Below are 144,179 nucleotides of genomic sequence, written 5' to 3'. Positions count from 1 at the left end.
CTGGACTATACAATTATGATACATCAATACTTTTAGCACATCAGCTCTTCCAAGACTATTAGCACAACAGTACATTGTATACTGGATTTCCTGGACTTGGGATAGCATTTTAATGATTATTTGGGATTTAAATCACAATATTGTAATGTCATTTCAAATGTTCGTTTACCTTGTGTTTTGCCTTGTATCTTAGGAAAATAAATTATTTCTTGAATTCTGTTAAACTTGTTAATGTTTTAATTATTTTTCTGATACATAGTATAAAACCATATTGTAGTCCGAATTAAATAAATTAATCAAGCTATACTTCGAATTGCCCTAATTCCCTAGGTTTTATATCTAATTGTACATAAAGCCAATCTAATTATTAAAGTGATGTTCATGTATTTCTACGTTTTCAGGTAAAAATCAAAATTCATGTCATAATTTATTAAACGCGTATTGTTGATAGTTTGTAATAATTATTTTCTTAGATTCTGTCGACATGCGTATACTATAAGCTTTTAGATAACAAACTGCTAATGATATCAGGCATTACAATTTTGTCCTTTTTGTTATTTTTGCCATATATCAAGCACGTAGCTGCTATTTGGTTTCATATCTTTCTTAAATGTTAACGAACAAAGAATCAGTGAAGCCACTGCTAGCTTCACCTAGAATTTGAATTCATACGCCTAGAAAACGGATTACATTTGCATGGTACTACTTTCTTTCGGTGAAACTGTAAGTGCAAAGTCTTGGAGAGCTCACTACACGTTTTTATAATAAAAAATCTAGTAGGTTAATTAACTTTCTCGTGTTCACTTGCAAGTTATTGTTTGATTGTATTCACTGATTCTGTTGTTTCTACCTTTTCATTACTACATATATTTCGTTATATTTGAACAGTATTTACATTATTCCTTCATCCATCATATCAAAAACATAATTTGATAACACATTCATCGTCTAATTTGTGCAATGTACACAATAAACAATTGTTATACTAGTACTCTGTTTCTAGTGTTATAACTCTGGACTAACTATCAGCAGCTACTTTAATGAAACAAGGTTTTCTCCCGGATTGCAATTATCAAATGATTAATCTCAATGTTTTTTCCATTATACAAACACACAACTGCTCACCATTAACATTCGTTGTTTTTCAAATCGTCTCAATTATTAATACAACATATATATCGTTATCTAAAAATAGCTCTTCCTCATACAATATTAATTAGCCATTTCTCCGTTTCAGTCTTCAAATTTACGTACCACTTACTCTACTTAAATTACAAGCCTGATGACAAGTCTGATGATATATTATCTAAAGCTTGTATACGCGTCACTATATACAGAAGCCGCATGCGATGCTTTAGGACTTTGGCCAATACATCAAGGGTAGAGAGAGCGAAATATTCACCGTTCAATAAATTGTGCTCGGGGAAGGATAATATATATGGAACAGACATTCACCATAGGTTAATGTCAGTATTTGACAAATTTGTTCAAAATAAAGAAAGAGAACGCATGCGCAGAAACAAGAACGTGTTTTTTCTGCAAAATAATAAAGAGTTGGATACCGCGTTTAAAACGAGTTGGATAAACCTGGAAAGTTACCAAAAGATGTTTCTCAAATCATCAATCATTCTGAAAATCATAAAGTGCATTGGTAAGCTGTTAAAATAGTGCACTACCCCATGGCCACTGAATTAAGGGAGGGAAATCCAAGATGGTGCTCTTCGTGCAGAACATGAAAACAAACCACCAGCCATGAAGCCTTCTGTCTTGATTGCTTTTATTTAGCATTCTGTTTTGACTTTGAATAGAAATTAGGATGGAGATCTGTCAAATCGTACGCTATCGTTTATTTTTTTTGCAACAAGTAGGAATTTTACTTAAGATCGATGATTCATATTCACACAACAAATTAAAACCAATGCAAACCTCAAACTAAAAGTCATATTTCATGTATAGAAAAACGTGTGATAGTGTAGATTATATTTAGCGACATACTGACTAGGACTCTTAAAAGGCACCAAATACCCAAGCGGCTATTAGGACCAAACACAATATACTATTTGACCTCTATAAAGCTACATTTAGATAATGTAATTACTTGCAATATCCTGATAAGAATAATACAAACACCCAACGATTGAGGTTTGTATTTGTTGCATGGAGATTTACAATATTCTAAATATTGACATTCCAGAAGTAAAACCTTTCAGTCTGTAACTTTCGAGAACAGGGTGACTGAGTGGTCAAATGAGGTCGCCTTACCGATCACTGACATCTCACTTCCGCCAGTGTGGGTTCTTGGGCTAGGCCAATATAGATATCTGAGAAAGCTGCCAGTAGCTTCCAGTGAGTGGAAGGTTCTTACTGTGGTTTCTTAGAGATTACTAATATAAATGATGTGTTATGTTAATAATTAGAAAGAATGAGCACAAAAATCGCTTCCTCATCAACTGGACGCAATTAATTTGGAAGCTTTTTGCAATTGACACACTCCACAGTCAAGGTATGTCAAGTGTATCGTCTCATCCTGACAGGAAACAATATAAGACATGTTTGCAAACGTTTGCGCCTTTCTCCGGACGATCAGAGTGAATTCACCTAACGCTATGGAAATGTTCCTTGCAGTTTATAAATGAACTATACAGGGATGAGTTGGTTTATAGTCACTCAAATTATGTTCAGTCCTACTGCCTGTTATTGCGAGTTGTCACAATCTATTTCCATTGGGTTCACAACTTCTTGCAAAACTGTTCATTCTTTTAGTTTTGTTTCTAGGCTTGCTCTTCCTAGATAGTTTCATTTGCAATGTTAGTGACGTTTTAATACATATGGTGTACGTCCTAAGACAGTTCGCCGTATCTGATGGATTTTACACTTAATAGAGTAATGCCCCTGGTACTGCTTACGACACAATTATGCCAAACGCTATATTTGATATATAATGTAAATGTTCTCCTGCTTATATTAAAGTTACTATTAGAATAAGTGATTACTCAAGACTGCAAGAAAAAGTGGACCTTAATGCAAACATTTTCCTATTTCGGACGTGTTTATTAGTAGATGTTTTTTGTGTGCAAGCATCGAATAACTATGCGGACATGGGAGAAACTTTCTCGGAATTTTGAATGATCACAAACTGTTGATACGTTTTGCAGATCATCATAATTGTGCTTATAAAGTAATACGACACTGTCGTCATAAACTAAGTAACAGAAAGGAGCGAAATCCAACACGTTTTGTAAAATACTAGACAGAATATATTTCCCTTGCCTACAATGCGAATGCTTTAAAAGAACATTATAGTGTATTAACACACAAGTCCGAACAGCTTATCACAAATCCTGAGGTATAGAATATATCAAATTATTACTAGTGGTGTTCCGAACGAAGTCAGCTTCTTTTGAATGTAATGATGTACCAGCAACCTCAAATTTGATAATGTGTTAATAATTTTGAGGTTTCACAATGATATAACCCTAAATGTCTTTACTGACCTCAAACTAATTTCAAAATAATTAGCCTTAAAGTGTATGGGTACTTCGTAATTCTAATTAATAACTAAAATAAATTCTCAAATAATAATTCAACACAGCTAAATGTATGACTCCAGTTTGCATGTTTAAGATATAAATAATTATGTTACCTCATCATATAAGAAAACACATTCCAAGTTCAGAAACATTAAGACGCATTTTCAGATCCATCATGATCGTCATACGTTTATTTCCATCATGACATGATAACCATTTTCATACATAACAAATTTTGAGGCATTTACCCTTGATAGTTTTCCGTCACCTAAAGTAAAATTTTAATGACACGTATTTCTTTATTTCTTTATCGTGGAAGTTCTGATTCAGTCTTCTATTTGAGAGGATCATTTTCCATATTTAAAGCTGATTGTGATTAAAATATACTAAATCAGGCATTATTTCCTAACGGAAAGAAATACTGCTCTTGTCGAAAAATGTCAATTTACGGCAATCACTCGAATTAGTGAAATTGGGAACCTTCATCTTATCAGGGACTCCCAACACTGGCAAAGCATATTAAGTGACATTGTATCCTCTCATTATGGTGAGACTTTACAAAGTTACACTCTCTGGCATTGTTTTCAAATATCAATGTCTTTCATTGGCAGAAGTCAATATAGTGCACTTAAAATATCGGCAAATATTGACTTACAAGTTCTAATAGAATTAAACCTGAATAGAGTGGAATATAGTGCCTTAAGGTCTCACGGTACTACCGATATGTAAAAAATGAAAAGCTGTTCAAATATGAAATAGCATGATATGGAAAATAAAGGGTCCTGCTGGTAAAGACTGGTTCCTAATGAATGTGAAAGGAATATTGTTGGGGTTCACTTGATTCCTTACTGACAACAACAGAGACAATATAGTGGTGGTTGATTCTATACCTCTTTCTAGACTAGAATTTGAAAAATGCATTACTGAAATTGACACTTCACACCTCAATACGCAATAAAATCCCACGATTGATAAATATTTGAAAAAAATCTTATTTGTCCAAACGTTAGTATTAATATAGGTCTTTTATCGATACTATAGGGCAGGATAGACACTTAACGTTTTCTTTGTATACAACTTAACACTTCTTTATCTTTTATTATGTATCTATAAGTTTAAACATGACTTAACTTGTTTCACAGGAAATGCAAACACTTTAGATTTTAAACTTATTATCTATACAATTCCGATGAATCTGTCTCAGAACGTTCATAACATTTTAATTGGAACAAATTAGCCAGATTTCGTTATGAATGAATCTGTATGTATATATGTTTATTAAATATAGATTACGCAGTTTAGTTGCCCCCTCCCCAATAATCTCGCTTTTCTCTATTTTGAAATGATTGTTGTGGTGTTTGCTCATGGAATACACATATATTTACAAATGTATGATTTTGATGATAATATAGCAAACATCCGATTTCAGTCTAATTCAGAGTTAAATGTCTCTGTGATATCAAACGTAGCTCATATTTCTAATACATTTTTAGAACTCGATAATTTTTGTCTAAAATTGTTATTGAAAGTCAATCAAGATTCTTCTGATCCAATTCGTTTAATTACAAGTCATTTAGGGAGGTGATTTTAACGATGAGAATAGTCTCCGACGATAAGCTGGTTATGGCCCAATAAACATAAAATGAAGACAAAATAATAGACACAAATAATAGACTGCATTACAACATAGGAAACTGCTTTAGAACAGGAATTATACGTTGTTCTTATGTGGTCAATGCAATATGTACGACCCGGCTTTTCCTGGCCCTAGTGCACATGCATTTATTTATGCCTGATATTACTGAGCAAATAAAATGCCCTATTATTGTCAACAAAAATCCATATATTAAGCAACTAGACTTGACTTTAATTTAGCAGTGTTGCCTTTTTTATCGATACTAAATTAACATATGTCAACATATTTCTAAATGTCCTTTAATATTGATTTGTTCAAATTGCAGAAATAGGTCATTTTTTTACAATGACAGCAATAATATTTTCCAAAAAATTTGCCCTAGTGTTACACAACACATTTAACTTTTTTCATAATGGAAGCAGAATCCATAGCATGATCAGGTAGAATGTTCGTCGTGAATTAAATACTTACCTAATTATGAAAGGAAAGTAATCATACATTTAGTGATGTATATGTATTCAGACACTATAATAATAACAAGTTGCATATGTCCTAAACAAAATATGGCAAACTCTTTCATTGCACAGACCGAATCCCAACGCATGAAGACTATGTCTGGAGACGATAATAATAACAAAGAAATAACACTATCAAAATATCAACTTGGTGTGTCTTATTAGTTTTCAGCATTAAGGCGTGCATGAAGATTTTACTTGCAAAGTCTTAGTCTTTACCGACATAAATTATGTATTATCTTACCAATTTGGAAGTATTAACAAAGTGCTTGCTTAGGTGTTTACTGGAGAATATCAATACACTTCCTTTCTAATAGGAATCATTTTGAAGGAATATATTCCAGTGCAGTATGAACAAGCTGCACGCTTAGGTGTTTACAGGGAAATAATATTTCATTTTATATTCAATAGGTATTAGTTTGAAAGAACGGATTATATTATAGTATGAAGAACGTGCTCGCTTAGTTGTTTACAAGGGTGTAAAAATGTATTTTGTACTTAATTGGAATTATTTTGAGAGAATGCATTATATTCTATTATGGATAAAGTGTTCGATAATTGCGTAACTTTAAAATAATAAATCATGTTCTATTTAAAACTAATTATTTTAAGAAAAGAGATCATTTGATATTATGTTGTCTTGTCGTGATAAGATCGTAAGAGAAAAGCAGTACAAATTACCAGCATATCAGGATTGATATGCCCTAACTGTCTATGCTTGGACCACTCTTACGTGCATTTAATATTAATGATATTGACATAGCAAGTAAATTCGGTATACAACTGTATGCTGATGAAACGTCAGTATTAAATGACCGTGAAGGAAACAAAGATAAACGAACAGTGACATAATATATAAAAACCTACGCCGATAGTTTTCATTGTTCTCTGCCCCGTCCCGGCTGCCAAAGAAGAGGTCGCGAGTACGAAATTTGTTGCATTCCATTCTTTTTTTTATACTTCAAAAAAAAAATTAATCTCGTGCAAAATAGTTTTATATTATTTTTAGTTGTTTTATTTTTATGTTCAATTGTTGAGTTATGGCTCCCGTCCTAAAACGGACATTTAAGCTGGCTAGTCATGATCAGATCGTAAGAGAAAAGTAATACAAATTATCAGCCTATCATGACTGAGATACCCTAACTCTCAATGTTTGGACCACTCTTACGTGCATTTAATATTAATGACATTGACATTGAAAGTAAATTCGGTATACAGCTGTATTATGATGACACTTCATCATTAATGACTGTGAAGGAAAGGAGGTTAAACGATCAGTGACATCATATCTATCAACAACGACATTTAATCTAGCTAGAGGATGCATTTCAAAGAAAACAAATCCATAATCAAATCCATGACATTTTAAAAGAATATACACACCACATTTGATGAATAGTACATTTATAAAGAACATCGGTTCTTCGCAACATCTGAGCTTAACCCTTTACAAAATTAAGTTCAAGTATACACAAATATATCGCAATATTTGAAATTCACACTCACCAGAACATTATTTGGGGCTTCTTTATATGACCATGATAAGAATTATTCTGGAGTATGAATATATTATATCGGATATGTCCATAGAATACGAACATGTACAAAACATAGTGATCCAAGCGTAAATGTGAATAATGGAAGAAATCTGAGAGCCTTGGTTTTCCAACATGCCAAGCATGTAAATATTATACTCGTGTGAGCTGGAACCAAGACTCTCATTTCACCTGGCCAAACGTATATCATATTTAGTTGTTTTAAAAGTATGTTACGGTATAGACTGTTCTCAGTTTACATATGGAGACCAACCGCTCCAATATGAACACATTATTTTAAGTTGCAATTCAAACATAATCCAAGAAGAAAAGATACCACACTGTTACTTTAAAGTGACTGATTCGCCCGAATGTGAAAGAAGAAACCAGGGTATCTACATGATAGATCATTGAAAAATTATTTGTTCAAAACTTAGTTTTCATTAGAAAATAATTTATACGAAGTGCACCACAACCGCAAATATCAGTCTAAGCAATAACTGCAGCTTAATTGTAATTATATAATAAACGTATTCTTAATTTAGAAACCAAAACGAGATTACAAATTCAAACGACATGCCTGCTATAATCCTCTGTGTGTACTTTGTGTGAGCAACGAAAAAGCTAACATATATCAAAAAGCAAATTGAACTAAAGTGTGTGGAACATGATATACATATTACTAAGAGTCTTAATCGGCTCTCAATACTATTGACCAAATATACTGATAATTGGGTCATCATATATGCTCTGAATTAATTTCACTTCATTTTGTTTGAAAGTATATTAATTAAACCAAGCCTTTTACCTAACTCAAGAGAAATGTTGAACTTTATTTTCCACTTTAATGTCCTGATAATGTTGGAGTTATCAAGAAGTGGAACACAACATTTGCATTGCTTGCACCTGCCACAAGTAAACTCTCTCTCTCTTTCTCTCTCTCTCTCTCGCGAACTTCTTCGCGAACTTCATCATATTGGAAATTTATATAAAAGGTTTGTTGACAATGTTATTCTGATAGATCAAGGCTGTTGGCACTTCATTTCATGATCATCGATTCGTAACTATATATATATATATATATATATATATATATATATATATATATATATATATATATATATATATATATATATATATATATATATATATATATATATATATATATATATATATATATATATGTAATACAATATGTGTTCTGCCATGATGAACATGAACAAATAAACTCTCCGGATTTGTCCCCACTCCACACTATGGTGTTGGTGAAAAAGAAAGATGGAAGGTAATATTGATGTCTATACTACTGCTTTCTCTAAGGAACCGATGCCACAAATAGAGAATTTGCTTTATTTTTACAATCAGCAATGTACAAATATTTCAGAACTGGAGTACATCAACTATTATTGGCAGGTGACCAACGCAGAACGCGCCGCATGTAAAGGTCATTCGAGAACTATGGTATATTTGCAGATATCCTTGTGTACGATCATGTCCGGGAATAGCACTTTACAGTTTTAATAAACCTTTTCGACAAACTGTTAATGGCTATAATTACACCGAGCACCACCAAATGTAATATGGTATATAATGCATTTTCACAATTTAACAAGTCAGTCCAAGTAATTGAAACCCAGCCTTGAGAAATTTGAAGAAGAAAAAAACAGGTAAGAATCTAGATCATAAACAAATAAACAGATCCCATCGCTCTTTTGGTTAGTCGGGTTGAACAGGAAATTCGTACAAAATTGTGTCGCTGTTTCTCGTCCGTACACGGACGTAGCTAGAAAAAGAAAAATCAACAAATATGGCATCACGCCAGAAGAGACATTATAACGCTCATAGAGAAAAGTTTATCAGTGCACCAACTCTACATTAGTCAGAGGCTCCGACACGAGAGGGTTTTGAATTGGGTCAAGAGAGATTAAAATTACCCGACACTAATGCAAAAACGCCCAGCTTACTCTGAAACAAAATTGTTCTGTGATAGAAAATGAGCGGTAAAATGGTGTAAAAAGTAACATGTACCTTCTCGGAATTGAGTTTGTTATGGATTACGGTGTGTATTGAAAGTGCATTGCAGTTTGCAATTACACAAAGACTGATATCTGAATCCTTTATAATTCTTTTGCACCTATGACTCAATAGTAATTTGCTTATTTAATTATGGATACAATGAGTTTCTAATACACGTTTCTGATTTCTAGTAGTTTAGTTTCATTAAATCGTGAGCAAATCAAGCGATTCATATTAAGAAATATAATTTAGAACATGTTAGAGTCCTTTTTTTCAATGAGATCTTTTGTTCATGTGAAGTTATTAATTTCTGCATTGAGAGCGAGTTCCTCTGATATTTGTGACATACACCAATACCGTTATCTGAAGTATGGTTAAATTGTTTGAAACCAATACAATTAATAAAATGATGTTGATGAATTTCTACATTTTCAAATACCAGTAAAAAATCATGCAAGATTTATTAAACGAGTCTTTTATATATTATAAAATAATTTCTGTCTTTGCTAAATCCGACATACGTTTCAGTCTCTTCTAGCTGCATTCGCTGATTCTATTGCTTTTCTGTAATACCACTGGGATTTCTTTATAATTGCACGACTTGTATATCGTATATTTCCTTCCTCCATCTTTTACAAATTTACATTAATGATAAACACGGAAAAACTATTGAGTATGTATAATAGAAAATGTGTATAATGTGACTAGAACACAGCTGTTTCTGTTGACATACCTTATGACTATTACTCGGTACATACTTTAGAGAAACAACATTTTCTTCATCTGATGTTCACTCATGTGTAATCTTGATCTGGACCTAACTGACCATTGAAGGTGTACAGAAATTACGTGGATGTATTTTGCAGACATACCGAGTATAGTCCTGCCAGATTCTAAGGAACATTCATTCCATCTTGGAACGATTCATCGATGATGCATGGAATTTTAGGTCAACATGTGATTGGAATCACTTTAGCACGACACACCTACATCATATATGGTATCATAAGATAGCAATTACACGCACGAATGAAAACAGCTTATATCTCCTTTCCGGTTGGATATCTCACATGTAGGAGACTTGAGACAGTTCACCTTTCCGAAATGTCCAAAATTAGAATTTTGCACCATGAATGTGATAGGGATTATCTTTAACGTGATTGCTTTTGCTTTTATTCAAATCCCTGGGAGACAGTTGATCAAAATCTAACTGTCCCTGATGATAAATATATGGATTATCGCTGGTGCTGATAACATATGTTTATTGTAAATCTCTTATTTAATATCTTTTTGCAACATTTCATTAATATTTTGTTTTATTATTTGTAATTATCCTAGGCTGCGTTTTTTATGTTTATATGCTCGCTTAATCTACATTATTGAGCTTATCTCACCACAATTGTATTTTTGTACGAATTGTGTTTTTATTACTTAACATAGTTTAGATGCTTATAACTAATATAACTTTCATTACCTTTTAAATTTCATTTTATCTCTCCATGTACACTGTAAAATATATACGTGAATCAGTTATATAAAATGATAATTACTTTAGAATGAATCTTGTTCCAGTACAATCATTTTGTTTCGGGCATTCAGCATTATTTATGTTATAAAATTCAAAGCTTTAAGCAATGAACGCCAATTTATTAATCAGCACAGAAATGCTAGCCATAATTTATTACATCTATGACCTTCTTATGATTATTTAAATACAGTGTTGCATACCACGGATTGCCATCTATTGTCTACCCATTTGAAATAATACGATGGAACAAGTGTGATACTAATGTTGTCAGGCATGTTCCGACTACCATATTACCAAATTTTGAACGTCTTGTCGAATCCGCAGTTCTATAGAATAGGTGAAACTATATAGACAGGTTATAATTCACCCCTACAGCAATAATATTTTCCAGACAAAATCGCCTGATGCTCCACAACACACTTCATATTTTCTCTAATGTAAGTACACCCCATGAAATTTCCAGCTATGTATACTTATGTAACATCATGGAGCACGTTCAACATGTAAAATCATACGCTAAACTGAAAGGAATAACACATACACCGTATTGTTGGATGGTTTGTATAATACACATAAATACATATGATTATTATGCTACTCTTTGTATTATCGCTTAGGACAATTAATCAATATACTCTGTACTGACATGTAATATTCTTCGCACTCATAGCTACCGATCGATTTTTCTTACCAACGCTAAATTGCTACCATTGATATTTACATTTTTTGTTCAAACTGTCACAGTCTTAGCTACATTCTATAGCTTTTCGTATGAAGATAGCTCCTCCTCTTGATATACGCATAACAATTACATCCCTTTATGTCTACAAATGTATGCACCACATTCTTTCTTAAAGTATATATCTGATTATGCAAAGGATCTCCTCCAAGAAATTAGAAAAATACTCTTTATTAAAGATAAACTTGTATTTTGAGTAATTGTCACACAGATTAGCGTTTTGGTCGCTTCGTATGTACCTTTTTGCAGACAGCCAATAATGTTAACTCATACTTTTGACATGTGAATGTGTTATTGGTTTAAACTAACGACATATCTATTGATCTGTGTCATTACTTATAATATCCACCAATCCAGTTTTGAAATATATCTACCCATATCCTTGAGTTAATTGCAGCTAAACATAAGAGCATTGTACTTGCAACAAGCCCGACTGAGGTGTTTCGCTAGTGTAAATACAGTTCATCGAATGAAACAGTTTTGATAATCAATGATAACGAAGAAAGTGGTTACCACAGTGATCATCAATTATCAACATGCAAACATATGATAAGCAGCGGCAATAACAAAATACCATATGCAATAACATCAGCTCTCACAAGGAAGACAGAGACTAAGCGTAATATAAAATGAAGTTAACACAACTAACATACAAAAAAGAGCTTTGGAAAGGTTAACAATTCCAATTAATGTATAATTTTTATGTCAAGGATACATTTAGACAGATGTTGAGAACAGAACATAAAGTGTATCAGAAAACATATTGGAGTAAAGTAGGTGGAGGTAAGAAGGTAATGAAAAAACAACCAATAGTGTTAGGCAGATGTGCTACAGGAACGTCTTGGATTTTCACCTTTATATTTGCAAAACGGTAGTTCACTGTTTTGTTCTAAGATAATTCTTCACAAGGCAATGACGCTGATCAGAAAGCAGAAACATCCTGCCAAAACTTTGTCAACGTATGCAAAATGGTACATGAAGAACTCGCGAAGTCGGTTGGCAAATGCGCGAAACATTACAACCGTGAAACTCGAAGTGGGTGATCAAGTGTTTATACTTCTCCCGTCTAGTAGTGGCAACCTGTTTGTCATTACTGAAGGTTCGCTTTGTGTCAAGCAGGTGAAAGGCTAAATGTACAACATGTAAATACGATAAAGCGAGAAGTAGTAATGCCTGAGCAAATGATAGGATAAGAGATATTGAATATGGTATTACTACGGTCATCGAAGACGAGTCGGGTGGCCAAATAAAAGTAGACCCCATTAACGAAATTTGTCTTGACTTCCCCATATGGGGAATATCTTGGTCAACAGCTTGTTTCTCAAGTGTATATATATATATATATATATATATATATATATATATATATATATATATATATATAGATAGATAGATAGATAGATAGATAGATAGATAGATAGATAGATATAGATATAGATATATAGTAGTTAATACCAGCATGTGATTCTGCTATCATCGTTCACAAAGGGGATTTCAAACATTTGTTAATGTGTATACGGATAGGATAAAAAACATTAAATAGACTTAAGTATCTCAGAATGAGTAAAAATTAAAGGACATACAATATCATATAATGCATGGAAAGCAATCGACTTGGAAGTAGATAAAATGCAAGACCTGAAAGTAATTCAACCCTCTAAATATACATTTCCGTCCCGTATGGTCTTGATCAGAAAAAAAAAATGGCAAAAAACTGATTTTTTTTACTGAATTTCGCAAAAGCTATCGTGTTTGACGCAGAGCCGGTGCCAAATATCGAGGTCTCATGACCATAGTATATTGCATATGTTCAAAGTGGATTATACCATACGTTAACGGCATACGCAACCCCTAAATATTTATATAAGTTGAAGTTGGTGTCTTTCGGACTCATCACCTCAGTTGCATCATCATTCGTCTTATGCGCAAATTGATAAAAGAAATGGGAAATGTAATTATAATGAAGATATTCTTCTGCACACTAATTCCCGCAAGAAGCATATTATGGCTTTAATCAACTTATTCGACAAACCCTATAATCCAAATCTCACCGAGAGGACCACCATTTGTAATACGGCATTGAATGCTTTGACCCTCTAATAAGTGGACCTTGGTAGCTGACACAGAAACCTGACACAATTGAAACAGTCAGATACGCTTCTGGACCAGCAACCATGAAAGAAGCTTGATTGATCCTTTCGTTAATAACATTTAACATGAAATGTCTATTAAAAAATTCCTTCAAAGCTAACCGGCTGACAGACTTGACTAGCAAAGGACAAACCAATAAGGCGTCTTGGGCTTTGTGCCCGAATAAGATTTGACAACTTTGTGTTAAAGTTGGTAAGTCCAATAACCATAATTTGTCAGAGCTAAATAAACCATTATTTTTAAATACGGACATTGCATGAGGGGCTGTTTTGATATTGGACGAAAATGGAAATATTAACCGTCACTTATGTAAGTTTTAAATAGCTCTCGCTGGAACAAAACTAATTCCTGATTGAAAATAATCAGCAGTCTGGGGAGAAGGAAAATATTGCGCATGCCTTTTCGGAATGGAATTTGTTCATGAAATGTGTCATAAGCCTCTCATATTTTTAACAAATCGACATTCGCCGACGCAAGATTAACAGACTGGGCGATGACTTTATATGTGCGCTCACAGATCGAGAACACTAATAGTGTATGTAGTAGCGATAAATCATCCGCTTTAGGATCCAGGTGAAAAAGGATAGTAAATACAATTTTCGTGCAAATACCATACCATTTATTACGCTTCCTCAACTATTCTTTTGAATTTGACAACTATCACTTGTTGATATTATGAATTATTTATTTCGTTTAAGTATTTTTCTGTCCATTTAATGGAAATAGAAGGCATATGGGCCATCAACATAGATTGTCGATGTTTGGATAAATTGACATGGATGTATATTATTCTCGGCTATTTCCAGGTTTGTCATAATTAGGTTTGTTATAATACACATGTTATGCTTTAGCGTCGATAATGATCTTGGATTTCATTTTCGCCGTGTTGATTTATCGTTATAACTTGTCTGACAGCATTAGCACCCTTTTGCAACACAATACATGCTACATCATTTATATGTCTTAACTGATAAAAACAAACCATAAATACACATTTAAACTAGAAAATATTTGTATGTTCCATTTCTAAATTAATTCATTTGTCGTTATATTCTATAATTTATATTATTGCTATCTGTTCTTCGAATTGAAACCTAAAATTGAAAATAAGAACAAGTCTGTCACTATCTTGTCAAAGTAAATTACAGTATATATTCATGATATGGTTCTAAACAAGCCCTGTATATTGTATATGTCTCTTGATCTGTATCGTTCTCACTTATTTAGTATTTACTTTTTAATTTTCTTAATAAACCCGACATAAGCAACTTCTATTTTTATATTATATATATTGTATTATTTATTTATTATATTTCCATAACATCAATTTATATATTGTTTTGCTTTTATAAAGAGGTACGTTAGGCTCATTAATTATCTTTGAAATGTTTCCTGATTATAAAAACAACAAGCATTCTGTAGATTTGATTCAACGATATACATATCCCGTATACTGTGTCATAATTACTAAGACTACACAAATTATTAAGCTCTCCTTGTCTCTATGTTTTTCTCTCTCTTTCTTACAGTTATTTTTGAAGCTGTTTCGTTTTAATCTGCGCAAGCTTTTTCCCTTATACAATTGCATAATCGCTATGATTACATGCTTCATTTATCTGTCTCTCTCTCTATATATGATAGCTAAATGTGACCTTTTTATTGTTTAAAAATGTGAAAGCCGAGTTCGTGATACACGAGAAGTGGCAAACATGGAGATGTATTTCAGCTTAGCATATGTAGATTTGAAAGGATATTAAGTTAAGCTTCATATCTATTTAAGAAAGCCTGGAGATTAAATACGAAATTTGTGTGAGGAACTAATTAAAACGTGTATAACGACAAAAAAAGTTGTAATATGATTCCATTTAGTCACAGATTGGTGTCAAAAAGCATGAACTTTGTCGACGAAAACCACATGAAATACATTTTGTCGAAAACTAATATAAAGTTCTTACATCGTTTAACCATTTCAAAATTGAATTTTTCTTAAATGGTAATATGAATCCATCTCATAAACGCTTGACAGATCGTACATCATTTTCACCACCGACATGATATTCGTTGATAGATAATGTTAGTGTGAAGTCTGCAATGGTGGCTAGTTATTCGACACTCTCATCTAACGTATTCCAACGTAAACTATTTTGAAGTGAATCTAACTAAAGTCTGCGTAACATTTATCCGGTGTGAGAAAATCTGCAAATTGACTGATCTGCGCCAAATGATATAAACATGATACCTTAATCAGCAAATACTCGTGGGCATTATTGGATAAGGAAAACACTTTTCCATGTGCATTGTATCAATCATCGAACATGACATTGCATGTGACAATTCGTTTGATGGTGTAGCATTATGATTTTACGATGTGGAATAATTCGCAGGAATTATGTAGGATTCTTCTTTGGCTGAATGCTAACTTGTGAAACACTCCAAAATAATTTCAACGAATTGCATATGACTCAATTGGTACGATTAATAAATGCGACCAGCACGTCATAATATCAAAACAAAGTTATTTGCGGATTCGAAGGTTAAGTGGACGTAACAACGGATAGCCTTTCCATAAAATAAGTAAATAATGTTTTACAAGTTCTAATAGAATTAAACCTAAATGGAGCGGAATATAGTGCCTTAAGATCTCAAGGTATTGTCGATATGCAAAAATGAAACGCAGTCCTAGTATGAAAGAACATAATAGGGAGAATCAATGGGTTTCGCTGGTGAAGATTGGTTCCTAAAGAATGTAAAATTTAGTTGAAAGAATGTTGTTGGGGTTTATTCGAGTTCTTACTGACACCAACAGAGACACTATTGTAGTGTTTAATTTTATATCTCTTTCAAACCTGAATTTTAAAAAAATTCATTACCAAAATTAGCACTGGACACTTTAATGCGGGAGTGAAAAGACACGATTTGTAAATATTTGAAATATTTATCTTATTTATCCTAACGTTAATACTAATATAGGTAATTTATCTATACTAAAAGACAGCGTAGATACTTAATGAAATATAGTTATTATTTCAGACATAATAGATATTATACTTCTTTGTATTGTACGAATATTCATGGAATATCTAAAAGAGTTTTACGATCTGTTGTCTTAAACTAAGTAACTAAATAGCAAATCCAGCAAGTTTAGTACAATTCAACCAATTATTTACTTCCCTAAAATACAAAGTGAAAATATAATGTGATAATATTATTTGATAGGATGGTGTGCCAGTCTTGATATTTCAGAATTATATAATCCAGAATATCTTTGAATGAATTCACAATCATCCCAAAGTAGTGTTCAAGTCCATAATGAATAATTTAAATACAAGATGCATCCCCATATTAACTCTGAAGACAATTTAAATTAATTACAGGAATTATGAATGTTGCTTTTGCTTCGGAATCCTATATATATATCTTCAAGTGACCATAAAGTCGCAATAACATTTTCCGAAAGAACTCTAATGGCAAATTGTCCTTACCTGTAAACAAAGTAAACAAATTCGTTTCCAAAATCTTCGAAGGTAGAAACCAAGGCTTGGTCTTTAAATCCAACCAAATTAAACATATATTTATAACTTACAACAAGAGAAAAACACGACATCAGACAGGTAGGTATCGGTCTCAATGATGGACCAAGGTACGAATACAAAATAAATATACTTACAAATAAGTATAAGTTACACCTGCGATGAAATTTCAACAGGCTTTTAATGTTACAAGTACCTGATAATAAGTGTTTATACAGATTAATTTGCACACAGGAATAAGCGAGTAATTAATGTTTGAATATTTGCATATCTTCTATTACATCTTGCATTAATATATGTTCTCTTTCATGATACAAGTCAGTCAGATCAGTTTTGCAATATTATTGCCAAGGATTGTTTTTCAATACTTTATGTTTCTTGTACTGACATAATATGATTTCTTCACTGTGATGTTTGCAGTAAAGACTAATTCAAATTAATCAACATATTAGTTGTAACTAATGTATATCAATATGTGTAATATTTCGCATGATAATGTACACAAACATGTCTGAATGATATATGTTTCATGCTAATGAAATGCATATATTTTTTTCTAGATGGTTCCTGTTATGCGGCTTTTATCATCTACGGATTATACATCAGGCATTGTAACATTTTAATATAGAAGAAAAAGACAATGATGGTAAGACAAATGCTGTAATAGCAGCTTTACATTGTTACATGAATCCAATAAAGACATATCTAGAACATTACATTACTTTACAATAAACGACGATAATATATACAGTGTTGCATATATAAAAGGTCTCATAATGACTATAACGATGGTGAGAAAAAATTGGAAACTGGACTGACATGCGAAACAAATGATCTTGTGCAGCTACAGAGGAATAATGTATTTAAAGAGGTCGATAGAAAAGAAGTCAATAAGGGTAATATAAGAGAAATTATAATTATATATACTTACATGTAACATATTATTCCTTGACTTTGGTAGAAAAAAGTCCTTGATTAAGCAACTCCCAAATATGTAATATCTGAATATCTGATGGGAGAAGAAGGTCCTAGTATTAGCAGATCATAATCTCCGCTGTGTAAAAGGTGATATTGTCCAGTGTGATACAACTTTGAAACAACTGAATGAAGACATTCAGTGTATATAACTACGTATAACCTCTAAAATTAATATTCCTCAGTTTTAAAAAAAAATACTTTAAAAAGAAAAAGAAAAAATCTTGAATTTGGTCTTGCACAGTAACGTGATAACATTATTTGGATAGTTTAGTACTGGAAGCAAACACATTGAAGTATAAACAACATTGTCCCATTATACCAAGACGTGCAAGAGATGACGTAGTTCACGTGAATTTTTAATTGTATTTTGCAAGAATAGTCAGCTTCATAAATCATGCTGTTCTATATACATTTAATTTGTTTTCTTTAACTCTATGTTTTCTAATAGTATGAATCTTTGTACCAATATTTCTTCGAATCAATAACTATTCTGATTCCATTTCCAGTTAATTTAGTATCAGGTGCTAACTCTCTGTTAATGTGAACATATCATATATAAGTAATTATTGAGTCAACCCGAGAAATTATATTTGTTGTACGAGAGGTGAAATTTTCATTGTAAGATGATTTAGTGTAAATTACTAAATAGTATCTGATACAAAAGGGTTTTCATAGCCAAGAGTAAAACATCAATCGAGAGACATACAGACAGACAGACAAATAGACAGAGAGGCCGACTACAAGTAAATATAAAACTGATGAACTACTTTGGTACTGGAATAAGACGAATGAAATTGCATTGGGGACCAATACGCAATTTGACCCGACCTATGACACGTTTTGTCGGTTAAGGCAATAAAGCATCCCTCAAAGCTGGACATAAAGATATTAGACCTTGTAATGACCTCCATAGCTGCTGTTCTCGAGTACACGTACATTCTGCCTTCATTAAGATATACTTCCTTTCATCATTTATCAATCAATAAATTGTGTCCATATCTAAAAAGTATCTACTTAATGGTGTGAATATTTTCAAATAGTGCAATGTTGATTATTTGTTGTTTTGAATTAGTGGATATTAATAGGAATGTTGCCACACTGAGCAAAAACATAGAGCAAATATAGCAGTTAAAAGTCCAATAAGAAATTTTACAAGATACCTATTGGGCATATCAATTTGCGAAGCATATTGACAATATGGAAGCCAAGTTAGGGTGAAAACAAAACTTCCTCAACTTTGAATCGAGAAGACTTCCGGTGAATTTAGGGATATAGATGAACAGGCAATTCTTTACAAATATATAAAATAAGCTAGAAGCAGCAGAGGCCGAGCAAATGGACATTGAGCGAACATGTACGATGTAAGCTGTGACGAAGAAAAATAGACCGATAATATTCAAGTTTACAAAGTTCAAAGACATTACTTCACGTGCTTGTGTTGCCCGGAATAAAATTAATCCAGTTTCAGTTACTAACAGATGCTAGGAATATTAATACGATAGTTACGGTAAACTATGACAAATGTACTACTGACGGTAGTTGACATGTATTTGATTAACATTTGAATGGTCTAATGTGTGACTATAAAGAACGTGCCATGATATATCTATTAGGCATATCAGTTATCATCAACAACTGGATTTACCTATTGACGATATTATATTTTCGATAAAAATATAAATGAGATAACTATAGGAGTAGTTTGAACATGAATAAAACGCGATGTGTTGCATTCAAACTCACTAGAAAATTCGTATGGCTCCAATATATTACCTTTATAATATACAAGCGCTAGGTATTAATAAGAGTAATCACACAGAATGCAAGCAGACCAGAAATGATCATGGCTTGGGTAACTGTGGCCGTTTCATATAAGGAAATTATGGATGAAAGAAAATATCAAATAAGTTAAATAAGAAGCTACAAACATTAAAACTAATACTTTTGTATAAAATGAAATGTACTGATATGACATTTAGAACTTCGTGAGCCTTAGTTTCACCACATGACCCACATGCAAACTGTATAAGACATAGTGAGAAATCCAACGCAACACGCATTTTATAAGGAACATATATTTTTGTTCAACATTTTGTTTATTTGTTTTCCTTTTATACATTCATAAGATTTTTCATAGACAAGAACATTCGCTTACGTTACACTTCAATATTAACCTAGAACCAAATCCTAAATTGTTACTCTCAAGGTGAAACGAAGCATCTGGTCGATTGTAACTCTCTAAAAATATATCGTCCAGTAATGAAGTAACTTATGCAATATGTAAAGTATTTTTGAGGATTTAACCATACACTTGCCGTTCTTTAATCTGCATTGGGGGTCAAATGCACTAATCTACAGTATGACTGTGAGGCGTGTATTTCATAATTCTCTTTTTGCATGCGTGGATCTATCTTAATCCGATGAGGCATCTGTCACACCGACTTCAGGCCTGATATTATAATGTCGTCTAGAGGTACCAAACAAATTACTTTCTTGGAATTGAGAATGCCATGGGAAGTATAATGGAGGAGGCCTATTAGACAAATATGGCCAAATATTTGCTTCTCGTCCTTGAGAGACACAAGAATGTGTGGTTGACCCGGAATCTTCCAGTGTAAATAGGGTGTCGTGCCTGTGCCGCTAAGACTCCATAGCATGCCATGGAAGCTATCCGGTTAACTGGACATAGCCGCATGAATTTAGTCATCACGTTTGGTAAAGAGGTCATGCAATCATAACACTGGATCTTGCACAAGATGAGTTTCATCAATTCAGTCGGCACACTCTGGAACAACGCTGACACGCTCGTGGAAATGGGATCCTCTCTTCATAATAGAACCGGCTGCAGTGCAAGACGGTCTCTCTCTCTCTCTCTCTCATTATATATATATATATATATATATATATATATATATATATATATATATATATATATATATATATATATATATATAATATGTATAGTATTACGCTGTATCAATGATATACCACGAGATGTATACATTTTACATCAAAAGGAATCGAGGCTTGCCCTAGTTTCCTTTTAATGAAAAATTTATACAACGTGTGATATATCATTTATACAGCGTACTTACTATGCAGATATTTTATTTATACCACATACAAGTTTTTTTTATATGGGAGATAAAACTGACGGCCATAAACAGAGCACTTTAGAGGAGTGAACTCTTCACAACCCCTCGTATCTATGTACGCTCAAAGAAGAAGTTTTGTAGTGATTCATAATTTCATGTACACTTCATTGATATTAATTCCTATATGTTTCCTTTAGCAATATTAAATGAAATGAAAACACAAGCCGATAGTTCACATTCAATTTTTGTTTCAATAATTTGCATGAAAACACTGCATACAATTTGCAGCGTTTGTTGTCATGAACAGTATAATAACAGGGCGGCAATTTGCATTTATAGCAACAGTACGATTCGAGCCAGAAACATCAAATAATAAAGGAACAAGAGGTAACTAGGCAATTTAACCTTAACCATATTTCACTGATATCGTTGATGTCCATATTTCGCTATTCCTACTGACTGTCAGTGTCACTTTCAATAATTATCCTATGTTTACGCTGGGTGGGCCCTGTTTGAGAATGCGCCTGTTGAAAGAAATTGACCCAGTTAGGGATCTCGTTAGGTTGATTACAAAGTACGGTGATGTTTGATCCGTAGAATGGGTTGCTGATAATTTGATTCTTTTGAACGTTACACATTTGGGACCTTGATATACTACAGTCTGTTGCTGTGCAGTTGGATATTTCTTTGTTGTTGGGGGTGGGGGTTGACAGCATCGTTACTTGGGTGGCCGATGTTGCTCAGGTAATTGGAGTACGTCTGTTGTTGTTTGTCACTAATGACTGAGTAGCTGTTTATAGACTGTACATTGTTGTGCCTGACCCCATGCGCATGTGTTTTCAGAGTGATTATATGATTATTTTCCATATATACATTATTCGCGAATGCAGAATGTAAACAATATATTTTAACAGAGCCGAAAGACAAACGACGTACTAGACTTGTAATCCAAACATCAAATGCCACTAGCATGCGAACAACAGTTACTGTCGTAATAATTATGGCATCTTTTGTGCCATAAGCGGTCGCTGTAGCAAGTAAACAAGTAACAACTACAACGTTAAACATGCGCTTATATTGTGCGGATATATAGCGTTCCCTTTGAGTTGTTGTTCCTCTTCGATTGTCTATTTCGCGATCATCAATCATTTTATATTAATATTCTTCAAGATTTACTTAGACCCACATAAATAGTGCCCTTGCGTGGTGTTGTTAGTGATTGTTCTCGCTTTTGTCCAAGAACTTTTGAAGGGTCATATGTGTCTTTGTAAACAGGTGTCTGCATTTTTCGTTCGCCAGTCACTTTGATATTGTTAATTTGATATAGCTGACTTTGAATGTTAACAAGGTGTCTTTCACAGAATATAAACAATTTTATACTAAATGTTGTCCTCCTCTTTTTGCCGACGTTGTCGGTATTTTACAAAGCATTTGATAAATACATAATACGATTCAATGTCTCAAGAAATAAAGTAGCTCTTTAAAGACGCTTCCGTTATAAATGTTAAAATAAAGGCCATGTAGCACCAGGGGTCCATATTCTATGGAAAGGCAACACACAGGAGTCTGAATTAAGTCTTATCTGCTAATGATATGCACCGTATATACAATTTCCAGTGAAATAGTCATTTTCTTACGGAAAATAAAACATATAAAGTTAGTGACTAGGGTGTATAAAAAGGAGGGAATCGGTTGTTTTCTTACGGCCACTGTTTAATCCATTATTGGTCATATCATGCCGGGAAAATGAAACATAAACGTAATTCCAAAGACATAATAATGCAGCAGACTTGTGTTGCCTTGAGAACTTATCGAACACGCGACCATTGTATTGCAAGTTTGAGGTTTTGCAAGCTAGTTAGTGTATCCTATAATATGATTTATATATTGTTATAAATGGCGATAAACAATGATTTACACTGGAAACAATATCAACTCTAAGTATTCAGGATATAATAATACCATTTAGCTGCAGAAAAAAATGACATCGTATAGAACCGTCATATGCTACAAAAATATACAACATGTAACTTAAGGACATTTTTTTTTTATTTAACGTCTGTGCGACATGCAATAAAGAACAATCAGCTCAAGACATGAATACAGGTACGAGGTTCACGTTATTAAATATTGAACTTACAATATAAATATTACAAAGGCAAAGACATACGAGTTTGAAGGAAAGCAGTTGAAAATATGTGAACTTTTATATCAATTAAGTATCACATATGTACATACGTACGAGCATGCATTCAAACGTGCGTACGTGCACGGATGCATGCGTACGTACCTACATACTTGCATAAATGAATGCATGCATCGATCCATCCATCCGAACATGCATAAAAACATGCATATAGTCATTGCGTTTTTAATTTTCGCTTAGCCATGGTTGGGATGTCAAAAGATTCCCAGTAACTTGTCTTCGGTCAGTAGTTTTCACTGGAGTTTTCCCGGTTTTTACCTTCAGCAATTACTCTAGCAACAATATGTAACGTATCATATGCAGAAAACTGGCGATAAAAGCACAAACAACGCATACATACATATATAAATACATACATACCTACATACCTTCCTACCTACCTACCTACCTACATACATACATACATACATACATGCATACATACATTCATACAGACATACATACATACATACAAGCATGCATATCACTTGCAAGTGTGGAACGCATGCAAGAACGCACACATACACACGCACATGCACACATATACATACATACATATATGCATACATGCATACATACCTACATACATACATACATACGCACATACATAAATACATACATACATACATACATACATACATACATACATACATACATACACACACATACATACATATATACATAAATACATACATACATCCATACATACATACATATATACATACTTGCATACATAAATAGACACGTACGTACGCACATACATACATAAATACGTACATGCATATATACATACGTACGTACATACATACTTACAGACAAGGGGCCCATAGTGGCCGAGTAGTCTAAAGCGCTCACCGTTACGGGTCACTGCCATCTCACATGTGTCTGCGTGGGTTGAAGTCTCGGATTCGGCCAATGTGGGTATGTCAGAAAGCTTGCTAGTAGCTTCTCGAGGGCCGGTGGTTTTTCTGGAATTTCCAAGGTTGTTCTTCACCATTAATACTGGCCGCCATGTATTATGTGCTGAAAAATGTCGTTGAACCCTACAACATACATACATACATACATGCATGCATGCATGCATACATACATACATACATACATACATACATACATACATACATACATACACACACACACGAAAAGACAGACGGACAGACAGACATATATACATACATACAAAACATACATACATACATGCAATATTATTTCGTTCTTTCTCCGTATAATGTGCATCCTTTGTAGTCAACGTGTTTTCTAAGTTGTAAGAATGTGCAGCGGGATCCAACTGTATCAGTTAGGAAAATAAAATGTTAAAAATAAACTGAGAAATTATCTTGTCCATTTAAGCAAGCAGTTTCATTGGTCACTTTTACGCGAATAGCTATTCATAGTTTTACAATAAACGTTGCAATCAACTATTTTTTATTGTTCAAGAATTAGGTGCCACGAACTAATAAATACATTCGTATAGCATGTATAACTCAGGTAGTATAGTGCATGACTAGTTATCAAGGGGTCACGATTCCTGCCCAAACTAGGAGGAGAGGCACATTTCACTCCGATTCCATCGGTGTCATGGAAGCATAACCAATAATTTAATGGAAGCACCGTATAAATCAGACCAGTCATAGAACCAGCAAAAGCGGTTTTGCATTTCAATAGGCCGATTAGTTTAAATACAAATATTTATAATAATAAAATGAAAATATTAAGTCCGAAAGAAGACATTTTTTTGCACATCATTCCAGCAATATAACGAAGGAATGGAATTTTCAACTTTATGTCTGAATCTCATCTCTGAGTATGGTTTTTACTGTTGTTGGCACTTAATGCATATTCCTTTACAATTTATTGTTCGTTCGAGTTACAAAGAGAGCATTATTGATGGTTATAGTTAATCTATATACATACACAATCACAAGAGTGGGAGGGAGATATTTACTTTATGTTATGTGCCAAATACTCACACCAGTAGGGCTTGTATTCTCAGTAGTTATAGTTTAGAAACGAAAGAACTTGGTTTTTATATGTTAAGCCTAGTTTTCAGTTATAAACGTGCGCTACATATCTTTATTCCGAGATAGCAGATGACATACGCGTTAACATCCGCATCAAGAAATTCCTTGTGATAACAAACTTGTCTTCAAGCTAATTATATCAAAGAAATTAACTAATTGGCGACATTTGCGAAGGACAATATATTCTCTTGATTTGATTAGACAAGAGGGCACATATTTGTAATCTTATCGATGAATTTCCGCTCATAAAAGATAATTGGCAGTTTCCCTGAAGTTATATTATACGATAAAGCGGCACAATCTTGGTAGATAAAACATTCTACAGAAATCGCAACCAAACTTGACATAGTTATGGTTTATCTCAACCTGTAAAAAAGCAAATATTGTGTTCACCCTGGTGAACAATATATTATCAAAAACCATAAGCTTTGACTCTGTTCCTGCTACAGCCTTAACCTGATATTGGATATGATAGTATTTACTGATAGGTTCCTGCTACAGCCTTAACCTGATATTGGATATGATAGTATTTACTGATAGGTTCCTGCTACAGTCTTAACCTTATATTGGATATGATAGTATTTACTGATAGGTTCCTGATACAGCCTTAAATTGATATTGGATATGATAGCATTTACTGATAGGTTCCTGCTACAGCCTTAACCTGATATTGGATATGATAGTATTTACTGACAGGTTCCTGTTACAGCCTTAACCTGGTATTGGATATGATAGTATTTACTGATAGGATCCTGCTACAGCCTTAACCTGATATTGGATATGATAATATGTACTGATAGGTTCCTGCTACAGCCTTAACCTGATATTGGATATGATAGTATTTACTGATAGGTTGAGATTACACTGCTTCATGTTAATGGTTCACTAATTAAAATCTTAGCTTGACAATAAGGTGTATTAAAAAATATTTTACATTGTACATTCCCACAAAAGTCTAAGGAAATGTGCATGTATTTTACAAACTGTATCAATTATACAAATATTAGGAATTAAATGGTTTTTCTACCAAAACGTATCCTTAGTTTATAGTCATAGTAGAGGTAAAGAAGGTAAAGCTGTATGACAATAACGAGATTTGATTGCCATCGATTAATATCACAGATACCTAATTGACTTGATTTTGATCGAAACATAGTGCAAATTTTCTTTTGTGAATATGACTGTAGATAAAAGAATCATTATTTTACTTAGAAACGGTAGCCAGTTGAAAATTTATGAAACAAATCGTATGAAAATTATCCAATTGAAGCTGTGCCACATAAGTGAAATATCGAAAAGTAGCTACTGATATATCTGCCTTGTTGCATACGTACATGTTTATCTGTTGGGTACAATTGTTAGTTACATCAATGGAGAATCACCTCAGTACACACATTTAAGATCTTCGATGCTTCGATGTTTCTATAAATTTGCTATCGATGATAAATATATTTCTTGACACTGCAGTTAGAGTTGCTACGGATTAATTTTATATCGATACAAAATATTCAGAATTACTGGCTCGTTTCACAAGCAATGATGAATCATGGAATTCGTGGAGAATAAAAAAAGAAATGTTACATTGTTATTGTAAATCCGCTGATGTTGCGGTTAAAGATAGTTATTGTAAATCAGAATTATCAGAAATGTCGAATGCACCATATCTGTATGATCCAGTATCCAGACACAAAACCGTTTATTTGAACGGATTGGGTGGCTCTGGTAAGACAACTCGAGTAATCGAGTTATTTCGACATAATTCAGATATGATTGCGCTAACACCAATACACAGACTTGCCAGGGAGATGAAACAACGTGGAGTCAATTCTTGTACTTATCACAGCTTTTTCAAATAAAGCGGTGGTGTGTGGACTCCAGATCGAATGGGGGAGAAATATATTCCAAACGTTATAATTTGGGATGAAATATGTACGGTAACATTAGAAACATTACAAACATTTATCGATTGGTTATTAACCAAAAATACAGCTGTGATAATGTGCGGCGATCACGGTCAGCCACCTCCGTTTGTTGGCCCATCCTAGCACGATTGGTTGAATAATTTTGTTGATTATTACGAAGTAGTGACTGATGATCACAGATCTCTTGATGCAGAATTAAAGGAATTTAAAACATTAATCAGACTACAACCGAATAAAATTCAGTGTGAAATTATGCGTAAGGTGATTTCAGAAACTTCCTTGAACGACTTTTGGAAAACGTGGAGACCAAACGATTTGATAGTGGCAAGTAGAAAGATAGTCAGAGACACACTTCAACAGCAGTTATTTCAATTACACAAGAACAAATTTCCAACACTGCCAGTGCCATTGTGTTATAGACCAGCTGATTCGCGGTTACAGAATATTGACGTTGATATACCAGGACAGTCAGGGAGGAAGCAGAATCTCGTATTAAATGACGTTGTTGCAGTTGATGTCAATGTTGTTGAAAATGCACTGCGGGCCTTTAAATCCCCTTGGACGCTAGGATACGCAATGACGATACATTCATCTCAAGGACTGACTATCTCTGATACAGTTGTTTGGATCACTGATGATCGTATCGAGTGGTCAAACTTAGTTTACTTGGCTGTGTCCAGAGTCAGAACAATATCTCAACTGCGGAGAATTGTCTTGGATGAGTAAATGGCTGATGAAATTAATAATGAAAACAACAGTGTTATAATAAGAAAAAAATTAACTGGTTACAAACAGAGTGACAAAAATAAATAATTGAGAATTTGACCTTGATGTTGAATTTATCACGACACTGAAACAACAGCAGAATAATCATTGTGCGAGTTGTAATTGTATAATGTTGTCGCAGTATTCGGATAAACATTCAAGAGAATTCACCGTAGATAGAAAAGATAATCGTCTTGGTCATACACGAGAGAATGTGATGCTGACCTGTCTCGAGTGCAACCAGCGTAGGGGTGCTAGGCAAGTGATCTAGGCGGTAATTGTGTATCCTCGGGAATTACTTGTAGTTGTTCACGTGTAAACCCACGTTGAGGAGCAGTTGAATCCAGCCTGTAGATTGCTGGTCTACCAGTCGATCTAGTTATGTTAGATATCTTATGTTTAGTGATGCTCCAAGTAGGATCAGTCGCTCTTTTTTACCCTTTTCAAGTTTACCTGGTTCATATAAATATCTCACAGTGACATCACCCAGTATCAGCTGTGCTGAAAAATCACGTCGTTGTGGTATATTTTCTTTTAGTAATTGCGTCAAAAGATTTAATGTTGGTTGTTCGAGTTATTTCATGATTTAATGCAGCTATCACAACTGGTAATCTTGCTACCCATTCGCGTGATCTCTTGTCCTGAATGAATTCCTTCGCGTATTGATATCCAAATAACCGCTCAGCAAGTATTTGATTAAATCGCTCAAGAATTGCCTGATCACAATGAATTGCAGTATGTCCTCGTCTGATGGTGACATTGTGTTGCTTCATCAACGATGATACTGGACCCTGAAATTCCTTGCCAGGATCATCTTATAGCAGCTGTGGCCATCGTAGCCCACCTCGTTGATAAATTCGTTCAAACGCAGAAGCAACCTCAGATGCTGTTTTAGTCGTTAACGGTTCTGCATCTTTGTATCTACCTGCAACATCAACTACAGTTAGCGCGTATTTATATGTTAGTTGACGTCTTCGGATTTTAATAGTATCATGTGGCAGAAATAATATGTCGGCCTGGAGAACTTCATTAGGAACACTGATATTGAAATGTGCAAAGTGAATTTGTTTAGGCGATGGTTGGTAAATTTGCCATATTGCCTGTTTGGATAACCAATTTTTTGCAGTATCGCGCGTACCTTTTGCTGCTTCAGCAAGTTTACTAATTGCTGCGCTACCCCTCCAATATCCTTTTGGGGAATAATAAATCGACTCCATTTATAATTAATTACCAGCACCTAGCATTACTTTACCTTTCATCGCGGATTTTATTAACCAACTAGCTAATTTTTCCTTGAGAGATTTATCAGTGATGGAATGTAACGCGTGAATTAATTTCACATCCGCGAGATGTCTATGCTGCAGATCTTTACTTTTATAAGTTACATCATGCGCATGTCACGCTTTATCAATAGCATTTATCGGATACTCACCTGGTTTTGGTTGATCTTGGTCATCAAGTCTGATATCAAGTCTGGTTCCAGGACCACAGTAATTATATCCTGGGAGGTCTTTTTCTCATGGGTATTTAGCCCACGGAGTACCGGATAGTTTTGTTAATTTTGCTGCAATATCACCTCCGTGTTGCTTTGTTTTATTACTTGACTTTGGCTTTGGCTTTGATTTTGGTTTTGACTTTGGTTTTGACTTTGGTTTTGGTTTTTCACCTGACTTGCCAGTGGAAATAAATTTAAATTTATTTGTACCGCATCGCTCACACTTGCCCGTAACCTCAGATCTATTATTTTTTTGTTGTAATGGTTGTTAGATCACTTGTCGATGTGCGCGCCCTGCATTTCACACAGTATAAATCCATATTCTTTTTATATATTTTCTATATGGAAATCACTGACTTTTCTGCAACAAGGAAACGAGAACCAGTTAAGCATCACGCAGCGCTACCAAATTATGTTCGTATGATTATTAAAGGACCATCTGGAAGTGGTAAGACGCAGTTGTTACTTAATGTAATAATGCAGTGGATGAAATGGGATAAGTTGTATTTGGTAGCTCCATCTGCAGACGATCAACGATGCGATGATGTAATAAAAGATTTTATTGAAAAAGCAAAATCGTTAAATGAGAGCGGAGATGATGTTGTTGAATGTATAACTGACATTAATGAAGCGCCAAGTATTGATGATATTGATGGATTTATTAATAATTTAGTTGTTTACGATGATGTAATGTTGGATAAACAATCAAATCCAGCTAGGATATTTTCCAGAGGTAGACACAAAAACACAGATGTAACTTATGTAACCCAGCGGTATACACAAATTCCTAAAGTGATTAGGGATAACTTTAATATTCTTACTGTCTTTAACGGACGTGATACTCACACGTTACGAAATATTCATCAAACTTGGTGCAGCGGTGATATGGACATAAATAAATATAAAAATTTCTTTAGTCGTGCTAAAATACCCCCACATGGATTTATAACAATAAACTTACACGATCCTCGAACACGGTATCGAATCGGGTTAGATAAAAAATTTAATACATAGCAGAAGGGAGGGCGACGCTCTCAACGCGTCACCGACGATCGCGCATTTTTTCTTAAGTTACATCGAAGAAAAAAAAGCTATCAGCGATAACAAGTAAACCAATTTGTCATCGACGGAGTTGTTTTCTGAATATCGCATTTTTTTAACGATTTTTGCGATTCCCCAGGAAGTCGTATTTTGGAAAATGCAGGTGAACCAATTAGAGGTTGTTCGCCCTCCCTGCTGCTTCCCATTATAATCTGCACTTTCTTTTATCTATTTCCTTTGTGTAATAATAATGTACGTCCTCTTTAATGTTACTGTGTCTGAGAAAAGACAACTTCGTTATAAGCTAAAGGTAAAACAATAAGATAGATATCCTAATGTGTTCTTAAATAGTGTCATTTATATCTCAACAACTAAAGAAATTAAATGATAAATGAATTGAAGACTTTGCAATCAGCCGTTCAGTAACGATTAAGGTCGAGTAATACATATTATATAATGCATAACGTATTCAAAACAGTACTTACCAATGGATACTTCATTCGCTGAAAGAACACAATAAGCGTGATAATAGAAATGGTAAAATATACTTCTCGTAGGTAGTTTCAATATATTTTTGTAATGCCAGTTGGTGATCAGAGATCATAGCCTTATCCAATGCATACTTTGTACTGATTTTGTGAAAGTAGATGCAATTTTTCAGATCTTTAGGTTCATAAGGATGCTATTTTCCTTTCTTCCCCGTGAAAACAAAACAAAATTCATGATCGAAACGTTGAATAAACTTCCCGCATTTTCTTTACAATCTCACACTATGTCTCTGAAATGTAAAATATTCCGAGTAACTGTAAACTGTTCTATACTGTATAATTTGTTGGCTGTGACTAATGCTGTTTAACTACCTACCACTACAATTGTTATGATTCTTAATACCAGCATCTTCTTTGGTATAAAATGTATGGTCTCTTGATCCGTACGGTGTTGGTGTGGCATGAACGAAACTTTGATAAGAACGTTTAATATTCGAGTAACCTCTCCGATATCCATCATATATTCATTTGTATCCATGTTATATATCCAGTAATGAGAATATTGAATATCAAGCCATATAAACTTTCTTTGTATGATTATTGTCAAATTCTACATTTTGCTCACTGTCTGCTAGTAAGTTAGAATGAGGTATTGATTTAATTGTAACGATTTATAAACCATTTTGCACAAGCTACATACAATTTCTTTGTATCATTCAGGCAAATGGTACCTCACAATGATTGTAAATTTATTTTTAAGTGTACACGTACTTCCCTGTATAAGCTGTCTTGCGTAATTATGGACAAATGGTCATCTATTGCATCGAGAAGGACTGGCGATAACAATATTTTCAATATGGACATAGTTGATATCATGAATACTCCATACTGATATGACCATCTACTAAGAAGGAATAGCGATAACATTATTTTCAAGACGGCTGCTGTGGTGGCCATGTTATATGTCCGAGCAGCAAAATTTTCATTTAGGAGCAACTAAACTCGCGATGAGTGTGTATGTGTGTGTAACGTTTTATGGCAATTATCCACGTATTGTACGATGATAATTTATATTGCTGACAGATAGAAGGACAATGGATAACATACCAACCCTTAGTCTCTTCTGGTCTACGACAAAGACGTTAGTTTATACCACCCGTAAAAGTGTCTTACTCTAGTAAGTTTTGTCACTCTCACAAATCTATTTTCCTGAGGTATTTATACCAACAGAACGTAACAATAATGAAAGAGTAATCATTGGTTAGTAAACGATACTGCCAGGAAACTGAAATGAAATCAATCCTAATATGCAGGCTTTGAGATTTAAATGTCTGGGAAACACAACATCACAATATACAATGTATAACTCTCACTCTCCTGACAATTATGGCAAAATGCCAATCGTTTCTTCAGTAATGGAGAGGAAACTCTAAATAAAGAATGCGCCTTCTGTTGTGGTTTTCATATTTGTATTAAACATTTACATCTTTATTTCTCTGCAGAAAATCTAAAGTTGTATTATGAACTTATTCATGTATAGTTGGTATCAAACACAATACCCTTTTATTATATGCGAATACAAAGCATTTTTATTACCTGATGTCATTGTAATGCTATTGATAACTCATTATAGAAAAGAAAAGGGGCATGATACCTAAACTGTAACGTTATACTCAGTACTGTGTGTGTGTATGTGTGTGTGTATGTGTGTGTGATTTGGATTTTTAACGTAGCTTTAACACTTTTTCAGTCATATCGCTACGATGTTTGCAGTGTGGCAGTTTATAGTGATGGTATGCACTGGGGCACCCAGTCACGTTATCCTGACACCAGGCCGACCAGTCCTAACACTAACCTCTTAATGCTGAGCGCCAAGAGGGGCATCTGTTAGTACCATTTATGTAAGTCTTTGGTATGACTCGGCCGGGGATTGAACCCACGGCCTCCAGCATTTGAGGCGGACGCTCTTACCACTAGGCCATCGGAGGGGTCCTATACTTAGTAGTAAATGATGGCTTAAATTCGATGAATACATATTTTAATGAATATATGTCTTGATAATCCAATAAAAATACATATCTATCTCTTAATGACTGAGAGGAGATATATTTATACTTACATATGCTTGTATCTGCTTTTCTTCCTGAAATAATTAAACAAATGTGATATTAGAATCGGTGAAACAAACGTCGCTTATTAGGTCTCAAAAAGGGGAAACAAACCCATGCGAAAATACAATTACAACTTATGCCGCTACTTTTGCTGAATATTTCACAAGGGCTGACGTTTAACCTAATCTACTAGTCAACCTTTCCTTGTTACGACATCAACATTTTAACAACGACGGGACTATGTACTACTGAAGTGACGCATCGCGTATGTTTTGATGAATATGATACGGAAGTGTTGCCTGTATCCAAAAATTGTATTCCGGACACTGAAAGAAAAGTAATAATTCCATTTTACTTTGTTTAACCGTGAATTGTAAGATCCAACAGATAATGTTAGTCACATTATATATTTTGGAGAAAAAAAATATACACTCAGTAACATCTATCAAATGCTGGTGATATTATGGCCAATCAGTCAAAAATTTTGACATGATTAACAGGGAGACAATGTCATATTATAAAAGGAACATCTTGAAATAAACGCATATTTCGTAAGTCCATAAATACATGTAACTTCTCTTTCCGACGAAAGCGATCAAGCGATTGGAAAAATATCAACCAGAGAAGATTTTGAAAATAATCCTGCCTTGTTAAATGATAACAGATATGCAATACATATGACGAATAATTAATTCTCATAAATATATGCGTCTTAGAAATCATACATTAACTTTATGCAATGCAAAATATTTACCTATTTACTGAAAACACATATGATTATACTTACTCTTTCTTTCTTCTCTCTTTCGTCCTTAAAGAATACAATAAACCAGTTATTAGACAGGGTGAAATATTTTCCGCGTATTTGCTATCAAACGTGAGAGTAGACAAGTATGAAGATATTTGCAAATATAAATACAGCTTAAGTCAAAGTGAGCAGGTAATTATTCCTGAAAAATATAAAAAACTGATATTAGACAAGGTTCTATAAATTCGACTTATTTGCTCTCAAGAGGGAGGAGATACGCATGCACGTATTCACCAATGGAAAACTGTATAAGTCACACACTGTAAGTCATTACATAAAATAAGGTAATCCAAACCAGTTGTCGTTAGAGCTGATTTATTTTAAGGCATGTTTCGCATATAAATCTATGAATTGTAACTTTTCTGTCATTTCGTTATCCTGAATAAATATAAATTAAAAAGCTGTACAGTTTTTAACCATTTAGTACTTTAAAGTATTTGGGCAAAACGTACAGAGCGAAGCTGATTACAAAACCAGACAGCTCATCATCAAATCGGCATGTTCCTTTTTCAGTTTGTGTCTTATTCCTATTTCACACCTTTCGCCCTCAAACTGTGCATATAATACTATCAAGTCAATAATCCTTCAATGAACATTTGGACCGAAGGCAGAAAACCTACCATGGATGCGGTATGGCGGGCTCGAGGAATTAAATAGATAGACGAAATTTTTTTCACAATTGTATAACGTTTTCAAGGATGTTGAGATACACTGGCTGTAACCAATGAATGACGCATAATGCCACCCCCACCCCACCCAACCCCCCCCAAAAAAAAACAACAAAAAAACACCAAAACAAACAAATGTGTTACATTTTGATGAAATACATTTATAATTAGTGGTATCATTTGTCATTGATGTGAGGCTAATATAGCTACTTCACAATGGCTTGATGTAGACGATAACATCAGGTCTTGTTTTGACATGACCAATGTAAGATTTTAAGCATATCCCACTTAACTAACACATGAAGCTTCATAATTCGTTGAAATTCTCCCACCGAAATAAAAGCAAAATGTATATTAGTGATGAATTCATGATGTATGGCATCAGTTAATTAGACTTCATTTAAAGACTGAAGCACACGCGATGTTTCAATAAATCGATCCTGAAGCAGCTAACATTCGACACCAGGTTCACGTGCAGGCTACAAGCACAATAGCAGAATCAAAATCACTAATGCAAACACAATCCACATATCTGATACAATATATTACTCTCATTTGATATACCTTTGTTTCAAATTAAAGTAACGTATTTATTACCGAAGAATTAAGGGATACATAAATATAAGCTGGTGTCGTTCTTTAGTTACATCATGATCATTCAATTGAAACATCGAGTTTGCTTCAGTCTTTAAAGAAATTCATATACTCTGTCGATGAAATCGTATTTAGGACGGGAGTCATAAAAGACACTATCAAAACAAAAATACAAAGGTCAAAAATGGGATGCATGAGATTAAAAGAAAGTTTCAACATGAAAATCAGAAAGTAAAAATTGAAACAATAAACAATTGGGATTCCGCGAGTTTCGAACTCGCGACCCCTCGTTTGGTAGACGAGAATCATAAAAGAAAATTTCACCATGATAATAAAAATTTATTAAAGAAATAGAAAAAATGGGATGCGCGAGTAAAAATGAATTTGTCACCATTAAATTAAAATCAAAAAGAAGAGATAAGTAAGATGCCTTCAGTTCGCTAGTCATAAAAAACGTTTCAAGAGCAAATACAAAAAGTAGGTATAATAAAGTGAAACAAAAATTGGGATGCGAAAGCTGAAAACGAAGTTCAAATATAAAGTTATAAAGAAAAAACAATTCGGATGCCGCGAGCTTAGAAACAGTTTAATTCTTGTTGGACCGGCGGAAGTCACAAGAGAAGGTTTCCACAAATAAATGGAAAAAAAGTAAAAGAAATAAAATTAAAAAAATTAGGATGCGCGTGTTGAAAAAAAAATGATTGAATACAAAAATAAATTAAAATTAAAAATCAAAATAAAATATTGGGATGCCGCGAGTTTCGAACTCGTGACTTCTTGTCTGGCAGACGTTGGTCATAAAAGAACGATCCAAAATAAAAACTTTTTTTTTAAAAAGTGAAAAAATAAAATATAAAATAAAAATTGTGATGAGCGAGTTTAATAGAAAGTTTCAACATAATCTTTAAAACAAGATTGAGATGACGCGAGTTTTAAACTCGTGACCTCTTCTTTTGCAGATGGGATTCATAAAAGAAGTTCCAACATAAAGTTAAAATGGTACAAAGACAAATTTTAAAAAAATGCATGCGCAATTTGAAATAAAGTTTCAACATAAAAATAAAAGAAAAGTAAGCAACGTTTTAAAACCATGAGATGTAGAGTTTAAAATAAAGTTTGAACAAAAATTTTAAAAAAGAAGTAAATATAAAATATGAAAGTCAAATTGGGATAACACGAATTTTCGAACTCTTGACCTACTTTTTATCCAGTTGGACACAAAAACAAATATGGGTGTTTATATATAAGATTGTAGTTGTCGAACATCGTCAGATATCATTTAGTGAATATTATGGGGATAGTGGTTCAGGACTGGAACGCCATTTTGGTTTAATTTTCGTGTTGCTTTCCAACATTGTGTTGCGTATGCCAAATCGATCATTCTGGTCCATTTCATCCAGTTTTTAAAGCAATTTGTAAAATCTTGTATGTAAACGGTATATCGGCCATGCTAAAGAAAAAAGGAACCTATTGTTTGCTTATTTCGAATAACCGGTACATATTATGTTGTGCACATTTTCAGCATCTTCTTAATAATTATACCCACAAAAATTCTCTTTTGTGGCAAAGTTAAGAGAGACGAATCTGCCTCGTTGTTTTCAGAATACCTCCATTTATGCAAACAGTACTTTGAGTTTAGTAAATATTAATATTCAACCCTGTTTCTCCACAGCTTGAAATCCTAGATTTATGACAGTATCTGCACATTCAGAAATATCACTATCATTCAGTATACTAAATCGACAATTATAACAACTATTATATTCATATATTTCTATCTTAATTTAATAATCAAATTAGAAATACATAGATCAAAATCAAAGGCCGTATAATGAAATCGTTTATGTTTTCTATATTAGAATGATAAATTGTGTATAATGCCGATCAACGTAGACATGTACATAAAGACGATTATTATACATTTTGACTTCAATATGCTACTTCTCTACACATTCATAACACTGTGAGTGATCTATCGAATCAAACGGCTTGTAAAAATAAGTAGAAGACAAAATAATCTGCTAACAGGATTGCTTAAATATGTATATACCAACGTTTGAAGACTTAAAACAGGTTAATATGGGGGAGCACCCATTTCGGAAACCAGATTGAGCTTCATAGATTATCTCCCTTTTCACGGGCCATGTTGTCAGTCATTTTATTCAAGATAGCACCGACGTTCTTTTTTAGCACAAGGATACTTGGAACGCCTTGATAATTGCTGGGATCATTTAATACAGTCATTTTGTTTATTTGACAAATAGTAAATTTTACCAAAATATTGCATCCAGATTGAAATACAGAATTAGACAAATGGGTCAGTATTGGAGTAGTTTCTGTCACAGTGTGCTCTAATATCTCGTTGAACATATTCCAAAGTAATTACATGTAGTTTAAAGTATTAACGCGTTGAACTAACGTTTAACCAATATAAATATGGTAATATAGGTTTTCAGCCAAGCGCATGCTCGATCTCACTTAAGTTTTATATTAGCCTATTATTCCAATATAATTTAATACAATGCAAACATAAACCTAAGAAACGAATTTAGATAGGTCTGCCTCTTCGTGTTTTCAGTATAATTACCGTCTTAAGAGTTTACAAGCAATATAGTACACGTATGACAGGTAAACTGCAAGCAACGATACGAATACGAACTCCTATGGAATTTTTCAGCTCAACACTCTGTCCTATATTGTATCCAAGTCGGTCACATAGTGTGCAATCAAAATAGTTTTGCAAGGGACATTACCTTTCTAGGTTGGTTACTGGTTGAATAATAAGATGTGTGTGTGTGTGTGTCTGTGTCTATATGTTTGTGACTTAAATTTGTAACGTACATTTAACAATTTTTACTCATAACGCTACGATGACTGCAATGTGGCAGTTCATATTAATGTTCAACACTGGGACATTATGCCGCAGACATATACCATCATGTACCACCTGAAACCAGGCCATCCTAACCGTAACCACTTAATGCTCAACGCACAGTCATGCAGCTGCTAGTAACATCTGTATTAGTCTTTGGTATGACTCGGACGGGGTTCGAACCCGAGATCTTCCGAGCGGACGCTCTAACCACTTATGCCACCGGAAAGGTCGACAAATACATACATACAACATACATACATACATACTTAGATACATACATACATACATACAACCATACATGTGTGTGTTGTGTGTGATTTGGACTTTTAACGTAGCTTTAACAATATTTCAGTCATATCACTAAGATGTCTGTATCAGACTTGTAGCATGATGTCCCACCCAGTCACACTATCCTGACACCAGGCCGACCAGTCCTAACACTAACCTCTTAATGCTGAGCGCCAAGCGCGATGCAACTTTTAGTACCATTTTTGTAAGTCTTTGGTATGACTCGGCCGGGGATCGAACACAGGACCTCCCGCATTGTGTCAGGATAATGTGACTGGATGGGACATCATGATACATGTCTGCAGCATGATGCCCAAGTGCTAGACATAACTATAAACTGCCACATTGCAGACATCGTAGCGATATGACTGAATTTTTTTTAAAGCTAAGTTAAAAATCCAAATCACATCACATCGCATCACGTCATACATTATTTAGGGTATATTGTATTTTATATCTGTTCTGCACGAATTATAATTTATGTTAAAGTATGCGAACAGGAATGATGGCATATGGATCATTATAAAAAGTTTAGATTTGACGCACCTTTACATATTTAGAAAGAAAACGTGTGTTATGTGTGTGCGCAATGAAGGATGTAAATGTGCACGTTTCGTTGCTTGCGATTTATTTACAGTTCATTCATCTAATATATAATCCAACACGGAGAGACACTTCTCTCTATTCGTGCGCTACCTATGTAACAACGAAAGCTGATGTTTGAAGATACAACTTTCGAAGCCTCCTACGACCTGTCGTAAATGGCCGAGTGCAGTTCCGATCGAGACATGGTTATTCATAAATGTACTAGGCTGGTACCCTGACTGTCCACTAATATTGTTACAATGGTCAACTGGCTCCTATAAAAACATTATTGTCATGTGACATAACAAAATGGCGGATCATGGAGACCAGGTAGCGTGATTTTCTACTGGATATGACAAATGAGGATCATTTGTCCTGTATTTGGCACAGGTTGGCAGTTTTGACATATAACAGTTTATATGACCTGCATATAACTTTGCAGTTATAGAGAAAGAATGCACCTAGCCACAGGGTGAAAAGCTTGACGTGTATAGTTTTATATTGCTTGCATATAACTTTGCAGTTATGATGAAGGGATGCACCTTGGCACAGGTTGAAAATCTTGACGTGTATAAATGGTACCACTTGCATGTAACTTTGCTGTTATAATGAAGGAGAAAATGAAGCATTTTCATTTCACGATAGTTCTTACTTTAGACCTGTACTTTTGGGTCTTGTCCTATTAAGGAATTGGGAGAGGAACTAATGACCATGAAGTAAAAAACACATGTATGTTATACCTCATGGCATAAAAGTTACCCAGGAATAATGTATTAATGCATATTTGCAGGGAAGGGATCTTTGAGCAAGTTTTCTTACACAAACCATATAAAAAATGTTAGTTATCATCTACTGGAAAGAGCCCAGAACAAGAATCCAAATACAGTGTTATGGAAATGGGTATTTTTTTTACATACATTAAGATAAATATTTGAAGTAATGTGTAGAATCTCTCAAACTGACAGAAAAAGGCCAAGAACAGGATTAATTAAGTGTCTCTTTCGTTGCCATAATTTATAATTTTTGTCAGGAATAAAACTAGAGTCAGTAACAACATGGAGTCTGGAGATCAGTAGGATAATCAGATTGATACATGAAAATATTTGAGTTCTATAGTTACAATTAAATTTAAAATAAGTATGTATGTTCTTTGGGTCTAGTTGTGATAATTCACTATATAATGTTCTTAGTTACACAGATTGCATAAAATGGAATACAGCTTGATGTCACATATCAGTGTCATGTTGCTAAATATATTTTCAACCAAATATGATTTGTATATGTACTTATCTATGAACAATTCCAGGAGCTTCTGCTTTATTATCTTTTAAAACAAGAAAACAATGAGTAAGATACAGAGCCTATTTCACTTGAAAATATGTACAATCTTCCTCCACCAAACTATCATTATCTGCTTGAAAAAATCTGGGCAGAAATAACATAATTCTCACTTGCAGATCATGATAGGAAATGTGACTCTTTCCCCCAATATGTATGTATGTATGTATGCATGTATGTGTGTGTATCTATTATTTTTTCTAAATCTTGTTTGTTCTAGTGAGACCTGCCATAATAGAAGAAATTAGGGGTTGGAGGGGTTGTTCAAAAGTCTAAAATATTTTGTAAACTGTTGCATATTCAAGTCTGAAATTTGGTTTATGCCTTCACCAAAGCTGGCTATTTAATATAACTTATGGGATTTCACATTGGTCACTTGGTCATATTTCAGGGTATTGAAGGTGGGAAGGGCTACCCCTCTGTAACAGCAGTTCGGGACATGATGGGACATTTATAGGAATACATTGTGTACCTCAGATCATGCTGCCAGGGATGTCAGTTGGGTTGATGATTAAAAATTCCCACAATATATATATATATGTATAAGGCAAAATATTTAAATGACATAATTTAAAATCACCCTCTTGGTGTAACCCCAGGGTACCAATTTTGAGACTTATCACATTTCCAGCTATTAACTATGTTTTTAAAAATAGCAACGGCACAGGGGGAATTGTTTTGTTTGTTTATGGCAACATATTATTGTTATTATTATTATTATTATTATTATTGTTATTATTTACACAACATATAATAATAATGATAATAATAATTAGTATTTTTATTATTATTTTTTCATTTACACCAAGTTATTATTATATTATTAGGATTGTTTTTTACACCAACATATTATTATTATTGTTGTTATTATTATTATTATAATTATTATTATTATTAGTAGTAGTAGTAGTAGTAGTATTAGTAGTAGTAGTTTTTCAGTTTCCAGATCAATGTAGGATTTATATATTTATTTTTTATACCAACATATAATAATAATAATAATAATAATAATTTTATTATTATTAATATTATTATTATTATTATTGTTTTATTTGCATCAAAATATTATTATTATATTATTATTATTATTGTTGTTTTTATTCTTTTTATTATTATTATTATTATTATTAATTTCAGTTTCCAGACCAAAGAAGGATTTTTATATGTTTGACATATTTTGAAAAATTGGCAATGAATGACTGTGTACAAATGAAGCATGGAGTACCTATGATTGCAGTTAAAAAGAGGAAAAATTCAGGTGACTCAACATTTTTGTTGTCATTCACATTCCCACAGCAACTATTTTCTCCATTCTCCCAATGGTGACTCTGGCATCATATTCTGACTTTTGTATTTTCTAAGTTTCCCCAGCACCATGGCTTAATACAGTGTATAATTAGTATATATATATGCTAAATATGATAGCTCTTTTAAACTTGGTTTAAAAATCTGACCCAGTTTGTATGGTTAGGTGGATATGCAGACAAATAGACACTAGACATATTGGTTGGCAGGGGTGGATGGTGGGGTTATTCTTGACATGTATTTATGGTTGTTAGTACCTTGATTGTAGTAGCATCATGGTCACTAGACAGGGTAAGGATTTGTTTTCCTCCTTAGCTACCCAACCCCATTAGATTTTTAAATGAATCATTATTTTTATATTGGTAGTAGATGTATGATCAAGGTCAGGTTCACTAGACAAGGGGTCATGCACTTTCTGCTGCTAAATATTTGAAACATTCAGAGTTAAATAAAAGCAAAACTTGATGCCTTCATGTCATTGGAATATATCTCAAGTTTAATTTACTGTGTTGGAGATTCATGGGTTTCAAGTACATGTATTTTTTCCAGATACCATAAATTTATACAATAATACTTAATAATAATGATAGTTGTTTGCTGGCTGTGGAGCCTTAAATAGAATTCAACCAATACTGAATATAGACCATTCATGCCAGTGGTATTACAGATACTTAATCTCATAAAATCCCATAGTGGGGACTTTGTCTAACAATATAGAGTATAGTGTTGGCTTAAAAATGTGCATATTTATGTTTTAATAGTGTCCATTGACTTTATAATTAGTAAAAGCATTTACATGTTTTCACATTAATGACTCATTTTGTTCAATACTGTATTACTATTAGGACACAAACAAACATTACTGCAACAGTTATCAACACCATATAGTGAGTACAGCACCATATTGTGAATACAACACCATATAGTGAGTACAACACCATATTGTGAGTACAACACCATATAGTGAGTACAAAACTGTATAGTGAGTACAACACCATATAGTGAGTACAACACCATATTGTGAGTACAACACCATATAGTGAGTACAAAACTGTATAGTAAGTACAACACCATATAGTGAGTGCAATACCATATTGTGAGTACAACACTGTATAGTGAGTACAACACCATATATGAAGTACGTCATTTAGGTTGTATTCTACAGTAGTCATTTATTGAATATACCAGTACATATTTTTCAGGTGCAACATACAAACTCCGGTATGCAAGAGTAAAATAGCTGTTTGGATTTATAACAAGCAAGGACAATGTCGCAATTAGTGACAAGGAGACTGTGATGGCATTATATGTAGAATATCCACAGAGACAGATCCAATATTCCCTATTCTACTAACAAGGAGACCATGAAGGCATTATCTGTGGAATATCCACACAGAAAAATCCAATATTGTTTATTCTGGTGACAAGGAGACTGTGAATGCATTACCTGTGGAATATCCACACAGACAAATCCAGTATTGCTTATTCTGGTGACAAGGAGACCATGAAGGCATTATCTGTGGAACATCCACACAGACATATCCATTATTGCCTATTCTAGTGACAACGAGACTGAAGGATTATCTGTGGAATATCCACACAGAACCACTATTGCCTATTCTAGTGACACAGCGACTGTGAAGGCATTATCTGTTATATATCCACACAGACAGATCCATTATTACGAATTCTATTGATAAGGAGACTGTGAAGGCATTATCAGTGTAATATCCACCCATACAGATACAGTACTGCATATTCTAATGACAAGGAGATGTGAAGGCATTATCAGTGTAATATCCACCCATACAGATACAGTACTACATATTCTAATGACAAGGAGATGTGAAGGCATTATCAGTGTAATATCCACCCATACAGATACAGTACTGCATATTCTAATGACAAGGAGATATGAAGGCATTATCAGTGTAATATCCACCCATACAGATACAGTACTGCATATTCTAATGACAAGGAGATGTGAAGGCATTATCAGTGTAATATCCACCCATACAGATACAGTACTGCATATTCTAATGACAAGGAGATGTGAAGGCATTATCAGACAGCTTTTTCCACTGAGGTTAGTGGGGCTAGGATATTTAGAGGGGGAAAATGGCAACCATTGTTTACAGACTGCCAACACTCCCCCCCCCCACCCCCGAGTGTAACACATTCGTATTTCATAGTCTATAAGTATTATGCATAAAGGACATGTGGTACTTTTTATAAGGAAGAACTGTGAACCAGTCTTAAAATGGGTGAATTAACATAAAGTAGAGTATATACGAGTGTGGTGGTCCATAATTGGTTAATAATGAAAAGTAAAATTTTAGTAAAAATATTTTTGAGAACTTATCCTATCTGTAATTTTAAAAAGATATAGACACAGTTATATTGATGAAAGTTTAGTATTTTTACAGATCTGACTTAGGAGCACTCAGTAATGAAAGTAACAACTGAATCATTTGGTGCAGAATGGATAACATGTGTTTTATGCACATGTAGACAAAAAGATGCAGTCGCTCATATGATCTCCACATAGAAGCTTGCACCAAGGATAGTTGTACATGGATAAATATCAGTCTGATCAGCAGCACCCAGAAATGTTAAGTTATTAAATTTTGAATATCATGGTGTTTTCATATGAGCGCTGAATTAGTACAGTGAATCCGAAAGGAAACTCACTTGTTATTGAGTACAATTTCATGGCTTCCATGACTAGTGTTATAGTATGTTTAGGTGGGGGTGTTTGTGTGTTTATTTAACTTTTTCCCTTTTATTTATCATGCAGCAGAAATCTAAAAGAAGACTCTGCTTTGGAAAAGAAAGAATCATGGAGTTCTGGAAAAATGGCAACAGTAAGGAAGGTGCTTGAGATCAGCTGCATGAGTTCAGACGAGGAAGGGGCAGATGGTGGGCTTTATTCATGGGAATCCTAAGTGAAGAAGATATTGGACCAAACATATACTAATATGTTCAACAAGATGCAAGAGGCTTCTATTAAAAAGAACCAGGAGCATCAAACAGGCCAAATAAGCTCCTGAAGTCCCAAAAGAATGAAGTAGATAATAGCCAAAAGCGTTCAGGGGGATGATGAAGACAGTGTCAAACAGAGGCCTCCTGAACATTGAGGGGGGGGATTTTCCCTCACAGAATCATGCTGTATATTAAACAGTGCATGAAGAAAATGAAATGAGCTTGAACTTGATGCATCCATGATAACTCCTTGTGTATTTTCATCTATGTGACTAATGTTTAGCTCACACATGTTTTGCTTGCTTGCTTTTGGATTTGCGTACAATAATTATTTTTATGATTGTTGCACCTTGTTTAAGCATTATATATATCTCTGACCCAATTTAACAATCATGACGTAGGTATTTTTTTCACTTCAGGGTGCATGGATTTTGTTTTCACTTTAGGGTTTATGGGTATTTTTTCACTTTAGGGTTTATAGGTAATTTTTTCGCTTTAGGGTGCACTGACAGTTTGTGATATGAAACTGACCCCTGGACTTGTTGCTCACAGTAGGTGATGCATCATAATTTGTTTCTCTCTCTCTCTTTCTCTTGATCCTCTGAAGCCTGTTGGCATGAGTAATGAATGACAAAGTGGTAACATTTTTTCTTCATATATTTTAACAATTTTAACTTTTTTAAAACTTAATTTCATTAATGAAACCCTTGTTAAAATGATCATACATAAAAACACTAAATGCTGAATAAAAATTAAACATCTTAGACATTAATGTACATAAGATGATCATCTATTCATGCCATTATGTTAAACTGTTTAGTTTTTGGGAAGTCATTTAGCTAAAGTTGTGGGATGGGTGCATTCTTGTTGTATATAACACAGATAGTTTGATTTCTGTGAATAAAGGGTGTTCTATATTAATTGTGTTATCTCTCTCTATATATATTAATACTCCTTTCCATCCATCCAACACATTGTCATTAATGCAACTATTCCCAGAGTTTTTCATAGATTGCCCTGAAAATTGGTAACTATTATGATCATGGTTGGAAGACAACCATGTCAACAAATCACTCTACTCCTCATTGTTTTTGGAGGTCCTGTTCCTTTTGTGCTACTGCTGAAAATAGTGCCAGACAACATTTCATTGTGAATGCAAGTTATCTTGCTATTTTATTGACTGCAGTTAAACATAGTCTATATTATATAGTCATCATTCATAAATGCACATATTGACAAATCTCTGTGCTTCCTTAATGTATGGAAGAGTTATTGACCTTGTTTACTTATGGCTTGATGCAGTGTATGTCACAATTTTTAATGCAGCTATTATTGCACTTTTTATTGGACTGTTGCAAAACTATGTATGTACAGTGCTGATCATCAGATGATATGACTCATTATTGTGTTAACATAATTTTCACAAGAGTTGTCCTCAGTTTTGGCAATAGACATTCAAATCATGAGGTAGGGATGCAGGAGAGATAAGAGTATGTTTATATGAACAAAGTAGTCAACATTTGTATGGTTTATATCAGAAATAGAGTTGGTGTTGAATAACTGTTTGGTTAAAAATTAGCTCATTATAGATGAAATGTAAATCAAATAAACCTTAAGAAAAAAATAGTGTCAGTTTGTACTTGGGTCGGATAATTAATAATGGATGTAACTGATCAAGTGACCAATTCATATTATTGTTTGATTCTTTTACCGTATAGTTTTGCACTTATTTTATTTTAGACAACTATTGATTTCAAAGGTATTTATATTTTGATAAAGGTTTTAACCAAAAAATGCTAGAGACATCACAACAAAGTTTTTACTGTGATATGAAACATTGAGTGTTCTGTCAGCGGGAAAGAACTAGATGGCCATTCATATTTTCTACAATTTTTTGGGGGGGATCATTGAAAAAGATCATTTATTGCATCAGTAAAGAAAGTCCTGCTTATTTTTGTCAGATTTTGGTATTAAGATAATCCAGTTTATTTCTGTCAGATTTAGGTTTTAAGAAAATCCAGTTTATTTCTATCATGTTTTACTATTAAGAAAATCCAGTTTATTGATGTCAGATTTTGGTATCAAGAAAATCCAGTTTATTGCTGTCAGATTTTAGTATTAAGAAAATCCAGTTTATTGCTGTCATATTGTATTATTAACAAAATCCAGTTTATTGTTGTCAGATTTTAGTATTAAGAAAATCCAGTTGATTGACGTCAGATTGTATTATTAAGAAAATCCAGTTTATTGCTGTCAGATTGTATTATCTTGGTAACAGACAGCCTACCATTTTTTTACTTTGAAAAGTGCGTATGTCTGCAACATTTTACATCGTAACATAAATATCCATAAATATGACTGTCTCTTTTTGTTTAATTGATACAAGCCATTGAAATTAAATATTTTGTAAAGGCAATTGTATAAGTGGATAAATGTATGCATTATGTTCAATCATTTACATTCGAAGCACATTATAAAGGCAAATGTCTGATAAATGGATGTAGCATAACCACGATGGGAATGTTTTTTTTACTGTCCATTGTGCATGCCAGTATTTTTTAGTTATTGGAAAAATTAATTTTATAATAAAGGATGATGCTGTTAGTTTATTGTCTTAGTTTGTTCTTTGCATATTTGCTCTATACTTCACACTTATCTGTCCCATACAGCCACAATCTTATTCTGTAGTGAACATATGTCTTCAAAGACGTGAAGTTGTATGACATAAATTATACATGCACTGAATTACAATAAGTATTGTATTTAGTTAGGCTTGTCTACATGACCTGAATCTGTTAAGAGAATAATGTTGCATAGGATCTATAGGTATATGTTACTTGTGTGTTGCATAGGATCTGTAGGTATATGTTAACTTGTGTATTGCATAGGATCTATAGGTAAATGTTAACTTGTGTGTTGACAATTGATCATCGTAATCTTAATAGTAAGACTTTTGGCTTAATTTCTCAGGACTCAGATGTGGTTTCAACATTTGTAGAATAAGTATGTAACTTCCCATTGGTTAGGCTAGGTCACATGAATAGGTCAAATTGAAACAAATGAGTAGTGTTTTCTGTTTCATGGGGTCTGTTGTGAAATACAGATGCAATATATGGTGTATATAAGGAGAGAATTAAAAAATCAGTTTCATTTCAACTTTTGAGACATTCACACTTATTTTGTTCATGTAGTAAGTCTGCAGTTTGTATGTTGTACTTAGATATTATTTGAGAGGAAAAATTTTGGAGGGGTGTGATTTGGACTTTTAATATGGCTTTAAAGATTATTCAGTCATATCGCTAAGTTTGCAGTGTGTCAGTTTATAATGATGTCTAGCTCTGGGGCGTCATGCCGCAGACTTGTAGCATCATATTGCACCCAGTTACATTTTCCTTATACCAGGCCAACCAGTCATAACTCTAGCCTCTTAATGTTGAGCACCATGCGAGGCAGCTGTTAGTGCCATTTGTTTGAGTCTTTGTTATGACTTTGATGGGTTTAAACCCCCAACTTCCCACATCTGAGGCAGATGCTCTAACCACTAGACTAAGAGAGTGGTCCCATTTTTGCTCGGACTGTTCAGTAGAAATGGAAAGTGCTCATTATTTGGACTATATTATTATTTGAGAACTGTTATAAATTATTAAAAGGAATTATGGACAGTGCGTCTTGAGAGGGACGTGGTTCTTGGAGGACCAGTGCATTTCTGATTCTCACATTTTCATTTACAACTTTGATAATTAAATTCTTTGTTGTCTTTTTTATGTTACTTAGTTTGTGACTGTAGAGTTGTAAAACCCATGCTCACAGAGGTGAAAATGATTGAGAGTAATGTAAAGCATTATTGCAGGAAATTACACACAAGATATACACTGATGAATGGAAATCAGATTTGCTTGTTATCAAATTTGCAGTGGAAAATACTCATTTTGTTGCCAGTAAAGACCAATAAGAAATAAGGAATAATACTTCATGCAACTTTCATTGTTGTAAACGTAACCACTGGCTACTTTAAAGGCAACTATTGACTGTTAGAAAGGTAACTATTGACTACATTAAAGGTAACTATTGACTACTTTAAAGGTAACTATTGACTACTTTAAAGGTAACATTTGACTACTTTAAAAGTAAATATTGACTACCTTAAAGCTAAATATTGACTGCCTTAAAGGTAACTATTGACTACTTTAAAGGTAACTACTGATTATTTTAAAGATAAGTATTGACTAATTTAAAGGTAACTATTGACTACATTAAAGGTAACTATTGACCTCATTAAATGTAACTATTGACATCATTGTGACATTACCATTTTAACGACGACGGGACTATATTATACTCAAGATATGCATCCGGTATAACTTGTTAAATAGGATAAGAAAGCGTTGCCAGTATTTCTAAAATTGTATTTCGGATACTGAAGTAAGTTTCAAGATTACATTTTCCTTTTTGTGACCGTGAAATGTGAGACATAACAAAACAATGTTAATATAGTATATATTTAGAAAAAGTGCAACGAATTATCATCTCAAGGTTTGTAAAGTAGTGGGCCGGGCAGTCAATAATTTAACAGGATGTACAGCTGGTCGGACAATGTTGTATTATAATACGCACATCATAAGACAAAGGTATAATACATTATTCCATAAAAAGTGTCCATTTGAACGTATTTACTAAAAGAAGGATGTTACTTCATTTTCCGACAAAAGCAATAAATGCGCGATATAGAAACAATAATCATTCCTTGGTAAGTGTAGGAAATGAGGTGCATTTGGCGAATCATTATTTTTCATTTACATCTTCGTCTTAAGGTCATATAATAACTGGAAGTAATGCGTGATTTGTGCTTATTTACTCAAAGCAGCTATAATTTTGCTCTCCAGAAAGAGAGTAGATACGTATACACATATTGGTCATATTCGTCAATCGAAATACAGTGCAAGTCACACTGTGTAAATCATTACATGAACAAGTAATCCACATATGTTGTCGTTTTAGCTAATCTATTGTACGGCTTGTCTCGTATGTAAATCTTTGAATTCCAACTTTTCTGTCCTTTCTTTATCCTGTAATGTTTCAGCGATTTAGTACTTCTTCGCTTTTGGGCAACAAGTACATTGCGCTGCTAATTACAACAACAACTTTAAACGGCAGACAGCTAATCATCAAATATGCACTGCCTCTCTGAAGTTTGTGTCTTATTCTTCTTTCACTGCATTCTCAATAAAACTGTGCATATAATTATAAAGTCACTCATCTCTCAATTGTCATGTGGACTGATATAAGAAAAACGAACCGCGAATGCGGTAAGGTGTGTTCAGGAAAGTAGACAAACAAAACGAATATTGTTTTATTTCAGAATAGTATAACGTTTTCAAAAATGTTCAGCTGCTTATTTTTTCGAAGATATTAGCTGTCATTCTGTTTTCTAAATCCATGCTTTTTCTTCAATATTTGATTCATTTATATAATTCAAGATTTTTTATTGCACAAATGCCTGCAGAACCTTTCTCGTTACACTACAGCATATCAGAAATGATTATTTCCGTTATGTCGATATCATTTGGAAAACAAATGTGGATCAAGCACATTCATAGGACGGCAAATGGTATTTCAGCACATTGGTAAAATTGCCCAGTGAATGTTTAATTCTTAATAATTCCAATTTTTATACATGAAACCGATTTTCTCCAATACGATTTGCTGTAAACGGTCACGTCATACTGATCTGGAATTTTTTACACATCGATAAATTCTGGGACTACTTTCGGTTTTTGTACTGTTTGCAATATAAATATACATTGTAGACACGTCAATGTGAAACAATTGTTTCATCTTTTATTTTTTTATTCATAAAATAAATATAAATTATACCCTTTTTATACTTGTTCCAATATTCTTTGACTGAAATGTATAGCTTACAATTTCACGTTCGTCTGTTACATAGGCGCGCAAAATGGCCGATTACGGTGATTTTTCACTGCAAATTTCTGCGGAATTTTTGAAACAATTAGATGACAAGGAGTTAATATAAATAACAGCAGCGATTGAAACAGATGAAGATGGATTTGACGATAAAGCGATAGATGTTACAAATGCTGAAAAGGAAACAGAACAACAGAGATTGATAAATTCCCTCACAGAGCACACCATGACCTCAGTCACCCTAGCCATACACAACATCAACAATAAAAGCGTGGAAACTGGGTCAGTCAATTTTGAGGCCGCTGAGGGATATAAACCAAGAGTCAAGAAATTATCTAAGGAGGACGTAAAAGCTACAATATTGAAATAAATCCATACTCTCTGGCTACTAAACGAAACACAAAATGAGGAATTGGCGTTTTCAGTGGTATTTTTCTATTTGTTTTATTTTAATTTCATTTGCTTATTTAAAAAAACGTATGTGGGTGTTGGTGGCATGGTGTGATATGACCACTTACACAAAAATAAAAACAAATATTTATGAGACCATTATTCAAAGACTGAATAAAGTTTTTAAATGGTAAAACTACCATCTCCGCCAATGTGACTTTAACAGCATTGAAAAAAGTATATAATAAAGGTGATTGTTTTGCTAATTTAAATTATTTTGGATGTGTAATCATTAATTCCTTCCAGCACTCCAGCACTCACTATGCAACCAAACAAGACATATTATCGGTTTTGCGAGCAATTCTACATTTAACAACCGCACATTTAATTTCACATTAGATAAATGAAAAGGTCTTTTTTAATTATTAACGCTGATGAAAAAGATATAAAATGTTATTCCTGTATAGGACATACTAAAATTAAAAAAGGAATGGGATTTTTATATGAAAAGAAATGTGCTGACACCACGGGTAGCCATTGCTTAAGATGGTAAGTATGAAGTTGCCGAATAAACGTGACTGACTGTAGTTACATCTCATTTGACATTAGATCACTGAAAGGGTTTTCATAAGTATTAACGCTGTTGAGAATGATATAAAATGTTATTCCGGTATTTATTTAATTGTTACCTTTATGTTAGTAAAGGATAGCATCATCTTGTTTATATTTCCATGTTGTTCATTGATAGAATCCATTATGATTTAAGGTTTGATTGGAAATTTAATCTAGCACACTTGTTCATTCCGTATCAGCTGTTATTATACGGTCATGGTCAAATGGCATTAGCAGATGGGACTAACTAAAACTGAACAAGAATGTTGTAAATAAACTAAATGTGTTGAAACCATCGGTAGCCATTGCCTGATATGCAAAGTATGAAGTTTCTGAATAAACGTAACTGTGACAGTAGTCAATATGGTCGTGTGATTCTGTACAGGTTATGTGTTATATGGCGATGTGAAGCAGCGAATGAAAGGAAAGTACGCGTTGCTTAAATTGGAATTATTGATGGAATAAGTTGATTTGACGAAAGAAAGGACGAAATTGGAATTATAAGGATTAAATGATCATGGCTGGGTATGTATCGATGTTTAAATTGTACCTAATCACTCACAATATTAACATATAACATTATTTATTTCGTGAGTGATTAGGCAAAATTTGCACATCGATAAATACCTAACCATGATCATTTAATCCTATACACAAAATAATGATACAAAAAAATGTTTTGTTATGTGCTGGATAAAAAAAGTGTATTGTGTGTGCTGGTGTGGACATTCTTAAAAGACAAAGATAATCTAATTAGAAAACCTTATAAGGAGTCCTTAATGTTCTCATCAAGGGAAATGAATACGTTGTAAATTATGCAACTACGACACTGTTATAATTAAGTGCACGTTGCACACTTAAAACGTTTTCCAGCCCTCGGTTGATATTTGAATATTAGAAGACAGGAAACATAAAAAGTTACACTTTCCATAACGGTTCATCTTACACGATGAGTTTTTCAGACCCATCTGGATACACTTCTCCTAAAGTGTTAGGCAACGTCAACTGCAACAATTTTGTCACAGCTGATTGTTTCATTTTCCTTTATGTGGTGCGCATAAGTGAATGATATAATTATCGGATTTGTTGTTGTTGTTGAGTTTAATTATAGTGGCGTGCTCACAATTGTGCATGTGCCACTTTTTTCTGACTGCACCGCAGCCTGCTAGTTATTCCTGGGGAAGGGAATGGTGCCACCTCCCCCAGCCTTTTATGGATTCAAGGAACCCTGATAATTTGGCCTCCGTCTGTGGGTCCATAAAGGTCCCTTACAGTTGAATGGTTGGTTGTCATTAGTGGGAAGTAGAGCTCGGGAACTGTCCTGGTTGCTTCACATCGCTGGATTCTTGTTGCATTTGCCTGGTGTTTCCTGCGGTTTTTTTTTTGTTTTTTGTTTTTGTTTTTTCTTTTTTTTTTCTTCAAAATGTTCTAAAAAGGGTGTGTGTGTTCTATGCTGTTTATATAGGTTGTTAGTAGAAATCATGTAAGAAGAGAGATTGTCAAGGTTATTATGGTATTACTAGTCGAGGTGTTTATGGTTTGCTTCCTACGTTATGTTATTTATAAGTTTTTAGATATTGCATCTTTAAGTTATTTATTTATTAATGTTTTTAGAGAATGAAAGTTATTTATACTTTATTTAGCAAGAAACCGGAGTCCTAGCCGATTATACGGTTCGTTAAGGACATCTAGGACCGGAGTCCTAGCTGATTACTCGGTTCGTTAAGGAAATCTAGGACATCCGATTTTGCGGTTTCCTTAGTTTTTCATAGGTGCTTCGTAAGTGAATTATTTATTAATATTTTTATAAAATTGAATGATCTGTTATGGGTTTTTATGTGGGAGCGTCTAAATTTATTTAGCTAGTCACTGGATCTTTGGATTTTGTGGGGATAGTAATTAAATTTTGTTCCTAAGTCCTGCTGAGTCTATTAATCTATTGAAATTTTGATATGCTGATTGTTTATTTTTATTAGAGTCCGTAAGTAACTCTGGGTATGTGTGTGGTGATCCAATCTCTTTTTGGTTTTTGATAAATATTTTCCTAGCGGGTTGATATTTTGGGCATATATTGAATACGTGGTGTAGATCTTCGGTGGTATGACAGTTAAAGCAGTTAATGGTTGCTGGTTTGGGTCCTATAAACCTTCCAAAACTGCTTGCTAGTTAAGTTTTCCAGTTATTATCCTGTTTATGGTTTTCTGTTCTAAATATGTACCCTTAGGTAGCTGTATGTTCCTATCAAAGGTTTTTTGGGTTTCGTGGTGCTTTTTACCTTTTGTGGAGGAGTTCCAAAAATCTTGCCATTTTTGGTCTATAAATGTTTGTGCGAAGCTTAGTGCTTCTGTAGAGCTATAGTTAAGCTTGATAGAGGTTTGATCTCCTGGTTTGGTTTGTGCAACTTTGTCTGCTGTTTCGTTGCCAGAGATTCCAATGTGCGATGGTATCTACATGAGCTCGACTAATTGATATGCTTTGGTGATATCGTCGATTAATTGGCATGCTCTATCGAGGAATTATTCCCTAGAGTGTGTATAGTGTGTATTGCGATTTTGCATCGATTTGATAACGCTTAAGGAATCGCTTATAATGACTGCTTTAGGTATTTGGTTGTCTTTGATCCATTGTAGTGATTCAACTATCCCAGAATTCAGTGGTGTAAATGGAGCAATGGTCAGGTAATCTGGATCCCGTTTGTACATTGAATTCATAGATGACTATTGCTGCTGCTGTTCTTGGTGGGTTGTTTGTTTTTCATCCATCGGTATATATTTTAACAATGTCCGGGTATTTTTGGTTGATTTCGTTTACCAGTGCAGGTTTTAGTAAGTTTTCTTGTCCTTCTTTATTGCCTAATTTGGTAGCTTCAATGTTAATCCTTGATGGTTTTTGTAACCATGGTGATTTGTTCTGGTCTGTATTGTTTGTTACCTGTTTTTTTTATTAGAGGTATCTTTTCTCTTAGTTCAAGGATTACTTTGCCACTAGGTGTGCAGGGTATGATTTTGGGGTTGAAGACAACTTTGCACTTGTTTATAGCTATTTTGGTGGGATGGTTGACTGGCTGGGTATCTAATCGAATAGAGTATCGGACGAGCAGTTCTTGCCTACGTAATTTTAATGGGTAGTTCTCCAGTGTTTGTAGGTTTTCTAATGATGTTGAGGGGAGTGTTCCTGTGCATAATAGTAAGGCTTTTCTGTGGATAGTGTCGAGTTTTTTGTAGTACAGGTTGCTTAGCAGAGTTATATGCTTGGCAACCGTAATCCAGTTTTGATCTATATCGTGTGGAGGGTTTCCTGGTTGGTTGCCCAGACAGTCCCTGTTATGTTCCTCAGTAAATTGAGATCTTTGTTACAATTCTGGGTGAGTTGTTCAATGTACTGTTTCCATGTGAGGTGGTTGTCAAAGAACATTCCTAGGAATTTTACTACTGTTACGTATTTAATTAATTGATTTTGTATATAGAAGTTTGGATAGACTAGGTTGTTACTTCCTTTGGGGGTGAATATGATTGCCACAGTTTTTTCATGAGATATTTTGAAACCCCATTTGTCCGCCCATCTCCCTATGTTGTTTAGGCTCTGCTGGATTTCATTAACTACTGTTTTATTGGCAGGATTTCCATTCCTCCATATGCCACTATCATCTGCAAATTGTGACAAGTTTATTTTTGTGGAGGCTGCATTGAGATCAAGGTCGTTTACCATTAGGTTAAATAGATGGGGACTTATTACACTGCCTTGCGGTGTTCCATTTTCAAGTGAAAATTCTTCCGAATGGATGTTGCCTATTCTTGTGGTAGTTTTCCTGCCTGTGAGGAAATCGCCCATCCAGTTAAATAAGCGTCCAGTTATTCCAAATTGGTTTACTTTGGCCATTAGTCCATTGGTCCATACTAGGTCAAATGCTTTTTCTAGGCCTAGAAAAGCCGCTATGAGGTTGCGATAGGATTTCCTATGTGCCTCAAAAGCGAGTTTGATGTCTGTATCCAATCTGAGAAGTTGGTCAGTGGTGGACCGTTTCTTCCGAAAGCCACATTGATTTATGGAGAGTAGGTTATTGGTTTCTACGTGGAGTTTTAACCTATTTGCGATTATTGTCTCCATTATTTTGCAAATATTGTTTGTAAGGGAGATGGGTCGGTACGAATTTATGTTGTTGGGATCTTTACCTAGCTTGGGGATTGGTATTACTAAGGCCTGTTTCCATTTGGTGGGTAGTTGGCCTTTATCCCATATCCTATTAAAGAGTTTGATTACGGCTATTGTTATATTGATAGGTATGTTTTTTTTAATAAATAATGTAACCTAACTGGTCCTTACTAGGGGATATTTCGTTTTTGGATCGTAGGGCTATCTCCCATTCATGTACTGTGATGTCGCTATTTAGGTGAGATTTTTTTGTTCCTTGGTCTTGAAACATTTGAGGTTGGGTTACCTCCATTAGTTTGTTGTGTTCTTGAAAGTTTATGGTGTGGTTATTGTTGCTACTCATGTTCGAAAAATGCTTCGCTAGGAGGTCTGCCTTATCTTTATTTGTTATGGCATTTTTAATTTTTGGGGCTGAGGTAGTTGCTTTCCCTTTTATGGCTTTTATCTTGTCCCATATTTGTTTTGAGTTTGATTTTAGACTCAGTTTAGAGCAAAAGCTTTGCCATAGATTAATTTTAGCAGCTTTTTTAGTTTGTTTTAGTGCTTTTTCTTTATCTTTATATTGCTGGAAGTAGATAGAATTTTTTGGTGCGTTTTATATTTATTTAAGACCCTTTTGTGTCTTTATGTGCTATAGTGCACTGTTTAGTCCACCATGGTACAGGGTTTTTATTTTGGATACAAAGTTTTCTTTGGGATGCATCGGTTAGCTGCTTCTATAATTGTATCTGTTATGTTATCATAATACATGTCAATATTTGGGCTTTCTAAGTTATCTGGATTTACTCTAGCTAGTAATAATTGGAATTGGTCCTAGTCTGCCTGTTGGTACCTCCATTTAGGTGGGGTTTCGTTTGGAATGTGTTGAGTTTTTGTTTGAATATTGATTGTGATTGGGAAATGGTCACTTCCTAATGTATCTTCTTGATCAACCCACCAATTTGTGATTTGAGCCAATTTTGGGGTAGCTATAGTTAGGTCTATGGCTGAGAGAGTGCCATCCTCAGGGTTTAATCTAGTGTTCGACCCGTCATTTTAGATGACCAGATTGTTCTCAGTTATCCATTTTCAACCATTTTCCCTCTTTGATCTTTCTTTTTACCTCCCCATAATTCACTGTGTTTGTTGAAGTCGCCACTGATAATTAGATTGTTGTTGTTGTTATTAGTGATTGCCCTTAGTGAGATTATCTTGGCAGGGCAGAAGGTACCCTCTGGATCGTATGCATTTATTATCTGAATGTTTGTGGTTCCTATATTTATTATTACTGACATTATTTCGATGCTATTATTGATGTTTAGGTTAGGGGGTGCTTCTATTATTTCATAGTAGATTAGTGTATCTATCAAAAAAATTGCTAGTCCACCCCATTTCTGCCCCATTTGGTCTGTTTTTAAAGATTCCCTGGGTATAGCCTTGTAGTTTGGGCAGGCGTTTGTGTTCTTGTGTTATGATGGTTTCCTTTGGCAGATTACGTCTGGTTTACGGCCGTATTATTCAGTTTGTTCTGCAGTTCTGATAGGTTTTTAAAGATTCCTCTGCAGTTCCATTGCCAGATGGTGATTTTATTAGTATAATTATCGGAGCGGATAAGTATAAAACGTGATAACTTGTATGACCATAGTCGCGTGCACATAGGCACGTCGCGTTTTCCCCTCTCTCTCTCTCTCTCTCTCTCTCTCTCTCTCTCTCTCTATATATATATATATATATATATATATATATATATATATAATGGCTGGTGTAGCTTATTCACAATTGCATGATTCTAACGAGAATTCGTTGTAATTTTCCCACCGAAATAATCAATAAACATAACATATATATATTAGCCGTGAACTCAAGATGGATGACAGCAGTTAATTATACACGCGATGTTTAAATAAAATATGCAACATAAGTACGACACCAAGTCCAATGGTAGCTACAAACATTATAGGATAATCAAAAACACTAATGCAAACACTATCCACATATCTGCTAAACTGTATTACTGTCATTTGATAGACATTTGTTTAAAATCAAAGTAAACGTTTTTAGTACCGAAGGGATAAACAAATGGATAAACGATTCCACTTTGAAGACGTCAATGCTCAAATAAAAAAATGATTAAATACAAATGAAATGATTAAATAAAATTAAAAACGCTCTGTGGTTACTGTATATAGTAATGGTTCTGTACATACATTATTCAAATTAGAATTTGTATTGTAAGGAACACAATCTAGAATCACAACAAGAAAATGGTTTTCGATAAAATAGCAGATGGAAAAAATGACTGTTTGATTTGATATTATTTTTATAGGGTTTAATGCCATTTTTCAGCGCAAGATAGGCTATACATGACGGCCAGTATAAATAATAGACGAAGAAGCAGGAGAAACCCAGGAAAGAACCACCCCCAACCCACGAGAAGCTACTGTCAAGCTTTCTCACATACCCAATTTGGCCGAGCACGAGACGCGAGCCCATGCAGAGGTGAGATGGCAGTGATCCGTAACGGTGAGCGTTTTAGATCATTTCGCCACTAGGGGCCGCCAGTGACTGTTTGAAATAAACGATATAAATGATTTAATAATCCTGACGAAACGTCCGTTGGTCTAGTGGTTAGAGCGTCCGCCTCGTATGCGGCAGGTCGCGGGTTCGAGCCCCGGCCGAGTCATATCAAAGAATTATAAAAAGGGTACCAGCAGCTACTTCGCAAGGCGCTCAGCATTAAGAGTTTAGTGTTACGACTGGTTGGCTTGGTGTCAGGATAATGTAACTGGGTGGGTCATGACGCTATATATCTGCGGCATGATGCCCCAGTGCTAGCCATCATTATAAACTGTCACACTTCATGTTTGAAGACTAAACATGTTAATATAGGCGAGTACCCTTTTCGGAAACCAGTTTGAGTTTCATAGATTACCTCCCTTTCACTTGTCCAAGCAGTCTTTATACAAGATAGCGCTGACCTTCTTATTTAGCACAACGATGCGTGAAACGCTTGACAATTGCTGGGATAATTTAATACAGTTATTTATTTATTTTTTGACACATAATAACTTGACCCATGCATGCCTGCCAGATTGAAACGCAGAATTAGACAACTGGGTCAATATTGGAGTAGTGTATGTCACAGTGTGTTTTAATATCTCATTGAACATACTCCAGAGTAATAACGTATAGTTTAAATCATTAATGCTTTATACTAACTCGACAGTTTCATTGGAATAATGTTACTGCACAACTTCTTTGCTAGAGATAAACTCATTTCTCCTTGGTAAATGCCAATATGTTTTAATTGGTCACGTAGCAACAAAAACAGTGCAGATGTGTCATGTTTGGCTTCATCGTTGCTTCAGGGACGTTTTGTTGAATATAATAAGAAAATAAAGTGTCTCCGGCATTTCTAAAATTTTATTCCTGACAGGAAACCAGTTTCATGATTACATTTTCCTTCCTGTGACCTTGGCGTTTGGGATAAAACAGACAATGTTAGCAACATTATACATTTAGAAAAAGAAAACCATTAATTAGCATTTCATTGCTTGTAAAATTATGAACCCGACAGTCAATCCTTAAACAGGACGGACAGTTGGTGGGACACTGTCATATCATTATAGGCACATCGTGAGAGAAACGTATAATTTATTAGTATATTAAAATGTCCGTTTGTACGCATTTATTGAACAAACGATGCTACTTGTTTTTCCGTCGAAAGCAATACATGCGCGATATAGAAAAAAATATGAACTAGACAAGGGTTTGAAAATAATCCTTCCTTGGAAATGGCAAAAAAATGAGGACAATTTGTCTAATAACTACTTTTCATAAATATTGTCATCTTAGAAATCACTTAGTAAATGCATGATTTGTACTTATTTACTGAAAGCAGCTATAATTTTACTTACTCTTTCTTTCTTCTCTCTTTCTTCCTGAAAGAACAGAATAAATTTGATATTAGTCAAGATGAAATATCCCAAATATTTGCTCTCAAAAGAGGGAGTATATACGCATGCACACATTCACAAACGATGATCCAGTGTATGATGTGACCACATTATATAAAGTATGATGCATAGTTTACATTTCGCTATAAAATCCCAAAACTATCAGTACGAACGTAGGAGAGTGGCAATAAAATAAACCATCGACAAAGTTATTGTTGCATGACTATGAAATCTTTGAGCACACGAACTAACATTAATTTAAACGTTGTGTCCCTACTTTCAAACAATACAATCTGGCCACGCTCATAAGCTACAAATATGTACAACAAAATAAACTATCGACAAATTTGCTCTTGCATGACTAAGAACTCTTTGATCAAATTGCAACACATCGACTAATCATTGTGTGACAACGAACTAACATACATTTAAATGTTGTGTCTTTACTTTCAAAAAATAAAATCTGGTCAGGCACATAAACTACAAATATATACAATTTCTGTTGAGGCCATGACGTGGGAACTAAAAACCAAGTTGTCTTATACATAACAAAATATCCTCCTCGTACATTAATGTTAATCAATCATCCAAATTGCGTGCACATTTAAAAACTTAAAGTCTAGACTCCGGAACAAATGACCTAATTACATTCCCTTCTTGTAGAATTGACCAATATCAAGCACGATATGTCACATTATGTATCTGGGTAAAGTTTTCTGTCAACATCGCAATAATGCTTGGAATAGTAAGGACCGACTAATTAATAAGTAACATAGCATATCATGCATTTTTTTAAACGAGTACGATTTATCGTTGGTCGGTAAAGCTCACTGCGTACACTAAGTGACTGAGAACGTATTCACACTCTCAAGCGTAGAAAACTACAGTATCAGTGTAATGGGGGTTCTTACACTTTTGTTTGAATGAAAAATTGAGCGATGCCACCTTGATATATGCAACTAGATTGTGTGGATTTCTGGATCAGTTGTTTGTTTTGTTTGTGCCTGAGAGTGTGTGTTTTCAGTGTCAGTGCGTATATAATATTGATCATCGTTTTTTGTGTGTGTATGTGTGTGGTTGATGGCGAATTTATGAATACCATAGGTGGAGTATCGTTTATCATCAATGGAGCACGCATGTTATGTTAATGAGTAGCGTAGAGATGTGAAGTCGATGTACTGGAATGTTCTCATGGTGTAACAGTGTAGATGTCCTTGTCTGTAGTGAACGACGCCAGCGATTTTACCGACGACATATTTTTTGACGGTGCCATCGTTATTAGCTATGAAGTACATTTTGGATGGGTGTTCCATTGCTTTCGTTTTTGAACTTTCCTAGGACCTTTTTGTTATCGTCGCAGTGGAAAGGTCTATGTGTGGGATAGTCGCTGAGATCGAAAAGTTCTTCATGGTCGAACAGGTGTTGCTACAAATTCTGTATCGGTCATTAGCAGGTTATTGTTTTTGATAAAATCATAATGAAACTTGTAAATGACCATTTTGGAGAGATCATCAATGGCCGCTCCGACGTAGATGTGTTTATCGAGTTTGAGATTGTTTTTCCCTGGATTCGATGGCGACGAGATATTTATTGAAGATTTTCGTGTGCTGGTAGGCTTCATTGGCGACCAGTTTGTCTCGTCGTTTGACGCTATTCACCATGTCGAATGTCTTTTTATGGTTTTTACGAAGACGCTGCTGCTCGTAAGTTTGGAGACAATTTTGCCGAAGTATGTGGTGGAGATTTCATGTTGTTTCGTGTTAACGTCGATGTAGGTTTCATCCACGGGGATTGTTGAGACTTGAGGGTGCGATTAATTTTATCGAACACAAACCCGTGTTTGATAGCTTGTTTGAGTAGACGATGATGCAAAAGTACTTGTTTTTATCCATGAGATTGGGCACATGTTTTTTCACTTTGGAGTCTCCCAGACTGAACTTATTTTTTATTTGCCCGTGCTGTTCCCGAGACAGGATTTCGTTAGTGACAAGAATTCATTCAGCGCATAATGGATAACATTTGTGAGCATCGTGAAGATATTCAAGATAAACGAGATCGACCTCGACGAAATAGTATACATCGTCCGCGAATCCTGTTCGTTTCTCGTGGTAAATCTTAATCATTTCTGTCAATTTAGAATCTGATATTATTCCATCGCTAAGGCCTAATTTTATCAACGATGATAATTTGGAGTATGATATCGTCGCTGTAATCAGTTTTATTATACACTCATGCAATTTTGTATTTGTACATGTAAATATATTTTCCCTATGATATGAAGAACACCATTAATTGCTATTGCAGCTGAAGCACAAATTGTTATAACTGCTGGTGATGCCATTGTTACTGTTGATAACAATACGCCTGTTCCAGCGATAACAGCGGACACCAAATGCACAATTATGTCATAGACATATACTCGTCTGCGATATTTTATTTTAACTTTTACAGTATACTCGTCAACGATACTTTTCAGTTTGGTTTGCCACTCACATACTTGTTTGCATCTGTAATGTTTAGCATCGATTGGGCATTTCATTATATTTCGGACAGAGGTGATCGGTAAAAGCAAGCGCTTTAGACCACTCGGTCAACCGGGATTCCTGCATGATAATAAATAAGGTAATAAATCGCACAGTATCATGCAATCAATATATTTTTCGGCTCTCAATTTCCATTGACTGGCTGTCATTGTAACCGCGTGATATCTCATCTGGATAATTATCTAATATGAGAGATTCAATAAACAAAATAAGAGATTCATGGTAGAAAGAGAGCATAATGAACAGACAACATTGTAAACATTGGCGAGAAATGTAAATTATATGTCCACGTTGGTCTGTCAGCCCACTTTCTCCGCTCTTTTCACTACGGATCCCATTGCAATTTGTTTCTACATCTAAATTTAAACAGTTTTATAAAGAGGAACTCCGATTAGAGTAAAATGGAAATAAAAAGCAAACTAGAACCTTTCACTACCAGTTCAACCAGAATAATACAATGAAGTGTGCACCCTTCCTTAAAGCTTATTACAAATGTTTGATTTTACCACTATTAGCATGAAATGCAAGTTTAGTCCGATGTAGAAACGTGTGAAATATGTCAACAGGAATAACAAAATAGAAAACATGGATCAAAAACTCAATACCCATTTTAAATTATGCTTAGTATTTCTTTATGACTTATTGGTATTAAAACAAAGATTATTTTTCTTAAACCGCTCTTTTATTCTTTCTTTCGTTTTGCTATCTATATGTTATCATGCCCATAACAGCAGGGTAATTGCCATTTGAAAATTTCATCAGACGTATGAAGAAACGGTTTCATTATTTTCGATCGAGACAACACAAGAATTTGCATTTGTCCTGAACGTTTAGACACTAAACGAAGGAGAACAACTTCATTGTATAAATACGTTTCTTACGTCTGCTGTTTTAATAAAATCACAAAAGTGTATGCACCTGAACGTCTCTTAATGAGTATGCAGTATAGTTCATCTATATAATATACGGTCTATCTATACACCGAAATCAACCAAACATTAATGCATACATATATGCATAGTGATGTCTCAATATTGGACGCTCTGTATATCCACATATGTAAGTGCCTCTCTCTCTATCTCTCTCTCTCTCTCTCTCTTTACATGTATAGGTTAATGCATTTGTATGGGGAAATAGGAACGAGTTGTTTGGATGGAGATATTGCACGACCTTGGTGGTGCAATATATCCTTCCGACAAAACGAGTTTATATTTTCCCAACAAAATGCCGTAACCTATTTATTATATGATCATTTGTTTATTCTTCCTAACGCTTAATTATGTGAACAAAAATATGCTACACGAAACAAAATAACTGAATGTGTGCCGTATTCCAAACAAAATACACAAGCGTAGATTCATGATTACACAACAACATCATCATTAATGCGCATTTAACTCCACCCTGATCAATTTGAATTTAATCGCGCGCTAGACATAACTTTCGAAAGAATATTGTGTGTTGGTCTACTTCAAATTGAAAATTGGAGTCATATTGTGAATAAATGTGAATTGCAACAACTTTTCCATTTGATCTGCAATGAATATATTTTGGCATTTTTTGTATCTTCTACGTTGAGGATATTCAGGATGTAAAACTGTAAAACTCTAAGTATAGTTTTTGCCATTCCTATTAACAGCTAAAGGTGACACATTATGCCGTGTAACTTGCGTTTTATTTGTAGGTACCCACCAATTTTATGAAATCAGGCGTCTATCGCAAAAATTAAAAAAAAACATTGTACGAAAAGGTAAACGCGGAATGTAGCAAAGTAGCTGGTATGTGGCCATCCACGAAAGATCTGCTTTATTTCATTCAGAAACAAATTTAATCAACCAAAACATAAAGCGTCTGCTACACGAGTGTACATGATTTGTTTACAACGTAGCTCCTAATACACTATTGGGCACACGTGTCCTGCACGTGAGTGCAATATGAAGGTGTGCAATATCGAAAAATACCGAACGATTCTGATTATGTAATATTAACGGAGAAAAAGTTGAGCATATAATAAATGCATGTATCCCTTCCATATCACAAAGATTGTAGAAGTTGCAGTATATACAACTTAAATTATGTTTAAATAATCTTAGGGGAGGATATTATATAATTTGAAACTTATTTAGATATATTTATGAGAAGAATTAGTTTGAGTGTGTCATAATATCAAGGACAACATGTAGGTTTAGGGATATATGAATCAGCGAATGTTGCATTGGGTAGAAGTGATGAAGAAACTCAATCAGTAATTCAGTTAACAAGTTATATATAAGCAACAGACTGCTAGGTTAGCAGAATTCAACAGCAGAATAAATCAGCATTCTATACTCAGAGTAAGAACACTTTCGCAAGATGATTTCTCAGCTAAAGATAAGGTACCTGATTGCAAAAGATCAGAACATCTTATGCGTCTCTTAAAATATTTAATAGGGATAAGCTTGGCAGAATCAGCAATAAATGATATAGAGCTTATCAAAATGAATGGTCCATACTACTCCAAAATAAAATCAGATAGAGGTTTTGGTGACCCAACTATGCATTGTTTTCAGTGAAAAACTGTGACCATGATGTCTTTGACATAAAATCATTTCGAATAGCTACTGACTTTATTACATTGTTTGTTTTCAAACATACAGCAGTCCTAAATGACATGCCATTTCTTTAAAACTAAGTGGATTTAGGAAATTATAAGACGTTTATTTATCCATTGAACATAAGAAGGGAAGCAAAAGCAACAATTTATGAAAAGTTCAACAAACACTTTATAATATATGGTGAACATTTAAGAGATACTTACATTAGTATCAATTAAATCCCAAATAATACTAAATGCTCTATCACAAATATAAAATACAGAATGTTCCGTAATCAATTTCAATAATCTTGCATGTTATGATATTCAGAGTGTCTTGAAATTCCTAACGTACCAAAATTATTGAATGTCGTGATGCACCACAATAATGCAATACAAGCTCTTGTTGAATTAAATCTCACCAGAGCCAAAATAGTTTTTTTTTTGTCCAAACCTTCAATTGCTATCTTGTCTTTGCAATGAATAATTAAACAAAATAATTATTATAGAATTTTATATGAACACAGTAGTAAATTCTGATTCACAAACATATATATGAATAGGCATTTAAAATTTCTTTAACTTAACCTCCATTTATATATTTATGCCGATACTTTACAACAATAGATTGTTGTGGATTAAAAAAACTTCTGATAGAAAATTCCACTAAGTCTTGAACTCATATTTGAATACGCTTCTTGTTTACTAGTTATAATTATGGCTAAACTTAATCACAATCGGGGCAAAAATCAGGAACGCTATATAAATTAAATATGACCATATGTTCAGCAGGAGAAGCCATCAACATAGTTTACCACTGCATCGGCTATGTTGGATGTCCAAGCGGCACCATGGTCATCATAGATCATTTAGCTCAACAGATAAATGTGTTTAAGTACTTTAGGAAAGGTATCCATGAAAACCTTGAGCTATGGAATTGACCACCAGAGGTAATGCATACATTTTACTCCCTCGGATAGGTTTTCTTTGCTATGTCTGAAATTGACCATGCAAAATAAAAGTAAGGGGAAACATTGTATTTTGTTATTAGCATTGACCTAGATAGGTTGCTACAGTGTACACGATACAGCATTTATTATTGATGATGTATAGTTGAATGGAAGTTCCACCATAAATACATTGTACTTTTAAAGGTAGATAGCCCAATGTGACCTGACATAGTGTCATTATATGTTGCGTCTAAAGCGCTAAAAAGTATAAATTTTGTACGTATTGGATAAAATCAGGGATATTAATACTCACTCGTTCTTTTCTCGCTTTTTCTTCCTGAAAGTATAAAATAAATGTGAAATTAGACGTGGTGATGGTGCACATATTTGCAAATGCATTACCTGAACGGATAAATAAGCAATAAACAAGAAAAAACACTGTCGGGATTTTCTCGTGTTTTAGTCTCTGAATTTTAAATTTTCTTTCTTTATTGTATCATGCTGAGATAAACGAACAACGCGCTGCAAAGGTTTCTGCCGTGAATTGCATCTAGTTGTTTAGGTAAAATGTTGTTATTAAAATATAACCACAAAGTATAAACGCATGATATTCTCGCTAACAGCATGTGGTACAACCTTTAAACTATAGATTGTATAATAAATTGTATAGTGTTACAGTATATGTACATTGATAAACTGAATATACATTTACACACATACGGCTACAGGTTAGCTATGGCACTTAAATTCCTTTCATGTATTTCAAACAGAATATAATACTATAAACTTCGGCGATTCATTTGAAATGCGTAACCACAAAAGCAGTTTTTAATAAATTAAAACTTTTCGGTCTTCTCCTTAGCCGAAAGGGATACGGAATAATGAGCTACAAGGTTAATACGTAACTTCAAATTCCGTTGGAACAATGTGAATAAGTATAGGTCCAGACACAAACAAGCAAACATTTTCAATAATTATAATCATCTCATGAAACTTTCTGGTTACTATGGCAAATACAATGACGAATCTTCAAATCTGCACTTTCTGGTTGAACAGAGGTATCGAATAATTTTAATAGTTCCATGGTAGTGTTTTTGTCCAAAATGTCGATGAGTACCTTGTATTTCCATTTAATAATTTAAATAAATAATAGTTTTAAAAATTTATCTTAACACATTAGTAAATGCTGATACCCAAATACTGATATGAATCAATATTTAAAATCGTTTTGTTTAACCTGCATTACAATGTGAGTAACCGTACTATAAAGTGACTGATGCAAAATTCCACTAACTATTAAACTCAAATAATAATAAACATATTGTTTACTAGCTGCAATCATGGCAAAAAGATATTCACAATGTTTAATCACCATCAAGACAAAGATCAGGTACGCAATACAAATAAAATATACTCAACAACATATATAGGAAAAAATCCAAGTTCTTACGACCATTTGATCAGCAGGAATAGCGATCACAAGCTTTTTGCCACTGCGACGGCAATATTGGATGTTCGAGAGGTACCATGTTCATCAGTGATTAATTATCTCAATGGACAAGTGTGTTTGCAAAATTTCATGACATTCACGTAAGGTATTTAGGAAAAGTGTCCATGAAAACCTTGAGATAACGGATAGGTCAGCAGAGATATGTAATACATTTTCAGAAGCTCAAACAGATTTTCCTCAATTTGTCATTAAGCAAACTTTCAGCAATGACAAGTTTTGCCATAAATATAGTAGAGGGGTGGAGTATGAATACTGGACGATGTAGGCTAGACTGCACTACATACGTTTCAGCATATTTGCATATTTGCTATCAAATATATATATATATATATTTTGGACAGTTAACATGTATAGATAGGTCAATTGTCACCATATTAATTTTTGCTTGATGTGCTTTGAAGCTGTATGCTTCAGATCTGAATATGAATGTATCTACGACCATGCAATTTGTTGAGGACGTCTCATGATTTTGAGTCCCACCACATCATTCAGTAAATTTTATTGAACTTTGTGTTTCACATTTAGATTGGTTTAGGATTGCTTTCCTGTATGTGTTCTGTAGAAATATGAAAAAAATTAGATATCAATAATTACTCTGTCGTTTTTTCTCCCTATTCTTCCTGAAAGAATATAATTAATGTGACATTAGCAACCGTAATATAAACATCATTTATTTTCTCCCTAAATATAGGACAGACATGCATTCACATATTCATAAATGTAAATATAATGCACGTCATTGCTTGAACAGAGGAGAAGTGTCTCGTATTTAAATATCCTAATTCAAACTTTCTGTCGTTTCATCATTTTGAAGAAATAGCAATGCACCAAGCACAGTGTTTTCCGCCATAAAATAATTTTAAATGTTTAGCTAAGATGTCTTACTCACAAGCACTGACTAGCAACTTAGATGCAAACTGTATACAAACATATTTTCGGTGAGCAGCAATGTCTCTTATAACTGGTACATTGCTCTGTTGGTTATATGGTCATAATAAAGGAACACAAGCCGAACATCCAATACTAGAGTTTTTGTTTTATTTTACTTGCTCTCGTTGCGCCTTCAAACGGTACATACAATATAATAAAGACATGTGAGCCTAAATAGGAACACAGGTGCACTGCATTATACATATACTCATAACGTTATGGTTCGTAGTAGAATATGTTATATTTTCCGAATATCTTTTAGCAATGACATAATAAGTTTATGCAAAAAATTATGATGTGTACGTATTTACTCAAACATATTTATTAATACTTATTCTTTATGTTTTCGCTCTCTGTTCCTGAAATGATATGATCACTCTGATATTTGACACAGTGCAATACAATTCGCTTATTTGCGCTCAAAACAATATTAGAAACGCAGGCTCTTATTCGCAAATGGGAATACGCTGTACGTCATGACTTGAAACGATTATTCAAGTATAATGGTGATTTTATCTAATCTATAATATGGTACTCTCGTATTTAAAGCTCTAGATTTCACATTTTCTGTCTTTTCTATACACTGAAGAGACAAAAATCAAGGAGATGCAAAGTCTTCCGCAATACAATACTCCAAATGGTTTATGAAAAAGTACGGCCTGGTGCTGTTTATTACATGAAAAAATTATATTAGACATCTCATTATCAAACATATATTTGTTTCAATTTGTCCTTTATTCTTTCACTCTTTTCGCCTTTAAACGGTTAGAGCGTCCACCTCGGATGGGGGAGGGTTTGATTCCCAGCCGAGTCATAACAAAGAGTTATAAAAATGGTACTAACAGGTGCCTTGCTTGGCGTTCAGCATTAAGAGATTAATGTTATGACTGGTCGGCATGGTGTCAGGATAATGTGACAGGGTGGGACATCAGGCTACATGTATGTGGTATGATGCCCCAGTAGCAGACATCACTATAAACTGCAACACTGCATACATCGTACCAATATAACTGGAAAATTGTTAAAGCAAAGTTTAAAAAATCCAAATCCAAAGTCTGACATGGTAACCGCTGCAACCCACTCATCGTAAGTCAGATATGATAACTAATACAATCCACTCATTGCAAATCAGACATGTTTAACACTGCCATGCACTGATTGTAGGTCAGATATGCTAACCGCTGCAACCTACTGATTGTAAATAAGAGAGATTAACTACAGCAACATACTGATTTTAATCATTCTTGCAGACCATGTTTGTAAGAAAGATATGCCAACTAGTGCTTGTAAGTAAGACATGCTAACCACGGATATTAAGGATGGTGAGACATCATAACCAGTGCTGGTAAGACATCCTAATCAGTACTGATAAGTAAGACATACTAACCAGTGTTTGTAAGAAAGACATATTCAGTGTGTGTCAAAGTAAAACAAGATAACCAGTTCTTTTCAATAAGCAATGCTAACCAGTGTTTGTAAGAAAGACATGCCAGCCAGTGTTTGTTAAAGGAAGACATACTAATCAGTGCTTGTAAGAAAAACGTGCTAATCAGTCCTTGTAAAACATGCTAACTAGTGTTTGTATGTAAGACATGCTAACCAGTGTTTGTAAGGAAGACATGATAACGATTGCTTCCTAAAGCAAGGTATTATATTCAGTGATTTAAGTAAGACATGCTAACTACTGACTTTACGTATGGCAAAATATCATAACCAGTGCTGGTAAGGCATTCTAACCAGTGTTTCTAAGTACGTCATGTTAACCAGTGTTTGTAAGACAGATTAACCAGTGGTTGTTAAATTAAGACATGCTAATCAGTGCTTGTAGGTAAGACATGCTAACCAGGGTTTGTTAAATATTGTAAGTAAGACATGCTAACAAGTGTTTGTTAAAGTAAGACATTGTATTCAGTGTTTGTAGGTAAGACATGCTAATCAGTACTTGTAGGTAAGACCTACTCACCGGTGTTTGCAAGTAAGACATAGTAGCCAGTGTTTGTAAGCAAGACATGCTAACCAGCCCTTGTAAGTTTGACATGATTATCCGTACTTGTAAAAAAGACCTGCTAACCATGTTTGTAAGACATGCTAACTTGGGCTTGTAGGACATGCTAATCATTGCTTGTAAGTAAGACATGTTAACGAGTGTTTGTTATTAAGATATGATAACCAGTGTTTGTAAGTAATACACGCTTTATCAGTGTTTGTAAGTAAGACATGTAAACACGTGTTTGCAAGTAAGACATGCTAGCCAGTTCTTATACGTAATACATGTTAATCAGTGCTTGTAAGTAGGACATGTTAATCAGTGTTTGTAAGCAAGACATGCTAACCAGTGTTTGTAATTAAGGCATGTTAACCAGTGCTTGTAAGTAAGACATGCTACTCAGTTCTTGCAGAAAACATATGCTAACTAGTGCTTCTAAGTAAGACATGGAAACATTTGATTTCAAGAATGGTAATATATTCTAACCAGTGCTGGTCAGACAAACTAACCAGTGGTTATAAGTACGACATGCTAGTCAGTGCTTGTGAGAAAGACGTGCTAACCAATGTTTGTAAGTAAGACATTCTAATCAGTGCGTCTAGGTTATACATGCTAACCAGTTCTTGTACGTAAGACATATTAACCAGTATTGTTAAAGAGATGTTATTCAGTGTTTGTTAAAGTCAAACATGCTAATCAGTGCTTGTAACAAAGGCATGCTAATCAGTCCTTGTAAAAATGAACTGCTAAACAGTGCTTTTAAGTAAAACATGTTAACCAGTGTTTGTTACAAATGACTTTTTAACCAGGGCCTTTAAGTCAGACATGTTAACAACTGATTTTAAGTATAAAAATACATTCTAGATAGTGACGGTAAGACATGCTAACCAGTGTTTTATAAGTCAGACATGCTAACCAGTTTTTGTAAGTAAGACATGGTAACCAGTGTCTATAAGTAAGACATGGTAACCAGTGTTTGTAAGTAAGACATGGTAACCAGTGTTTGTAAGTAAGACATGGTAACCAGTGTTTGTAAGTAAGACATGCTAACCAGTCTTTGTAAGCAAGACATGATTATCAGTACTTGTAAAAAAGACCTGCTAACCAGTGTTTGTAAGACATGCTAACTAGTGCTTGTAAGACATGCTAATCAGTGCTTGCAAGTAAGACATGTTAACCAGTGTTTGTTAGTAAGATATGCTAACCAGTGTTTGTAAGTAAGGCACGCTTTATCAGTGCTTGTACGTGAGATATGTTAACATGTGTTTGTAAGTAAGACATGCTAGCCAGTGCTTGTGCGTATGACATGCTAATCAGTGATTGTAAGTATGACATGTTAACCAGTGTTTGTATGCAAGACATGCTAACCAGTGTTTGTAAGTAAGGCATGTTAACCAGTGCTTGTAAGTAAGACATGCGACTCCGTTCTCGTAGAAAAGACATGTTAACAGGTGCTTCTAAGTAAGACATGCAAACATCTGATTTTATGTATGTTAAGATATTCTACCCAGTGCTGGTTAGACAAACTAACCAGTAGTTGTAAGTAAGACATGCTATTCAGTGCTTGTGACGACTTGTGAATAATGTCACGATCAGTAATGCGTTTGGATTCTTGAGGATGTACGGACCTTTTGAATCATTCATCTACTTGCGGACCATAAAATACATGTCGTCGCGCTTACAATTGCGGTAGTTGTTGCTGCAGTATAATTACTTTCATGATTACTGCACAGGAGCAAATTCACTGTTTCCAGCGAGAATTGTCCAATACCACGAGAACCAGTTAGGTACTATCATTATATGCAATAATTGTTCAAACTAAAATAAACTGAAGCAAGCGAGAAAACAAACAGAGATCAAAAAGAAGAAACACTAGCAGAGATACTAAAATGATTCCTGTATTTTCTCTCAATGTCGAAAATGGTGCATGGTATGTTGATCTTATTCTAGGCTAAAAACATATTCAATGTCACGACAGACCCTAACAAGTATGATTCTGAGATAACTGGTGGTGGCAGTGAGGGATTATATATTGGAATATGTATCCACTGTGCCAACTCAGCTGATTTTGTAAACCATTCGCGTGGTAATCTCGTGGTTGGTAATAACAATTGAAGATATGTCACCAATCTAACGACAACTTTTGAAGGGTGTTATAACCGGAAGAGTAAATATGATCCTCGTAAATTTGAGATGAACGATAGTCCGAGCAGACGTTGGTTCGGATCAAACATGTCAATGATATATTCGCGATAGTGGCGTGCATGACTTTTACGACGACCACCCGATTTATACAATGAGCAATACAAACGGCTCATTCAAAGACATAACTGCTTGTGACATTGTGGTACCAAGGCAGATTCAAATTATTTGTACATCAGCATGTTCAATGGTATTGTACGCCATCACTTTGTAGACTATTGGTATATTAGCATATTCAATGGTATTGTACGCCATCACTTTGTAGACTATTGGCACATCAGCATATGCAATGATACTGTACGCCATCACTTTGTAGAATATTGGCACATCAGCATATTTAATGGTATTGTACGCCATCACTTTGTAGACTATCGGTACATCAGCATATTTAATGGCATTGTAGGCCATCACTTTGTAGACTATTGGCACATCAGCATATCCAATGGCATTGTAGGCCATCACTTTGTAGACTATTGGCACATCAGCATATTCAATGGTACTGTACGCTATCACTTTATAGACTATTGGTACATCATCATATTAATGACTTCTGAAATGTATTCCAAACCATTCTATACATTTGGAGTAATGATATGACATCTGGGATTATTTGAAATATAAATCACAATGCTATATGTTTTGAATTTTCACATTTGTAGTCTAGGGAAATGATTGTTGTATTTTCTTGTTGAATTTGTTTATTTTATTTAGTTCGAGATCTAGAGTCGTAACAACAACAATGACAATATTTTCAAGATGGATGCCATTGTGCCATACTTTATATCAGAATGACACCATCTCTAGTTAGTACTTATATACTATACGTCGTAAGAAGGCCTTCGGGGAAAGCACAATGTCCACTTGACCAGTCATTCCGAATAGATAGTTATTTTAAGCTTGTCAAGATGGCGACTGATAAACATATCAGCAGCACCGTTGGCGTTATTTTCATGTAAAACCAACTAAACATCAAAATACGTATTTCAGTGCAATCGCCGTGCTGATATAACCATTGATTCAGGATGAATATTGTAACATGATTTGCAGGTTGGCCGCCGTGGCATACATATTCGATGTATAATGGCACAGTTAGGACAGACGTATACGACCATCCACTCGATATAAGTAGTTATAACTACATTTCCACGACAGCCGCTGTTGCGTATTTTATAAAGAGCAGTAACAACACATTCATTGTCCTGACTGACGGACTAGCAAAGCAAATGCATACAGCTGAGCTACCTCCGTCACATTTCCAGTGGGGAAATCAAGCGCAAATTTAGATAACACGTATTGCCGTGAAAGGGAGGGTGTAGAATGTATATATTTGACGATGTTCTGTGCAGAGATTTATACAGTATTTAATATCTATGGAACGAAGTACATATTATACAATTTACCATATATATAGTAATTATGGTCACCAATTTGATTTCTGTATGATCTGTTTTGAAACATAGGCATTAGGTACATATAAACAAAGCTTTCAATTGGGATTCATTTAATGTTTTAGCGCTTTAGAATCAATTATACCACAGACAACAACGAAGGTCACACACGTACACCTTTCACTGTTGTGACATTTACATTTTAACAACGACTGGGCTAAATTATACTCAAGATACGCATCCTGTATGTTTTGTTGAGTAGGATAAGAAAGCGTTGCCAGTATATTTAAAATTTTATTCCAGACACTGAAGCAAGTTTTAAGGTTACATTTTCCTTATTGTGACCTTGAAATGTGAGATATAACAAAACCATTTTAGTCACAGTATATATTTATAAAAAGTGCAACTAATTATCATCTCAAGGTTTGTAAAGTTATGAGCCGGGCAGTCAGTAATTTAACAGGATATACAGCTGGTCGGACAATGTTGTATTATGATAGGCAAATCATGAATCAAAGGTATAATCCGTTAGTCCATAAAAGTGACCATTTGAACATATTTACTAAAAGGAGGACGCTACTTATTTTTCTGACAACAGTAATAAATGCGCGATATAGAAATAATAATCATTCCTTGGTCAGTGGCAAACACGAGGAACATTTGGCGAATACTTTTTTTCATAAATATCTTTGTCTTAGAATAACTGGAAGTAATGCATGATGTGTGCTTATTTACTCAATGCAGCTATAATTTTACTTATTCTTTCTTTTTCTCTCTTTCTTCCTGAAATAATAGAATAGATATGATATTAGTCAAGATGACATAAATCCCACGTATTTGCTCCCAGAGTAGATACACATGCAACTATTCGTCATATTCGTCAATGGAAATACAGTGCAAGTCACACTGTGTAAGTCATTACATGAGCAAGTAATCCACATAAGTTGCTGTTTTAACTAATCTATTGTACGGCTTGTCTCGTATGTAAATCTTTGAATCCCAACCTTTCTGTCCTTTCTTTATCCTGTAATGTTTCAGCGATTAAGTACTTCTTCGCTTTTGGGCAACAAGTACAGTGCGCTGCTAATTACAACGACAAACTAAACGGCAGACTGCCCATTATCAAATCGGCGCTGCCTCTCTGCAGTTTGTATTTTATTCCTGTTTCGCTGCATTCTCCTTCAAACTGTGCGTATTATTATAATGTCACTCATCATTCAATTGTCATGTGGACTGATAGAAGAAAAATGAACTTCAGTTGCGGTAAGGTGCGCTCAGGAAAGTAGGCAAACAAAAAGAATATTGTTTTATATCGGAATAGTGTAACGGTTTCAAATATTCTTATCTGCTTACTTTATCGTCGACATTAGCTGTCATTCTGTTTTCCAAATCAATGCTTTTTTCAGTATTTGATTAATTTATTTTATTTAAAAATTGTTTTATTCCACAAATGCCTGCAGAACCCCTCTGCACTACAGTATATCAGAAATGATTATTTCCGTTATGTCGATATCATTTGAAAAAAGGAAACAAAAATGTTGATCAAGCACAGACTCATATGACGGCAAACGATTTTTCAGTGCATTGGTACAAGTGCCCAGTGTATGGTTACTTCTTACACAAAATAATGATAAAAAAGTGTTTTGTGTATGTGCTGGTGTGGATATTTTTGAAAGACAAATCATGATCTGATTAGACAACCTTACCAGAATTCCTTACTTTTCTCATCACGGAAACGGAATACATTATAAATTATGCAACGACGACGCTATTCTACTTAGATGAACATTGCACACTTGATACGTATTCGAGAAGACAATCCTCAGTTGATATTTGAATATTAGAAGGAAGGACAAATGCAGATTTGCACTTTTTATACAGTTCATCTTACACTATGAGTTGTATGACCAATCTGGATTCACTTCTCAAAAAGTGTTTGGCAACGTCAACTGCAACATTTTTTGTCAAAGCTGATTGTTTCATTTTTCTTTATGTGTGAGACACAGACTTACATGAGATAATAATCGGAACTGATATATATATATATATATATATATATATATATATATATATATATATATATATACAACATGATACCTTGTACGACTATAGTCGCGTTCACACAGGCACGTTATCCTCTCTCTCTCTCTCTCTCTCTCTCTCTCTCTCTCTCTATATATATATATATATATATACTGGCTGATATAGCTAATTCAAAACTGCATGATTATGACGAGAATTCGTTGCAATTTTCCCACCGAAATATGCGGATGCGGGAGGTCGTTGGTTCGAACCCAGGCCAAATCATACCAAAGACTTATAAAAATGGTACCAGCAGCTACCTCGCTAGACGCTCAGCATTAACAGGTTAGTGTTAGGACTGGTCAGGATAATGTAAATGGGTGGGTCATGACCGCTATATATCCGCGGCATGATGTTTGTACGTCACCTTTAAGAGCAAAATCATTGCGTTTTTCACGACATAACTAATGTGCTGAGTACTACGTATGTATTACAAATATAAAAATTACCCACTACATAACCTTTACTTGTAGGACAAAGTAAGTAGCTTTTGTTGTTGTTGTTGTTGGTCTGGCTAACGACATTCCTCAGTGAAAGATAGGCTATACATGGCGGCAAGTATTACTGGCGGAGGAAGAACTACGCAAAAAAATTCTTTAAAAACCACCGACCTAAGGGTTTCTCCTAGCAAGCTTTCTCACATACCAACACTGGCCGAGTCTGAGATTCGAACCCACGCTGACAGAAGTGAGATGGCCGTGATCGGTAAAGGTGAGCGCTTCAGAACACTAGGCCCCTCTTAAGAACCATACTAGTGGAAACCTTATCGCAATATTAAATTTCATTCAGAAGTCGCGATAACAAGATTTTCAAGATGGCTATATTGGTGCCCATATTTGACCTCATATCATCACCATTTGTATCATAATAAGTATCTTTTTGAACTTTTCGTGTTTAAATGACCATCCATTCAGCAGTAGCGACGATGACTAGATTTACAAGATGGCCACAGTTTCCAGACATTCAGTGATACATATTATATTGCTGATTTTCCGGTCCAATATGCAGTTAAAATAATTCTTAAATTTCTCATTTGTTCGTATAGTATATGTTTCCGTGAATGCTGTAACGTCGATTATAAAGAAAACACAACCCGACCCATTTTCTTTTATTCGTTTTCGAACGTATTTCATAATGTCGAGGTTTCCTCTGATATTTAAATGGGTAATATGGCATTCGATACATCTGTCCAATCTGTGCTTCAGCATCGCACACCTAGAATGTTGCCTTTGTACATAAAGTCTGGTCTTACTTTTGACAATTTAAATATTCAATGAACAATCAGTTGTTAAAATATCAGGAGTCAGTTATTGCTAAACATTTTAAAACTAGTGTGTAATTTCATTTTTTTAGATCAATGACGGGTCGGAGGATGCGATTGTGGTGCATACAGTATCTGCTGAAAATTCCCGATTGTTTGCATACGTCCATTACGAGGGATACCGTAAGTAACGACTAGAATTGCCTAGGAAAATCACAGTACCTACCGCTGACATATTATACTTGAGGGTGAAAACATTTTGGACAGAATGTTGAGATTGCATATGAATCTGGTGTGGAAAGTGACACTAAACATAACAGAGTCGGACAATCCATGTATTCTTCCGAAGAAATCGTACATATGCCGGGAGTAATAAAAGACAGTATCACCATAAAACTAAAAGTGAAAAACAATGATAAAAAAATGGGATGCACGAGATCAAAAGAACGTTTCAACATGAAAATAAAAAAGTAAGGAATATAAAATAAACATTGGGTTGACTTAAGTTTCGAACTAGCGACCTCTTGTTTGGCAAGCGGGAGTAATAAAAGAAAGTTTCCACATAAAAATAAATGGAAATGAAATAATACAACACTGGGATGCCGCGAATTTCAGACTCGGGACCTCGTGTTTGGCCGGCGTTAATCATAAAGAAAGATTCATTATAAACAAATGATCAACCGCGAATTTCGAACTGATGACCTTTTGCTTGGCAGACCTTAATCTAAAAGAACTTTAGTAGATAATGGGGACGAACCTAGTTTCTTCCAACGTTTCAACGTAAAAACAAAAAGTAAAAAAATAAAATTAAAAAATTTGGATGAGCGAGTTTCAAAGAAAGATTCAACGTTAAAATTTAAGAAAAAAAAAATGACCAGATTGGGATGCTGGCGAGTTTCTAATCCGTTACCTCTTGTTTGGCAGACGAGAGTCATACAAGAAAGTTCCAACATAAAATTAAAAGTTTAAAAAAAGAAAATTGGAAACGCGGGTTTGAAATGAAAGTTTCAATATCAGACTAAAATAAAATAAAAACGAAAACAACAAAATGGGATGTGCAATTTTAAAAGAATGTATGCACATCAAAATTAAAACAGAAACAAAAATAAAATATAAAAGAAAAATTCCGATGCCTTGAATTTCGAACTCTCGACCTCTTGTTTGCCGAGCGGGACACACATACACACAGACAAATGCGGGTGTTTATATACAAGATCATAAAGTATCCTTTAGTGAATAGCATGGGGATAGTGGATCAGGATTGTGGTTTCATTTTCATGTTGATCTTGCTTAATAGTTTGCAACATGATGTTAAGTATGCATAATCGATCACTCTGGTCCATTATATCAGGTTTTTAAAGGAATGTGTAAAAATATGATGTGCAAATTTTCAGTATGGTTTTAATATTGATAACAACACACATTCTGGGGCATGAATAGGATAGACGATTTTCCAGAATACCTCCATTTATATAAACAGTACTTTGAGTTTAGTCAATAATAACCTTGTAAAATGTTTCTCCTCAGCTTGAATTACTACATTTTTGACAGAATGTGCACAATTAGCAATACAACCATCAGTTAGTATAGTAAATTGTCAATTACGGCATATATTATCTCTCTCTCTCTCTTTCCTAAACATTAAAGGACGTATAATGCACTTGGTTCTGTTTCCTATCTTATAAAGATAAATTGTGTATGATACCAATAAAGGTAGACACGTACACAACAACTAGTAATATACATATATTGTATACAACAACAAAAAAAAATTCCTAACGTTATGAGAGATTATCGAATCAAATGGCTTGAAATAATACAGTAGAATACAAAATAATCTGAAACCAGGTCTGCTTAACTAGTTATTGACCAATGTTTGAAGACTAATGATGTTAATATGGGCGAGTACCCTTTTCGGAAAGCAGTTTGAGTTTCTTAGATTACCTCCCTTTCGCATGTCCAAGCAGTCTTTATTCAAGACAGCGCTGACAATGCCATATTATTATAGGCACATCGTGAGACAAACGTATAATATGTCAGTATATTAAAATACGCATTTATTGAACAAACGATGCTACTTCTTTTTCCGTCGAAAGGAATACATGTGAGATATAGAAAAGAAATATGAACTAGACAAGGGTTTGAAAATAATCCTTCCTTAGTAATGGTAAAAAAATGAGGAAAATTTGGCTAATAACTACTTTTCATGAATATTGCTATCTTAGAAATCATATAATAACTGTAAGTAATGCATGATTTTAACTTATTTACTGAAAGAAGCTTTAATTTTACTTACTCTTTCTTTTTTCTCTCTTTCTTCCTGGAATAAAAGAATAAATCTGATATTAGTCAAGATGATATTGTTACACGCACACGGGTATTTACTTGACCGAGCGGTTGTCAAACCCTGGCGCGATTCTCGCTAGAAGTCATAAGTTTCCCCGACTTTCCAAAGACTTTCATACAACCTCAGTTGTAAATCAGAAAGCCCGACGTGTCCATTCTATACCTACATTTTCCTCTATTTAATGCAAGACCACAGATAAACCAAACTGTCAACTATCCATCAACCGTACATCTGCGTGTTTTGGCTTCATTATGTTTCCGTACCACCAACCGTTCACGCCTTAGAATATATACGAGTACTCCCTAACAATGGGAACTATTTTAACTCCGCCACCTTAGGCCAGTCAATGTATGCTTTCCAGGCACATTTCGCCGATATAACTGCACCATATTCGCCCGCATGGCGACATAAACGGTCTCTGCCAAGTCCCTTTTTATTTATGCCCTTGTGTAATTTACCGGTTTAATACCGTAAGTGCTGTCCTTGCAGTCACGCTACCAATGTATACCACTAGATTTTAATATGTACTATTTTACGACAGGGACAGTCATTCCGTTTTGGTCGGAATTCACTACTAGTGAACCAGGACATCATGGAAACACACTAACACTTCACTCCGTGACGTTTGCTCCTATTGATTAGCTCATTAGTTCGGGCCAGGAATATTTCCATGGCGCCAAATTCCAATAATCAAACAAGTAATCACACAAATCTAAGAATTGCTTAAAACGGGGCACTACAACCACGTGCACATACTCTAAATTTACTACAATATATCCCACATATTTGCTCTCAAAAGAGGGAGTATATACGCATGCACATATTCACAAATGAAAATCCAGTGTAAGGCAGGACAACATTATATAAACGATGATGCATAGTTGACATTTCGCTATAAAATCATAAAAATGTCAATACAACGTAGGATAGTGGCAATAAAATAAACCATCGACAAAGTTGTTGTTGCATGACTATGAAATATTTGAGCTCACGAACTAGCATTTATTTAAACGTTGTGTCTGTACTTTCAAACAATAAAATCTGGTCAGACACATAAGCTACAAATATATACAATTTTTGTTGAGGCCATGACGTGAGAACTAAAAACCAAGTTGTCTTATAAATAACAAAATATCCTCGTGGTACATTAATGTTAATCAATCATCCAAATCGTGTGCACATTTAAAAACTTAAAGTCTAGACTTCGGAACAAATTACTTAATTACATTCCCTTCTTGTAGTATTGACCAATATCAAGCACGATATGTCACATTATGTATCTGGGTAAAGTTTTCTGTCAACATCTCAATAATGCTTGGAATAGTAAGGACCGACTAATTAACAAATAACATAGCATATCATGCATTTTTTAAACGAGTACAATTTATCGGTGGTCGGTAAAGCTCACTGTTTACAGTAAGTGACTGAGAACGTATTCACACTCTTAAGCGTAGAAAACTACAATTTCAGTTTAATGGGGGTTCTGACACTTTTGTCTGCGTGAAAAATTGAGCGATGCCCCCTTGATATATACAACTAGGGTGTCGTGATTTCCGGCTCAGTTGTTTGTTTTGTTTTTACCTGAGAGTGTGTGTTTTCAGTGTCAGTGCGTATATAATATTGATCATCGTTTTTTGTGTGTGAACGTGTGTGTCTGATGGTGAATTAATGAATGCCATAGGTGGAGTATCGTTTATCATCAATGGAGCACGCCTGTTATGTTAATGAGTAGCGTAGAGATGAGATGTCGATGGGATTGGAATGTTCTCATGGTATAATACTGTACATATCCTTTTAGTGTGATTGTCTGCAGTGATCGATCGTAGCGATTTTACCGACGACATGTTTTTTTGACTGTGCCTTCGTCAAGAGCTATGCAGTACATTTTGGATGGGTGTTCCATTGCTTTCGTTTTTTAACTTTCCTAGGACCTTTTTGTTATTGTCGCAGTGGAAAGGTCTATGTGTGGGATAGTCGCTGAGATCGAAAAGTTCTTTGTGGTCGAACAGGCCTTGCTACAAATTCTGTATCTGTCATTAGCAGGTTATTGTTTTTGATAAAATCATAATGAAACTTGTAAATGACCATTTTGGAGAGATCATCAATGGCCGCTCCGACGTAGATGTGTTTATCGAGTTTGAGATTGCTTTTTCCTGAATTCGATGGCTACGAGATCTTCTTTGAAGATTTTCGTGTGCAGGTAGGCTTCATTGGCGACTAGTTTATCTCGTCGTTTGACGCTATTAACCATGTCGAATGTTTGTTTTTTTTCTTCATGGTTTTTACGAAGACGCTGCTGCTCGTAAGTTTGGAGACATTTTTGCCGAAGTATGTGGTGAAGTTTTCATGTTGATTCGTGTTAACGTCGATGTAGGTTTCATCCACGGGGATTGTTGAGACTTGAGAGTGCGATGAATTTTATCGAACACGAGCCCGTGTTTGATAGCTTGTTCGAGTAGACAGTGATGCAAAAGTACTTGTTTTTATCCATGAGATTGGGCACATGTTTTTTCACTTTGGAGTCTCCCAGACCGAACTTATTTTTTGTTTGCTCTAGCAGCAGGGAAGTTCTACAGACCAGACGTTCCAGACCAAATAAAGCTTCCTACGAGAACTTTCTCCGTAGAAGCCTCAGATTTCAAAAATAAGCCTTCCTACGAAAATTAATTTGCGTAAATTCACTCCCGACTGCAATTTTTTGTGTGCAAATTCAATGATTCTAGACAAGTAAAAAAAGGGGGGGGGAAATTTATTCTGGTGTCGATGAAGTTTGCGAAGATTTGGCTGCGAGTCTCATGAATAAATTTGATCAAGACCGATTCGATATCTACTACGCGGATCGTGAAGATTAATCGTGATAAAACCATGCGGTGTTGCCTGGGCGCGGCTGAAGAAATTTTTGAATTTGTTTATGTCCATATCGCCGTTGCACCAGGTCTGATGAATATTTCTCAGCGTGTGAGTATCGACGCCATTGAAAACCGACAAAATGTTACAATTGTCCCTAATTACCTTTGGAATTTGCGTATATCGCTGCGTCACGTAAATAACATCGGTGTTCTTGTGTCGGCCACGCGAGAATATCCTAGCTGGATTAGTTTGCTTATCCAGCATAACATCATCGAATACGACAAGATTATTAACATCACCATCTAAATTTTCCACGGATGGGGTTTCATTGATGTCTGTGATGAATTCGATCGTGCCTTCGTCGGTATTGTCGCTGAATTCCTTTAGCACTTGATAACAACGCTGATCATCAACGAACGGTGCAACCAAATACAACTAATCCCATTTTAGCCATCGCATTATCAAATTTAACAACAACTGCGTCTTTCCAGAACCAGACGGACCAATAATTATCATCCTAATCGAATTTGGTAACACCGCGTTGTGTTTCACCTGCTCGCGTCGCTTCGTGGCTGAAAAATCAATTACATTCATGTTACTAGAATACATGGATCTATATTGTGTTAAGTGTCGCACTCACACAGCTACGATAAATCCAACCGAAATCGTCACACGCAACAACAGGAACGCAATTGCAGGAGAATGCGAAGTTTGTAAGACGCGCAAGTTCAGATTTGTAAAAAAAAAAATAGAAGAATCGGAGGAGACATTGCCGCCTCCTTGAAAAATCTACCTGGGTTGCCCTGGGCGAAATATCCCGGAGAAAAGCATCTGCCAGGATACAATTACTGCGGACCCGGCACAAGGCTCGATATAAGACTCAACGATAATAATCAACCAAATCCCGGCGAAGATCCAGTAAACGCCATCGATAACGCGTGTTACTATCACGATCTTGCGTATCGTAGCGGGGATTTACTACAAAGACATCTCGCTGATATTAGGCTAATTCATGCAATAGACGCGATTCCTGACAAAAAATTCAAAGAAAAATTGGCAACCTGGTTGATAAAAGGCGCGATGAAAGGTAAATTAGTACTCGGCGCTGGTAAATAATAATGGAGCAAATATATTATTCTCCGCGAGGTTTTTGGCGAGGAAAATCAGCAATAGCCAAACTCGCCAAGGCAGCAAAAGTAAAACAGTCCGTTGCTGAATCGTGGCTATCGAAACAGGCAGTCTGGCAAATTTATCTTCCCCCACCTAAGAAAATACCGTACGCGAGTTTCACCGTCAGTATCCCTAATGAAGTCCATCAGGCTGATTTAATGTTTCTTCCTTACGATACCGTTGACGGAGTCACATACAAATACGTATTGACGGTTGTTGATATCGCAAGCAGATACAAGGAAGCCGAGCCGTTATCGAATAAAACAGCAACGGAGATCGCTAAGGCGTTTAGCGAAATTTATTCACGATCTCCATTAACATGGCCGAAGCTTCTTCAGGTTGATCCAGGTCGAGAATTTCTTGGCGCGGTTACTTCATTGATGAAAAAGAATAATGTTAAAATCCGTCGCGGTATTGTAGGTGTTCATCACAATCAAGCTATCGTTGAGAGATTCAATAAAACTCTCGCGGAAAGATTATTCGGATACCAATACGCGCGTGAATTTATTCAAGATAATCGATCTCATGATTGGGTATCGAGGTTGCCTCATGTGATTAACGCACTAAATAACGAGACAACGAGAACAATAGCAATGAAACCTGCAATTGCAATTACAAAACCAAATATACCCCTAAAGCGAGATTCCACAATTCCGCCTGTGCTAGGTAGCGTCACGGTCAGGTATTTATATAAAGAAGGCGAGGCCGAAGGAGGAAGAAAAAGAGCAACCGATCCAACCTGGAGCGTAACAACACATAAAATATCAGCCGTAACAAGATCATCGGGAAGACCGGCAATTTATTTCCTAGATTCACTAGCGCCACAACGCGGATTTACCAAGGAAGAATTACAAATAATACCGAAAGATACTCAACTACCGCCAGCGTCATTAATGTGAAACCGAATTCTACCTAACTGAGATAATTTTCTTACTCTTGACACGGCTAAATAAACTAAATTTGACCAGGAAATTCTATCATCGACAATCCAAACTTGGCCATCCACGGTTAATCCCTGCGATGAATGTATCGTTGTTGCATATCCTAGTTTCCATGGCGATCTTTCTGCATTTATCGCGTCATTAACAAGATTAATATCAACAAGAATAATATCATTCAGTACCAAGATCTTTTCCTCTCCGCAGGGTAAAGTAACACTGATATTTTGTTTTCTGGTATCAGCGGGCCTGTAACACAACGGCACCTGCAATGTTGGAAATTTCTCGCAATGCAGCTTGAATAACATATCCTGAATAATATCACGAACAATTTTCCTACTAGCAACGATCAAATGATCGGGACGCCACAAATTTAGAAAAATATCCATCGGAGTCTCGTCGATTATTCTTCTCATCACATCGCATTGAATTTTATTCGGTTGTAATCGAATTATTTTCTTAAATTCAGTCAGTAAAATATCATCGGATCTATAATCAGCGTCGATTTCCTCATAATAGTCAACAAAGTTCCTGAGCCATTCGTGAGGAGATTCACCATCAATCGGATCAGGTTGGCCATGATCTCCGCACATTATCACGGCTGTATTTTTCTCCTCCAGCCAGGTTAGGAACGATTTTAATACAACTAAATTTACTGTGCAAATTTCATCAAATATTATAATTTTATTGATATATTTATTTCCCATGCGAGCCGAATCCCATAATCCACCGCTGTATTTGAAATAACCGTGATAAGTACTAGAATCAACGCCGCGTTGCCTTATTTCTCGCGCTAATCTGTGAGTTGGAGTCAATACTATCATATCAGATTTCGCAAATAAATTTATCGCTCGCGTTGTTTTACCGCTACCACCAGGACCATTCATGTAAACGAATTTGTTACGTGAAATCGGGTCAAATGCAAATGCAGCCGTCGATATTTCCTCAAATTTATCTTGATGAAATTTATCGCAATCTTCGACATCGGCGTCCTCACAGTAATCTAGGATATCTTCGTTTTTTATCCTCCAAGTGCCCCAAGAACCATCAGCGATTAAATTTTCTAGCCTATACTGATATTTCTTATCGATATAAAACGAGTCCGTTGCGACCCTTACCGCGATATCAGAAAATTTATTTATCATCGACAGTAAATTTATACTAACATAAGCGAGCATCGATGATCTCAAATGCGTATACTGCGCTGATTCTCCATCGAGATAGCTAATTACGGTACCTAATTTTTCTCCATCAATGATAATATTCTCTCTGTTGCAGAATATTCCTCGCGATACCGTATCGGCTATAATAAAATCCATCTCGGCGTCGTTGATAAATAACCTAGCGTGTCGGTGTTTATGATCAACGGATCCTCCTTGAGTAAATTTGCCAATTATTTTTCTTCCGATATCCTTCGCGTTTTCACATTCCATCGGCAACCACACTTCAGTTTGTTTTCTATACGATATAATCGCCTCGCTCACCGTCAACGATATTAACATTGACGAATCCAGCATATATCTCAACAACACCGTAGGAACCCATCTGCGTTGAGATAAATGCCGACCAAACCAAATATAACAAATTTTATGTAAATTTTCAGCAAACTCGAATGAAGTAACACAAGCGAATCCGGTCATGACAAAATCAGGCAACGGTCCGTTAATTGCTACCCTTGTCATTTCGTTGGTGGGATGGCCGAATTTAGCAAAATAATCCGCACAATCGCCATATCCGAGGAAACTTCCAGGATAGCACGCGCTCATGTCAACGGATATCATATCTTCGAAATAATATTTGGTATTCCACAATCCGCCATGGCCGTATTCGATACAACTAAGTTGAATATCAGTGAGGTATTCGTTTATCGTAGGTTTCCACGAATTTCTTTCTCTGGCAGCGTGAGCAGCAACAGACGGAACAGTAAAACAATTCGTTAATAACTGATCAGGATTTGACGAATATTTCACCGCGATATTTTTCATAGATTCATGTAATTTTTCATCTCGATAAATATCCCCTCGAGGCAAGATAAACTGATCATACCTTTCTTCGCTCGAGAATAACCAAACCGATATCGGATCAGACGCGGCTAATATTTTGATATATCTGAACATGGCATCGGAATTGTCTTTTGCGCCTTCCACGGGATAAAATTTAACAACACGATCTCGCGGAAATATCATTACCGACTGCGACCACGCATGTGAATTATGATCAACAATTTCGATTGGTACTCCTCGAGATCTATACGGCGAAGAATATAATATTTCTCCCGATAGTGTTTTCACCGTGATAGGAAATTTAAGTTTCTTACTCAACACAGCAACATCATCAATCGATGCGCCATCAACAACTGTCTTCGCCCACGCGTTAATTTTATCCAACCTCAACTGAGTCAGACCAGATCCACGACGAGCGTTTTTCATATGCTCGATAACACGCTCAGCCACGCAGTTTATCATCGGTGATTCTTTCATCGCAGGTAGATTTTTCATGTCGGGATTATTATTCAGCCGATAAATTCCATAAACAACAGCGCTAGATGGATACGCCCTAGCATAATAAGGACCGTCAATTCCCAATAACAATCCTGGCTTCGAATTTTTATCAAGAATAACATTTTTCTTACCGCCACGCACGGGATCTCGTTTATCGCGAATAATCCAAGTGTCGTCAGGCATTTGTGCAATAAATTTTATTCCAAAGATAAATCGCTCTTCCTTGTGTTCGAATTTTATATGCTCGATTATCTTCTTGGCCCGTTCCAGATTCATCGTAGCATCAACAGCGTTAGTTTTCCACGTCGACCAAACATGAATCCCCCCATCATCAAGGAATTCTCTCTTGGCACGATCAACCTCAGGAATGATATATTCTGCCTCATCAAGATCAAAAATATCCATTATTATATTTTAGACAAATATTTAAATTATAATATGCAGTGCAAATGGATACCAATCGGATCAACAAAATCATGCGACAAATCCTGCAGAGGCGATTATTGTGGCGCTCACATATATGCGATTCGACGAGGCAGTAAAGGACCACAGCGGTGCTTAGTTTGTCAAGTTGGCACTCGAGGAAAGACTCGATTGTGTTTATCCTGCGGAGGAAAGAATTATCGGGAATTGCTCAGATATTACAAAAAGAAATCTTCCTCGGTGATAACCTGCGAAGAGGATTATATTAATCGATTCAAGGCAAATTATGATTTAGACAGATAATTATTATATAATGGAAATGAAATCAACGATTCCTGCAATGAAAATCACACACGAGTTTAGATCACACCCAACCATCGAGGGTTACGAGGCGTCATCGGATGGTATTGTCAGAAATGCAAAAACAAAGAATCAAGTCGGTAGTGTTAATAATTCGGGCTATCTCGGGTTTACTGTCGGTGAGAATAAAAAACAAAGAAAATCAAGTTATTTATGCCACAGATTTATATTCGAGTGTTTCCATGGACTCATCAAGGATAATTTGGTCATTGACCATATCGACGGAAATAAACTTAATAATAAAATATCCAATCTTCGCGCGTTAACTCCGAGTGAAAATTCAAGATCCGGTAATACCGGTGGCGGACGGCGACCGGCTAAGGCGGTCAAATCGATAAATAAAGAGACAAATGAGGAAATTATATTCACGTCGATGAACGCCGCTGTAAAATATTATAGTATTAATCCAGCATCGGTGCGTCGTGCGGCAGAAAAAATAACTAGCGCAGCATTTTCCTACAAATTTGGCGAGTGGATTGAGTTTTACTATATTCCGATAATATCCGAAGAAAAAATAATTGAATATTAAAAAATTAATATAACATGGACGAACAAACCATAAATAACATTATCGAATCACTTGCGACAGTCAGCGATGATCGCGTCGAGGATTTTGTTAAATTATCGACGCTGGTAGAAAAAGCTAGGTTGATTTTATCAGAAGCATACGAGTCAAAAAAAATTACAAGTTCACGCATCAGACAGCTGAAAAAACTTGTCGATGAGAGCAAGGCCAAGGAAATTTCTGATCCTTGAATTTTCCTGAAGATTTCCGCAAACAAAAAAAAAACAAAAATTAAAAAAATCTTCCAATTTTAAAAAATTCCCTGGATTTTATTTATTTTTTTGGCCTGTTTTTCCCTGGCAGACAGATTCTCACGATTTGAAAATTTCCCTGGATTTTATTTATTTTTTTGGCCTGTTTTTCCATGGCGGATGGATTTACGATTTCACAAGCAGATTGATACTAACAGTTTCCCCGCGGATATCAAGCAAATTTCCTTTCTGATCCGTTAGTTTGAAATTTATCCTTGACAACAATCGATTATGACATCGCAGATAAAACGGATTCACCGGCTCCTTTATTATCAAATAACCCGGAGAGGCGCTAGGTGAAAACGAATACAATATAAATCCCTGCTGCGCCTGATTTGACTCTGACGAATCAACATTGTAGCTGCCCTCGACAACATCCGCGTGAAGATAAATCGCGATAACTTCCGTTATATTAACGATACCTGGCGAGATATGCCGCCCGCCTTTGGTCGGATCATTATCGTGTCTGAGTAATAGCGCTAATTGTTTTTTCTCTGCCCACGCGGCATGTAATTTCGGAAATAAATCATCGATGGTATCAGTGACGGATTTTCTCAGTTTATCAACATCATAATCGGGAAATTTGAAATTTGGTAGCGTTTCCTCGGTTAAACTAAATACTCTCATGAATTTTTGTTTTTCTCCTGAATTTTTGATCAACTCGTATTTGCTAATAGGAAGAACATAATCGGCAATTGATATATCGTCGACTATCGCCCGAATAAACATTTCAAGATAATATTCAACATCATTCGCGAGTTGATTTAAAATCTTCACGCGTTTGATAATTTCGCTACATGAGCCCGATTTATTTAAGATACATTCATGAAAAGATTCCCGCAATAAATTTAATTGTAATTTATGTTCTTGAATAAATTCGTCGAGGGTTTTTCTTACCAAGATACCGTCTATGGGGGCTATTATACTGTTAATGTGGGTAGCGTCGAAGATTTTCACACCGGGGGGAATTTTAGGAAGAGGCAACCACGAGAGAATTCTTTCGTCCCTAAAAGTAAAAGCGAACATTACCCAGTTAAATTTGTGGTTGTTTATGAGGTTGATGGCGCTATCAATCAGAGGCTTGTGTTTGATATCTTGCCTCAATACCTCATCAGTAGTAAAATCTTCCTTTTTTGGCTCCGGTTGCTCTGGAGGAGCTTCCTCGTGCCAACCTGGAATAATAATATCTGGTTTTTCTGGTTTTGCCAGAGGTGCGATTTCAGGCCAACCTAATATGGTCCTAATCGATGATTGGTAAATATCAACGATATATGGCGATTTCACTTCTATCATCGATGATAGTGTTGGTTCGTGCGCAGATATTTTTATTCCCGGAGTAGCATCGCCGGTTATATTTGATATTCTGGTAGTAAATTCCTTATCCAGCTGATCAATTTCGTAACTGCCTGTTGGTATACCGACATATATCCAATCGGGAGTTCCATCGGGTTTGGTTTTGTTGGCAAAAACAAGCGAATTATTCGATGATAATTTACCGAATGATTTCGATCTAACATTAGGCCAGCTGTTGTAGACACGCAATTGTGTTAACGCAATTTCTTTGACGCTGATTGGTGTTGGAAAATTGATGCTAAATTCAGGTTTGGTTGAGCTTAACGATATTAACGTTGTTGTCGGCGGTGTCGTGTTTGTCACGATCTGGGCTAGCTCGGACATTATTAATATTCATTTGTTCAATCTCGGAGTAAATACCGATCATTACCGAAAATTCTGGATCGGAGATAACGCCGTCATTGAGACTCTCCGAAAGCAGCGATGATAATCTCGAATACGCGTCGTTGACCTGGGATAATTTATTCTTGTACAATGATAACTTTTCACTCGTGCACGAGGAGATTTTTTTCGCTACGATATTGAGAACACCAGCGATTGTCGTTGTTGACGAGATTATTATCGTTGCTACGATCGGCGCGATTGTTGTTACCGCGGATAAAATTATTCCAGCACCAGCGACTACCGCGGATACCGCGTACACGGCGACGTCAATGATAACTAATCTACGCTGATATTTCTTTATTTTTGTTTGATACTCGTCGATGAGTTTTTTTAGCGAATCCTGCCATGATCGCGCCTGATTATAACGGTAATCCGATGCGGTCATTTATTAGTTATTTATCTAGCCAATTAGTTGGGGATTCTCTATCTCGGCAACTTTGACCGGCTCGTGGTTGCCAGTTATGTCCCAATCAGATAAATATTCGAAAATTATAAAATAATACACTGGTCCCATGTTGGTTCTATCCGGTGGCGTTAGTTTAAAAGTTTCAGTGTTATTTTTATCCATGGAAATAACGAAAAATCCAGGATAGTATTCATAAATTTCATGGCGATCGTTCGTCACGTTAAATTTTGTTAACTTCGAAATAATATATACCCGATATACACCCTGAATTGGCGCGGTAAAGTTAAAAGAATCATTATCGGGTGTCCAGGTAATATTTTGTGTCTTCAGCACAAATGGTACATAACAGGGAAGATTTTTTGTTTCTACCTCCGCTGGTATCGAAATACGCTCTAATTTTGGAATATCCAACGGTGATATTTTTGTGTTGATTTCGTCAATTTTTTTTAGTCGCATTGATAAGATCCCCGCTCAATTTTGATATTTCACCGAGGTAAACGAATCCGTCGACTTTTTCATTCGCTAATGCGCGTACCGCGTTAATATCATCGTTAATTTTAGTAATATCCTCGTCGATTTTTCTTGTTTTCTCGCTGAGGTCGTTATGTGATGTTCTATCGGCTTTTTGAAATATTAATGCGCGTACCGATTCAATATCTTTGTTGATTTGGGCGATATTCTCGTTGATGGATTTTGTTTTCTCGTGGAGATCATCGTGTGATGTTTTATCGACTTTTTCGTTTACGATTTGGCGTATCGAATTAATATCATCGTTGATGGATTTTGTTTTCTCGTTGTGCGATGTTTTATCAACTTTTTGTTTTATTAATTCACGCATTACGTCAATATCTACGCTGATTTTAGTAATATCCTCGTCGATTTTTCTTGTTTTCTCGCTGAGGTCGTTATGTGATGTTCTATCGGCTTTTTGAAATATTAATGCGCGTGCCGATTCAATCTCTCTGTTGATTTGGGCAATATCTTCGTTTATTTTCTTTGTTTTCTCGATGAGATCGTTATGTGATGTTCTATCGGCTTTTTGAAATATTAATGCGCGTGCCGATTCAATCTCTCTGTTGATTTGGGCGATATCTTCGTTTATTTTCTTTGTTTTCTCGGTAAGATCGCTGTGTGTAGTTGAGGAGGTTTCGATGAATTTTTTTATATCCTCGTCGAGTTTTTTACTGGGATTTTTTGATGTATCGTCTAGTTTTTTAAGATCGTTAGTTAGCTTGGTAAATCTTTTTGTCACTCGGTCCTGAAGATCGTCGTGTAATGCTTTATCGGCCTTTAGAAGCATCGCCGCTGATAGCTCCTTGTCGGATTTTTCTACATCCGCGATATTGGCCTTCAGGGGTAACTTCGCTATAATATCGGCGATATCAGCAATAGATTTTAATACCATCTCCGATTGACGAGTAAATTGACTAATATGATCGCGGTATTCGTCTCGCTTGATTATATCAGTTATTTTGACGTTGCTGGTTTGTAATCTTCCTTCGGTATTTTGAAAAACAGCAACTTCACCAGGGTCCACCTCTGACAGCGATAGAAGATTGTTAATATCGCTCTTGGTTGCGAACTTTGATAGATCGACGTCAGTCACTTCTGCCTTTTCCTTCCTGTAGATAAATCTACCGTAAATATCAACCATGATATTTATCTACGGCGTATTCAAATACAATTTTGTGATACGGACCGGATGATTTTGAAATTGCGTCAAGAATATTAATTGACTCTGGACCGCATATTGGCGGATCCGCTAATGTCTGCGTTGGAAGTGTCGAATACCAAATCGGAAGATTTAGTTTTGACACATAGCTGATAAATTCATTTGGCGGTGCTAATCCATAAGAGTCAAAATAAACGACTTCGCGAGGATTAATCGCGTATGCAACCCAGTGTGTGCCAGGGCCGGTATTTTTATCGAGATTAATTATTCCCGTCTCGGTAGGGTTTGGTTTGTTTGGTAGTTGATCTCGCATAAATACGCCTCTGAAAAATTTTATTTTTTTTTTCTTTGCTTCGTTGATTAGATCTAAATTTGAATAGGCCGTGCTAATCTTAGGCCGGATCCGTATGGGGGGCGTCTTAGATAAAGGCCGGATCCTTTTTGTTGTTTTTGCAACATTTTCGCGATTAAGGGAGAGAGGACGGGAAGTAACCCTCCCTTTTTTTTACGGTATCCACTTCCGATAACTTGTCTTGTTACTGTGGAACCTACTTGGGAACCTATGCCTGTTAGCGCGCCTAATCCTAATGCCTTTCCAATCATCGGAAGAGCCAATTTCGCTAGCCCCAATAGAGGAAGAATTCCGCCTGTTTTGACCATGTCTCTGATGGCGCCTATAGAAAGACTCACATGAACACCGGAATTTGCTGATTTGGCCTTGGTAAATCGTTCACGTTGACCTCTAGTTAGCGACAGTTTGTTAGGTCCACCGTGAATCTGATCGTTTTTCAGTGTTAATTTCATACCGCATCGCTTTGATATCGCTGTTTGGAGTTTTTTCATCTGACCTGGGGTCAGAGTTACACTGACGTGTTCGTATGGCATATTAATAATCGCTTAATCTAAATTTGGAATTTGTCACATATTCTCGACAGGAGCGTCAATAATTCTCATTCTGCCGCTGATGCCTTCCAAGATCATTGTTCTATCACTGAGGATTACCGCGATGGCTCTTGCTACTTGTCCACCTGTGTCAATTCTGGCTTTGAAATGGATATCAACGACGGATTGTTTTACCAAATCGAGATGCTCCAGGGAAAAGTAATAGATAGGATAGCGAGTATTAAAATCTATCTGTGATATTTGTAATCCTGTATCGATATTTTGATCGCGTCCCATGAAACTTAACAAGCGATGATATGCACGGGCCGTCGAATAGGTGGGAAAATTAATTGATATTTCCTCGGATGGTTCTTGTTGGCCGTTTATTCTCAGTGATACGTTTGTTGCTGCGAAATTGTCAAATATCATATGACTGTGAGTTTGATCGTATCTATTTGTGTTTTGGAGAACTATAAAGATATGCCTAGGTGCCGAAAAGCCCTGCTGTGATGCAATTCGCCAGGTAAATATTCCGTTGATATTAATGTCGGTAAAGTCGGTTGTTGTTGTTAACCAGGACATAACGGATTTACCACCTTGGTTCATAAATGACAATAATTTTTCTTCCACAAGTATCGATGGAGTTATTGCTGGCATCCACAAGGTAAATTTGTTTAGGATTACCTTGCCTGCATCAGGAACAGTAGCATTGTCTCTCCAGATAGCTCTATCATTACTCGCGGGGTCTCGAATAAACGAAATAGTATGTTTCGCTCCGTAGATAACTTTTCTGAAGTGTCTACAAAATCCAAAAATGTGGGATAGTGGAATTGCACAGGAGAATCTTAAACTAGGACCAACCAGCATTGTTTTCCGCGTGGCAAATCCGAGATTGTAATTGGGATTGGTGTCGATCATTACCGCCATCTGGGTGGCTGGATTAGCACCAGCTGCATCATTCGGTATAGCGAGATTATACTGGATATGATCTGCGCTGTCGTTAGTATCCTTGGCGAACATCATACTAGGACCAGCTGACCTGGTAAAATCATCCGAGTATCTGGCCATACCTATCACCGTCGTTGCAACATCAGCGTTATCTGTAATTGATTCAATTTCTCTTCCATCAATCGTGTAGGTGACGCTCTTGAATAAAGCCATAATTCCGTTATTGACAAATCCAACTTTGGAATCTGCTGGATAATCGGTATCATTAGCTCTCCTTAGTTCGCCACCAAATTCAATATATGCCTCTGATGGAAGAAAATATCTCGTTGTGTCGTGAACTTGAATTTCAATGCGATTAGGTGCATCTGGTGTCACTGCGTCGTATGAAAAATACTGGAAATCTCGCACGGATGTGTCTCTGCCTACAGGCTCGTCCATGTCAAACACTTAATTTGACACTTGTGCGAACATTTATTATTAAGAACATCATCTAAAACGAAGACCACTGCCTGAAATGAAGCTTGTATTTACTAGATTTGTCTTAGCAATTTCCTTTGCTAGATTTGTGTTAGCGACTTCCTGTGCTAGATTTGTCTTAGCAACTTCCTGTGCTAGATTTGTCTTAGCAACTTCATGCGCTAGATCGTTTATTTTTTTATTTGCTGCGTCATGTATGACTTTGCTGATTTCGGGTGGCATTTCTCTGGTGATAGGCAATTTGACGGGTTGTTTTTTGCGCATTAAATTTAATATTTTACTTTTGACAACATTGAAGCCTTTACTGGCCAAATTACTGATACCAGAAATGGCAGTCTCGCCGATTTTTCCTATTGCTTTTAACCCGAGCTGTTTGATCACGGGTCCAATTTTAGGTATTATTCGCGTAAAAAGACTTCCAATAATATCGCCGAATCCATTACCGTGTATATATCTATATACGGGCAATCGAGAGTTTACTACGCGGACCTGTCTGGGTCTGCGCTGATATTTGTGAACAATCATATTATTTCAATTGTGTTGTTTTAATCGATGAGCTCATCGACAAGTTCCTTGTAAATGTGAGAATTAATGACACCGCCGCGGAATAATCGCTGACAAATATCTGAGGCCTCGTTGATTATTTCACGGGAGTTATTTCCAGCTCGTTTTCCTCCGATTAATACCTCGAGGCGAGATACGTCGTTGACAACACTGTCAGGGCAAATGGTATATCCGCTTCCTGTCTTTGGTTCTGGTGTTGATGGTTCGCTAAACCACTCCGTTAACACGTCCTCCTCTTCCTCTTCCTTTTCTTTTTCTTCTTCATTTTTTTGTATTATTTTTTTGATAAAATCTTGGTAACCCGGGTCATCAAGATTGATGGATTTTTTCTTTGAAGCAAAATATACCGCGGGAACCCAACTTTCTTTAGTAAATTTATTAACGCGTCCCGACTTCAAATATTTACCTCTTTCATCGAAGCCAAATCTGGCAATATCGATTAAAATATCCTCGCCTTTGTTGAAAAAATCGGAGGAATCTTCGTCGAAATGTGTGCGCGGAAAAGTTCCTGAGATATTGGTTCCCTTATCTGTTGGTGGAAGCACCTGAGATGTATCAGATGATTTTATTTGGGATATTTTCTTTGGTTTCGAAGATTCAGGTTTTTCTTCCACCCTCTTAGGTTGACTCATATTATACGTGAATCTATCCCGTGCCGATTTACGAAATTCATTAAAAATCGCGTCGCCCTTAGGTATCCTGGATAAATTAAATTTAGCTCGGTATAAATTTCTGATCCAAGATTCTCGCGTTTTAATTTTATCTAATCCATCCTTCGTTAAAAACTTCGATCTAGCATTAAAAGAATCCTCAGCAAATGCGCCAAATTTATCAATATTATTACCAAATAATTTAAATTGCTTTTCCATTGTTGTCCAACCATCATCAGTAAATTTATCTTTTATTTCTTCACGAGGCTCTCTACCGCTTTCCTCTTCTTCTTCTTCCTCTTCTTCTTGCTCTGGTTGTTCTTGAGACAATTGTGCTTGTTTTTGCTGCAATTGTTCTCGCAGCGCTTGTGTTTGTGCTTGCATTTGTGCTTTTGTTCGCGCCTGCTGTATTTGTCCCTGTAGCTTTTGTGCTTGTGCTCGCACTCGTGCTTGTGTTTTTTCTTGACGCGTTTGTGTTTGTTCTTGATGAATTTGCTCAAGCTGACCCGGAACCGCTCTAGTGTGTTCCTCAATATCTCTCGTCATGGGAATAAGCCCCTTCTTCCTAAGTTCCTTATCTTTCTTTTCATCACCGTATGCGACTTGTTCGATTGCTCCAGTGACTGGACTCAACAACTTTGACGATATCTCAGTAATTCCATATTGCGTGTCTTCGTAATCACGAACTTTTTTCTTAAATAATTGCTTTGCCGGGATAAGTTTCCTTACTGCCGCTAACTCTTCTCGCGCTAATCTGGCAGAGTGAGGCTCTCCAACTGTACTAGCTTTCGGACTCATATTATTTTCAACTATATTGTTTTAATGCGAGGTAAAATTAGGATCAGCAGCCAAATCTTCGCAAACTTTGTCGACACCAGAATAAATTTCCCCCCCCCCCCTTTTTTACTTGTCTAGAATCATTGAATTTGCACACAAAAAATTGCAGTCGGGAGTGAATTTACGCAAATTAATTTTCGTAGGAAGGCTTATTTTTGAAATCTGAGGCTTCTACGGAGAAAGTTCTCGTAGGAAGCTTTATTTGGTCTGGAACGTCTGGTCTGTAGAACTTCCCTGCTGCTTTGCTCTTGCTGTTCCCGAGACAGGATTTCGTTAGTGACAAGATTTCATTCAGCGCAGAATGGATAACATTTGTGAGCATCGTGAAGATATTCAAGATAAACGAGATCGACCTCGACGAAATAGCATACGTCGTCCCCGAATCCTGCTCGTTTCTGGTGGTAAATCTTAATCATTTATGTGAATTCAAAATCTGATATTATTCCATCGCTAAGGCCTAATGTTATCAACGACGATAGTGTGGAGTATTCTAGCGTCTCTGTAATCAATTTTATTGTATACTCATGTAAATATATTTTCCCTACTGTTGATAGCAATACGCCTGTTCCAGCGATAACAGCGGACACCAAATACACAATTATGTCAGCGACATCTACTCGTCTGCGATATTTTATTTTAACTTTTACGGTATACTCGTCAACGATACTTTTCAGTTTGGTTTGACACTCACATACTTGTTTGCATCTGTATGTTGAACATCGATTGGGCAATTAATTATATTTCAGCAGCTGGTTGTTGTTGTTGTTGTAGGGTTTAACGCCATTTTTCAGCACGCGATAGGCTATACATGGCGACCTGTATTAATGGTGGAGGAAGAACCCGGGAAAACCCCGGAAAGAACCACCGACCCACGAGAAGCTACTGGCAAACTTTCTCACATACCCACGTTGGCTGAATCCGAGACTCGAACCCACGCAGACAGAGGTGAGATGGCAGTGATCCGTAACGTACAGCGCCTTGGACCACTCGGCCACTCGGGGCCCTAGCAGCTGGTAGTTTAGCGACTAATTCAAGACACCAATAGTATAACAAACCTAAATTTGTTTCTTCGGGTTCCACAACAATGATTTCCTCGTAGTTCTGTTGCACCATCACTACCATATATCCAGAGGATCCGATTAGTGGATAACGCCGCACAATTGTAGTAGATATCGTAAATGTCGTAGTATCTAGTACTGAGAACCTGTATTTACCGGTAACCTCAGTACGATATTTGATGGATTTATTTAGTGGTGTCCATAATGAATGATCAAGACGCTACCGTACACACGACACTGTCGTTGATCGTTTTGATGTCAGAGAGGTTAATGCCTAACTGTTGGCTTTCCAAAGAAATCATCAACGATTCCATTCATTTGTTTGCACAAATGTATAAACGATTATACATGATTATGATATCTAGATATAAATGTAGTAATTAAATTATTGATTGTCATTAACGAGCTCATCATCGGGATGTTACTATCATCGACGTATTTCTTTGTTGCAGCGTCATCGTTTGATTCTAGTTCTCCAAGGTCATTAATTGTATTATTAGACATATTGACAGAACCAGTTATTTTATCACCTGCGGTTTGTAAGCGATCGTTGATCTCAGTTCTGATCGTGTTGTTGTTGCTGTCTACGTATCTTTTTGTTACCACATCATCGTCTGATGCTGGTTCTGTCACATTAATAATTGTATTTTTTACTCATGCTGCGATCCCCATGCATAATATATCTCCAATTATTCTGATGCGTTCAGTAATCTCTCCCACGATTGACAGAACTGATTCCTCCGAGTTTTTAATTTTACCGTTTTTAGTAAATACCACTAAGGTATTTGAGGTCGATTCTGGAACCCGCAGAATAATATTTGTTAACGGAATATTGCTCGCCTTTAATAGTCGTTATTTTTCCAGAAAAAACAACGACTTCATTTTGGTCCATATTTGCGAGACTCAAAAGGTTAGCGAGTTCATCCTTGACCTCGTCAAGTATTTTTTACATATTTCGATAAGTCGCCTTGCTGAGTTTTACTCAGGCGATAAGATTTTCCGTAAATATCTACCAGTATACTTTAAGATTTGTTCAAAACGACAGTGAATTTATCACCCTGACCATTACGGGTCAATATTGACCATTATGTATGATCATCTTAATGTCTTGTCCCTGAATTGATTGTATATCCTCAATCACTGTGGTAATCAACAGCGATTTCATCAATGAGAGACTGATAAAGATTAATGTCCATGATACCGCCTATACATAATATTTGACAAACATCAGTTACTTCGTTATTAATTTCTGGGGAATTTGTATCGGGTTGTTTTCCGCCAATCATTATTTCTAGTCGTTCAACATCGGCAAGGACGTTGCTGGGACATGGATTAATAAGACCACTTCCCCCCCCCCCCCCCGAACCTGAACCACTACGACTTCCAGTGGCGCCGGGGGACTGGTTGCTTTGATTGTTGTGTTTGTGGTTGTTGTAATATTGGATGTGGTAGTTGTTGTTGTTGTTTTGTTTGTTTTACTACTGGATGTGGTTATAATTTCGTCGTTGTAAGATATATATATATATATATATATATATATATATATATATATATATATATATATATATATATATATATATATACACTCCATGTATAAATGCAATATGTATTATATCATCATTTCGGTGCCTGATCAACTCCGTGGAGCATGCGAAATATCCATTTGTACCAGGCTTCACGACTTACATTATCATCAGCTTACTGGGGTTTTATAAATTATTCTCTCTAATAAGATCAGTACACGGCAAGCGCAGGTAATCAATCCACTTCAATATATTTTATGAAGGAAATATTCTTTTCGGTAAATTTATCATTCACTTCAGTTCTGACTCTTACTTGTTTTGGTTTTATTTCTGGTTCTGGTTTACGATTGTTTATATCACCTATTTCAGCATGGGCTTCGTCATTACCTTGAAGTATTTATCGGGTTAGTTGAGCAGCAATATTTCACCTGGAAGATCTCATACAATTGTTTTTGATTCTTTTAAGTTCTTTCTAATGTTTTTCCAGTTGTTTTAGCGGTTTGTTCCAATGTGGGAAGGAGACCTTTGGTAGCCTTTGTAACTCATTCAGTATCCTTCGTAACCGATATTAATAATTATTATGCACCTTCTGTACATTCTCCCTGAGACTCCTGACGCTCTTTTAGTTATTGCTTGACATAATCAATGATGGGGAGATATTTCCTAATTGCCTCAAGTTGCTCCCGAGCTAATCTAGCTCTGTGACATTCCATAATTGATATAATGCTGATTTATTTACTCACACAGCAGCAGAGAGGATGACGACCAATAATGAGTGTCCGTGTGGGTAAACGAACACGCATAGCAATCTGAAAACACGAGCGACAAAGATAAAGTAACAAAATGAGCTAGCCCAATTAAAGAAAATCTCAGTAGGATAGAGGCTTCGGTTTGACGATATTGATCTTGTATTTTCATTTATTTCGTCGACTTTCTCCAAAATTGGTCTGTTCTCCCTCCCTGCTGCTGACTGGTAGCATTAAATGTATTGATGCGTCGATATAGAGATGAATCGTTTCATCCCAAGCTATCCAATAAATTAGACCAAGTTACTACCGTAATGTGAACTTCAATGTTTTTGATGGTTGATTCTAAATGAGAGATGAGATTATACTTGCAAGGCTAGTGGCAATTCAATTTTAAGAACATTGTATATGCTTGAATATCTTATAAATTATTTAGGAACATTTTAAGTTGCGTAAATGTTACTTGCTTACTGGCATGATAATGTATTTTTAGATTGTTTTGTACTCACCTTTTCCAATTTATCTCTTTCTTCCTGAAATAACAAAACGAACATGATTTTAGAAATGGTGAACCTATCTCAGTTTTTTCGGTTTCAAGGGAATAGGGATGCGCATTAACATAAAATATAATTACAGTGTATTTTCTTAAATTACGATGAGCAGTCAATACTGCTACATATTTGATACCATTTTCAGTAAGAGTTTTTGTTTTCAGTAAGTGTTTGTGTATAGATAGATGGGTGTTAAGGAGGGGATGCACCACGAGTATAATGACATTACTTTTCCTTCTCAGGACAGCTTATCTACCTTTTTTTCCCCACTTGATACTAAGCTTTCACCTCTGGCCCCAATAAGCTGTTAGCATGCGACAACATTTACGCCCCATCAAACCGCTTCGATAGGTGGGCTAAACCATGTGAGGATCTCGAACACTAGGTGAAATAGAGCTCTTCCCATAATCCTAAACGTCTACAAACTGATGAGGAGTTCTATCTTATGGAGATTCTCAAGGATTCTGGATAGCAAACTGGAAGACCTGCCGAATGGACAGGCAACTGCCGAGGAGGACTGGGCCTTCTTTAGAGACAATGTCTATTTCACCACCCTCTTACAACTGGGACAGACGGCACTCAATACCCAGTAATGTTTTGATTAGATGGATCAGGAGATATTGGCACTGGTTATGCGACTTTAATCAGCCTCCAAGACGGTATTCTTGACCAGTATCCTCAGTACAGTTCAGTCGAAGCTTCGCAAGATGCAAGGATCCTTTCTCAGAAATAAAATAAAACCAGATTGAGGCCTATGTAGACAGAAACGACCCAGAGGTTTCTACGACCACCTGAGAGCGTAGTCTACGATAGCGGGTCCTCTGGCTCCTCTATTTCTCAGTGTGGACGGGACAACCACTTACTAAAAAGGCTAAGAACCTGGATCAATGGACCGAACAATTGAATTATATCATCACCAGTCCATGACCCTCAAGGATTAATCTATATAACGTTTGTCTCAAGTGGAAACTGTTGCTGGGTTGGACAATCGACCAATTATGCAAGAGGTTAAGAAAGCAACCAGTCGCTTATCTTGTGGAAACCACCTCAGGCTCATATGCCATTCCTTCCGAGGTATACATAGCAGGGTGACCTGTAATACTGCAGAAACACACAAACTTTGTTCAAACAATACGGAATGAACGAGCGGGTCCAACATGAATTTAAAGCTGGGTATATTGTCCAACGGGAAAAGCGAAAGGGCAAATGGCAGTGCTGAAACAACCAATGATGAATCAGATAATTCTCCCTCTGCAGTCAATGGCAAGACAATTTCTCGCAACCTGCTCAATCGCCTCGTTCATTATAACGTGTAATAAAATTATTTTCTTCCTGGGTAGTAAGTGTCATTTCGTAATTGCGGACGCCTATAAAGTATAGAAAATGGCTATTATTCCCCACAAACTTTGCTTTTGTGACCAGGACAGTGATATTTTAAAATCAACCTATTTTCCAGAATATTCCAGAACTTCTATCACTTTTTAGAACTTTCCAGTAATATAAATAGTAGTATAAATACAGGGACCTTAAGCCCGCCAATTCAGTTTAGTTCTAGCTGCCTAAGTTGATACATATCTGCATTTTTACTGAGATGTCATCAATAGACTGCAAGCATCCGGCAGATGCATTTTGCTATGTCCGTGGCCATTTTATCAAGACAAGAGCGAAAAAGTACTCAATGTTAGCATCTGCTAAGATGTGTGAGGCCTACAAGGCATAATTCAGCATGCCTGTCAGGGAACAAGACAAACCCTGGGCACTTCATTTCACCTGCGAGCACTGCAAAACATCTCTGGAAGGTAAGATGAACAATTGTTCCTCGGAAATTTATGTTATAAAATGTGTTAAAATTTTAAAGTTGCAAAGGTTTTACATTTTTAAGTGTATAATGTTCCATGTTATTGTAAAATATATCATATCTGGAAAATGTTGCGAGACTGTCTTAGACATTAGTCATGGGTGAAATAAATGTATTCATATCGGATGGTACAGAGGGGAAAAAAGAGTCACCAAGTACATTATCTCTATAATTAGGCGTGAACCCACTGACCACTCAAACAACTGCTACGGCTGCATGGTGGACACTACCAAACGCTGGACGGGCAAGAATGCACCTGCTTTCACGTATCCCAAACTTCCTTCATTCATCGGCCCGGTGCCACACTGCCTTGAGCTCCGCTTACCCACTCTTCTGGTGGAAGAGAGAGAGATCAGCCGTCTTTAGAAGATAACATCAAGTCAGAGAGCGAGAAAGATCCAGGTGACAATTTCAGAGGTGGAGCTGAGGAGAGAAACCCATACTACCCCAACCTAAAAGACCTGAACCACTTGGTCAGAGATCTTAGTCTCACCAACTTCAATGGCGAGTTTCAAATTGAAATTTGTTGGATGAAAGTGTGCAAGTCTCATATCTGGAAGCGTCATCAAGCTTTATTCAGCTTCTTCACAGGTCAAGATTGGCTCTGCTTCTGCAACAATATGACCAGTTTATTCGAGGCAATCAGAATCGCCTGTTACCATAATGAGTGGCGCATCTTCACTGACAGCTCATCCAGGAGCTTCAAAGCCGTGTTGCTCAATAATCGGATCAAGTACCCTTCTCTTCCCCTGACTCACTCGGTGCACCTCAAAAGTGGATTACAACAGCATAAAGACCTTGCTGGACTCCTTGAAGTATGATGAGTACGGAGGGAAGGTCATCGGAGACTTTAAAATGGTTGCATTCCTGATGGGTCTCCAAGGCGGTTGTACCAAGTTTCCCTGCTATATTAGCCGTTGGAACAGCAGGGACACCAAGGCTCACTACCATATGCGGCACTGGCTACAGCGAACCGAGTTCATATTACATTTGGGAGCTGATTCGTGAAAGTGATTTACTGTATAATCGTAAATCTTACTTTAGTATAAATACATGTCAATTTTAATTCATATTTTTGTCTGACTTTACATGAACTAAAATACACAAATTAACCCGTTTTTTCATTGGAAAAAGTTAAATTAAGAAACATAATCCGTCCTGGTCACACAAGCAGAGGTTGTGGGTAACAATAGCTATTTCCTATACTTTTTGGGCATAAGCAATTAAGAAAGAACACTTACTACCCACGAACAAAAATTGTGTTACGTAGTGTAATTATCTTGAACATAGTCTAATTATGGATGACCTGTGTGGTTTTCGCGCAGGCCTTAGGAAGTCCACGCAATATTCGCCACACGACAACTCCAGGAGTAATGCGAAGAGCAACACAGAGACCTCTTAGCATCCTGAGTTGATATGACCATGGAGTGCGATACAGTTAGCTGAGATGGTATTTGGAAAATCATTGCAAAATTTGGCTACCCGTATAATTTCATCAAAGTCGTTCACCGGTTTCACGATGGCATTATGTCCCACATAGTGAACGATGGCGAACCTTCTGATGCCTGCCCAGTCAAAATTGTGTCAAAGAAGGATATGCCTTGGCGCGCACACTTTCAAAATTATGTTCATTGCCATGCTCACAGATGCGTTCCAAAACAGTGATGAGGGATCCATCTCACATACCTGACTGACGTAAATATGTTCAACCCTGGGTAACTGCATGCAGTCACGAATCGAAATAAACAGTTAGAAGTGAATTTTTATCTGAAAATGACTGCTCCCTCAAAAATGCTAGCCCAGAAGAAGGCATGCAGATCAGCAGAGACAGGTTTGCTGAGATATGTAACAACCACGCCCTCACAATCACCACCCAACATACTGAAGTTATTTGTCAGCCTGCCACTGGGAACTAACTTTTGAACAGACCATCACAGTGAAGGATCGCAAACTCCAGGCTGTCGACATCTTCAAGTACCTGTCAAGAGCGGTCAACATTGACATTGATGTCAACAGCAGAATTCTTTTATTTTTATTATTTTGAGAGACTATGCGTGAATGTGTGGGGTCGCAGTATAATCAGCCTTACAATCAAACTGAATATACCTTTCTTCAGTGCTCACCGCTCTCGTGTATGCTAGTGGGACGTAGACTGTCTATAGCAGACATTCATGACAACTTAATTCCGCATGAGCTGTCTCCGAAGGAATACGCGGATAAAATGACAAACAAAATTTAGACACCGAGTTAATCACGATGGCCGAAATCCTATCTGTTTCACGCTGTTTCAGAGAGCCCATGCTAGCTGGGCAGGACACATCATCCGTATACCTGAGGAACTTATTGCAAAACAGCTTCTCCATGGCTAACTCTAGAGTGAAACTGCGCCGTTGGAGGACATTTGAACAGCTTCAGGGAGGCACGGACTATGTCTTTGAAAACCATACGCATCAGAGGTGTCTCACATGCGCAGGACTTAACCTCACAGAGCAGTAAACTCCGATTAAAACAGCAGAAAATAGCAGAAACGCAGAGAAAATGTGTCACTCTTAAGTCCGTTTGTATTGGTTATCGTGTCATGTGCTAAAAAGTGTCATCGTATTCATATGTCAAGTATTCAACTGGTAATGTTTGCATTTAGTATGACGTGTTTCAGTTTGTCATCAAGCCCTCGATTGAATACATACACATGTTAATATTTAACACTATACAATAATCTACTTTTCATTCCTAGAAAAATGAAAGAAAAGTGACGTCAGCCACAGTAGCTCCATAACCTGTTTTCCTATTTGTAAACCAAGAACTGCGGCAAGCCCGAAAAAGACAATTAGCTCCAATTTCATGGAAAGATATCCCAAACAAAACGTAGTTATACATGTTATTAAATATAAACCCACCAACAAAATATAGTGGTTTGTGAACACAACACATAGGTTTGTCTTCCTGTATTGATCAAACCAATACTAGAGAAATTATCGGTTATTATCCCCACATTACTATCAGATCAAAGTGTACACACCATATCCATGTAACCAAGCAGAGCGTAATCATCATTCTATAACTCTCTGACCCAAGGGTATATACCCCATATCGATGTAACCAATAATATGGCAGCAATCGGTAAATAGCACTGTATCACTACCAGCCACAAGTATATACACGCCATGTTGAGGTAACCAATCGTAGACTGAGGGTCACTACTAGATCCACTATCTTACACGTACGCACTACCAGCATACGATTGGTTTTCTTTTGCTTCCACATAAAACTGTTTTGCATGAAGTAGTGACATAAATGAAGAAATTTGAAGAGCTTCATAACACAGATAAATGTGTACATTTTAAGAAGGTAATGCTGGAAATAAACGTTAAGAATACAGAGAATAAACCACATCAGTTGAGTTTAGCTGTAGTTTCATAAGCAATATGCATGATAACACATATGCATGGTTTTATTTGCGAACATATGTGCGACACTATATACAGTTAAATTACAAAGGCAGATACAGTAGTAGCATATATTGGAAAATGGGATTAAAAGAAAATATTGTAGAAATTGTAATTGATTGGACACCTACTATATAACATGCACTGTGTATCATTACGCACTTAGACTGTTTACTCATCTGTGTCTTAATATCTTAAGTGAAATGGTTTATAAAGTAATACATAATTAGTACAAGTAAATTACACGTCATAAAGAGTAGACACTGTTTGTGACGATAACAATAAACTTAAACTACGTCCTATATATGATATTGTTAATATGCTAACATATCAGTGGCAAATGAACTGATGACCAGTATCAAACACACAATGGTAACCGTAACGTCATGTCGGCGTTCAGAGCTGACAATTCAAGTATGGCTGTAGGTCACTTTTGTTTCGAATTTGATTACACGTGTTTAAATCACATGTATTCGATCTGTTTGAGTCGTCACTTCTCATGCATCCATATTCCTTTGAAAGGCCATAATTTACTCGCCCGGGTCATCCCTAAACAAATAAATGTTAAATTACGTGGACATTTTTGCACAGGGTCACCCTACAATTATGACCAAGTATGAAGACTTTTGATAGTTGCGGACTCTATTGATAAAATCAAAGCAGCGTGCATTGAAAACAAATTCGTACAACCTTCTTATTCGTTTTTGATAGGCGAGACATCCTCTTTTCTTAGTCCAGATTAATACCTGACCAACATTGTAAAGTCCACAGTAATCAATTTTTGACGATATTTAATTTGCAAAACATTCACAATCAGGAATGAATATAGTTTGATTTAACTATTTTAATAATTATTATTTCATTTAACTTGACTGAATGCGCAAACATGACTGACATACGCCTTAACTAGGTACAGCATTGGATTTCTGTTCTAATTGATAGTGTGATAGGTATAAATGTTCATACGTGTTAGAGTCATTATTCGATGTTTGGCGGTGACTCTTTTAAGCCGTAAGTTCCCGGATAATGTTCTTGGATCCCTTATATTATGTAACATAGACTCGTGAAGTTCCTCTTTGTATTATCTAACATAGACTCGTGAAGTTTGTCTTTGTATTATGTAACATAGAATCGTGAAGTTTCTCTTTGTATTATGTAGCATAGACTCGTGAAATTTCTCTTAGTATTATGTAACATAGACTCGTCAAGTTTCTCTTTGTAATATCTAACATAGACTCGTGACGTTTCTCTTTGTATTATGTAACATATTATACAGAGTACAATCTGTAGACATGTGTCTCGATTCTAACTGGTGTAAGAACAGTGCCATTGTTGATCTTATTCGTTTACATAAGGTAAGTATGTCTCATGGTTTGATTGTAGGTGTGTGGGTGTGTGCATTTTAACGAGAAAGATATCTTAAATATGCTATCTAAAAGTACGGTCTTTTGCTTTCTCAAACATTTATTGATGACGGAAAAGATTGAAATGAGTAAGTATCACCAAAACAATATTTTTGTTTCAGCAAGGTAAAATCGGACAGTAAATTGTAAGAATTCGACACACGTCTTTTACTTCCTGCTCGCTAGACTAGCGACGGTTTATATACATGAGTGGTGCATAACTTATAGGTTAAGTTGCAGTCGAATAACTGAGCGTTCTCATATTGCTCAGGTAAACTTGTCCCAACAAGAACGCCTTCTCGATACCAATGCAGAGGTCATAATTGTTAACCGTGCGTAGTGTTTACATTAAAGGTGTGTATCAATTATTTCAGTTCCGTATGGCCATCTGATCCTTGTTATACGTTATTCATTATGATCTGAACACTGACACGTCCTTTCCTATAACACTTAAACAAATTTTCCTTCAAGCAGAAAAAACAATATTGCCTAGTGTTATCATGAACGTATACTATATGTAAATACTTATACAGTGAGGTGAATTTACCATATATGTATGTATTTATGTAGGTATGTATATATGTATGTATGTATGTATGTATGTATGTATGTATGCATGTATGTGTGTATGTATGTATTTATGCATGCATGTCTGTATGTATGTTTGCAAGTATGTATGTGTGTATGTATGTATGCATGCATGCATGCATGCATGAATGTATGTATGTATGCAAGGTACTAAACGTTTATTTTTTTTTACAATTCACTTTGCAAACGAAGGAACTATGTTCATTTTATTGCTTGTTAGGTGCCTCTTCCACAGGAAAATGCAATAGCTGTCTGTCATAGTAGGACACATTTGCATATCTAAAACTGCTGATACGCTAAGAAAGGTCATTCGTCACTTATCTAAGACAGCGCTGGTTTAAGGGCACCAGTATACTAACTTGCAGTAATTTAATCGTATGAAAAGTGTCTGAACCAGACCTACGTGATATATCTTTACTGACCTTGACAATGCAAGTTTTAAAATTTATTTCGATACAAAAAAGCAACGCAGTAGCTCTGACGCATATTTTAATACCTAACCAAAACTATTTTATATACATTTGAAAGTTTAAAACTTTTTATAAGGATAAAAAACATTCCCAAAACTTGCATTATATAATTAAATGTGATATACAGAGACTTACTGGCGAAATAATTTTTCATATTTTTGTATTCATATATTATCAGATGTGATAAATATCTTATTATATGTTAACATGTGAAAATTTAAGATCTCCCGGCATACCATGAACGGCTTTATTCTGTTTGCCTGCAAAAGTTGTACATGCAACAAGAAGATCGTGCACTGTGTGAGTAAAATCAAATAAAACTAATCTGCCTTAAATGTCGGACATTGAAATTATTATTTGATTACGTAATCTGGCCAGGAGCTGTTTGTTTATATCTGACGTAATTTCCCCCGGCTTCCTTGACAATAACAAGAAACCCGCTGTCATACAATACTTTCAGATAATTCAAATAATATACAAATATGACTAAAATGTAATTCAATGCGGCATATTAGGTCAAACTATTCCTACCGCATTCTTAACTTGAATATTTATCAGGCTATGAAAGGGAGGTGAATTTACGAAAATAGGGTGGGGTTATTGTGCTGTACTGAAGGGTGAGTTTACGCTTCTAAACTTCTGTTATGGAAAAAGATTAGTACATATTAGTGCCAGTTTAAAATATTGCAGTCCTTCAGCGAGTGAAAACCAATCCTCTCAATATAAAAAATACATCTTTATTAAAATACTTTTTTCTTTCATTTCAATTTTATAGTTATATGCTCCAGCACAGACATTTATAGCGGAACGTTTTTTCAATACTATTTGCACATGTATTTTATCAACGTTATTGGAAAAAGGGGTCATTTATGACCTATTTATGTGACTCAAGGTTTGAGAACTGTAAGATTTAGGGCCTGTTATTAATGAAGGTCAACAATATTCATACTCATTGAACTATGATAGTCAGAAGCGCGCATTGAACGATCCACACTGAGCTGGAAAAAGTAACAGAAAGCTCACTTTGTAGACATATTACACACAGGAAAAGTCTGCGTTCGGACCCAATAGCTTTTCATTTAAATAAATGGAGTAAGTACAGACTATATATATATATATATATATATATATATATATATATATATATATATATATATATATATATATATATATATACGAGTCACTATAGATAGATGAGCATTATATTGAGTGCATATGCCACCGATTTAGTAGCTTCATTTTTGGTGACGTGTCCTTAGCACTCGTGCAATACGAGATGGTACGTGTCGGCAAGGAAATGGGTACCTTTTACTCGCGTACCTGGGTAAAGATGTCTCTAGAGATGAAGTAAAGCTTAAATAACCTGTGTGATATGATTGTATTATTAAAATGTTAATTCTGCCCTGTTGTATCTGTCGTGGAATTCAGTTATACCAGTTGACGTTATATTTGATGTATATTTGTAATTATCTATATGTAATCAAAAATACCTTTATTTATATCTAAAATGACTGTGTAGATAAATGATAATTATTAACTTGGTCGCTTTTTGGGTCTGTCTGCTACGCACGAGTCTGAGAGCATTATTTATGTATGTATGTGGTGATATATATATATATATATATATATATATATATATATATATATATATATATATATATATATATATATATATACAAGTTCGCTAAGAGGTATACTCACAGCGGTTAGTTTAGTAGAGTCTCTCATCATTCCAATCAAGGAAGTTATTTCACTCGGCTTGACCTCATTTGGTGAAAACAGTTCTCTCTCCAGTGGTGTCTCGGGAATTAGATAAGTCTTTGATATGGCTGCAGAAATTAGTTGTTCAAACTCTGCGGATTTCTTTATTACATTGATGTCTGACCCTTGATCAATTAACTTTTGTGCATTGTCATTTGTGTCAGAAAAAGCCTTAAATTCATCCTGCATATCTCTTATGAAAGCTTCATTTTGTTGCCGCAGGACTTTGTAAACACTTTGGATTTTGTCTTTCATTCTTGCAACTTCTTGATCAATGATTCTTATCAGTTGTAACCGTTGCTCGTCAAGGACTTTTATTTCATTCCGCTCCGCTTCATTAATCTTTTTATCAAGCTCTTTGCCACTTTCTTGGCATTCTGTGAAGAATCGCAGCTTTTTGGAACAAGAATTGATCTTGGTCTGTAGGGTTTGCTTTACTTCAGCTGCAGCGTCAGATATGGTGTCTGTAGCATGATGGTCATGCTTAACCGCTTTGCAAAGGTAACATATAAGTACGTTACAGTGTCTGCAAACAAGCTCTAAGTCCTTTTCCGGGTGTTTATCACAAAAAATACGTTGTCTAATTTTCCCTTTCAATTCAGGATCCAGAGTCCCTAGATCGCATATTTTGTGATCCCTGCTGACTTTCGACCTTTCGTGTACATAACAACATGTCTGGCACAGGTTTTCATTGCAGTCCAAACATATTCTGCAGGCCACGCTTTTTGGACCACAAATATCACACGAAAGATTCACAACAACGTCAGTTTCGATGTAAAAGTTTGTTTGAAAGTCCGAAACCCCACCCTTCGGTAGCTCCACACTTGTCCTACACAGTGGACAATCGAATCGACCGTCGTGAAGGTTGGCCCGTACATAATCCTCCAAACACTTACAACAAAAACTATGATGACAGGATATTAACTTAGGATTCTTAAAGCTGTCCATACATATACTACACTCCTGTCGTATAGCTGCCATTTTGGATGAGTACTTTCCTTTGGTTGGACAAATATAGATATTGCTACGCCAGTTTAGTCAAGTGAAGGATCAGTTCCATTTAGGGTTTACAGTCATATTTTCCATTTTAGTCTGACATACTACAAAAGTAAAGCCTCAGAATAAAACGTACTCGAGCATGCTACCTCGTCTTTGCATTACAACCGTCATAGTATAATTATACAAGCGACGAATGAATGATAGTGTATGATACAGTTCCACATACTGACCTAGATTATATCTGCATTATATACATGTGCGATAAAACTAGTTTGAAAGGGAAATAACCGCTGATGACATGACTCAAATCGTCTCGTTTATCTTTCCTTACATTCATACATATTAACGACATATGTATATTAATGTAATAAATTACGTTCATGTACATCTCCACTATATGTAGCTGTCATTAACATACATATAATACGACATCTGTACGATGAACAAATCGGGTATCCATCTGATGTCATGAACATACATATAATATGACATTTGTGCAGTGAACAAATCGGGTATCCATCTGATGTCATGAACATACATATAATATGACATCTGTACGGTGACCAAAGGTATTCGTCTGATGAAAGTATGTAATATGTATATATTTAAATAGTACTAGTAGTATAACATTATTAGTATTGGTAGTAGTTTTATTATTATCATTATTATTGTTATTATTATTATTATTATTAAATTGCAGCTGAAATTACAAGCAAATTAGTTCATGTAGCAAGACATTTATCTTCGGTAGTGGTGAGGGTGAGTGGGGAAGCCACTGTAGGTCATTCCCACCTATAACGTTCTAGTCAGATCTGTGTTTTGAATATCCATTTTACTTAGCCTTTCAAATATAAAAGACTAAATTATATATATAATGTACTTTCGCACGAGAAAGGAAAAAATAAACATATTTTTCAATTATATCACATAAAAATGCACATACTGGTTATTGAAGGGATATAAGATGGACTATGGTCAACTGTATTTCCGCAACAAAATATAGCTATGTGCCTTTTGAGGCAATTCAAAATCCCTTTGCAAATTGAAAAGAGTTGCATTTAGTTCTCTATATTAATCGATTTTAGTTCATATTAATTAAATAAATATAAGACTCACAAATGATTTAAATTTAAAATGCGGTTTTAATGTTGCAAGTGGAGCACTTCAACTAAATGATTTACTTTTGTACAATTTACATTCTGCTATTCACCTGCCGAGGAATTATAGAAATGAGCGTGGAATATAATCGAAGCGAAATGACAAACCAGGAAGAGGTTATTCGAACATTTATCATTAATTACAGCTCATTTATACCATTATTCTGCTTCACTTGACAATACGATCTATCATAATTGTGCTGTTATCCTCTCCTCCCACCCCACCCCACCTCTCTGTCTCTCTGTCTGTCTGTCTCTCTCTCTCTCTCTCTCTTGGTCAGTTTGAATCAACTTTTACGATCATTTATAAGTATTGAGATTTCCTCGCATAACACAGGCGATACTAATTTACGTTCGTTTTTCAAGGATTTATCTTGCTAGGATGCTCGAGATTGAGAACTGTGGAAAGGCTGTGGTAAGTTTGATATACTGAGATCGCCATAGCAAATGTAGTAAAACTAATATGTTGACATACAAAAAAAAAAAAAAAAACAAACGAGAGAGAGAGAGAGATGTATTTTGTGGGTTAAAATGATAAATATTATACGGGTATTTTTGTTATTGTCAACACCTATCTTTTTCAATGTGTCGATTAGTCTGCTGTTTGATATCAAACACAGTGAGGGCAGGGGGTGGGTGGTTCTTTTTCTAACATTTTCTGACATTTTCATGTTTAATTATTAATCGGCTCTTATAACCTTATTACAGGTCAAAGAAAAGAAACATTACATACAGTACAGTATGAGGGCCTGGTAAACAATAAAAGTACGTATAATGTTGACATATATATATATGGAGGAAGAGGAGGTAATATGTGTTCAACAAACGGAACTAAAGCCGTCTGATATTTGTTACCTATAACAAGCTACAAATATAACATTCATTAACTAAGCCACAAAATAAAAATTAGAACAGTTGAAATGTTGGGGTTAAATTAACACCATATTCAAATTTACTAGAGTTGAATTAAAATGACACTTGCGATCATGTTTATTTTGTAAAATTTACATTTCAATGAAAAAGGGTAATATTTGTTATTGTGGTTCTTATGTGCATATAATACACGTGTTTGTCATTACCATAGGAACAGCAAACAACGCGAATTGACCAGTTTCACAATAGCAGCCACGTGCTTAATGTACTTTGATTGATAATGTATCACTGATCTACTCAATTACAGGTCAAACGTGGGTTGACACCCAAATACACCTTGATCTTCTGATCTTAAAGCTACTGAGTAAAACCTGTTTGTTTTGCTTGCTTGCGAAATATTGAAGTTTTTGGGCTCAAAACGCACAAAACTACTCTTGACAACAATACTAAATGGACATGTGAAAAATAACATCAACACTTTCTTGGGGTTGTGTAAATGTCCTGAAGAAACACTAACTCAGGAGAACCGAACTGACTGATTTTCCATATATTTTCATGGGCTGGATGTTTTGCTACCATGTATAGCACATCGTTTGCTGAAATGTGGTACTGACCCACAAAAAGCTGTACAACAATTATTTTACCACTTTAATGGCTTACTACTATATATAAGCAAAAGTGAGGAGGTACATATATTTTTCAAGTGGCAATCCACAAACAAGTATTGTTCAGTTGAGGAGGAAATATTAAAATGTTATGATATATAACTAGATTTCTGATGGTATGAAACTTTGAAACAAGCTTCCGATAAACTGAGCAAAGTTGCATGAGCAAATGGACGTACAAATATTTATTCTTCACATTAATATTATATATATCAAGTTTCATACAAGTAAAATATAAATAAATCGGTGTGTTCAAAGTATAAAAGTACTTGAAACGCTTATTCTTAAATTAGTTTTTCCATCAACCCATACTTTATTTCCTTTAAAAGAGGGATAACCAAATTAATTGTGTTCATGTCTGTATAGATGTTCAAAACCGCGACTAATAACAATTGCATTGATTACAACAGCTATCTTGTAGGTAGAGGTGATGATATTTCACTAGACAACTGAGTCAATAAATGTTAACTGATGGCGGCATTTGGTTTGCCAGAATAATGGTTATCAGCAGGTAGCTGGTAACATGATGTGTAATAAACTCACAGAGTCAACAGTAGTAAAAGCCAGTGTAAATATGACTCTCTCTGAGTAACAAAAACACTGTTTCACCATGGATACTATTATGGCCATATTGGATATAAAATCTGCTACATGTTGAATGTGCACAAACCATTCTTAACAAGTCGTTGTTAAAAAAAGGAAACACCAAAACTGTACTACGTGACATAGATGTCGGATAGCCATAATGATCATATCGTGTATCAAATTCATTAAGGTCGAATAGAAGTAATATTATTTTCAAGGTGGCTGTAATGGTGGCCATATTGAATATCAGATCAGCACCATTTATATTTGAACTAACCAGACACCATCAAAACCATTTTTTTTTTAGAATTAATGATACAACAAATGTCTGCAGTGTTAGTCATATTGGTGTCAGATCAACACTTAGAACAAATTAGACATCATATGAAATATTGTGATGAAAATACTTATGTCAATATGACCATCTTTGAAGGATGATCATAGCAAGATTTTCAACAAAAAGTGTCATAGTGGTCATAATGGATCAACTTTATTAATGGATTTATTGAGGACCAAGAACATATAATAGGAATTGTATTGGAGAAAATGTGCATTTCAATACAACCATCTATCAAGAAGGCTTTGTGACAGCAACTCGTGTTTTCTTTTCCTAAGGTTGCCACCATTCTTGTCATAATGCGTGGCAGAATGACATTCTTTCTATTTAGGATCACAAGATTTTCACGATCTGGCGATCTTCGAAGTTGTTTATTAGTGATAGCACACGTACACTGAGAGGTATAATTATAAATAATATGCACATCATCTCATAAGCACATCTGACATACTAACATCCGAGCTAAACTAACGCAAATTACTCTCAAAAATCATATATTTTGATTATGAAATATCTATGTTTGCACAGTTAGTCAAGTTAAACCACACACATGAACATGAATACCGTTAACGTTGCATTATACACCTGCTGTGAATACAGAATCAATATATGTTTGTTTGCTATAAAATGCAAGATTTCCACAAAACGTGTGCAAGGTAAATGAAGGAACGGACAGTTATATTGCAAGACAAACATCTTTCTTTCAACCTATTTGATCCTGACTACTGACTTATTTACATCAGATTTAATACTTCCTGTCTTATATCAAATGCAAGCCATCCACAAAGGAGGTCACATTTTGTGATATAGTGTCTGATTATTTTATGTTAATGTTTCCCTTGTTAGAGTCCCTCTGCTTCTGACCGTTTAACTTTAATCTGAGATCAGCAGGATCTTGCTTGCCTCTCAATTTAGTCAAGACTTGTAATAAGGATGTTGTTAAATATAAAGCATCGTTTCTTTATTCATTTTTTAAAATAATTTGACAAAAAAAGTAACAATTAATTTTCTTGTATCTAATGATTGTCATTAATGATGTTTGCTTACAATAGGTGCTACGTACCTAATGGTATCCTAAGAAAGCTGTTTTCTATTATAGTATTTATGGCTTTGAGATTTTTCCTTTTCAGCATAAAATCAATAGGTGTTACATTTAATCTCCAATCCAAGATATTTGCAATATTTGGGTCCACATAACTCGTATACAAGTTTCATTATTGTGTGAGAAGACAGTTTTACACTTTAAAGATAGAAATAGAAGGTTTCCTTCATGTCATAAATATTATTGGTTTTGCGTCTAATTAAGAACGTTCACTTTACCTCGGGCAACTAATGGAAAGCTACATAATTATTATAGTAATTCCAAGTCAGTGAGAAACTATGCCATATGTGCCAGTTACGTCTTATTATTAAGATTTTTATTAATAATTGTCAACATGTACGTAAACATCGACTTATAGATCCTTTGCAATTTATGTTCATAACATAGCAAGACTACATACACAATGTATAACAACATATATCATATACAGTTTACAACCATGAGTGATATTTATAAAAATTAAATACATTTATGTACCGGGAGTTACAACTAATATAGATATACATAACAATATATATGTATATATATATATATATATATATATATATATATATATATATATATATATATATATATATATATATATATATATATATATATATATATATATATATATATATATATATATATATATATATATATATATTCTTTTTTCGATGAAATAATATTTTAATGAATGTTGTAGTTCTTGTTTTTGTAGTTTAATGACATTTTTCACTGCAAGATAAGCAATACATGTTGGCAAGTGAAACTAGTGGAGGAGGCCAGGCCCAAATGACGCTACATCAAACTTTCTCATACCATGCCGCAGAGATCCAAGACTCTAACCCACAAGGATAGAAGTGAGTTGCAGTGAATGTAACGTGCATTTGACCACTCATCGATCCAAGGCCCCAGCGAATAAATGAATAAATGAATTGAGTAATAATAACTCACTTGCTTTTAATTTGGCATCTGTTAAATAGATGAATGAATGAAGTAACGATAACTCACTTACTTTTAACTTCGCATCTGTTAAATAACTGACTAAATGGACTAGGGATCTACATTATCTACTGATAGCACAGTGGTAATGCACAATATATACAATCTTGCTTAACAATCCAAAGATCGGCCAATCAAACTCAGTGTCTCGCCAATGGTTAGCAGCAGTATACCAAATTTTGTGAAACTCCATATTTAAGACAGGTTTTGCACATATAAGTGGAATGGATGCACAGAAAAGCTCACACCATTGCTAAGACCTTTCTATGATATGTGAGGAAATTTAGCTTACACTACAAAATGAGACACAATAAACTGAATCAAGATATGTCCCTAGTCCTTAATTTGTAAAGCAATATTACTATTTCCTTCTTATCATTCTTTTTGTGGAACAAGACTATTAATACATCACACAGTCATGCCCATTAAGTGTGTGTGTGAATTGGATTTGTAACGTAGCTTTAACAATTTTTCAGTCATATCGCTACGATGTCTGCAGTGTGGCAGTTTTTAGTGATGTCTAGCACTGGGACATCATGCCGCAGACATGTGGCATGATGTCCCACCCAGTCACATTATCCTGACACCGGGCCGACCAGTCCTAACACTAACCTCTTAATGCTGAGCGCCAAGCGAGGCAGCTGTTAGTACCATGTTTGTAAGTCTTTGGTATGACTCGACCGGGGATCGAACCCACGACCTCCCGCATTCAAGGCGGACGCTCTAACCACTAGACCACCAGTATTCGGGTTTTTATCCAGATTTCTGTGCATTTTGTCCTTTATGCATGAGAGGGAATGAAGAAAAAGAAAAGTGAGTGCGATAAAATTGTGTACCATGTTAAAATCAGTTAGAATAAGGGAAATATTAAGCATTATGACGTAATTTTCTTACGTCACTACTTCTTAAGGAGCAGAAATACATCATTGATCTATTGTCGTAGAATCCCCAACTCAAAGTTGCATGAATGTATGCGTATTATTGTGTCAGTAGACTTGGTATATCAATTTGCTTTATACCAGCACTTTAAAAGTCATGTTATTTTAATATATATATATATATATATATATATATATATATATATATACATATATATATATATATATATATATATATATATATATATATATATATATATATATAGAGAGAGAGAGAGAGAGAGAGAGAGAGAGAGAGAGAGTCAATCAGACAGATCTACATGGAAGTTCTTCTTGTGTTGAACATGATTTTTCTAACTGATTTAATACCGATGGAATGAATCATGAAGTTCTCAGCAATTTCCTTATACTGCTTCTGTTAATACGTGTTAATATAAGCAGTTATAGCACAAACAGTACATGCATAAATAATACATATCAGTGTCTTTAATCATGTTTAGGCTGTCCAGCGATGCATACATTTCCCCCCTACCATTTAGTGATTCAAGGTCATTGACGTTCTCTGTAACACACAATACATTTTCATTAAGATGTAAACACAACTGCCCAACGATTGAATTACGAGGTTCTAATATTGACAGTGAGCATGAGAGAAAGAAGGGCACACACTTTAAAGATTGGTCTTTTGCTAAAATAACTAATGTGTCCAATGACTGACGTAAACTAGAAAGGCATCAATCTGCTTTGGTCTTGAATCGAACATAAATTTGAAAATGACGTTGCGATAAATATAATGCAATTTTACCCCAAAATACCCCATGACAATATCCACCTTCAAACTATAAATCTAGAGTCGAAAACGTACATTTAAATGTGAAGTAAATGCATACTTATATATTAAATTTAATTATGTGCTGACTAGACGTTAACACCAGCGAAGTTCCATGGTAACATTGTTATATCGGTGTGTATGTACATATATAATGTCATTGATAGGAGTCGTGAAAGGACTAAAATTGTATGTGAGGTCTGCCTAAGAGGCTAATTTATACCCAACGTTTAACGAAAGTTATGAAATTAGAACAATGGTTCAACTGCCTTTATTCAATTTTGATTCCATTTATAAGAGGACAGATTGTAAGGATGTGGGTGGGTGGTGATAGAGAGATAGATAAACAGGTCGATACGTACATACATACATACATACATACATACATACATACATACATACATGCATGCATACAAACATACATACTTACATACATGCTTATCACAATGGAAATAAGCCTATTGGATAACATTTTTCCCCATATCATTCAAACTAATATGATAGTATCCTGGAACTATGTCAAAAAGGGACTTCATAAAAATTTACTTGAGCCAATGCCAATGCACTTGTGACTTTTAAAGATATCTTGCCTAGATATGAACCTGGGTCATTGGATACTGGATCAAAGAGTCAAGTCCTTGAATGTTGCTTAGGGGCGAATATTTTATTTCCATTTCCCCCCGGTGGTAGGAGTGTGTGGACTGAATTTGAGGGACATTAATTATTGCTCCCAAATAGTTAGGAAAACAATATTTCCGCTCTGCTTTACAGCCACAACCACACTACCAATTATATTTATTACATTATTTGAAAGTACGGATACTATCTTGATGTAAAAGAAGAATTACAGAAAACCCAGATCAATGCAGATCCTAGCCGCCACTTCTCAAATAATGGTCATTCACTGACACCTGTATTAAGTACCACACAACCAAAAGGGGTGGGCCCCGAGTGGTCTTGTTGTCAAAAGCGCTCACCGTTACGGATCATTGACATCTTACTTCCGCGTGGGTTCGATTATCGGGCTCGGCCAATGCGGGTATGTGAGAAAGCTTGCCTGTAGCTTCTCGAATGTCGGTGGTTCTTTCCGGAGTTTTCCCGGGTACTTCCTCCATCATTGTTATTGGTCTCCATGAATATCCTATCTTGTGCTGAAAAATAGTGTTAAACCCTATAACAACAACAATCAAACGGGTAGTTATTTCAACTGGATACATGTTTCATGGAAATGATTCGAAGTAACTTTGTTTCAACTGTTTGGTAGCACCAGTTTGCAAAGATAACAGATAAGGTCTTTGAATGTAAGATGTATGTATATATGCAGCAAAATATAACCAAAACGATATGTGTTAGGAACCAGTGCTCTGATACACACATATGCTACTTATTCTATTTCATAACAATTAATTAGACGGATATCATTTGGCTTATTCATTAGAATAGTACGATACATTAGTCTCTTTATGATCCGACATACTGTTATTTCGCATGACATTTTGTCTGTCATTGTAATGGAGAGAACCATAGTGGGAATGGACAGGGTAACAACCTAGATCAGAATTATTCGTATTGGTCATCGGTGGCATCCGTATTGAAAGACCCTACCCTAATGTTTGTTCGGCACAGCACATATAATACAAGTGTGATGCAGAAGCGTAAATCTATGGCAATATTACAACATATATATTACACTGCAGGATTTCTTATTATTTACCAAAACAGGTATTTGTCATCGTAATCAGATGAGTTTCTTAGGCACAAACATGAGTGAGATTATACAAGTGGACTTGCGTGGTCAAGTGGTCTTAGGGATATTTCCATAGCTACTATATAGGATGCCGATCAAACAGAAGATTGTTAATTGGCTAGATAGATAGCCTTAAAATACCTAGTGGAAAATAACCTTCTAGAAACTTCCGTGTTTGCAAAGTAATTCTTAGTTATAAGTAGAACCTTATTACTAAATTATAATATAGTAGCTGGACTAAATCATATGCACCAGGCAAATTGTAGGGACATTACAACAACCTAGATCTAGATCAAAATAAACATGGTAACGTCTATTAATAATTATCCTGATAGTAAACCCATACAGAAATAATACTTAGCTGTGTTTTAGATGTTTACAGAATACGATAATAAAATCCAATAAATATAATGACAAATATGTGTGCGTGTGTGTATGTGTGTGTGAATTAGTCTGTATGTATGTGATATGTACGTGTAATCTTCCAAAGCGTGTTGATACCTACATATTTTAGATGTTGTTTCTAACGCTGATAATGTCAACATATATTTGGTATATACCTCATCCTTGGTGTGAAAAGCAACTCCTTGAAATCATAAAATGACACTGTTTCATTTTGTTTGGCTCTATTATATCGACGCCCATACTTTTTCAGAAAGCCAGCATTTCGAAAAACAATTACTATTTTGTTCTTCTAGATTAATTGTTATTCGTGTTTTAATTTTTAAAAATGCATTTATGGCATTAATTTGTAGTTTTAAGAGCCGTACAAATGAAGCATAATTAGTCACATTTTTTGCTTACAATAAAAGCACAGTTATGTTATATTATCTTTGATGAAAATACCCCTTCTAAATTGGTTCGCAACATTTGATCAAAATCATCAATAAAATAGAAATAAAATAATTGGGCTTAGAACACCTCATTGTTCTGTTCCGACAAGGCAATTAAAATATCTGGTTAGTCCAGTTGGTATTCCTATACAGATTTTTGAACAAGAATACATCATTTTAAGACATAAATTATGTATGTTCATACCCTTTTATACATGGGGAAATCTATAGTGTGTTATATTGTATATGGGGAAATCTATAGTGTGTTATATTGTACATGGGGTTGCAACCTCAGCTGTAAAACTGGGAACTGCATTTCAACAAACATGTGCTTATATAAAGACCCATATTATTTTCCGTATTCATTTATATTTAAATGTAGCAATTTGGTTATGTTTTGGTCAGGTTAAATATCTGCTCCTAAGTGTGTTAAAACAGATTCCCCATTACATATTATAGACACAATTATATGCTGCTTGTTCGGAATGAAATTGCAAACAATGCGATGAAATCGGATGTGGTTTAAATTCAGATCAGTCTTATATAATTGGTTCCTAGCAGATGAAATTATTGAAACAGTTACGATGTTGCCTATTTGCAAATGTCAAATGTCATAGGTGTTGTAGAATCTCACAAACCATCTAGATATCGGCCACATATTTATCACAGATTATGACATGAAAGATACCAGCGGGGCAATCTAAGTACAAAGATGAGAGTCTCACTTCGATGTGATCTTCGTATAGATAGCAGTACCTGTCACGTATTAACACGTCAAGTTGTAAGTTGTTTTATATCCTGATATACTCTGTAGTTTCCAATCACAATCCCCTGTCGATCGGATCACCTGGGGAAAGGGCGACTGATGACTGCAATATAAACACGTGGTTGCGAATCCGAAATGCTTTGCATGGTCACTCCCCCCTCTCCCGCATCATCATCATACGTATCGTACATAAAGTGACACTGACAAACTCGATAATAAATAATAACATTATTAAGTACACTTGCTTGCTTATTAGTAAATACCATGTGTATGATGATTAACTATATTGGTGTACATAAAACATTTGAAATTAGGCAAGAACGCACTTTAGTTATCTTTCAAACCGATACAATCTGTTACATAAATTGAGACAAGCTAGTTATCTTGATGACGCATATAATAGTTACGGAATCGTTTTAACTTTAACAAAGTGAATAGAGGGGCACTCGATACTTATGTTGTGAACTTAAAAAGAAACTATTTGGGTTTTTAGACTCATTTTATCAATAAATAATTGTAAACAACTGACACAAGGAAGTGACATAACAGTTTTTCAAATGAGTGTTATGTCTTGAACATTGGCAGGAAGGGAACCACTTTCAATATGTTTTTTATACTGATGACATAGGCTTAGGAGCTATACAATGTTCAAAGTCAAATAAAATACATTGTTGGCTTTAACGTCATTTTTCATCAAAAGATAGGCTATACATGGCGGTCAGAATAACTGGTGGAGGAAGAACTCCGGAAAACCACGGAAAGAACCATTGACCTACGAGAAGCTACTGGCAAGCTTTCTCACGTACCCACGTTAACCGATACCGAGACTTGAACCCACGCAGACAGAGGTAAGATGGCAGCGATCCGGAACGTTAAGCGTTTTAGATCACTCGGCCACTATGTTACCCTGCGAGAGAGAGAGATAGAGAAAGAGAGAGAGAGATATATAGAGAGAGAGAGAATAATATAAACTACGCTTTCTCTGTCGGGACATTTTTGAAACATTCAACTCTTTCGTCGGTTTCAACAGTTTTACGATTAAATATAATGGCGATCTTATGATCTACTTTAAAGTTTGCATTTGGTGTATCAAGCTATCTCCATTCCCTCTATCACAGGCACACTACCGGCATTGACTAAGGTGATGACCTCATTATGAAATCGTTATATACTCAAAGCCACATACTTTTTTTGTGGAAGATACTATGATGTGGTCCTGGATCGCTATATAATCGTCTGAAGGCAATTATGTTTGTAAATGCTATAAGCGCAATTTGATTTTTTGACCCTTTATGAATTTTCTTTTTGACAATATATATACGGACAAATTATGCGATTACAAAACAACGATTATACACATTGATTTCCCTTGTATTTACAGTATCTTTAGAATATGAAATAGAAATTTGCGTAGTCCCTGTCATTATTTGGTAACACTGCCTTTTACAGGCAAAACACACTAAGTTACATTATAAGTATTCATTGAAAGTGTAAGCGGATAGATTTCATAGTTAGAGTGTAACATTACAATTCCTGAATCAGACGTTGGTAACTGAGCTAATGCTAAATGACAGGCTCTTTCATAATATTAAACGCTTCCTAACCCCTTTGGTATTAATTCGCGATAACTAAAAACGGCTTCCCGCAACGAATAGTTACATCAATCCCGACCCATAATAATCGTGTCATCATTGTAAACAATTGTATCGACTATAATATAATCAGTCAATATATATGACAATGCAATCCCCACTGGCTAATGATCGCGTTGAAGTGATTTAACACAGACAGGATTTTATGATGATGATGATGACATTGACGAGAAAAAATATAAAATCAATTTAAATAAAGAAATTAGATTTTTCACATTTGTTTACACACATTTTTGCTAATCTTATAGTAATTAACATTAACGTTCTACTTATTTATCATATAATATCCATTATGTTCATGTCATTCCTCCACATGCTGGTACAGTGTGTATGTGTGTGTCATTGACAAAAGTCAGCAGACACATAACAGTACAGTGAGTGATCTCTCTCTTCCTCCTATCTACCTACAATATAATGCTTCCAGGCCTTTTTGTTGTTGTTGTTGTAGAGGTTAACGACATTTGTCATCTCATGACAGACTATACATGGCGGCCAGTATAAATGGTGGATGAAGAACCCGGTAAATCCCCAGAGAGAACCACCGACCCTCGAGAAGCTACTGGCAAGCTATCTGACATACCCACATTGGCTGTATCTGAGACCCGAACCCATGCAGACATAGGTGAGATGGCAGTGAGCTGTAACAGAGAGCACCTTAGACCACTCGGCCCCTCAGGGCCCCTGCTTCCAGGCCTTGTTACAGTGATTACTGATGTGATGCTGGTCACATGCTGATACTATCATTAGGCCATACTGATCACAAGTTGGCACGGATATTGAGCCATATTGGTTTTGAAGCTGTCAGGGAGCTGTACTGGTCACAGGCTGGCAAAGTCATGGAGCTTGACTAGTCACAGGCTGGCAAAGTCATGGAGCTATAATGGTCACTAGATGGCACTGTCATGGGACTAGACAGATAACAAACGAATGATGCCATCAGATCATGGAGCCAAGTTGGTTACAAGATGAAAGAGGGAAATTATGAGAAATTGTCATCAATCTGTATACATAATGACAATACTCACATAAGACAATATGCGTTTTATAAACAGACTACTTCATGTATGCAATTTTATTTGTATGCACTCTGGATATTCAGGTGGGGTGATATATATTTTTTTAAAATTTCTTCAGGTCATATGCATCATACTAATAATACAATGTATAGCTGAATACAATTAATACAAGTGGCCAAATTGATATATAACCTGCGCTGACTGCCCTGTATATTTTGGTCAATGAGGATATAAATATTAACAATATGTGCAGTGATAATTCACTGTCAATTCCACCAGTATGCTGTTGTCATTATAGTCATGTGGTAACTCACTGTACAGCCCATCAGTATAATGCAGTCTCCATTATAACATGGATATGACAGCACAATACCTCTCTGTAAAGCATATTAGTAACCTACTGTCTCGCATATAACATGACATGGTCATGTGATAACTCATTATACAGTCCATCAGTATAATGATGTCTCTATTATAACATGGATATGGTGGCACGATACCACTTTGTAAGGCCCATTAGTATTGTACTGTCTCTATTATAGTATGGATATGGTCATACGATACCTAACTGTACAGCATAGCATGATATGGCTGTCTCTATTATAGCATGGATATGGTCATGTGATACCTCACTGTACAGCATATCAGGATACTGCTGTCTCTATTATAACATGGACATGGTAATGTGATTTCTCACTGTGAAGCCCATCAGAATAACTATATCTATATCATATCATGGATATGGTCATGTGACACCTTTCTGTAAAGCCCTTAAGTACAACGCTAACTTTATGATCAAAAACTGAAATTTATATACTTTTTAGGGTCTTATAACCCATTTTATAAACCAAATAATGGTATCATTTTCCATTGTGTTTATGTATATTCTGGATCAGCAAAACACATAAATAACAAGTCTTTCTCTTACTATATGAAAAGTGGTCAGCAATACTAAAGTTTGAAACACTTTGTGTTGTTTTCATTACAGTTATAAGAGGTATGGATTACAATTGTTATGTTCACAAGTTTGCTTTTAAAAATCCATGTAATCAGACAACCACTTCTCCTTGAGCACACTATCTATGTAGTCATGAAACCACTTCTTGAGCACAGTTTCTATGCAGTCAGATAACCATTTCTCCTTGAGCACAGTTTATATGTACTCCGAAAACCACTTCTCATTGAGCACAGATTATATGTAGTCATAAAATCACTTCTCCTTGAGCACCGCTTCTATGTAATATGACAAGCACTTCTATTTGAGCATAGTTTCTATGTAGTCAGAAAATCAATTATCCTTGATCACAGTTTATATGTAGTCAGACAATCAATTCTCATTGAGCACAGTTTCTATGTAGTCATACAACCACTTCTCATTGAGCACGGTTTATATGTAGTCAGACAATCAATTCTCCTTGAGGACAGTTTATATGTAGTCCGACAACCACTTCTCATTGAGCACAGTTTATATGTAGTCATTCAGCCACTTCTCCTTGAGCATTGTTTATATGTAGTCCAACAACCACTTCTCACTGAGCACAGTTTATATGTAGTCATTCAGCCACTTCTCCTTGAGCACGGTTTATATTTAGTCAGACAACCACTTCTCATTGAGCACAGTTTCTATGTAGTCATACAACCACTTCTCTTGAGCACGGTTTATATGTAGTCCAACAACCACTTCTCACTGAGCACAGTTTATATGTAGTCAGACAATCAATTCTCCTTGAGGACAGTTTCTATATAGTCAGACAACCACTTCTCATTGAGCACAGTTTATATGTAGTCATTCAGCCACTTCTCCTTGAGCACGGTTTCTATGTAGTCAGATAACCACTTCTCCTTTAGCAGTTTATACATAGTCACACAACCACTTCTCCTTGAGCACAGTTTATATGTAGTTAAAACACCACTTATCATTGATAACCTTTTCTATATAGGCAGATAACCACTTCTTATTAAGCACATTTTCTTTGTAGTCAGACAACTATTTCTCCTTGAGCACAGTTTTTATATACTCAGAAAACCACTTTTCATTGAGCACATTTTCTATATAGTCAAATAACCATTTATCCTTGAGCACAGATTTATGTAGTCAGACAGCCCCTTCTCCTTGAGCACAGTTTATATGTAGTCAGAAACTACTTCTCCATGAGAACAGGATATATTTATTCAGAAAACCACTTCTCCTTAAGCACAGTTTATGTGTAGTTAGACAACCACTTTTCCTTGAGCAAAGTTTGTATGAAGTCATATAATTATTTCTCCTTGAGCACAATTTCTATGCAGCCAGATAGCTACCGGTACTTCTCCTTGTCATAAGCACAGTTTATTTGTAGTCAGACAACCACTTCTCCTTGAGCACAGTTTCTATGTAGCCAGACAACCACTTCTCCTTAAACACAGTTCAATGTAGACAGACAACCACTTCTCCTTGAGCAGTTTCTATGTAGTCAGACAACCACTTCTCCTTAAACACAGTTTCTATGTAGTTATACAACCCCTTATCCTTGAGCACAGTTTGTATCTAGTCAGACAACCACTGCTCATTGAGCACAGTTTATAGCTAGTCAGATAACAACTTAATCTTGACCAAAATAGTTCTCCTTCATGGATATTAGCCAATTATAGTTTTAATCAGCAAATTGCTTGGTCTTTTTCATCACATTTTTTTTCTTCAACCAAAATAATGATATGTATTGCTAATTAGATATCTTTCAACTAAGCGACTATATGGAATGTCACTGAATGCTGCTTATAAAAAGAAAGGATACATATTATATGAGGTCCAATTCTATTTAGCTAATATCATTATATTCTTACACCATGTGTTAGTGGAATAGCTTCAAACGCTTGTTATATCAGGCAATATAAGATTGGATCATATTGCCTAGTTTATCATGAACATTAGATATAAGTCTTTTTGAACTGACTATTAAGACACATTTAGTAGCAAAACAGCACAGAGTACAATGGTGCATTACTTGTTTAATTTGGTTTCTAGGGATATGTTCAATTATTTATTTAGAGTTTACTAGTTTCATTTGGTTTTAGCTATTATGTTTATTTCTGAAATAAGATTTTACTAGTTTGAACTGGTTTTTAGTAATTATGAAATAAGATTTTCTTAGTTTAATACAGAATTTAAACTGTAGTTCAATATATAGATTTACATTTTAGTGTATTATATAACTTTATATTTTAGTCTGATATAGAATTTATACTTTTTAAAAATAGTCTTAACATAATGTTTTATTTTTTTCCTTTAAAGATGTTTAATTTAGTCTAATTTATAATTTTTAATATTAGTGTAATATAGATTTTTAATTTTTATGTATGGAATTTTTAATTTAGTTTATTATATAATTTATAGTTTAGTCTAATACAGATTTTATAATTTGAGCATAATATATTAAAGAAATCAGTCATATATAGAATTTTTAATTTATGTCAAATACAGATTTTTAAAGTTTAATCTAATAAATATATAATTTTAAATTTAGTCCAGCACAGAATTTACAAAATTAGTCCAATATACAATATTTAATTTTACTCTAATATCAACATTTTAATATTAATCTAATAAAACATAATAAATTTTAGTCCAATAGATAATTTTCATTTAGTCTACTAAAGCATTTTTAATTTGACCAATACAGCATTTTAATATTAGTCAAAAAAGAGTTTATAATTTATGCTAATATAGAATTTATAATTTTAGTTAATTAGATGTTATTTTATATTATTTTAGTCTAATATCTAATTTTTAATTTTAGTCATTTACTGGTTACTAAGTTTTGACTTTTGAGTCCAATATGGGATTTTTCATTTTAGTCTAATAATTTTTTTTAAATTTTAGTCTATTATATCAATCTTTATTCTTGTTTAATAATGAATTATTTACATTTTCATAAAATTTAAACTTATTTATTTTAGTCTAAAATAGGATTCAATCTGACTAAAATCACATCTACTCTGTCTTACATGAAGATCTGATGATGCCCGTTAAGGGTCATGTTCTGGTGACCTTTGAATTTTCCAACGGCAATGCAGCTTTCAAAATAAGAAAGTGAATCAAATTGTTCAGTACACATTCATGCTCTTCATCCACACTGCAATGGTATAAGACTTAATCTGATTGGTTGACACAATTAGCAATTACCAGAACATGACCTCTAATTGGTCACTGTGAAATCTCCATGTATAATGGTGGAGATCTGATTTTAATCAGATTTATATAGGATTTTTAATTTTAGTCTAAAACAGATGCTTTAATTTTAGTTGATTATACCATTTAAGTAGTAGAAGTAATATGACATACCTTACTTTGTTTAGGTGTAGCTGTGGTAGCAATATTAATATGTTTATGGGTTTCAGTGCAGCATATAAACAAAACAGATTGATTGTTTCCTTTATTGACATTGTAATAAATGCCACTTATCTATATAGGTCACTTTTGGACATTAGCACAGAGATTACTATAAACATGTTTAACAGTACAAAATACAGTATACCCTCACTGTAAGACAGCTCAGAATAACAAAGACATGTTTATAAGACAGGAATGTCATTTCATTAAATAATATTATCTGTAGAAAACATTATGAATAATCGTGGATACCATTTCATTATCTAAGACAATTTTGATATATAATATAGTATGTATATTTATGCAGTATTTCATTTCACTAATCAATATAAATATTATATATAAATACCTTAACATAAAAGTAACTTCACGTATAAGGTGGTTACCGTTCTTGCCTCTTATGAGGGTGTACTGTATTTTGATTATTTTTGAATACTCGACAATGTCATGACATACCAAAATTCAGCATTGTCATTCCACTTAAGTACTAAACACCATAACTCTTCTTGAATGCTCAACACAGTCACAATTCTTGAATGCTCAACTCAGTCATTCTTCTTGAATGCTCAACATTTTTCTTGAATATCCAGCAATGCCATTCCATTTGAATACTCAGTGCAATCATTCCACTTGAATACTCAACATTATCCTTCCACTTGAGTAAACACTATGGTTCCATTTAAATACTTAACACAGGCATTACACTTGAATACTCAACATCATCATTCCACTTGAGTAAACACTATGGTTCCATTTAAATACTTAACACAGTCATTACACTTGAATACTCAATGCTGTCATTCTAGTCAAATACTCAACACTCTCTTTTCACTTGTTTTAAATACCTGCATATGGATAACTCTGAAAATTTAAGTGAAACCTCCTGGTATGGAGTAAAAGTTTTAGTAGTTTCAATTTCAACTAATAACTCCAAGTCTGGCATAAGAGTGTATGAGTAATTCAAGTGCTGAGTAATAACTCCAGGTCTGGCATAACAGTGTATGAGTAATTCTGGTGCTGAGTAAGAACTCCAAGTCTAGAGTAGGAGTGTCTGAGTAATTTCAATGGTTAGTAATAACTCAAAATCTTCAGTTAAATTCTGCTACTTGAATTGTTAATATTTTAAGGTATACGGGCCTGAAATCAATTTTCTCCTTCCAGAAACATTTACAAATTGTACAACCAAACATGGACAAATGCCTGCATCACCTACACTTTCATTACAAGTCCTATTGCATTCACAAAGTAAAGACTAACTTTAAGGTTCTGATATTAAAGTTCAAATACTGATAACATCTGTAAATAAAACTTTTAAATTTGTTTGAAGAACAATATGTGTGAAACAAAACAATTCACTTTCCTGGCAACATTTGCTTCAACCTAATGAAGAATTGAAGTGTCCTACAGGACAGCCTGCATTACCTCCCTTGGACAAGACTAGCACAAGAAGAGAACTCGTCATGTTGGTAAAATGAATAGTCATTTCAAATGAATATAATTGTCCTTTTTGTTTTAATAGTTACAACCTGTGATAAAATCAAAAGAATGGGCAATTCATTTCTTTTGCTATATTTTTCTTTTCTTTATGAAAAAAAAAATTGTATAGAAAGAATGATGCATAAAATATAAGTTTACAATTTATGCTGTGTTCTGGTAGAATGTATAACATTGGATATTTACAAGTATTTCAGTGCAAATTATCTTCAAATCAAATTGCAATCAATCAAATCATCCTGAAATTAAACAAAGATCCACTATATTCAGCAGGTATAATTTTCTTCTCTTGAAAACTTTGTATTTCCATTTTTGCTAGCAAAAATAATATTCTTACTGAGTAGGCAATTATGCCAGCTACTAAAATGCAATGAATGAATTACAAAAATACATCAAAGATAACAAATGTTTTTGTAACAACAGCATAAGAATTGGCATGTATATAACATAAGGTCATAAGATACCCTTTATAATGAGGGGTACTACATAAGGGAAATTGAAACCCTGATTTTTTATATTTTGGTGATAAATGTACTGTACACAAGGTGCATTATATATAAGAGAAAATATAATGCTTTGATCCCTTATAGGGTGGATGGAATATATAATTGATAATATAATACTTGCATGATTTATAGTGGGGGCATAATGATGTTGTTTATGTTGTAGAGTTTATTATTTTTGTAAGTACATGCATTGTAATGTACTAAGTGTTTCAAAGTATGAGCAAAAAAAAAAACCCTATCTCAATTATACAAACAAATCAGTCTGGGGAATTTAAAAAAAAATTCCATTGTTTTTTTACCATGGATGGAAAGAATGCTAGTGTTGACACTTACAAACATGGTTGATAGCCAACCAGAAACACATATTTTTGTGTGCATAACGTACCTTGTATGGTATTAAAAATATTCAATGAATTGTAAAGGCAGTAATAAAAATATTAATAATAATAATAATAATAATAATATATGGTTATTGGGCAGGGTTCTCACTAATTTATATGGAATTATTTTAAACGTATTTGGAACAAATCGTATCCCCTGGTCAGATCCCCAGGAAAATGGTGAATCTTCTGGAAATTTTTACACAATCTTCACAGCTACCACTGACCAGAGTATCATGTCTAAGAGCAGCATTGTAACAGTGTTTGATGGCTAAAGAACATTACACTAGTACAGACATATGGACAACTATTCATGAAAAAGGATGTAATAAAAAAATAATAAAATAATAATAAAATAATCCAACTTCTGGATTACATGGTCCAACACCATGTACAGGGACATAACTCTAGGGGAAAATTGGTACAGGGACATACCTCTGGGACAAACTTTGTACACATAGAAAGAGAAGTACTCATTAAGTAAAGAAATAATAGAGATACAAGTGAAGAAAACAACTGCAAACTAATACTTCACTAAAATGTGCCCCTATCAAAAGTTCTGATTCCATGGCCCCCTCCCAAGGGCAGGAGTGGAACTGAGAAAATGGATTGGAGGAATATTGGAATTATGCTTGTTGATAGTGCCACACACAAATTCACACAAAACCCAATATCAGGTTTACAAGTAACAATTCTAAATTCAGCTAAGTAAGTTTAACCCTTTTTAGTTTGCACCATTTTGTTCTAATTTTATTTTTCAGGATCCAACATCAGATACCATGTGTTATGACTGTTTGACAAGGTTCTTCCAGTCATAACACACTCATGGCTGCTTGGTATGGGCCTGAGCTCAAAAGAGGGTAGGAATGTGCAAGTGGTGTTGTCACTGATATTTTGTTTGTATAATAAATACCAGATGAAACTAGGGATCACAGGGAAGGAAGAAGAAATATGTACTATTATGATCTTAAAAATAAATAAAGACTATATTTTGTTTTGCCTTTCATTGTCATTTATTTCTTTCCTTATTTAGATATTTCTAGTTTCATTTACACACAATGTTATTGATTCTAAGTCTTAACCATTATTACACTCTTCATAAAACAAAATGCATTTTCATGTGTTCTTAAAATAACATATAATATTATTATAATTTTTCTGAGGCGATTAAAAAAAAGGTTAACAAAACAAATACCTAATTTATGTTTTGTAAATTAATTTGTGAAATGAATAATATTGCTTATATTATCACTATGTGGAGACTTGCACTTCATATAGGAAGACAATAAAAACTAGGTTTTTAGAGCTTCCAAGATCATGTCAGAATCTGGGAATGTAAAATTTGGTACAATAAGAAATATTAAAATCCTGTCAAGGTGACGTATAAAAGATATGTAACTGACATATTCTAAGATATATGTATATATATATATATATATATATATATATATATATATATATATATATATATATATATATATATAATTTCTTAAAATGATTGTGCCCATCTAAGAAGTTGTGGTGACTCAAAATCTGGACAAAATTATAAAATTGGGATTCACCAAAAATCTGGATTTATAATAAATTATGACAACTTTGAAAATAACAATTTCTGTAATGATTTTATCTCATTTAAATTTGTCTTAATTGTTAAATTCTCAGGAGGTAATGATCTAAATAAGGTTGCGTTTCCAAAATTTTGAATTACAGACACAATTTATAATTTAAGAGTAATGTATGACAAAGTTCACATGTTTTCATGTTTTTTAAAGTTGACAACTTATATATAGGCATTAATTTGTTATTGAGGGATACATGCAAGACTTACCTCCAGAATTTTAGAGTTTAACAATGTGCAAAAATATGCACCAGAAAATCTTAGCATTTGACAATGAAAGTGTTCCAACAAGCATTGTCAATTTTATGTTTTGCATAAACACATTAAAACATCTTCGTTTACAAAAAATGAACTTAGATTAAATTACAATCAAGAGATAATAGCTAGAATGTCAATATTGAGTCAAAATATGAAAGTAATAGTACCAAATGTTTGAAATGCTTTTGTTCGGTTTAACGTACAGATCTTACCTTTGAGTTCAGTGGTGTAATATCGAAATTTGGATTGTAAATCACCAGATAGTAGAAGCACTTACTTACATTGATGGTGCAGAATAGAACAGATGACTGATGGCATAATGACTGGATCCTATTTATTCTCTCTGCATGCTTAAGGCACCTTATATGGTATCACGGTACCAATTGTTTTTCCATATACCTCAATGGTAATGTTTTGTGAAATAAATATACTTTCTGTCCTACTTGAGCATGCATGTCACACACTGTCATAGAGAACAATGCTAGATTGTCAATTTGACAATGACATAACCAGGTACTCCATTGCATTTAAGATAGATAACTCTACTGGAACTAGACAGTGGTAAGAGTTATCTAGTCACAACAAGCCCATTTTCAGCCATGTGTACCATATTTTAAAAAAATCATAAAAAATACAAAATATGATCTAGATAGAACTTAACACAAACTCAAATGTTGCCAAGAGGCTCAACTTTTTTTAAAAGCCAAACAGAAAGTACAACTCTTACATAATGCACCAATCACAGCTAGTGTTGTTCTTTAATTCTGAATACAATGGTCGATACACCTTAAGCTCTGCCAACCTGAACTTGCGCAATTGGTACCGTTATACCATATGTTACAATTACACTTGATGGAGACAAGCAAGATTCACTGTCACTGGTATTAGAAATTGGAATGCTATCAAATCATGCTCATTAACAAAGAATGCTGGGAACAATGGTGTCATTACAAACATAGCACTTTCCAGGAGGCAGTAATATTTGAAAATGCACTTTAAGCAAACAAGACAGTACAAAATGACATCATTTTATAAGAAATAACTTAATGTTACTCACAACTTAGTGATGGACAACAGCCATAAGCACAGATGCTGAAATGAGTGCCATCACAAGTGACGCATGCAATCTGAATGTAGAAAAAATATCAATAGCCTAATGGGAAATAAATCATACAAAGTGTCTTTAGTTACTCAAATTACTTAGATGATCTGTTTCAACATTGGAACCTATGATAAAATGGAAAGTTTTATTGACTTGGAACTTGTCTGTGATACAATGGAAATGCATAATGACATTGGAACCTGTCTGTGATACAATGGAAAGTCATATTGACATTGGAACCTGTCTGATAAAATGGAAAGCCATATTGACATTGGAACCTGTCTGATAAAATGGAAAGCCATATTGATATTGGAACCTGTCTGATAAAATGGAAAGCCATATTGATATTGGAACCTGTCTGTTATAAAATGGCACGTCATATTGACAATGAAACCTGTCTGTGATAAAATGGAAAGTTGTATTGACATTGGAACCTGTCTGTGAGAAAATGGAAACTCGTATTGACATTGGAACCTTAACTCCTGATACTGACATTAGCATCAATATGTCAAAACACTGAGGCAAATTGCATTAATAATATGCAGTGACAAGAGAAAAATATCAATATTTCTGACAAAAACTATAATTTGACAATATGTGATCTTCATATGATGACCATAATATTAATCTGTCAAAACACTGCAATGAATTGTATTCATATTAATGAGTGGCAAGACCTAAATGGCAATAACTCTGACCACAAACATAATTTATCAACATGTGCATCCTCATATGTCCATAACATGTACTAATGGTGGTCCACTGCAAACAATTAGATATTTTGGAGTTTGCAAGATCAGTCATGCACTACATCAAGCTCCAAAATCAAACAGCACTGACCCTGACCTGCTGGCACATTGTGCACTGGTAGTTCTGGGTTTATGATATTCATTTGAAATCATAATAACAAACACTATATACAGGTACACTGACCTATTGGTGCATCATGTGATGGAAGGTAAGGGTCTATGATGTTCATTTGAAGTAATTGTTATCACTTTATGGTCTAAGACTAAGTAGCAGTAAAGAGCAAAAACCAAACACAAATCTAGATGTATAGTTCCAACTGAATTCCATTCATGTTCCAAATAAATTCTAATAATGAGACTATTGATGTGACTGTAGTCTCAGTTTTGCTAATGTACCAATTACCAGAAATGTAATCATGCCAATAGCAGTATTTTGAGTTGTCACAATAATAAAATAAAAAATGTCCTTGACTGAATTCTCAAACAATGCAAGTTAATGATATAGTCCAAGAAGTATCAATGAGCACTTTGTAATTAAGGTGAATAATTTAAATCAGCAAAACCATCGAAACAAAAACAGAATGCAACAATAAGACTGATTCTATCTTGGATGTTAAGGTAGGAATGAGTAATTGTTCAAGTTAAATCACATTAATATAAAAAGTTAAGACCCAATCATAGATCCAGGATGTAGATCAGTTTCCTTTCAAAAACAAAAGGTTTTCAACAATTTTAGGAATTTCCAACTGAACAATTAATGATCTGGACCCAGATTCAAATAAACATGTTTATGTCCAATAATATTGATCTAAATGTGTAATATATCATAACAGATAAATATTAGCTATGTATTATGCTGTTTACAAAATAAATGTTACTAGTCTTGTAGACCAATTACCTCATTTTGGACAAAGGTCTGACTTTAATACAGCTATATGTTATAAACAGTCATAGACAAAAGCCATAGACAATACAAATTAAATATACATAACATAATAGTACCACTAAATACATAGTGGTGCTATTTTTGTCTCCATGTTGGGACAGCAAACTATGCCAAATCTGAACAAAAAACCCAGTTGTCTTATCTTCTCCCATGTTTATATTTACATCGGGAGTGTTCATTAATTTTTGAATTTTGACGAAGAGTGTTATTATATGTATAAATTTGAAACCTTATTGGTTTATATGTGTGTACTAAATTTATCACTCTCGCATATAACATCAGATTAAACTGTGCTCCAGGTGGGGTTTATACTTTCTATATTTTATGTATGTCTCCCATCTCAAGCAGGTCTTTCTTTTATTTGAATTTTATATGAAAGAGCCAGAATATTTCTACATGAAGATATAAGAGGAGCCTAAATTAATTAAATAAAATGTGTAATTTTGTTTAAATGTCCATTCCATAAGGGTTCCTTTTCCAGACTCTTTTATGGGCCTGTTCACTTCGCGTAGCGTCATGTGACATTTCCCCATAACATCCTTATCTGTCCTTTTCCTCATGGTGGACTTTATCACTTTTTATCTATTATTATTACTTGACCGCATGCTTTCATTGTTGTGACTACAAAATTTGTTATTTTGTAAAGTGTCTTTTTGTTGAAGTTTCCATCTAGATATAATATATTTTGTTGTTTGTATGTATTGGTTTTTTTTGTATTTCTGTTACTATTTTTCTCTGTTATCTTTTGTTTGTGTGCATTGCAGCAATGCATGTTTTTTATTAAAGGGGCCTTTTTTACACAGCGGACATTTGGGCGGTGCTCTGACCATATGCCGTCTCGCTGCAGCCTCTCCCGTCAACCAAGCATCATGCATGTATTTGAAGCAGAGGCTTTGAATTTTTAGGGAACCTAGTTTTGAAAAGTGCCCCCATGCTCTTTTCCAATTAACATGCATATGCTCTTTTTCTATTTTACATGGTATTTTTTCTGTTATTTCCTCTCTTATCCATGTATAAGTAAGTTTTTCATCAATTTCCCATAACTCATTCCAATCTCTATATTTAAATAATAACTCTTTAATACTTCTAAATTTTCTAGGGCTTTCGACCAATTTGGTAAGATTATTGTTTTTATAAATGTCAAACCAGACTAGTATTGCTTAAAATAAAACCAAACCAGTATATATATATATATATATATATATATATATATATATATATATATATATATATATATATATATATATATATATATTCCCTCCCACGGTAATTTGGGGTCTGCATTTATTTTTTTGAACCTATTTAAAATATTTGTTATTTTTAAAAGTACCAGACTAAGTATTCCTATCCCATCCCTTTCTTTGACCCTATATAAGGTTTCCTTATTAGTATAGTGCATTTTAAAATTCCGTATGTATTTTATAATCTGATTATCTATATTATTTAAAGTAAGGTCATTTATGTCAATAGACTTCATGATATAATTGATATTAGAGTATATATGTTTTTGCCACTTGGGTTCGTTCCATGATGCATAGGGCGTTAGTGCCCAGGTATCAACATTTTTTTTTTATTCCATTGTCTATTTTTTTACAGTTTTCTTTTTCTTCATTTAATCAAAAGTATACACATAGGGCTTTAACTGTATTTTTAAATATATGTGCTGGTAAAACTGAGTGTTTACCTCGCCAGTTGCCTATTTATTAGATTTCTGTTTTGTCCTGATTAATTTGTGATCCTGATGCTTTACCAAATTTTTCAAATTCCTTTATTAAGTGTTTAAAGGAATTTGGATCTTCTATAAAGTTGGTACAGTCATCTGCATGTTGTAGCGTTTTCACATCATCTTTTAAATTCGGAACTTTTATACCAACTATTTCTTTGTTGAGTTTTATGCTGATGCTTAGCATTTCAATTGCTATTACGTATAATAGCATAGATAGTTGGGCATCCCCTTGCCTCACTGATCTTTGAATTTCAGATTTATCAGTCATGATCCCATTAACCTGTACTCTAGATGTTATGTTATTGTACAGTATTTTAGTACATTTTCGGAAATTATCTCCGAAACCAAATTTTTTTAGAACCTTTTGTATATAGTTATGTTCTAATCTATCAAAAGCTTTTTCTTGATCGAAAAGAACCATAGCAGCTTTTCTGTTATTTTCTTTTAGATAATCTATAACTGTTTTTATATTAAGGATATTATTTTATATATTTCTCTTTTTGCGTGTCTGGTGTATATTAATAATCTGGTCCATACCTTTTTTTATTCTGTCTGTTAATATCTTACTTAAAATCGTATAATCCATATTTAGGAGTGATGGGCCTCCAATTTGTTTGGTCTTCTCTTTCTTCTTTTCCTTTATATATTAAAGTTATAACTTTCTCCCTCATAGTTTCAGACATCTTATTATTTCTAAGTAGAATATTGTTGTATAACCATTCAAGTATGGGCAACAACTCCCCACAGAATTTCATATAGAAATCTGCGAAGAGTCCATCTCCTCCTGGTGATTTCCCGTTAATTGTAGTTTGTATACTTCCTTTTATTTCCTCTTGCGAGATGAAATCATCACATGTCTTTATGTTCTGATGACATCACCTCGCAGAAGATACCTTCCAAATATTCAACAATTGTTTTTTTTTTTCTGCTATATTCTGTGTTTTATATAAATTTGAATAAAAACCTTTAATTTAATTCATAATTTCCCTCTGATCTGTTGTTACTTTATTCTCAGCTATTTTTAGTTTATCCAATGTTTTTCCCCCGCTTTTCTTTTCTCTTCTCTTTTGTATAAACCTTCTGCCTTTTTATAAATCTGAGTAAATTTTCCAGCCCTAATTTCCTTACCTCTCATTTCCTCTATAATTTAATCGAATCTCTTTTTTGTTTTGTTTTTAATTCATTACTATTTGTTTCTTAAAGTTGAAATTTAATAGATTCTTTTTCCAATTTAAATTTCCTACTTTTTATATTTGAAAATGTAATCGATATTTCTATGAATTTCTTTTTTAAAATTTCCCATTCCATAATAATGTATATATTCTCTTTTTGTTTAAAATCTTCTATTTCTTTTTTATTTCATTTACAAACTTAATATCTTTTAAAAGTGAATTATTAATCATCCATTTTCCTTTTCCCCATCTTTTTTTATTTTTTATATCTATGGTCATAAATAATAATATAATATAATAATATAATAATATAATAATAATATAATATAATATTTATGTTTGATATCCCTGCTTCTTTATGTATTTTTCCATCAAAATGTGTACAATAAAATTTATGTAGTCTGCTTCCTTTATTGATTTTATATTCATATGTGTTTGTTTCCTTAAAATATTTAATCTTCTATATACATCTACCAGTTTATGTTTTCTTAAAATTTATTCCATCTCAGGTTTAATTCTTAAATTTTTTGGTGTTAATTCCCCTTCTGTGTCAATGTTTACTCCTATCCAATTGAAATCTTCCCCTATAATAACATTCTCCATTGTATACTTTTCTAAATACTTGTTAGTTTCTCTAAGAAATACTTTTTAGATCCCTAAAGGCTGGCTTATATAGGTTGATAAAATGAGTTTTTTCAATAATATGTAAAAGCCTTCCTTTAAAATATTTATCTTCATTTATTTTTTCCCAAAAAATATCCCTTTTATTTTTAATCAAAATGGCTACTCCCCCCATTATATCACCTCCTGTATAGTCATTAGTTAAAAGAATACCATTTAAATGGCTTTCACATAGTGCTTTAGTTTCATTTTAAAACCGTCATGTGTTTCTTGGAAAAACATAATATCATAATTTATATCTTTTGGAAATTTGAGTATTTTATTTTTGTCTATTCCATTAACATTTAATTGGACAGGAGATGTAAGTTCATTCCTTTCATTCCTGTCTCTGCCCAGTGTGTCGCTTTGTAGGTTATACCTCTATATAAATATTGTGATTTATGGATTTGGTTTTATTGAATTAAATGGGGGCACTGGTTTCCCCACCCCCCTCAAATGAGTTGGGTGTGGTTTCATTTTCTGTGTACTGTTGGATTCACTCATTGTTCTGGTAATTTCGGTTTCCTTTGTTTCCTTTGTTTCTTCATTGCTATCATGTTCTGTTTCTGTTTCAGGCTATGTCTCCATCTCTGTCATTTCCTCCTCTTCTTCATCCTAATTTTTCCCTTTATCACTCTCATTGTCAGTTTCCTCATCTGTTTCCTCATCTTCTCTTATCTTTTTGGGTTTACTTTTCCTTTGCTGGGTGGTTTCTTTTCGGTGATGTGATTTTTTCTTGCGGTGATACTGAATCCGCTTTTCTTTTGTGTCTATTCCTTCTAGGTAAAGGTGTCAACATTAATAGTTGGATCCCCATGATTTCATTTTCCTCCTCTTCTTGTACTGATTCAATCTCCATCCTTCAATTCTATTCTTTGTACATATGTTGCTCTCTTTTGCCGGTGTGGAAATTTTTCCAGTTTTATTTGGACTTTCCTCCCATTCTAGGGTTTTCTGTCCTTCTTCAATGTTTGTTAATCAATTTCCGGTAGTGTTCATATCGTGTTCTCTGCTTGTTTCTCTCCTCTTATTTTTCTGATTAGTTCCAAAATTTGTTCTGGGTACTCTGTTTGTTGTTGTTGTTGTTGTTGTTTTTGTTGTTGTTGTTGATGCTGCAGAGGTTTGTTTGCGGCAGCTTTGCTTGCATAAGTTGCTGCTTCTGGTATATTTGTCCCCTGAAAATCTCTGGGGCTGTGTCCTGTCTGGTGACATCTAGGGCAGTACATTCTGTCCCTTTTGCACCCCTTAAACCAGGATTTGAACCTTAATCCTAGCACATAAAAGTAGACTGGTACTTTCTTGGCATCTTCTTTATTCACATAAATTAGTCTAATCCAAGATTTAATGGGGGCAAAGCCCCACACAGTTGCTATCTTGTGTGTGATAACATTTGCCCCAAACTTTTTTTCAATCTTTTGAATTAGTTCACTGTTTTCTACTTCCACTGGGAGTCCCATAATGTGAATTTCGGTTGCCCTTGGGTCAATTTCTCTGATAAAGGGCGGAGTATTTGTAACCTTGACCTGCATTCCTTTGATTTGTATGGTGTCTGTCTCAATTAGAAGGGTGTTCTGTTTGGGATAGAGTACAAACTTGTTGATTCCTCCATTTTGTAGGGCATCAATTTTCCCTATTTCTATGCCTATGGTATTTAATGCCATCAGCACTTCCCCTTGCCTCGGCATGGTTTGAGTGTCCCCAAAATCTAGCATCTGATATCCCTCTGGGTGGCAAACAATGAGTCTTCCATCCTCAACTATTGTCTCAAAGTATTGTTTCAGTTTCAATCCCCGTAGCACTGATCTTGCTGGCATTGTTCCAGATTCCTTTTTCCACGTCAGATTGGTGCTTGAGTTGTATTCAGAGATTACAAGTTGCACACTACTATATATATGTTTATATTACTAAAACCTTGGTTTTGGGGGAAATTTAGGCAGTCAATGTTCCTAAGCTTTTGACAAAAGAATTATTTTAAAGCTTTCTTAAGAAATATTTGCTGTTTCCTAAGTGTAAGCTATGTTATTTTAGCACAAAAGTCTAAACCACAGTGTTTAAACGGCTATGAGTATATCTCAGTCTCGTTGACTGCTTGCTAATCCCAGCTGGGATTAAAGATGCAGAAGACAAAATCAAGACAAAAATATGATTAAATACAGTGTCAAAAGAAATACATAGGGTATTAGTAATTAAAGTGTCTCACCAAAATCTATGATACTACGTAGATTCACTATTCCACTTCTTGCTATATAAACATGTGCGTGCTTATATGTGTCGCTCGCCTCGTGGTCTCCATTCTATCAACACCTTTTCTTGCCCTATTATATTACAGGCTAAACAAAAGAGATATGTTGAAGAAGAACGTCCTGATGAAATAGCTGGATAAAAAAGGAGTGCCAAACTGTATTTAAATTTTCATGTGAGTTCACCATTACATTTTCCAATGGAACTATTTCTTGGACTCATTTGTTCATTAGTAAGGAAAATTGACAAGAACCTTTGTTTTCAGACATTAAATAATAAATACAGGGTACTGCCTGTTTTCTTATGCTTTGGCACAGTGGGTTAGACTTGGTTGATCTGACACAGGGATAATATTTGTCTCAGCTTGAAACCTCAACATATTCATATACCATATCAAATGATTACCTTCCCGTCACTTGCAACAATTCATATAACATGTTAGTTGAGTTTATTCCCCTCACTAACAACAAAACTTGTACCATACAAAATGAGTTCTTTCTGCTCACTTGCAACAAAACATAAACCATATCAAATGAGTTATTTCCCCTCACTTGCAACAAAACATATGCCATATCAAATTAACTCTTTTCCATCGCTTGAACCAAACTATATGCCATATCAAATGAGTTCTTTCTCATCACTTGAACGAAAACATATACATATCAAATGAGTTATTTCCACTACCTTGCAACAATACATACTCTATATCAAATAAGTTATTTCTCCCAAATGCATCAAAACATATACCATATCAAATGAGTTATTTCCCCTCACCTGCAACAAAATATGTAACTTATCAAATGAGTTATTTCCCCTCCCTTGCAACAAAAAATATAAAACACACTTACCTGTTGTTATACTTAAGGTGGTTATGTGAAATTGACATATATACAGGTGTGGTTGCAAGCATACAATAATTGAAGTCACATTGCATGGAAGGTTCTGCAAGAAAACAAAATGTCTTCTGATGTCAAGATTTATTGAAATAGCAACATATTATAGAAATAAATCAGTACTGGTGTGCTGTGCTTGTGATGATGCTGGATACAATTAAAGTATAAACGGTCCTATAGACTAAGCCTGGGTCTCCATGGGCAAGGCACTTTACTCCAGTTGATGCTAAATAACCTACTTGGGTTGATGTGCCATAAAACTCTGACTCAGCTAAACCTAATCTTGAAAAATTTAATTTTATTACTAGATCAGTGTCAAATGAATAGGAAAAAAGGGAGAGAAAAAAAGATTCTTAGTCAACTTTTCTGTGTTCATTTATTTTGAATATCTCTCTCTGACCCATATCCTAAGTTGTATATTTTCTAAACTTTCAATGCTAGTTTTGAACTATTTAATAAGCACTGGTCAAATTTATTGATGCTCTTTGCTCCTGGATATATATATATATATATATATATATATATATATATATACTTTATGGTTTTGATAGTTAAGGTCAAATATTGATAACATCTGTAAATACAAATTTCAAACTTGTTTGTAGAATAAAATATGAAACAAAATCTACTTTCCCAGCAAAATTTGATCTCACAAAGATCTGAAAACTAGAGCTAAACTAAAGGAAGACATATACTGTCTTACAGTACCGACTGCATTACCTCCCTTGACTAAGACTCCCACAACAATCCTCCTATACATTGTGGCAAAATGTATTGATTTCATAGTCATTACATGTAAACTAATGTTCTTTGTGTGTGATGTACAGTGTGATACCTTGTTTAAGAAAGAGTAGAAAGTGCAATTCATTTCCTTTTCATCATTTTCTTTTCTTTATTGGTAATTATATAGGAAGACTTTGGGTGCCAAAAATATGGATATAGCAATTACATGTATGTTGTGTAATGATGTGAAGCACCAACATGGAGCTTTACAAGTACATCATTATAAATTATCTTCCAAGTACATTACAACTAATTAAAATAGTACTTAAAAGCTCTGCTAAGACTGACAATGAATTTAGTGTTTATAATTTAGTCAATCCATGAAGAAAATGGAAAAATAAGTTGTTCCCTTTTATACACAATATACATTTAAACTGCAAACTTACATTCTCGTTTTGACCATTACTGTATATATAACTGCTAGATTAATAAGATCAGTAAATATCAAGCAGACAAAAATCTCAATAAATATGCAAGAAGACAGGGGATAGCAATTTTAAATAGAAGAGGAGTTTATACACACTCAAATCAATAAATATGCAAGGGGACAAGGGATGACAATTTGAAATGGAAGAGGAGTTTATACACACTCAAAACCATTTACTGTCTTAACAAACTGTCAATAGTTTCAAAAAATGTTTCTTTTCATTTTTTGGTAGACAAATAAAGGAATAGTGATGAAAGAAAAGATTAGCTATATACTATATACTAGTG

General features: G+C 34.8%; 1 protein-coding gene and 2 long non-coding RNA genes across 5 annotated transcripts; 2 read left to right on the top strand and 1 right to left on the bottom strand.

Moving 5' to 3' along the window:
* Nucleotides 1-30,950: 30,950 nt before the first annotated feature.
* Nucleotides 30,951-111,375, bottom strand: LOC149769958 (E3 ubiquitin-protein ligase TRIM33-like). 2 transcript variants are annotated; one of them, XM_089949617.1, is made up of 8 exons: nt 110,086-111,375; nt 100,578-100,601; nt 79,460-79,483; nt 66,117-66,140; nt 59,700-59,723; nt 34,069-34,092; nt 33,290-33,313; nt 30,953-31,185 (listed from the first exon to the last, which is right to left on the bottom strand). In XM_089949617.1, exons 1-8 carry the CDS (start codon nt 111,124-111,126, stop codon nt 31,132-31,134), a joined length of 1,239 nt encoding a protein of 412 aa, XP_089805743.1. In that variant the 5' UTR covers nt 111,127-111,375; the 3' UTR covers nt 30,953-31,131. The 2 variants fall into 2 exon arrangements, with proteins under 2 accessions (XP_089805744.1, XP_089805743.1); XM_089949618.1 differs by lacking the exons at nt 66,117-66,140; nt 79,460-79,483 and having other exon boundaries at nt 30,951-31,185.
* On the top strand, nt 39,397-47,328 carry LOC149769959 (uncharacterized). The gene is made up of 4 exons (XR_016419001.1): nt 39,397-39,489; nt 41,575-41,695; nt 42,945-43,828; nt 44,540-47,328. It is a non-coding gene; the product is annotated as an uncharacterized LOC149769959 (long non-coding RNA).
* LOC149769957 (uncharacterized) lies at nt 97,032-132,315 on the top strand. Of its 2 annotated transcripts, none has more exons than XR_016418998.1 (3): nt 97,032-97,142; nt 113,010-113,066; nt 132,079-132,315. It is a non-coding gene; the product is annotated as an uncharacterized LOC149769957 (long non-coding RNA). The 2 variants fall into 2 exon arrangements; XR_016419000.1 differs by lacking the exon at nt 97,032-97,142 and adding an exon at nt 107,082-107,278.
* The last annotated feature ends 11,864 nt before the right edge of the window (nt 132,316-144,179 follow it).

This window comes from Sinohyriopsis cumingii, unplaced genomic scaffold (genome assembly GCF_028554795.1).
Source record: "Sinohyriopsis cumingii isolate HCF-2022 unplaced genomic scaffold, ASM2855479v2 utg002932l, whole genome shotgun sequence".
Classification (NCBI taxonomy): Eukaryota; Metazoa; Mollusca; class Bivalvia; order Unionida; family Unionidae; genus Sinohyriopsis; species Sinohyriopsis cumingii.
Note: the sequence above shows the minus strand (reverse complement) of the source record. Positions and strands in the feature narration are given on the sequence as shown.

What these genes read in the sequence shown, in the direction of transcription:
- LOC149769958 (XM_089949617.1), bottom strand. Translation starts at nt 111,126, where the DNA reads ATGGCAGCTATACGACAGGAGTGTAGTATATGTATGGACAGCTTTAAG. An exon ending in AAAAAGCGAGAAAAGAACGA is followed by an intron (nt 59,724 to 66,116) that starts GTGAGTATTAAT and finishes CTGTTCTTTCAG; the next exon opens with GAAGAAAGAGAGAAGAAAGA. An exon ending in AAAGAGAGAAGAAAGAAAGA is followed by an intron (nt 33,314 to 34,068) that starts GTAAGTATAATC and finishes TAATTATTTCAG; the next exon opens with GAAGAAAAGCAGATACAAGC.